Here is a 135544-nt window from a genome sequence, read left to right as displayed (position 1 = left end):
AGTCTCCTCAGCCTTTGCTCTGTGGGAGTAGGTATTAGTCTTAGTCTTCTGTAAATATCTAATCTTAATGACTTCATCTTTTTGGATTACTCTTTAGGGATTGTCAGTTAAGTTTCCAATGATATATTGATCGGGAGAAGGGACTCATGTAGCATAAACATGGACAACGCAGATGAGTTAGAGGGTTTTGGAGAAACTTGGTACTCACTGAGGATGAGAGAGAAGGATCCAGGGCTGATGAGGTAAAAGAAATTGAAGATTCATCTGAAAGTCAGAGCTGGTTAGTGACAAAACTATTAACAAATCGTCCCTTCAACGGAGATGCAATGATCAGCACGTTAAGGGTGGTTTGGAAGCTGTCAAAAGAAGTTGTGACCACGCTATTTGACACCAACCTTCCCTTTTGTATATGATATAAATAAAAATTAAAAAAATGCATATTTATCTCCTTTTGGTTTTTCTCAAATTTTTTTATTTTTTAATTACCTCAAATTAGAAGAAAAGGAAGGGAAAAGAAAATATAAAATTTTTAAAATATAAAATGATTATTATATCTTTATTAATTTTTTTAAATTAAAAATGTATGATTTTAAATTTTAAAATTAGATTGAGAATATAAAACATCATTTATTAATAAATTTATTATTTCTAATCTTTTTCTCTTATTTTTATAAATTTCATCGATGATTATTTTTATAAAAAAATAAAAATATAAAAATATTAAATGCGTTAACATATACTTGTAAATATCATAGTAAAAGCAACAATTATAAAAAGTTATAATAAAAAATAATATAATAAATCATTTCTTTCTCTTTTCACATTTTTTTAATTTTTTTATTAATTTTAACTATCAAAATAAAGATATATATATATATATATATATCTATATCTTTTTTTTTCCTTTAAAAAACTTTTCCTTCTTTCACTTTACTTTGCTTTCCTTTCTTTTGCTGATTATCCAAACGTAGCGTAAGGGACAAACAAAGGTTGATGGAGGGTTCACCGTGGTCTTTTAATAAGAACATTGTGTTGTTTCAGAACTACGATGGGAGTTTGAGGTTAACCGATTACGTTTTCAACAGAGCTAGCTTCTGGGTAAGAGTATACGGGCTGCCGTTGAACACGATGAATATTGAAATGGCAGAACAAATAGGCTCGAAGATAGGATGTTTTCTGGGGGCAGATAAAACACTTCAACTCAGGGAAGTTGAAGTTTTCTTCGTTTAAGGGTTGATATTGACATATCGAAACCTTTAAGAAGGTTTGTGACATTGACTAGCATTGCCAAAGGAAGAAATGTGATACGGGGAATATTGAGGTATGAAAGGTTAACCATTTTTTATTATAAATGCGGGTTGCTAGGACACAGAGAGGTAGAATGCAAATTAGATACTGGAAGAGAAGGCAAAGATGATACTGAATGACAATATGGGGACTGGTTACAGGTCTCCCCATCGAAGAGAGTATACACGGCCTTCACAGTCCCATACAATAGATACAACTACCACCCAAGCTATGGCCAGGAGGCGGAGAAAGGTGTGAATAGCGACGGAGGACGGGGCAGCTCAGAGGCAGGCGGCAGAAAACTGAATAGTAAGTTACAAATGGAAGATCCTATAATTTCGGCGGAACCACGTGATAACAAGGATGTGTTTTTTAATAACGGCAGATCACAAGAGATCATACACAATAAACAGATCGCTAGAATTTCGAGGTCAACCATGGTCCGTAGTGAAGATGGCATGGAAAGGAAAGAAATCAGTAATGGAGGAAAATCGTAAGGAAACATGCATACAAGGATGCAAGGACGTGGAGAATGACGGGGAAGAGAATGAAGCCAACATGGAAAAATTCTTCAAGGCACATTTGAAGGAGGAAGATATCACGAATAACGGTACGCAGGGAACCAGGGATGGAGAAAATAACGTAAAGTCCAACATGCAAAAGGTGACAGCATTAAATATGGAAAAATCAACTGCATGCAAAAGGTGGAAAAAGCTGGCAAAGGAAGTATCAACTGAAAATGAAAGGGGTCTTGTAGAAATGGGAAAGCGCAAATTTTGTGACATGCAGGAAGAGCACAACAGGGAAACAGAGGAAGTGGCCATAAAAATCAATAAAGGCAGGGATGGGAAGAACGTAGAATAAGAAGCGGCGTTGACTGATCATCAGTACGGCCGATGGCCATGAATTGCTTAGCATGGAATTGCCGTGGGCTTGGGAACCCACAGGTAATTCGAGCTCTAACGGTGCTGATCAATAAAGAAGATCCTTATGTAGTTTTTCTCAGTAAAACAAAGCTATATGCAACGAAACTCGATAGGATTAGAAGAAAATGCAGAATGACAGCTTGTATAGGTGTTTCATCAGAGGGCAGAAGTGGTGGTGTTACTATGTTTTGGAGAAGTAAGGGGGACCTTAAGCTCTTGAGTTTATCTAAAAAACACATTGACATGGAAGTTGCAGTGAATTCAAACCCAGATCATTGGCGAATCATGGGATTTTAGGGAAAGCTAGAATCTAGCAAAAGAAGTGAATCGTGGGCACTTTTATGTCAGCTTGCAGAACAAAACAATAAGTTTTGGCTTGTTTTCGGGGACTTTAATGAAATGTGGAATAACAAGAAAACGGGTACCTGTTTAAGGAGAGATGCAAATGATGGATTTTCGGACAACACTAAAAGATTGTGAGTTGGAAGACTTGGGATTCCATGGACTTTTTTTCACATGAGCGAGGGGTCGAAAAGTTGAAAATACCGTACGGGAAAGATTGGATAGAGCTGTTGCCAATAGAGCTTGGTGTGAGATGTTCCCAAACCATGGTGTTACACATTTAACGTCTTCGGTTTCAGACCATACACCCATTTTGCTGTGAATGGTGGTGAGAAAATGAAAATGGGCAAGACAAAGGACAAAGAGATTTTGGATTGAATCAATGTGGGCCAAGCAGGATGAATGTGCAAAGATTGTTCATGATTCGTGGTTTGAAGAAACACAAGGTACATTGCAACAAAAAATGATGACAGGAAGCCATAATTTGATAAGCTGGCATAAGGAAAAGTTCATGGGAATAAGGAACAAAATTGAAGTTGTAAAAAGGGAAATCCAAAACATTCAACAAAGTCCTTTATCTTAAGACATGTTAAGGAAGGACGAAATGAACCTGTTACTAAAAAATGAGGAGTCGTTTTGGATGCAAAGATCAAGAATTAGTTGGCTGAAGGAAGGGGATCGAAACACTGCCTTTTGCCATACGCAAGCTTCTCAAAGAAGGAAGAAGAATCAGATTCGGGGTTTCATGTCAGAAGTTGGGGATTGGTGTGAAAAGAAGGATGATATTCAAACAATTATCACTGGATACTTTAAAAACCTTTTTCAATCCCAAAAAACCAGTCTTAGCTAGAATTATTGTCAATAGATTAAAAAGTTTCCTTCCCACTTGCATTAATGAATCACAAAGCGCTTCTTTCCTGAGAGGTTAATTTCGGACAACATTTTGGTAGCTTGTGAAATGATCCATGCTTGGAAAAGGAAAAAACTAAAAGGGACAAGAGGGTGTGTTTGCACTGAAACTTGACATGAGCAAAGCCTATGATAGGGTAGAATGGAATTTTTTAAAAGGGATGATGGGTAAGATGGGCTTCCATTCACGGTGGGTGGATATTATTATGAACTGTGTTACTACTATTTCTTATTCTATTGTGGTTAATGGATGCATAACTGATTCTTTTCAACCTGAAAGGGGCCTTCGTCAGGTGACCCATTATCTCCTTACTTTTTCCTGATTTGTACTGAAGGTCTCTCAGCACTTTTAGCAAAAAATCAACGCGAAGGTTTCTTGGGGGGAATACAGGCAAGCCGATCTGGACCCAAAGTTATTCACCTATTTTTTGCTGATAACAGCTTCCTTTTTGGCCGTGCAAATAGGAGCGAAAGCGAAAAGGTGAGGTACGTGCTACAGTTATACGAAGATAGCTCTGGCCAAAGAGTCAATTTCGACAAGTCCACACTGTATTTCAGTAGTAACACAACAGAGACTCAACAAAAAGAGATTAAAGAAGTCTGGAATTCAAATCACTTCCAACCTAGAGAAATATTTGGGACTGCCTTTCATGGTGCAGAGAGACAGGAAACGTGCATTCAGAGGGTTGAAAGACAGGATAAGCTCAAGATTAGCAAGCTGGTCAAACAAAGCTCTCTCAATGGGCGGGAAAGAGGTTTTTATGAAAGCAATAATACAAGCCATCCCATCCTACACAATGAGCTGCTTTAGGCTGCCAATAACTATGTGCAATGAAATAAATTGTGCAATCAGCAACTATTGGTGGAGGCATGGAAATGAGAGGACAGGTATCAACTGGATGAGCTGGAAACAGATGTGCAAGCCTAAAACAGAAGGAGGAATGGGATTCAGGGATATGGTTAAGTTCAATCAAGCAATGTTAGCAAAACAAGGTTGGAGATTGTTGACAAACACAAACACGTTGGCCTGTGGAGTATTGAAAGCAAAGTACTTCCCAAGTACATCCTTGTTAGAATCTAAACTAGGTGACAATCCCTCGCTAATATGGAGGAGCATTTGGGAAACAAAAAGAGTTTTAGAACAAGGAGTTCGATGGAGGGTGGGAAACGGCAAAACCATTCGAACCTGGAGATAAATGGCTGCCATCTAGTCACAGTTGCCTACCCGATGCCACAAGGGACGAGTGGGACGAGAATTGCCTTGTAAGTGATTACATAAATGAAATTACCATGCAGTGGGAAATGCAGCTGGTCCAAAGCACTTTCTCTGCTGATGTGGCAGAGATAATAATCACAATAGTAGTGAGTATAATTGGCTCTCCAGACGTGATGGTATGGCATTTCAATAATAGCAGGATGTACACTGTTAAAAGCGGATATTGGTTGCTCTGCAATGATGGGGATATGACGTCAGGAAATAAGGGCCATGACATACAAGTACAGTGAAAGAAAATATGGGAAGCAGAAGTGGCGAGCAAGTTCAGAGTACTTCCATGGAAAGCTTGTCATGGGTACTTGCCCGTAATACACACCTTGGCGAGGAGGAAAATGCAAGTTGACAGTGTGTGTTCCAGATGCAACCAAACAGAAGAAACTATCCAACATGCTTTGATAACGTGTCCGAAAGTGCGTGAAGTCTGGCAACTGGTCCATTTTAACTGGGACATGTTCACAGCCGAGGAAGAAGACGATGAATGGATATTGAAGGCCATAAACACGTTGAATCATAAGCAACTCCAGCAGTTACCAGTCATGGTTGGGCAATCTGGAACGAGAGGAACAAAGAACTGCATGGGGAAGGAAGAAAAGAAGCATTAGTGGTGGCAACCTTCATTACGCAGTATATAGATGATTATAACAAAGCACATGTAGCTGAAAGCAATGCACCAAAACTGGTTACGGTGACCTGGAAAGTTCCTTTAAGGGTTATTTACAAGCTAAACTTCGATGGGGCCTTTGATAAGGAAAGGAAGAAGGGCGGGATAGGTATCATTGCACGAAACTCAGAGGGCGAGGTTATAGGAGCAATATCTGCTGTAGTAAACAGGGTTGTGGATCCATTTATGGTATAAACTATAGCAGTAATGAAGACGATCGAGTTTGCAGTGAATTTGGGTCTTCAATGTGTAGAGATTGAGGGGATGCTTTGGGAGTAATTAAAAGACTGAAGTCAACTGAATCAGATCTATCCATTGTGGGAGTCATAATTGATGAAGCCAGGAGCTGTGCTAGACTTTTAGCAAGATGCTGTTTCATGCACACCAGCAGAAATGGAAACACTGAAGCACATATGTTAGCTAAACATGGGCTTACTGTTACTGAGGACATGTATTGAATTGATGGAGGCCCTGAAATCCTCGATAACAATTCCATTGCTATTGATATTTTTCATAAATGAAAAGAAGAAATTTGACTAAAAAAAGCAAAAGATAAAAAAAAAAAAAGAAGTATTAATAAGGCTATGGACCCAAAATGCATTAAAACTTTGTTTGGTAGAAAAAATAAAGATAAAAATCTGTTAATCAAATGATTAAATTATAAAACAAATAATAATTATAAATTTTAATTTTTAAATTAAATTATTTTTTATTATTTTCTTACGGAATAAAGTCAGTTACTCAATAAAAAGATGAAAATGAATAGTGATGAAAAATATTTAATTTAATGGTAAACTTAAAAAAGTAAAGAATTGGTTGTCAAAACTTAATTATTGGATTAAAAAAATTCGTTATATATATCCATGTCACTCTTCAATCAAACAAAGCCTAAAAGCAACAAATTTAATATATTTTATTTAAAAATAAGAGATTCGATTTGATATGGGTAATTTGTCGGTTTACTAATACCGAGAGAGGCGCTAATTCTAAGCAAATCACGTTGCAAAGTTGATGGGGGAGATTAATAAGCAAAGAATATATCCTTTTTTATTCTTTATTTGTACGTCACTTTCTTTTTTTTCTCTCTTTTAACCAATTTTTACTTTTCTTTTTTTTTTCTTTATTAATCTTTCATTTTCTCTCTTTAACTTATCTTTTTTAAAATTTTGCATTTTTTCAAAAGAAAATCAAAAGCAAGCTCCGCTTTTTAGAATTCATGACCAACTAACGTGTTTTTTAGTCCAAATTTCATCACTAACTCCTCTCAACATCTTCTTTCATTCCGTCAATTTGGGTTTTCCTAAAACCTTCTCGATTCTCTTAGATTTACAAAAAATAATCTTAATTATTGCTTCAAAAGCTTCCATCTTTCAGCATACTGTTCTTCTCCCTCTTACCTTCTCCCTTACCAAATTTGAAAATCTAAAACTCCCTACAACAACTTAAACTGAATCTTCCCTTCACTTTTTTTTTTTTTGTTGTTTTATTGCTTGCTTTTGTGTAGCTACTCTTGGTTCTTCTTATTGTTACCGGCTTTTTTTTTTTTTGCTTCCAAGTGATGTTTGCTTGCTTTTCTTTACTGGTGCTTGATTCTTGTTGTTGGCCGATTTTTTTTGCTGCCAATTTTTATAATTATAATATTTAGATTATTTTAGGGTAAAATAGTAATTTTGAAAATTTAAAATTTTGGACTGATATCAAGCAACTATTCTCTCAGATCGCTTTAATATATAAATATAGATTCTTTGAATGTGTCAGAGAGACTTTTTTGGGCTGAGCTTATGTTTAGTTCAAATTTCAAATGATTGGCCTGATTATATAAAATAACTATTTACTGGTGGGGCAATGGCCGAATAAAAATAAAGTTAAGAGTCATTTTTAGGTGATTACAAAAAGTGTCCAAAAGTTTCAAAACTTGAAATGCCAAATTTGAAAGACACGAAGGAACTTCTCTCAAGATGTAGGTTTTTACAAATCCAAGATCAACGGTACATAAAAGGGCAAACCAAACCATATAACATACCACAAAGTGAAGAAGAGATGCACTAATAAGGTATTACGAAAACCATCAAAAGAAAAATGATAAGTTTCAAATGTTTCTCTTTCTCTTTGAGAGAAAAGTTTTGACAAAAATTGACTAAACCTATACTTTAGGGAGACAAGACAAGGTTTATCTATTAAGCTGAGTTGTTGGTGGAGCTAATATGACAAAAGAAGAAGGTATATTGTTGAAACAAGATCACATGTCATTGATAGAATAGACATGAAAGGTAATCGCAATAATCTTCCATGATAAATAAATTAATAAAATAAAATAAAATTATTAATTGAATAAATTGAATAACCTCATACAATAATAATAAAAATAAAATATACTTGTTTTCAAATAATTAAAAATATAATAAAATTTTTATTAAATAAATACAACTTTGAATAATTAATAAAAATAAAAATTTATCAATTATTTATTATATTTTTATTGACAAATTTCAAATTCAATTCATCAAATCAACTAACTATATATACTTTCTATTAAAAAACTTAAGGGGACATTTGGTTTGGACCACTTTTCTACTAAATTATTTTATTAGGTAATTTTATATTTTTTTTAATCAAACAAAAAATGTTACAATATCTTAAATCAACAAAATTCACAAATCAATATTTTTTTCAATATTATTTTTCTCAAAAATAACTTTTTTTTAATTTAAAAAATCGCAAGTTTTTTTTATTAATTTCTATTTTAAAAATAAAAAATTTTAACCTGGGCGTCGCCGAACCCTTTTACTAATTTAATACATTGTTAACTCCTTTAGTGGATAATATGGCTTACACAATGACACATATTTTCTTAGAATATATTAAAATATTAATAAATAAATATTATAAAAATTACATGATATTAATATTTTAATTTTATTTATAAAATTTAAAAATTACACCATTTTTATATGATATTAACCATATTCATGCCCTTAACGTGCGTGAAATGAAATACATAAAAAAAATTTTATAATTTAAATAAACAATAAATAATAAAAATTAATCTACTTATAATTTAATAATTCGTGTTATCGTATTGTGTAAATATTATACTTGTGTCATATTTTATACAAAATCACCTATTATAATTTATGTTGATATAAAATATAAAATAAAATAATTTAATTTTATTAAACTTATTTATAATTTTTTAAAAAATTTTAAGTTTATCTTTATTACTTTTATTCATATAACTTTTGTATTGTCTCACCGTGTTACCGTGTCACCGTGTCACCGGATCATGTTTTGTATTACCGGTGCCTATACATGTACCTTCCTTAAAAACTCTTTAAAAATATTTCATCTAAATCTTACCTTGCGATGCACGGTCGTTGGTTCTTATCTTTTAGCCATTCAATCCAAGTTCAATGCACATGGCTGGCTTAGTCGCTATAAATTTCTTATCATAAGTGAGGGCGTTAAAGAGTAGTGGTGAACGCCTCAGCAAGCAAACTGATTAAATGGGGGAGGAAAACAAAGACAAAAAACCTCATGTTCTAATCTTTCCTTACCCTTCTCAAGGTCACATTAACCCCATACTCCAATTCGCTAAACGCTTGAGCTCCAAAGGCGTCAAAGCCACTCTGGTAACCACTGTCTTCCTCTCAAAATCCTGGTTTTCCGGCCCATCTGCCTCTATTGATCTCCAGACTATATCCGATGGCTTCGATGAAGGCGGCTCTAGTCAGGCTGGCAGCTCTGCAGCTTACCTGCCTACTTTCTGGTCCGTAGGCCCCAAGAGTTTGGCAAGTTTAATCAAGAAACTTTTTGATAATGGTCATCCTGTTCATGCCCTTGTCTATGATGGGTTTTTGAATTGGGCACTTGATGTTGCAAAGCAGTTTGGGATACCTTCGGCTGTGTTTTTTACTCAATCTTGTGCTGTCAACAGCGTGTATTACCATGTTAGTAGGGGACTTCTTCAGCTGCCACTCCCTGGGCCCAAGGTTTCCCTTCCTGGATTGCCTCCCCTTGAAGTTTCAGAGTTGCCATCTTTTGTTGCTCTTTATGGATCGTATCCGGCTTGGTATGATGTGGTTGTGAATCAGTTTTCCAACGTTGATGGAGCTGATTGGGTGTTCTTTAACATTTTTTACGAATTAGAGAAAGAGGTACAGTCAATAGTACTGCGTATATATTTTTTTAACACTGATTTATAGATTATTAACTAGATCCTAAAAGCTGGTTTTTGCCTTGTGGATTTTTATCAGGTGGTGGATTGGATGTCAAAATTCTGGAAGGTGATGACAGTAGGACCAACTATTCCATCTACGTACTTGGACAAAAGACTCGAAAATGACAAAGACTACGGTATGCATCTCTTCAAGCCAAATACTAGTGCTTGCCTAAGTTGGCTAAGTGGCAAGCCAAAGGGTTCAGTGGTCTACGTGTCATTTGGAAGCTTTGCATCGCTAGGAGTTGAGCAGATGGCAGAGCTAGCTTGGGCCTTGAAAGGGAGCAACTGCTATTTCTTGTGGGTTGTGAGGGCAACAGAAGAGGCCAAGGTTCCAAGCAATTTCATAGAGGAAACCTCAGAAAAGGGTTTGATGGTGAGTTGGTGCCCTCAATTGGAGGTGCTGTCTCATGAGTCAACGGGTTGCTTTCTCACACATTGCGGCTTTAATTCCGTTCTTGAAGCACTGAGTCTAGGAGTTCCGATGCTGGCGATGCCGCAATGGACCGACCAAGGCACTAACGCAAAGCATGTGGAGGATGTATGGGGAATTGGAATTAGAGCTAGCCCTGATGAGACAGGTTTTGTGAGAAAAGAGACAATAGAGCAGTGCATAACGGAATTACTGAATGGGGAAAAGGGCAAAGAGATTAAGAAGAATGCAATCAAGTGGAAGAATTTGGCCAAAAAGGCGGTTGACGAAGGTGGAAGTTCTGATAAAAGCATGGATGAATTTATAGCTAAACTAGTCTGCGACTCGTAGTTTTTTTTTTTTTTTTTAATTTTTATTTAAGCTTGAACCCTACTTTCATATTTATCTCTCGTCTAGTCGAAGAAAATATGACGGATATTTATATCTGTAATTTTCAATTATCTACTTTAATATCATATCAGTGGTGGAAACTATTAAGTTTTATCTTTGATGTAAGTTTGGATTTAAGAGCACTTCCTGCATAATGTGATAACGATCCTGTATTCGCCAAACATCCGTATGCATTGAATAATCGCACGGGATGTCGTATGGTATTGATGAGCTGTTTTTTTGTCTGCTTTAATTTTCACGTTTATGGAGGATTGTTGGAGTGGCCCCCGTCTCAATGATATTTATAATTGAACTTTATTTTATTTTATTTTTATGGAAATTATTATTAATATATAGCTTCATACATCTATGAATATACCATTTACAAGAATATTATCTTGTGTATATTTATGTATCTTTTTATTCTTTATTTTTTTTCCTTTTTGGTCAAATAAGTTTTAATTTTTCATTGAAATTTTTCATTAAAAATGTTAATGAATAAGGTATGAAATGAATAGAGTATTTTTTATTTTTTTTTTATATTATATTTATTTTTGTATTCATATTTAATAGATATTTTAAATTTATTTCATCTTTATGAATATTTAACGGGTTACACTTGAATTTAAAAAAAAAAAGCTTTTTTTTGTTATTTTTATATAAAACACTTATGTAATTTTTTTTACTATATTAATATATATTTTTAAATAAAAATATAATTTTAATTAATTTAAAATAAAATTTTAAATTATTAAATAATTTTTTTTTGCTAAATATATAAGATATGAATAAGAGTACATAACAGATATTATTGTATTCGTCATCATTCCTTTATTGTAAAAATTCAAAATTATACCATTTTTGTTTCAAAATTTAATATATATCTTTATTTTCATTCAAATAAAAAATTAAATTTTTTAATCAAATTTGAATAAAATTAATTTAAAAAAGTAACCTTTTTGGGCCTATACCAAGTGGTTTAGTTGATACAGTCGACCGCCTTGACAATAAAATATTTATGTTCAAACATCAATACTTTTCTTTTAATGTTATCTAAAATAACAGAACGTAAGCCTTTCATAAAATAATAATAATAAAAAAGCTGGTATTAAAAGTTAACTCATATTTGCATATGGACAGGAGAAAGAATTTGCATAAAAGTTATCTAAAATTTTGTGAAAATTTCCTATACAAGTGTTTAAATAAAAATTAATTTCAAAATCAATAGAATAATAAATTTTTGAGAAAATTAATAATATAAACAATATGTTGATTAAGGAAATAATAAAAAAAAAAGTGCTAACTATCTTAAATAAAGATTTAAAACAACCCTAGTTTGGTAAAAGACAAAAAAAAAAAAGAAAACGTGATGCGAGTGTGACAGCCGCCAACCGGCAATTTGGTGCAAAAAAACAGGAAGAAAGAAACGTTTACGTATTCTGAAAAACAACAATATAAAATCATTTATTTTTATGGTTCCTTCGTCGGAATCGAGTGTCTGTTGACTCTTGCACTCTCTATTTGTCCCCTCAACGATATTTGAAGCTTATTCTTTTTTTGGGGGTACTGGAATGGTAAATGCTTATAGATATCATTAAAGATAGTTAATATATTAGTATTTAAAAAAATTTTAATTTGATGTATTATTTTTTTATAAATTTAATATTATTAGATTATACAATAAAAAATAATATTTTTTCATCCCATAAATCTCATTTATTCTATTTCAAATTTTGAACTGTGGATTCTTATTGGAGTATTGTTCCTTTGAAAACATGAATAGTTATCAATATTAAAATTGCGTTTGGTATGGGTAGGTCTCTTTACAATCAAACGTGATTTAATTACTATGATTAAATTATTTTGTTTGTTAATAACTTGGTATTTTACATAATAATAATCTTAAAATACTAAAAATGACTAAATCACTATCATGTATGATGATTTAATTTCATTGAAAATGATAAAAAAATTTATGATCTACTAAGAGTAATCTTCAAAATAAATTTAAAACAAATTTACCTTGAAATGGTGCCACCAAAATATGTTTTAGTCTAGAATTTTAAATTTTTGACTTAAGGGTTCAAAAAACCCCTAAATAAAAATTGAATAATTAATTAAACATTTATTTTTTTATTGTAATCAATAACGTCTTTATACTTTTATTTTTGATCAAATAAGCCATAAATTTAATGGAAACTACTTAAATTGTTAAGTTGAATTACATGTGGCATTTAATAAACATATGGCACATGATGTGGCCAATTTTATTTTGAATTACATGTGGCATTTAATAAACATATGGCACATAATATGGCCAATTTTATTTCAATGTGGCACATGTCGTAGAAACCATGGCTCTTGGCTAGATTTTCCTACCATTTTTAGACACTTGTCATTTTATGATTGATGGTAAGATAAAATTTAAAAAAAAAAAAAAAGAAAACCAAAATCCCTAAACCCAAAATGATAATCCATTCTTCCTCCCTTTGCATCTTCATCATTCATCTTTAATTGCATCATCTTTATCCTTTGATATTTCATCTTTATCCTTATATCTTCCTGCTCTATCTTCATTTTAATCTTTTTACAGTTTTATTGTTATATCTTTATCTTCATCATGTTGCATTTTCATCTTTCTATAGTTTAAAATTTGCAGCTGATGTCTTTGTCATCCTTGTCATATGTAATTAGTCAGAGTATTGTGCATAAATGTGTAGAGTGGAAGTATGAGGGAGAAGTAGTCTTCCGTCATTACAAACTGAAATGCCAAAGGTGGACAACATGGAAAAGGTTGAACATTGGTAAAAGGTTCCACAATTATCCTAATTACAAGGTTGGTGATTGAAGGTTTTTTAGTTGGCATGATGACCAATTCAGTGAAAGGGCCAAATCTCTAATATATGAGTTGGAAAAGGAAAATGATGAGTCAAAAAGATGAAAAAGGTTTATGGTTGAAAAGTGAAATTGATGAACGAAGCTTGATGGAAGAGTTGAAGTCAGAAACCAAACTAATGGCAAAGAAGATGAATTTGGCAATGGAAAAGGCAAATAAATTGAGAAGGAAAAAATATGTTTTTTGTTGGGATGTTAATTTCTTGGGTATTTTTTTCTTAGATTTTGCTAGTTATGTTAAGATGTAAGCTATGCTATGAACTTTTGTTAAAAACAAAAATTGTAAGACCATATTTGAATATGATGTCTTTTTATGAGTGTAGTTATGTTTATGAAATTCCTAGTTTGAAATGAATTATCTAGATTTAGTATATGAATTTGCCTATGTTAGTAAAAAAAAAAAAATCCATTTAACTAAACAACCAATTCCAAATGGTCCATTACTGGGAATAAAATGTTCACATTACAGAACTATCCAAATGGTTTTTCAATCATGAAGCAACTATAAAAAAGAATCTTAAAACTATCAAAAGCTATATTTTAAAAAGAACAAACTATCAAAAACAACCAATTATCAAAAACTATATTTAAAAAAGAACCAACTGTCAATAGCCTTTAGTAGGAAACTTTGTCATATATAGCTAACACAAAAAAAAAACTATTAAGAGCCTTTAGTTGACTTACTTGTCATGTATAGTTAAAATAAAAAGAACTATCAAAATTTTAAACTTTTCAAATTAGTTTAGCTTTTGAACAAGTTTAAGATGACTATGTCCCAATTGGATTCTTTGGTGGTCTTCTCTTATTTTTCTTTAGTTCAACATCCTTTTTGTTGTTGTAGTTGCTTTATGGTCATAGCTTTATTTTCTTTCCATTTCAAGCCTTCTCTTTTTTAAATATGATTGCATGCAACATGATCTTAAGCTCCAATTTGCTTTTTTTGTGTTGTAGTCTTCTCATTTTCTTTACCAAGCTACCCATAAAAGAATTAGTTTAATTAAAAGGCATGAAATTTAATTATAGGGATTATGGTCAATAAAACGTGTTTATTTACATTTCAAACTTGTTCACCAGTTTCTAGATTGGTATATAACCCAATCCCTTCCATCTGCTTTATTTTTTTGTCTAATTTGTTGATTTTTGGAACCAATTTGAAGACCATCAGAAATAATCTTTTCATTTCCTTTACTGATTGAAACTATTTGAGCAATACATTGTTGTAAGTTTTCCTTTTCGTTTTCCTTGGTCTTGGTTATTGTGCTTGATTGACTATGATCCTAAAGTAGACTATAATTTGTAAGTAACATGAAATTTTTTAAACCTAAACAAAATGAACTAAAACACATTCAAAGTTAAGGGATGATTATGTATAACTACATATTTTCTTGTCTTGAATGTGTTTGTGATAATTGTGCATTACTACTTTATGGTTTGGTGATATTTGCTTAAAATTATCAAGAAATAAACTTTTTTTAAATTAAACCTAAAATACTCATTATTAGACATTCTTGTAAAAGAATGAAGTAACTTTACCTGTTGTAAGGAGTTGCCTATTCTTCTTTTTGGACAACTTTGCTTGCTGTGTCCGATTTGAGCACATAAAGTACATTTTATAATCATGCTTTTTTTTGGTATATTTATCACTTTTTAATTTTTTTAGCTTATTCTTATATTTGGCTTTTTTATTTTAGGTTTACCCAGTATGACTCTAAAATATGGAAGATATAATGGCCCCCTCACTAGCTACAATACATGGCTGTAACAAGCAAGATACTTGTCTTTACCTTACCAATTAGAAACATAATGATCTAGCTTCTTCTTGTCATGATACATAGTACAAATAGCATGAAGGCAAGAAATTCCACTAAGATCTCATATTTTATATATGTATTTTAACTCTTTTAAACTCACTATATCCCGATCAGCACTTTAAAGTACCTCAAATTTACCATCACCATTTTATTTTAGTCTGTAATGAGTTGACAGATTCATATTTTTCTCTAACTTCACCAATACATTTGGTGATATGTTAGTTGGCCAATTTTATGCCTAAGTCCTTTTCGTATGCATCTTTTTCATCAACATGACTCTAATTTCATCTAACTTACTAATAATATACTTGCATCTTGCATCAATTATCCAATTATTGAAAGCCTCAGCAAGATTGTTGTCTACTGCATCACACTTAAAAAAAGTTTTAAAATATACTTTAAACCAATGTTGCATAAGAACTTCTAAATCATCATTAACATATCTTGATCCCATAGCTTTTAATTTTTTTAGCTAATCATCAAAGTCTTCAACATATGTAACCCTGTTAGTATTCTAAAACTAGATCTTTTTATTCTCACCCTTCTATTTTTTTTGTCACTTGACATAAATGTATCAAGCACACATTTTATACTCTGCCGATGGAGTGACTTCACTAACTTTTGGTATTAGTCCCCAGCAATAAATATGATTTATCAGATCTTAAATCATACAGTTTACACATAACAAATCCAAAAACAAATATAATAACATATTTTTTACATATATAAAATTAGTGTTAAGCTTTCATCATCCACATAGTCTAGATTAACTATTAATTTGGTTAGAAACCATCTCCAGGATGTTTTGTTTTCTACTTTAACTACTGCCTAAGCAATTAGGAACATATGATTATTTACATATCTGTCTACAGTCACTAATAGCTCTCCCTTACATATGATTTTTAAAAAGCATCCATCAACACCTATTATTGGTCTACATCTATTTTTCCATCTTTCTTTAATAGCTCTTAAACATTCATACATTCTAAAAAACATAACCCTCTTTACATCTTCTTTATGGACTTATATTGAAATTGTACTACCAAGACTACTATCCATCAACTCTTTAGCATATCCCTATAGATTGGCATGCTCATTCACATAAACCTTATTTTTCTCCTTCAACACTGCTCTTTTTACTCTTTGACACATATTATAATTTGCATAAACACCTAACTCCTTTTTACACAATTTCATCAAATCTACAACCTTTATAGTAGGTTGTTATATAATTCTATCCTTAAACCTCTTCTATATGTCCTTGGTAGATAATAAACAATTGATATTGCTTTTAAAACATCTATACTCTGGGTGGTAAGTCTTTACCATATAACAGTTATTTTTAGAATCAAAATTAGTAAAAAGCCTTAATAGACAACCATCCGTACAACCTAACCTAGTTCTTTTTAGTTTATTTTTTAAAATTTTCAATTATACTTCCTTTGTAAAAGTATATTTCTTGACAGCATCTTTGAACTATTTATTATTCATAAATTTCATTCTTGATTCCTATAATGGAATTACACAATTAGGATCATATCTAGATCCACTTGATATCTTTCTCATAGATGGGTTAGACTCACCATCGGATTGCTCACTGTCTGGGCATTTTTTAGGATTTAAAGAATTTATATAATTAATGTCATGCTCTTGCACCTTTCCTTCCATCTTACCTTTTATGTCTTCATCTATAACCTCACATTCATCAACCTTTTTAGCATAAACCTCACTATTTTTTTTAGTCTTAATCTCGTTTCCTCCTTCACCTAATATATCTGTTACATTAGTTACCTCAATTAAAATTTTTAAACTACCCATATGTCTTACTTTACCTTTGTCTTTTTTGAGATCTCTTAATTTTTGCCTAATGGCATGGATTTCTTTATCATCATCAGTAATGCAGCTAATATCATATAAGAAAACATCTCTATCTTTATCTCCACATTCCTTATTTAATGATTAACTACCAACCTCATCTTTATTAAATGTTGTATCCTAGACTACAAACTCAATTCCTTCATTAATATGTTCTTCACCAACCATAGTTTGACTACTCAAGTTTGTAATACCCTTTTCGTTACCCTTACCACCTAAACTGCCATCACCCCTTATATTCTCTTCACCTTCTATAGTATTCTTAAATTCTACACTACCATCCAAACCTCGTATATTACTACCCTTACCCCTTTTAGTCTCTTTATTCTTTACATTAACCTTTTCTAGTAAAAAAGGTTTAGAATAAGGCTCACAACACTATGCTTAACATATATGCCATAATGCTCTTATATAATAAATGATCCATCAACTACATAACAATCCTATCATCATGTATCAATACTAACCCATCGACATTAAACTTAGTATTAGGGACCCTATAGTAAACATAAGTTAAGTACACATAGCCTAATTATTTCCTAATAGGATATTCTATCAGAATCAAAATCAGGTTCAGTAACAAATTGATCACCATGGAAATATCTTAACACATAAATAACTCCAGATTCGTCATCCATTCTACATTTTATAATAAAATAATACATAAACAGACACATAATGACTATATTAATACAAAAACCATGTAAAGCAGAAAACTTTATCACACATAAATAGAAAACACTGAATAATGCATAAACAAACAAACCCTGAATATATTAAGCAGACACAATAACATTTTATCATGCTTTGGGACCCATTTCGAAAAAGTATACCCCAAACCCCTATACGACATACAAATAGACAAGCACAAATAGGACCATTATACTATCGTTTTTAACTTTTATAAAATAACTTTAACCATATTAAGTCTTTTCTATTTAAAGGAATCTCAAATCAAAGATGAGTTAGAGAAGAACTTACCTCATAACCTATTGAGATTTAATTTTATTAACTTATCACTTAAGATAAGATAGAAAATCATATTCTTCGAAGATGGATAGCTTTCTAGATTTGGCTTTAGGGTTTCAACAATTGCACTTTCAACTTTCGAGATTTGGCAACAAAGGATTTAAAGTTTAAATTTTGTTTAGGGTTCAAATGTTTAAGGTCAAATGTTCAAATATTTGAGAAAGGATTAGAGATTTTAAAGGGTAACATATTAGAGATTTTTTTTTGTCGAAATATTAGAGATTTTAAAAAGGGTTTCTTCAATTTTTATAATTTTTTTTCATTTTCAAATATTACGAATAAATCTTTAAAACAAATCATTAAAAGTCACATGTGTAAAAATAGTGAGAAAATCCAACCAAGAGTCACGTTTTCACGTCATATGTCACATTGGAATAAAATTAGTCACATCATGTGACATGTATTTATTAAATGTCACAAGTAATTTAATTTAACAGCTTAAATAGTTTTTATCTAATTTAAAATTTATTTAATCGAAAATAAAAGTATAAGGGTTCATTGATTACAATAAAATATTAGAGATTTAATTAATTATTTAATTTTTATTTAAACGCTTTTTAAACCCTTAAACCTAAATTTTATAAGTAAATTTCTATTTTTTAATATTTTATACAATTATAATCATGAAAAGAATTTTCCGATTACTTTAATTTAGCTGGGATTGACTTCCAATTTAGAGGTTCTCACCAATTCATAAAAGGGAAAATAAAAAGTTGCAAAATAATGGAAGAAATTTAAGAACGGCTTCGTCTTGTCTGATAGCTGCTGATCTTTTTGTCAAATATCTGAAACACAAGGTCGAGTTACAGTAGGGGAGGATTTTTATTTGTTATAACGAGTCTTCTTGTAATCAATTACCAGCAGGCATTATCGTCATGTTGGTTTTTTTTGTCAATTGATAACAAGCAAAGTATTATCCATTTGTTGTGATTTTAATAAATCTGGTTTTGCGGTGGAGAACTTTTGTTAAGAACACTTTCTTTTTTTTATAACAATTCGGTGCATATTGATTGTTAAGCAGGCCCTCTTCGGCCTACTGTGATGTAATTGACAAACCAAATCAAATTCATAACAAAATAAAGAGCAGCACAGACTTGGGATTTCTAAAATTAGCAAAAGAAGGAAAAAGAGGTTGGTGGTTCATGGGAAGCAAAGAACAACTCTTGGGAGAAGCAGCAGAAATCTACTTTCATGATTGAAGAACCAAACCCTTTTCTCTATCTATTTAATAATAGTATTAATCCAGAAGAATATATTCATGAAACCTAACCTGTCCATGTCCAATTGAATTTGCCATCACCTTTTTATCAGCAGAGTAAAAGATTATGTTTACAGACAAGAGGGCAATAAAAACAATGTAGTATGGTATTGCTCAATAAGGTTTCCAGTTCAAACCATCAGCAATCAATATTATTTTGTCTATCTGCATCTTCCACCAAGGAGTTCACACAACCAATTAATGGAACATGAAAGAATGACAAGTAGTGTATAACGTATTAGCGTCTTCTTTTGTGCTTTTGAGCTATGTATGCACTCAGACGGCAGCAAAGCATGCAGAGGGTGAGTGATAACTACAGCTATGTTTAGAAGAGAAAATCAAAATACAAAGTGTGACACTTTAAGGGGTATCAAGCATCAATATGAGAAAACTAGAAGATGACAGCCACGCAGCATCTACACATACTTTATAGCTCTCCGCAAAATGAAGGAAAAATAATTAAAATAGTGAAAGTTACTAAAATCCCAAATAAAGATGCTGATTTCAACAAGTACTACCAAGTAAAATGCACAAATCATTCATGATCTTTGTGCCATATTTCATTTTCATCTGTGAACTTTAAAACTGAATTTTGGATTGCGACCCTTTAAAATTGTTCCAAATCAAGTGAATATGCCACCTCAGAGTAATGTGGAAGTCCACTTGGCATAAATCCTACTCCAAAAATTCAAATAGGTCACTTTTTTTTGCCACAAGAACATCCACATGGACATCCATGTGGCATTGAGGTGGTAGATTCCGATGAATTTTAATGGTGGTTGACGAAGTGAACAAACTTGGAACATTTTAAAAATGTCATACATCCAAATTTGAGTTTTAAAGCGTAATGATGAAAACGAAATATTGAACAAAGGTCAAGGAAAATGGAAAAGCAGAAGTTATGCTGTAAATACAGTAGTATCAGCAAGAAAACATGCATTCAATTTTAACTCTTAACTATAGCCTGAACATGTGACTTGCATGGTGGCATTCATGCCAGTGCACAGCGATACTCAACGGTGCATGCGAGAAATCTGTTATTAGTGTTGTATGTCAAATTTAAGATTCATAATCCAGAAAGTGCAATAGGAACAGCAGTGACTCATAATTCATCAATTAAAATCAAGACAGGGAAAAGACATAGAGTCCCACAATTGTAAGTTGTCTAGCTTATGTTATGTACAGCAGTCACTCGATGTGAATCTTATCATTCTGCATACAGAAATAAAAGGAGAAAGCCCCTAGCAAGATATAATATCACATTAATGAATAAGGAAAACAGAAATCACACAATTATAAACTGATCTTACTTACATTACATCTAGCATTCGCTTGGTGTGAATCTAATCATTCTACATAGACAATAATTCAGGGAGAAAGCCTCAGGAGATAAAAGTATCACACTAATAAATCTAAAGTTTTGCCTCCAGGACACTAATCAAGGATTATACTATGAAATAAAAGACACAACCTAACATAGATACTTAAAAACTATATCTAATGCCATTACAATGAGTAATAAATGTAGAAAGTTGAAATAGTAAGCAAAGCATTAGAAGTACATGTAATCTCAACCTTTATTTAAACAAGCACAAGAACAAATACCTACACATGCACTATGCAAAGATGTAATACCCAGCATATCCCATATCTCTTCACTTATTCTCGTCGACTTCTCGAGCAACAATAAGTTCCTCCATACAACCAACATCACCAGTATCTGAAGGCATGAAAATTTCATCCTCAATGGTAAAATTGTATCGCTCCCCAATAGCTCTTAAAAGCTGGTATATTTCAAACATGGTAGGCCTCTCCTTGGCAGGTGGCAATACACAATTGCATGCTACTTTAAGAAATTGGAAAAGTTCATTATCAACACCCTTCCCTACCAAGGACGTGTCAATAGCATCTTGAAGCTTTCCATCATTTGATAACAGCGAAATCCATTCTACCAGATTTCCCTTGAAGCTTTCAGGAGCTTTAGCTACATGGGTAGGTCTCTCACCGGTCACCAACTCAAGAAGGACAATTCCAAAGCTGTAGACATCTCCTTTTGGAGTGGCCACCAGAGTTCTTGTATATTCAGGGGCAACATAACCTAAATCCCCAAACTCACCATTCACAAAGGTGCTCAGATGCGTGTCAATCGGGTTCATGAGCCTAGCAAGACCAAAATCGGATATTTTGGGTTCAAAATCTGCATCTAGTAAGATGCACTTTGAGCTTATATTTCGATGAAGTATACGAGGATTGCAGTTGTGGTGGAGCCATGCAAATCCTCTGGCAGCCCCTATACCGATTTTAAGCCTTAAGGACCAATCCATAGCCTTTTTAGTATCTTCTACAAAATGCAAATTATCATTGAGAGTCCCATTTGCCATGTATCTGTAGACTAAAAGCCTCTCCTTCTTCGCCACACAGAAACCTAGAAGGGGAACTAAGTTACGGTGTTTCACATTTCCGAGAGTAGCCATCTCAGATGCAAATTCTTTGTCAGAGTGTTTAGAATCCAGTAACCTCTTAATCATTAGTGAGGTGCCATCTTCAAGGACTCCTTTGTACATAGTCCCTGTTCTTCCTGCTCCGATGATATTATTTTTGTTGAAATTGTTAGTGGCCTTCAGAAGATCACTTAATCTCATCTTGGAAACTGCCTTTTCAAACATGGAAACCTGAAATAACATTACCTTATGAGTACATCAGAGATCAAACCATAAGAAAAGAAAAAATAACAAATTGCAGTTTCTAAAAAGAATGAAGAGTATTAGCTCCAATTTCATATGGATATTAAATTAGCTTACCTTAGTGCCTTTAGCTCCCTTTAAGCTCTTTGTCCATTTGTTTCCATCCGGATCATCATCCTTCTTCCTCATGATAGATACTTTGCGGAAATAGAAGATCAGAAAAATACCCACACATATTGCAGCAACTGTCACCCCAGCAATAGCAGCCCCAGCAATAACTCCAGTTTTAGGGCCCTTTGAAGTCGACTGACACGGATCCAAAGGCTTCCCACACAGTCCTAGATTATTTGCATAACTGTCTGGTGATAAAACCGGTAAAGTTGGAATTGGGCCTGTCAAGAGATTATTTGCTACGCTAAATGTTTTCATCCGACTGAGCAAATTGAGCTCTGGAGGAATCTCACCCGTCAATTTGTTATTTTCAAGTTTCAAAATGTTTATGAAGCTACAATTTGCGAGGCTTTTTGGGATATTTCCAGAGAAATTATTAGATGAGAGATCAAGGGAAGTGACATACGGGAGAATTACAGAGATATTAGATGGAATACTTCCATAGAGATTGTTGCTTGAAAGATCTAAGCCTGTCATACTTGCACATTTTACGATTCCTTGAGGAAACTCACCCTTGAGTTCCATATCTGAAAGCCTGATATTCAGAACCCTATTCTCATCCGGGTGCCAACATTCAACCCCTGTAAATCTACAAATAAATCCTTCAGTATTGTTGTTGAAATTCCATGAAGAATTTAAGTAACCTAAGGGGTCCTCAAGCGAATTTTGGATGCTCTTCAAACAATCGATATCCTCCGGAGTAGCATAGCTCAAACTACAGCCAAGCAGTAACCATATGAAAGCACTGACAAGAACAGCACCAACTCGGCTATGCAACACCATGATCATTAAGAAACCCCTCAAATCGAAACTGAAATGGTGGATTGCAGAAACCCACTTGTATAGATAATAACAGCTTAACAGAGATTAAATGCCAAATCCATAAACCATAGTTCTCCTAACATTTAAACCTGAACAAGTTTAAAAAAGAAACAAAATAAAAGGAAATAAAATCAAATTCACCTTTCATAAATATCCAAAAACACCAAGAATCAAAAATAAAAACAAAAAGAGCATATAGATCAATAATTGAGCTGATAAACCACCAAATTCACAAAGACTAACACAAAAGATAGAAACCTTACACAGTGAAACTTAAGCAAACGGTTGAAGTTGACTAATTGACTTAGGTTCTGATCAATATAAGAGAATATCAACAAAGCCCAGAAGAGGAAATTAAAAAAAAATAATGAAACTTTGGAACAAAAATTCAAAGACCCACCTTAGATTTCTCAGTTTTAACTGAAGAAGATCAAACGGGCAAAAGGGTGTTGGAAACTACAAGGAAGCATCCTTCTTTTCCACAGATAAACTAAGAGAGACGACTCACAATAGTTCATAAAGGAAAAGGAGAACAGAAGCCAAAGTCTACATCATGGTTTGAATATTCAAAAGCATAATTGAAAACACAAAATTAAAATCATTAAAGAATTAAAAAAAAAAGAAAAAAGAAGTGAGATATGGGTTAACGAGTGTGAACTAAAGATTTAATTTTTTTTGGGGAGGTTCGGATCAAACAAGGGATGGCCAGTTTAATTGCTTTGGTAGTTTCTTTTTCCAAGCCACGAAGGAGACGACTGGACTCAGAGAGGAGACAAAGACCTTTTGGTGGCTTTTCGCTTGACTCGCTTTCCATTGAAAAATTTCCGCTTAAAGATTATTAAACAAAAAAAAATGTTAATTCTGAGGGCGAGTGAAAACCATAGCCATACAGTGAGTTCAAGATATATTTGTTAAAAGACCTTAAAAAAATTCTTCAATCTTCTTCCTTTATTTTTCATTGCCGTCCATTATGGTTAGAGTTTGTGGTTAAAATGAACCGCCAATTCCATTAGGACGCCTCTAAATGGAATAGCAATAGAAATTTAAGAAATTTACAAGTGAAAGAGTGCGATTTCTGAAGTGCGTTTCACACGTATATCAAATGCCAAAGTAAAAGGGGCAGCGTTGGAAAATGATTTCCACGAAGAAGAAGTCTTGGTCTTTGACATGGTTTTCCTAATCCTTCCAGGAAAAAACAGGAATGATATTTAAAAGAAATGTAAACTTCGAATAGTTGAATAAGAGGTAGTGGAGTATTATTGTTTTTTTAATTAATGGATTAATTTAGATATATATATATATATATATATCAGGATCATTGCACAACAATCTTCTAAGACTAATAGGTAGATGAGAGAACATATAAAAATCAAGAAAAATTATTCCACACTAGAATTAAGCACACCCACTACGTGGGTGAAAAAAAAATTTAGAAAAAGAAAAAAAATTATATTTTGAAGAGATTAATATGTTAAAAGAAGAGAAAATTTTTTGCTTTATTTTTTATTTTTTGTTTTCTAAAAAATATATTTGATAACTAAAAATAAAATTATTTTTGAAAAATGTAAAAATAAAAATAAATAAAATATTTAATAATATTACAATTAATGATATCTAATTATAAATATAATATGTATTTATTGATTAATACAATAAAAAATGTTTAAATATGATAATTTGTAAAACAAAATAAAAAAAGTAATATATATCAATTATTTTTTTAATTAAAAATATTTTTTATGTTTATATTTTAGTCTATTTTTATTTTTATATTTTAGTCTATTTTTATTTTTATTTTTAATTATAAATATGTTTTCACTTATATTTTATATTTTTAAAAAAACAAAAAATAACTTTATTTTTAAAATCAAACTCTATGATTGATTTTTTAAGTGTATAACTTTTTTCTTAAAGTAAGTGGTTGGCCTTTTTTTTTTTTTTTTTTTAAGAAAGTGGAGGACCATTTCTAAACGCGTGAGACAAAATAAGAGAAAGAACTATTTGCATCTTTTTTTTTTTCTTTTCAAACTTTAATTATTTTTAAAAATTTTTTAAACAAGTTTTGAAAATAAAATTTTGACAAATCTTAAAAGTTTTTGAAAATTCATCTTCAAAATTTTTTAAAGGTTTTAAAAAATTAATTTCCGCAAATTTATGAAAACTTTTAAAATTTTTAAAAAATCTATTTTTAAAAATTTTGAATCGCATCGAAATATTTCAATATAAAATCTTACAAAATTAAATACGAAATCAAATGAAAAAATAAAAAAAAATTGATTTACCTTTTATTTTATGTTTTTTTTACTTCAAATGGGTAAGATTTTTAAAGATTTTTTTACTTAAAAATTTTAAATCATTTATTTTTTCTATTTTTTTATTTAATTTTGTATTTAATTTCATAAAATTTTGTGTTAAGATATTTTGATACATTTCAAAACTTTCAAAAATAGATTTTCAAAAACCTTAAAGATTCTTCAAAAATTCATTTGTGAAAACTTGTTCGAAAGAGAAAGAATAATTAAATAATTTTACTTAAAAATTTTTTTTAAAAAAAAAATACTAAGGTGCATTAAGAAAAATGTAGGATGCAAATAATCTCTCAGTAAAATAATTTTATCTTATAAATAAAATGACATAAATATCTTATTTTATATTTATTATTATTATTATTATCATTTTTATTAAATTGATATCATTTGACTGCGATATCAAATTCAATTAAACACTTTAATAATAACATAGATAATTAACTACAAAATCTACACAAAAAATATTAACTTCTTTATGAATTTTGCGAACGTCACACTTCCAATATTTATTGATGGTTTTAAAAAGTGAGGAACAAGCATACATACAACATTAAAAATGCCATTATTTGTTCTCTAAATTCTTTTATTTATAATTTATTCATTTATTGGGGGGGTTTTTTGCTATATTGGGAGCTGAAAAAAAAATCTGAAAAGACAAAATAAATAAAGAGGGGAGAAGGATCCACAACAGGACAAACATGAGAAAAGGGGGATTGCCAATGCTCTATTGGCCTTTGCCTGAATAATTAGATGCTTCATTAGCAACTTTTTGACTTAAAACCTTTCAATTATTCACAAAATCCAGCCATTAGAGTTAACTCTTTGGCCTTTTCTATTTGAGTCCATAAAAAACCCACTATCATTGAGCTAATATACCTTACTGCTTATGAACTCAAATTATGATACAATGTGTTGTTATCAGGCTTTTCACAAAGCAATTTGATTGAGCAAAGTAGAATCCATGGCTTAGGCTTGACTTGTTCTCCTATGAGATCAGCTTCATTCAACACAATCAAATAGTAAAAATGAAAGTCGGCAATGAAACAATGCCCAAGATTCTGTTATTATTCTTCAGATCAAACTCTCAAAATCCTTTCACTTGCCATGAGAGAAAAAAAAAAAAAAAAAGCTTGGAAACTGTTATTATTTGTCACTTTCTTTTATTCCTTTCCTTTTCCTCTTACCAAACAAAGTGCTGGAAACTGATATCCACCAGTTATCCATTTGTACTAAGTTGAACAAGACCAGTAAAGTAACCCATATCAGTAGCACAAAGCATGTTGCTTTAGCCTGACTGCAGACAAAGGAGAAAAAGGGTGCACCATGCTCCGTCGCTTCTCCTTCGTGAAAGTAGTAAGGTACCTTCTCATAAGCAGCAGCATTAGCCTCCCTTTTCCTTTTTATTAAACACCAGTTGTTCGCTTTACATTACACAAACTCATCTGAAAGAAAATAAAGAAGCCGAGCTCCAAAATCACATTTTCAAATCATGTTAGTTAAAAAATTTGCCCACAAATTAATTTTTTTATACACGTACTTCAGAAAACAAGCTAAATCCATCTTCATTAAATATTGACACTCATTAATCGTTGAAAAGAGGGTCTCTACAGCACCTTGCTTTGCTTTCATTGGCTCAAACTAAGATACGACTCCTCTAATTAATATTCAACTATCATTGGACACAATGAAAATGGATCATAATTAATCAAAGGAAAAACATAAATCAAATTTACCTTATAATTTCTAACGTTGAAATATTTGAATTTGACTTCGACCACTCCAGTTTTGAGTTATATCTTGAACTAAAATTATTCTTATTATTTTGGTAAACATCCATAGACTTGCATTTAATTTACATAATATTACTTCTGAATTAAGTAAAGATTAGAGTTCAAATCTCTCTCAAATTAAAAAAAAATCTTATTTATTATTTTATATTTTTGGTTTTCTTTTAAGGCTGCATGAATGGAGGAAGAGTAAAAAAAAATGTCGCAAAGGGAAAATAATAAAAATCTTCAAACCAGCATGAAAAATTTCTTTAACGATTTTCTTATTGGGCCAAGCCCAGTCCGCTCAATTTTTTCAGATAAGGTCCGTTATCTTGGGTGCAAGAATCTGGACATCCAAACATGCCTCAAATCTTCTTTGTCTGAATCAAACGTGGCACAACTTTAAGAGCACTGCTGAAGGTCACTAACACCCCACCCCTTGGACATAACTTTACAACGAAGCGCGGACACATATCTTTTCTTTAATGTCCAATAGCTAAAACGAAAGTGCTCAGGAAAAAGCCAAAAAGAGTGAGAGCAAGAGAAATGGCTGTGCAAAGCCTAATAAAAACACTAGCTTTTAGCTCTCAACAAAGACTTTCTCTCTCTTGCTCTTCCTTTCTCTCTCTAGGGATTGAAGAGCAGTAGCAGCCACAAATATCCACTCTCCCAAACACCAACCAACCCCTCTTTGAAAAAAAAAAAATGAAAATGAAAAAAATGGGTTGATAATTCGAATCTCCATCGGATTAGGTAAATTTGTCACTCCATTTCCCTTGGAATCAATCAGGTAATTTTCTCTCTCCGTCGCTATTTCTTTCGTTTCACGCCTCTCTCTGGATCGGCACTTTCTTTCTTTCTTTCTTTCTTTTTTCGCAACCTGAAAAAATTAAAAAAAAACCCCTCCTCTTTTCTTCAAATTTGTTTAATCTTTCTTTTTAAGCTTGAAGGAACCTACGTTTTGAGCATCAAAAAAATTTTTTTAGGCATGAAGTGGAAATTGAAACTTTCACTGTTCTTTCGTGTTCTTTATTTTTAGGGTTTGGTGATTTTGATTGGTTTAGTGTTTATGATCTCTGAGTCGTCGTTATGTTTCTGTGAATTTGAAGCTTGTAAAATCACTGGTGAGAACAGCTACTTCTTTACTGTAAATTTGTACATTTCTGATTTCCTTTTTGTTGTTTTTCAGTGATTAGTTCTTTTCAGGGTTTCTAGGGTTAAGCTGGAGCTCTAATTTTTTTGGTCTTGATTACTTATTTATAGAATTTGATCCAGGGTTTAACTTGTGCTTTGTTTCTATTTGAGGAATAAAGGAATGTTTACTTTGAACTTAATAATGGTGAAATTATGAGTGATAATGATGGTATTAAATTTTGAAAGATGTTAATCTTTTTTATTATTATTAATCTTTTTCTTCAGTTTATATTGCTGTATTAGGTTATTAACTTATTATTGCTGTTCGCAGACAATGTTCAATTCTTTGAATAGAAAAATGTGTTTATTTATGTTGAGCTTTATCTTCCATGATATTTAGTTTCTTATTTTTATGTTTTGTGTTCATTTTTTCCTTTTGGTTCAAAGAGAAGAATTTTGTACTCTAGAAATTTTGTTTGGTTGTACATTCTTTCTCTCTACAGTGGGGAATCTGATCCCTGGTGATGTCTCTCTTTCAGGTTTTATGCCATGGAAGATACGCAGTCAGTTGCAACACTCATAGGCTCAACAACCTCTAAGATACAGCAGCTTCAGAAAGCATTTACTGAACTTGAAAGTCATCGTGCTATAACACTTAATCTAAAATGGAAAGAACTTGAGGAACATTTCCATGGGCTTGAGAAGTCCTTGAAGAGACGCTTCCATGAGTTGGAAGACCAAGAAAAGGAGTTTGAGACAAAAACACAGAAAGCTCGAGAAATGTTGCAGAAGCGTGAAGCAGCTGTTGTAGCTAAAGAACAAGCTTCACTGGTGAGGTTACAAGAAAAGAGAGATGCTGCTGTTTTTGCCATTACTAATGCTCTAGAGAAGCATAGGAAAGTATCATCTGAGGAGTCTGCTGATGTCAGCTGTGATGGAGACGGCAGTGAACTATGTTTTGAGGAGAAACCACCTGATTCTGTAGCTTCTGAAAGTAACTCAGAGGACTTCAAGAGTTCTTTTGAGAATGGAAATTTCGAGGTGAAATCTTATCCCCAGTTGGTAATACTATGTGAAGGGATGGACTCAGAAGGACTGCACAAGTTTATATCAGATAATCGTAAGAACCTTGCTGCCCTAAAGGAGGAAATTCCTTGGGCATTGAAAGCTGCAGCAAGCCCAGCCTGCTTGGTCCTGGAATCGTTGGAAGGATTTTACCTTTCAGACGTGCCAAATGTGGATGGAAAGAAAGATTCAAATCTACTGGGTCTTAGGCGAACCTGTATTATGTTGATGGAATGTCTTAGCTTTTTGCTAAGTAGTCTGGATATGGTTTCTGTTTCTGCTCTAATCTCTGAAGATATTAAGGAGCAAGCAAAGTTAATTGCTAAGGAATGGAAACCAAAATTGGATGCCCTTGACATGGATGCTAGTAATGGTAACTCATTGGAAGCTCATGCTTTCTTGCAACTTCTCGCCACTTTTGGTATTGCTTCTGACTTCAATGAGGAAGAACTTTTAAGGCTGATACCAATGGTCTCTCGTCGTCGCCAAACAGCTGATCTCTGCCGTTCCCTTGGTTTGTCTGAAAAAATGCCAGGTTTGTGTGGTATCAACTTATATAGTAACATTTTACAAGTCACTTACATAGACTACTTGTTTGTTCAAAAAACTAAAATGATTCTGTATATTTCTGTATTTACCATTGGTTTACGTTTTAATTCATCCTTTATGTTTCTTCCCTTCCATTTTAATAAAACTGATATGAGTAACCATGTCAAGTAGCCTTTCCAAAAAACAAAAACATGTCAAATGAGACCTAGTAAATTAACTGACTTTTCCTATTCCCATTAACCTAGGTGACTTCAAGTCATTGGCAGCAGCAAAACTAATCTTTGCTATTAAACTGATAGGCGTCTTCCTAAAGTTCTTAAATGCCTTTAGGTGTAGATATTTTTGAACCAATATCATTGTTGAAATGCTATTTTGGAGTCGATTGGACCATCCTGCGTTTTGGATGACCTTTGAATGGCACTTTTGGATTTGTGTCCTTTGGTATCAATTGTTTGGGATGAAGAAGAGCAATGCTAAACTATATTGTTTTTCTTCCCTTGAATGGTACTACTAATACGTCCCTTTCTTTTCTTTTTCTATTATTTATATTTCAGGTGTAATTGAAGTTCTGGTGAATAATGGAAGGCAGATTGATGCAGTTAACATGGCTTTTGCATTTGATCTTACAGAGCAGTTCTCACCTGTACCTTTACTGAAATCCTACTTGAAGGAGGCAAGAAAAGCTTCCTCACCTGTCAAGCATGGAAATGCCTCAACCATTGCTCAGGTGTGTTCTTTACTCCACTACTTCAAGGTGATTGGTTTGCCTAATGATGTCTGAAGATCTTTAGGTTGACCATACCTTAATCGTTTGTTTGAGGGACAAGCACTTATTTTTGGTTTGGCCACAAGGCCTTGTCCGAAGCAGATTGGATTGGCTTTCTGGCTAGTTAGCCATTCTAACGCACTTGGATCTTGTATGATCGCAAAGGATGATTTGGCTAGTTAGTTCCTACTTCAATAGATTTCAGCAACCAGACACTATTTTGGCAGCTAAATTGTTTAACATCTATTTGCATGTGGTCCGTGAAGGCAATTTGCTCTAGCAACTTGAATGCATGAGAATATTTTGCCAAAATTCATGCTTATGAGCCTTTTCTTTTTAATTTTTCTACTGCATTTTGGAAAATGGCTGAAATATTTTCTTCTGTGTTTCAGATTGAGGTTAGCGAGCGAGAGTTGACTGCTCTGAAGGCTGTCATCAAGTGCATTGACGAGCATAATCTTGAGGAGCGATACCCTGTTGATCCACTTCAGAAGCGGCTTCTCCTGTTGGAGAAAGCTAAGGCAGACAAGAAGCGGGCAACTGAAGCTGCAAAGCCTCAACCCAAGAGACCTCGTGCCAGCGGTGCAGGACATGGTCCCCGAATCACTAACGTAGCTGCTGACAAAATGTTCTTTCCTAGAGTCACTGACAATAGGTACCTGCAGTACGTTTATGACAGACCCTATGTTTACCCTGGACCTCCTGACAATCAAGGCCCCTCTCTTCTTGGTTCCGCCACTTACAACTTCTCTCCCAGTCATGGGAACTACTTTGGAAATGGCTACCAGTATCAGGCTCCGTATCTTCACTAATTTCCGAACATGGCAAAAAGGTGACTGATCCGCTCACTTTAGCTGTTAGCCTTAACCTTCCACTTTGCAGTGTATGAACGGATGTAGTACTAAAAACAACAAAAAAATGTCTTGTTAATTTTAATCTTGTGTACACGAAGATATTTTGATCCTCTAATATATGCACTCTGTTTTTGTATGTATATCCTCTGTTTTATTCTTTTGAATTTTGTTTCTCTTTCTGTATGGATTGGTTGTTCTTATCTTATATTTAGTTGTTGGCTACTCTTTTATTGGGAGAAGATTGGGTGGACTCGAAAGAAGATAAGCAATCTCCGTTGAATGCTGTTTGCTGTAGTACTCAATCGGGGAGGAAAGGCTAATTGATCATATATGCTGGAGGCCAGATGGAGTCATAGTTGGCATGGCCAGCTCTGCGAACAACAGATGAAATAGATGAGGGGAGCATTTATAAACAAAATTACGGAGGTTCACTTCTCGATGGTTTCAAAATTTTATTATTGTTTTTATGCTTCACATGAAGGGTCTAAATTTAAGAGAAGTTTGATATCACTTATTCATGTTTGAAAAAAAAAAAAACAATTTAAATTAGAAGAGAGCATTTGATCGGTTTGATCTTAGAAGTTCGAAAATTAAATCAATCAATTTCCCTTGAAATATTCACTTCAAATAATCGATGGAATAGAATTTTAATATCAAATTAAAATGATTACCAGAATAATCAAAATTGATTTTATTTAAGTTGGTCTGTTCAATTAGTTTTAATTATTAAAAAAACAAATTATATATTATTATATGTTTTTATTTTATATTATATAAATGATATATTATATTAATACATATAATTTTAAAATATTATATAACATATGTTATATTTATATTATATAAAAAAATATAATAAATTAATAAAACTCAATAAATCAAATCAAATTAGTACTTTTGATTAATTTTAATATCGATATATTGATACAAAATAATTAGTGCTCGTTCCTAATTCAGATAATCTCGATATATTTAGTGATATATTAAACAACTAATTGAAATATTTTTTATCCTGTAACAATACCTTAATTAAGATACTTATAGCTATAATTATCGATTATACATTAAATCTGTTATAATTTTTATTAGATAAAGGGAATCATAATTTTAAGACGCACGTTGCATGAATGCAACAATTGGCGCACCAAAAAAATTTAGCGTATGAAAATTATCACAACTGATCATTAATAATTAAACTTGAATCAAAATTAACTAATTTTTTCTTTCATTGGATTTGAATGCTATTTTTCCAATTTAAGTCTCTTTTATTATTTTTTTTTTAAACTCCGTCAATAGCACTCTTCCGCATTCAAAAATTCACTTGCATCTCAATTTTTCCCGCCAGAAAAAGAAAAAAAATGAGAATCGCAGAAATATCAACGCCGGAGCTCCGTCAACCCGCACACGACCCGCAATCCCCTTCCCACCACCAACACAATCACCTTCTTTCTCAAATCGAATCTAAAATCAAACAAACCGAGACCATCCACCCTCGAGTCAGCTACCCGATTCGATCCCTTCCGATTTCCGCCAACTCTTAACTCACCTGACTCAACTCGCTCCCTTCCCCGCCAACAACAACTCTCTCAAACTCCACCTCTGGAACGCCTCTGTCGACCTCTCTAACTCCGCAGCCATCTGCTCTCCGTCCTCCAATTGCTCTCCTCAAAATGTCGCTAAGCTTCGCCACGTGGTAGCCGAAATGCTCTCTCTTGAGGCCGACGTCGTTGGTTTCCCTTCTCCGGTGATAAAATCCGCTTCTTTCTATTACAAGACCGGTCTCGTATGGCACGATCTAAAAATCTTGGATCCAGCTTCTACATGCTTCGAGAGAGCCATGGATCTTATCTCGAAGCTCGATATAAGGAAAATATCGGACGCAGGAGACATGAGGCTTCTTTTAGATCTGAATCTAGCGAGATCTTGCACCGCGTGGGAGATTTCCAATAAAAATCTCGCAATAACGCTACTGAACCGGTCGAAAACTGTCCTTTTCAGTTCAGCAGTCCACTTCAAAGCTCTGGCGAATCAGTTCTTAGCTTTCGCTTAAGCTGATTTATCAAAAAACCGGAAACGACGGTAGCTTCAACGAATGGATTTTTTGCTGAAACATTTCAAGAGTGTATGAATCTATAGAGAGAGAAGGAAGGGTAACAAGGATATGTTGTATTTATATATATATATATATATATATAATATTGTAATTCTAAAATAAAAAAAGAGATTATAAATATTGAGTTTGAATTTTTAAATTTATTAAATTTAAATGATTATATGAATTAATTGAATTAAATTTAGATTTTATTTGAATTATTAATTAATCAAAATGTTTAGATGTGATTTTTTTAATTATATATTTGATATAGTATTAATATATGAATTCTATATCATATACTATCACCCGTTAATAAGTAAATTAAAAATTTTTAATGTACTTTAAAAATAAATAATATATAAATTTTAAATACTTAATTTTTTTTATTTAAGCTTTAGGAAAAGTTTTAAATAAAGTTCTTAAAGTAAAGTTCATGCAAATATTTATTAAAAATTATTAAATAAAAATTAAAATTAAAAATTAAAATTCATAAATTGAAAAGTCTTGTTATATAAATTAAGTTTGTAAAGTTTTTAAAAAAATTAAATAAATTTTGATATATTTTTTATAAACATTTCTAATAACAAATTTAATAAAAATTTTATCATAAAAAAATATCGATTAAATTTGATTTATTAATAAAATTTTTAATATTTTTTATATATTAGTAATCTTTATGTTAAATTTTATCAATTTATTAATTTAAATTTTTATTAAATCAATTTTTAAAAAACTTCACAAATTTTCCTTAAAAAGTTTCATCTAAATTTTATCTAAGTTTTGTTCTAAGTTATAATACACTATTCATATTTTAAAAAGTTGAAGTCAATTTTACAAGTCTCTCACGTTTGACGTTCCCCATATGTTACAAGTCAATTGAATAGTATTTATTAATAAGATTGATGAAATAAATTTGACATAAAGCGAAACGAACGCATGGATTGGGCCTATAAATAATAGGGAGAGAGGGATGCCATGTTTAACCAAAATACCCTAAGATGAGGACATCATTTGTTCCATGGATTCTCTTGGCTTCCCTTATCTTCTTTCTTACTTCCATCTTAGCTTGGTACTAATGGATCCGTAAATTTCAATTTAATTTCAATTTTCTAATTTTAAAAATGATCCATAAATCTTAATTGAGACATGGACATTAATAAATTCATATATCTCAATTAATTGATGATTTGTTCTGATTTTAGAAGTGGAATAATTTTTCTCACTCTTAAATTTTTTTTCAATAAAAAAAACACGAGAAATTTAAACTTAACTCTTGTGATAAAGAAATATATTTATTATTGTATCAAAAACTTAAATGTATTATATATATATATTGTGTCTTAAATTAAAAAGGGCAATGATTTAAAATTTAAACAATTTGCTGTTGTTTATTTAACATTGTACTAAATTAATAAAGCCTCTGAACTACTGATAATGAAAACTAAACGCAAATTCTCCCCATCTCAAAGAGAAAAGTATGTACATTGTCCTTTGGTTTTGTGACTTCTATCTCAAACTATGGGGAGGGATATCATTTCGAAGTGAAAAAGAAAAATGTTTTATAAACAGCCACCAGGCTTGGATTATATAACATGTGAGCATATTTGGTACTATGGATAAGGGATAAGATTTCACACATCTTCCATCCAATCAAAACTATGCAAAATTAGCACCTTGCCCTTCGCAGCCACAACTTTCCCACCAATTGATACTCCTTGGCCTATTCATTCGGAAAATCTCTTCGCTCAATCTATCTGGGCTTGTATTAGTACATAATTCTATTTCTAGTTTCTCTTCTGAGTTTTTTTGATTAACAAAATCAATCAATGGCTGCCACTGCTTCTCCAATGGCCAGTCAGCTCAAAAGCAGCTTTACATCATCTGTTACGAGAGGACTGGTAGTCCCCAGGGGCATTTCTGGAGCTCCATTCAGAATGTCAGCCGGCAAGATCGGGACTACTCGCTTCACTGTTAAAGCTATTCAAGCAGACAAGGTAAGCGAGTGCTTGTAAAAACCTTCTTCTCAATGGTGTCTGGTCCCTGATCATGTTAGTGTTAGGCAAGTGAATGAGTTTGATCATTTTCCTTTTTCTATGCAGCCAACATATCAAGTAATTCAACCCATCAATGGTGATCCCTTCATTGGAAGCCTTGAGACTCCAATTACATCAAGCCCCTTGATCGCTTGGTACCTGTCCAACCTCCCAGCCTATAGAACAGCAGTGAACCCACTTCTCAGGGGTATCGAGGTTGGTCTGGCTCACGGCTTCCTCTTGGTGGGTCCATTCGTTAAGACTGGCCCTCTAAGGAACACAGCTGTTGCAGCTCAAGCTGGGTCATTTGCAGCTGCTGGTCTTGTTGTGATCCTCAGCATTTGCGCGACAATGTATGGCGTTGCATCATTCCAGGAAGGAGAGCCCTCAACAGCCCCAAGCCTAACCCTGACCGGTAGGAAGAAGGAGCCTGACCAGTTGCAGACTGCGGACGGATGGGCTAAGTTCTCTGCGGGATTCTTCTTTGGTGGAATCTCTGGTGTCATTTGGGCTTACTTTCTTCTCTATGTCCTTGACCTTCCTTACTTCTTTAAGTAGATGATATCTAGATTTTACTTTGTTCTGTTACTAGTTCTTTGTTACTTAATGTAAATCCATGCATTTTGGCAATCAATATCAACTATCAAGTGATTGTCACTCAATGTTCTTGTTAAGATATGTTATTGCATGAACAAGTTTCTCTTTAACTGCCACAATCAGCTGCCAAGAAGCCATAGAGAAGACGGAGAATTAAAGGTCACTGCCAAATTGTGGCACTAAGAATTTGAATTTGAATTGATTAATTTGAAAGTCAAAGATTTGGTTTGGTTTTGGATGCATAAAATCTGAGGTTTGATGTCAAGTAAATGAAAAAGTTAATTAGAACCCAAGCCACCCTTACAATCATGAGGATTCTCAGAAATTCTTAAGAATTCTATCTTGAACCGCGTTGGTAATCAACATGTCTGACCTCCTGTAATCTTTTTTACTATTTACATATGACGACGAACGTGTTTTGTAAAAACAAATTCCATCTCCATAGGCTGTCAATCAAGCAAAGGAAAAGACACATTTGCATCCCAAAACTTGGTTGAAATATATAATAACTATCTTCTACTATATCAAATTAATTATATATTCAAAAAATTCAGGAGAATTCTTTCTTCCCACATTTAAAGTTCTCAATTGAAGTTAGAATGAGACATTCAAATACCACTAATCATGAAGTCTTTCCAACGCCAAATGAGAAAAAAAAATTAATATAAGACTAGTAATTAAGGAGAAGGGGCTTAAACCATTGGTGATCAGAAAAAGCAGCAGCAGCAGCAGCAGGCCTCGAGGCACATCCAGGTGAACATTACGAAGAAAGCTCATCAACTTCTTGTTTTTGTCAATGTTAACCGAAGGTAAACCATCCTTAAATTGGAAGAGGATGAGAAGCAAAAGCAACGGCAAGACAAAAGTGAGCAGCTGCAGGATGATCATCCATTTCTTCCACTGAGACTTGTAGTCTGAAACATATGGAAGCAATAACAAAAGGAAAACGATGCATGAAATAGTGATCAAAGGCAGAGTAAGTCCCATGAACATTGTGGCTTTTGGCTCTAGCTAGGGCTTTTGACTTTGCTTAATGCTTAGCTTTAACCTAGGGGCTTCCCATTTAATTAATTATATATAGCTTCTATTAACAAAAACCAAGCCAGCTAGCACTTTTATTTATGGAAGTCTAAGATTTAGAGGGATTTGCGTATCTTTATGAAAAGTATATTAGCCAGCGGCGTTTGAATAAATATTTAATGCAGTTAGTTCATAAAATTAATTTGATAATATGCAACGATCTAAGTTTTAAATTTCAATACCTCTCAACCGCCTAAAAAGGCCTAGAAGTTGATGCTGATTCTGCTGAACCAAATCGAATGCTGGTTTTGTAGGGAAAAACTTCTTCAAAACAGAAAATGAAAATTTAAAGTTCTTGTGAGTTAAAATTTACAAATGATATTCATATAATTCAACTAATAAGGTGTTTTCGAAATATATATATATCTATCCATTTGAATATCAATCTTTGACCATTGATGGATCTGCTAATTACTTTTTAAGTTTGGTCATGTAGAGAACATGGTAATATATTTTGTAATAGCAATAAATTAAGAAATTTTTTTTATACACGTTCAGGAACCAATTTCTTCCTGTAATCCTCTTTATATGAGCATCACTGCTGCTTTTTTTTGTCATTGTTGGTATGGATCAAACCAGCAATTATCTTGCTTTACAGCTCTCTTCCATCTGCTTTTGAAGACCTCTAATTCAATGAAGGGTTGCTTTTTAACATGTGGAAGAGAATTTTATAGACAATGAATTGATGAATGCCAAGAGTAGGTCCGGCCATAACTAGCTATAGAGTGAAGTGAGCTTGGACTTTGCATAAAGAGTAAGTTCAAGGCTTACCTCAGATCTTCCATCAGGTTCCCTGGAAGTTGGTAGCACCTGCATGTTTTGACTTGAGAAATAGATCTGATTTGGGTTAGATCAGGCTAGCTGAGAATGGTGTACATTGGACTCGTACAATTATCAACCATAAATGGGGTTTATACAGATTGGAATGCCTCAGGTAAAGAACTACTTGTGCAGTATAGTCAATAATCCACATTCTTGATGAAGAGAGTTTGCTTTTCATTATCGAAGATTTGGTGTGTAATAAATGAGGAAAGCCAGTGACTTGAAAAACTCAAGGCTGACCTAGTGGCTGTCTCTCTAGCCGTCTAATGCACAATCAAGGTCTAAGGTTCAACCCCTCACCCCTTCTCCCCCCTTGGACTTTTCCATATGTACTAAATGAAAAAGCATATATATATATATATGTATGTATGTATGTATGTATGTATGTATGTATGTATGTATGTATGTATGTATCCAAGAGAGCCTTTGGAAAATTGTAGATCCATCTCTGGATTAAGTTGAGGCAGAACCAGACCAAAAATTAAACTTTGGAGCACTTCCAGTTGATTAATCAAATTGAGAAGCCATTTTATAAGTTGGTCTTATTTAACAAAGTTTTGATTAACAAAGTTTCTTACCTTGTTTGCTGCCAAACCTCCAAGTATAGGAAGAGCATTGTGAATTACATACTCAGCATCAACAATTCCAATATTTTGGGTTCGATCACCCCGTCAAATAAAGCTTCATAATAAGAAACATGTTGAAAAGACTGGATAAGAACCTTTTTTCCTTAAAGTTAAAAAAAAATGAGGAGAGACATGATTGAAGGCATAGAGAGAATGCCTGTGCACAGTAACCAAGCTGAAAGTCCAGTCCCCATCCATAAATCAGGTTACTCTAATACAAGGGAAAACCAAGAATGAGAAGAAAGACAAATTTAATGGCTAAGCTTTGTCAAACAATACGGCCACATTAGACGGGCTTTTAAAGAATTCTGAAGTTTATTCATGTTGGACCAGAACCATACCACTGGCTATTAGGACCTAAGCTGCATTGATTCAATCAAACAAGAAATGATACATCTCCAACCTTGCTATTAGAATTTTGAAATATACAAACATCCTGACTATCCCTGTTTTATCTTTTATTTGAGCCATTGAAATTAATAATGTAGCCACTAAGTAATAAAATACTGATGATTGTTTATTGGATTCTTCTCGGCCTCTTAATGTTTTCTATTAGTATTACCCTCAACTTTCTAATTTGGATAACATACCTGAATCATACGCCATGCACAATGCCAAGATGCTCTGGAGAAAAGAGGAACCATCATTTCTACAAACCTGTATTAAGCAATGTTCTCTTTCTTTTCTTCCATGTGAATAGATAATTAAGTTGCATATTGAGAATCAATTCATGGGAACTTTAAACTAAGGAAAGAGTTGTATTGTACTTATTATAGTATTATGAACTATCAACAGAAAAAGACAGACAAATCTATATTACCCTGTGCAAGGAGGACCCATGCTGTTTTCATTACACCTTGTCCTACCAATGACCTTGTATGTCCTGTTAAATCTACACAAGTTACAAATATGCTCAGATAAGTTTAGTTTGAGTAAAATCAAGGGATAAAAGTGATGATGTGCTTCCATAAATTATTGACAACAAAAGATACAAAGTAATTTATTACTAGGATAGGCCACTCAGCTCCATACATTCAATTAACTGATAGTAAAAGCACTCCAATATTATCATGAGACCAAATCTTTCCTCATTCTTGAACATAATTTTCTTAGGAAGATAGAGAACCTGTGTACTGTAGAGTTTTTGTCCCCATCTGTGATCGGATGATGTAGCCCTGACTTCTCACGACCAAGTGCCGGCTGTGATATTTCAAGCCCTTCCTTTTTAATTATTGCAAGATATCTGTATTTAAGTAATTGAAGAGAATCAGTTTTTGAATGGTTATGAAGTAAATCACTAACTTGTCTCCCTTCTTCAAGTTTAAAAGATGATGGGTTTGGGAAAAAGTCCATTTTATTTAGTTGGCATTAATTGTTGAATAGAATTTTCTCATCCCGTAGCTGCAGGGTAAGCCTTGATGAGCCATTCAATCAAACTCCAGTTTCTTACAATTAGATTTGGTTTTTGTGTCGGTGAAGCAGTAAGAATTTGAACAAATGTATATGTTTTTACAAGCATGCAAAAGATTGTATGAAATCACTAGCAAGGAAGTTAAATGTAAAAAAGCAAGACTTGCACAACAAACCTTTTAGCATTAAAGCGGTCAATTTCAAGGTCTTCATCCCACAGGAAGATGTAGGAATACTCTGAAACGATATCTGCATGTATGAGCTGCTTTGCAAACCACGTAATTCGTGAGAGCGCATTAAACAATGCCAAGTTACATGGAACTGAAAAGACATGCATAAAAGATGTTTCAAATCTGGAGCTAATGATCATTTACCACTTGGTTTGATTGACAGCAGACACATGTATAGCACAGTCATTCCACTCTAAGTCCTTCCACTGGTCCACAATGCCATTGTAATGGAAAAGCATCTTGACAAAATCACTATCTGGAAACTGTGACATGGAATAAAAGGAGGGAAAAAGAGATGTACGATACAAATCTAACTCAAATAATGCAACAAAAGAATGATATTTAACATAAATCTCAAATAATAACATAAAACATAAAGTCTGGTCCTTTCACCTTATTGATGATTTTGTTGACACTTTCTTTTTGCTTTATTCCAACTGCAATGGCTAACAAGTTCATTGACAACTTTGGCTTCTAAACAAAAGTAGAAGATAAGAGATTAAAGAAATAGCTATATGCCAAATCTCGATTATCAAATCAACTCAACATGTTGAAGGTAACAAAATACAAATCATACCACTGAACAGCAGTGTTCTGATACAGGATGCAAACTGAGAAAGAAAGGGGAATATGTTTTTCCTCATTACTTTATACTGCCATAGAAACTGCATTTGTGGTCAAATTTAACAACCATAAAGACACATATTTGAAAAAGAAAAAGGTAAATAAAAACACAGGGTTAGCCACAAGTGTGCAAGAATATATATTAGCCAGATAGCACTAAAGAGTCTATGAGCTTATCACAGTTTGACCAGAAAACCAAGTCCAATTAGTATCCTCATCTTTTTTTACCATTGGTAGTGATCTGACAGTTTGCAGCTGTTACCTCTTGTAAAATTAAAATGCATGAGAGATTCCAGATCAAACGAAACAAACAGGGGTGAAGTTGCACAAAGCAGATAATAATGGAGGTCAGAGTTTAGTCAGATAGGGTAGTTTAATTGTGCTAACATGGTGATAAAAACAGAGATGACACTGACACATGCAGATCATCTCAGCTTACAAAATGCTCAACTGAAAGGAACAAATGCAAATCCAAAAGCCACTAATCAGACTAAACTGTAGTTAAACATGAAATAAGAGAAAGAATATGATCATTAGTTAATACCATCTTGCAAAAGGAACAGTACTTGTGCAGCCATAATGATTTAGAAGACAAACTGAACAACTGGAAAAATTTTAATGCACTGTCATTTGGGGAATGCAGAACCAACAAAGGATCAATGATGCCATTGATATTAGCAACAAAGCTGCTTACCTGATTATTCTGTGGGCCCCATAATGGCTGCATTTCCAAGTCAGATGTCTTAGAAATAATTCCTCTAGGTAATGCCTCACTTCCATAAGCCCTGCACTGGGTCTAAGCACAAGTGATAAAGAAAAAAGAAATAGTTAGGAGAATTTTGTGTTTCTAGAAAAGGAGAACATACATAACATATACCAAACAAACCTCACATATCTTAGGTCTTGTAAACTGCAAAACCATAACTGATCCCCATCTTTAAATTCTCTGCACAGAGAAGGCCTCAAATCACACATTATTTACTTCATTATGGGAAACATAATGCAGTTTTATATGCATGAAAGGGTTGGTATGGAGTTTTTGATTCCTTACGTTAATAACTTGGATTAAAAACTTTCTTAGGTGTATTTGGAATGCATGAATTATAAAAAGAAAATAATAAATGCGGATGACTAAAAGGAAAAGAAGTAACTTCTGATGTCAGAGAAGTCAAGAGGAAACCTTCGCTGCTTTTTCAGGTTTGAGTAGTTTTCAACTTTGAGCAAACAGGGCTTAGACATGTACACCTTTTTATAGTCTTTGACCATAAATGCACTTCCTATGAAGAAGGCTACAGACAGTAAAAGAATCATGGGAAGGAATCGATGAATAAATAATCTCTGTCTTTTAGGTTCAGCCTTCGGAAATTTCTGAAAGAAAGAGGAAACAAAGAAGATAAGACATGATAAGGTGCAAAATTATTTTCAATTCTGCAATTATATTTACAGTTGGAATCAGCAATTAAAAATGAGAAACACAGAATTTTGTCTTCCCTGACAGTAATCCAGGCTTCCAAGTACAGGTAAAGACAGCAGCATAGCTTTTGCATGCAACCCTAAACCCTAAGTCCATCTCCTACACCACCTCTAGCAAAACAATTAGTCCCAAGCATAATTTCAGGATACAAAAGGCGTTTGTTAAAGCAGGTACCGGTGTGATAAGTTGTTAAATTCCTCAAGAGGCAAAACTTGCAAAAGAAAAGGACGAGAATGCATCCACTAAGAAAATTTGTAAAACTTCTGTCCACTAAAAAAGTGGTATTGTTGATCATTAAAATCTTCACTAATATTGATAATCCTGTCAAAGCTCGAAGCTATAATTGCTCCTCCCTCCACACCACCAACCAAAAAAAAAAAAGAAAGATAATTAGTATCGATGAATTGATTATAATTGAAGATGCATACAACAGTCCATGAGTGAGAAAATTCTTATACTAAGTCAACCTCTGAAGTCATTCTTATCAAACATGCAAAGTTAATTGAACAACAAGCATTGAACAACTTCCTCGGAGTGACTAATAAAGGTAGATCAGCACTCAAGATATATTTATATTATTGTGGTTGGGTCAGGGGGGAAGGGTCAATAGGGCATCATCAAGAATGCAGTTAAAAACTTTTAATTTTTCATTTTCATGAAATCAAACATCCAAAAATAAGCAAGCCTAAAAAAATGCTATGCATGATAGTCTGGAGCCAAATAACCAATCATCAAAATTGATAGTAGTATAGTCAGATCATGGATTCGTAAACAAGATACAGCAGCGGCATTAGGGTCTGGAAGGCACCGAAGTAAATATCATTGGGAAAGGAAAGTTTTCTTTCATGCAATTGCCCTAAGTTTTTCTTGATTTTGATGAATTCAGACTGTTTGGTGTATCCACTTATCAGATCAAACTTTTAACTGACTGGATCATTCGGTCTCAACTCTAATGCATAGTATAACTCAAAACTCATAAGCCACCATGTTTTCTGTTTGATTTGAAAACTCATTTCTCAAAACACTTCAATGGAATTCTGGAAAGAAAAATCATCTTTCCTCCCTGCATTGCTAAAGTAATTCGTGCTCATGGTATGACTCTTACACTGAGTAATAACATTTTATTGAAAGTGACATGGGATTTTAAATGATATCACTAAACACAAAAATGGGGAAGCCCCTGTGCATCATCTTTAAGAACACAACAATAATAAAATTAATTACTTGGCATTTTCATGCTTCCAAGCAGTGCCACAGTTTAATAAAGATGTTATTTTCATTTTTATTAAAAACAATCCTTATACCCTGATCCAACTCATTAACATGATCCAATCCTTTCCATAAACAAGCAAAGCATGGAATGGTTGGCCTTCATTTCTAAATCGGTAAACTTTTTCTTTCCTTGACTCTTTTTGAGCTCAGGACCATATAAACTGGATCAATCATATGCAACTTGTGAACAATCATAACATAAACAGTTAGCCAACAACTTCTACTCAACACTTCTATTCAAAGTGCAAATGAAACAAAATCAAACCGACAAAAAAATACTCCCAACATCATTTCCAAAGCCAAAGTGCAAAACCCACAAATATTTTTCCATGATTACTTTAGGAAAAAAAAATAGTTTTATCAAAACCAAGAATCCCAGCAAACAGAATAATAACGTGCATTGAACAAACATGGGGCAGAAGAAAAATAAAGAGAGAGAAGCTTACGGAAGTCGACATCCTTTTCTTCATCTTGATCTTCCATTCAATCCTTTTCTAACCAGTCTCTAAAAACGAAGGAAGAAAAATGCGGAATCGTCAAACCATCTTACCACCGTTGAATGGTTAACGGACTTTAGCACGTTAGTCCCCATGCCGGGTAGTAGGAGGCATTTGTTTTGTTGTGAGCTACCAAGTCTGACAATAAGCGTCGACATGCGTCAAGCTTTGCCTTTGAGCAAAGACCAGACGACAAGTTTACTTTTCAAAATTAAGTGGACACTGTGGAAAGTTAACCCTTGGTCGACAACATATATAATTTTTTTTTCAAATAAAACTTATTTGTGATGGACTTTAACATATAATTCATTCCTTTGAAACTCTTTTTAACTTTTGTAATTTATCTTTGGCTGCTTTTACTATTGGTTCCAATTGTTAGAATTTTCACTTTAATACAAGATTTCTTACCACCAAGCCAAGTCAAATTTATTCCACCGACTATTGGTTTCAATTTTCACTTTAATACAAGATTTCTTACCACCAAACCAAGTCAAATTTATTGGCATCGACTATTGGTTCCAATTGTCACTTTAATACAAGATTTTTGTACCACCAAGCCAAGTCAAATTTATTGGCACCGACTATATTGGTTCCAATTGTTAATTTTCAAATCAAGCTACCTGGGTCAGGCTCCATCTTTCTTGCTTCCTGGAAAAATCTCAGTTGGAACTATGACAGTGAAACCATTGCTTCAGGAATTTCTTGTTCTATTTAATCCAGTAATTGTTTAAAGTTTAATCAGCGTGTGTGTTTCACTTTTTGTCTGTTAAACAAAAGAAAACTACGACATCACTGGCCTCAATTCCACCTATTTATTTAGTGTTAACAATGGAGTTCAGAAGAAAGAAATGGACCTTCTTTTTGATTACTGTCTTCTTTAGCCTTCTGCATTCATCTTCATCCAATCTTAACAACATGAATGATGGTAGTATAGAAAGGATTCATGTAGGGATGATTCTTGATATGCAATCCTGGGTTGGGAAAATTGTTGATAGCTGCATTTTCATGGCTATATCTGATTTTTACAGTCTGAATAGTAACTATAAGACAAAATTAGTTCCGCACAGGAAAGATTCTGAGGGTGATCCATTGCTTGCTCTATCCCGAGGTATGGTTGTCTTTCCTGAATGAAAAATTTTCTATTAATGGTTTATTTATTATTCTGTTATGAGTTATGACAGCGACCTCCACTATACTATTTTTTTTCCCTTTCATTGAACTATTTTGTATCCTGAAAATGAAAAAGTGCGTGGACATTGATGACAGGCAGTGATTTTTTTTTGTTTTTTCTCTTTTGGTCTCGGGGACACAAATTCAAGTGCAGCTTTGGTCCTCTTGGAAAGTGTAAAATTGCATGCCATTATTGTTGCAGAAAATTCAGCTGGAGTTAAGATTTTAGCAGAGTTAGGATCCACAGCAAAAGTTCCAATTATTTCTATCTCGGCAGATGGTCCATCCCTGTCCTTTTCTGAGTATCCTTATTTGATTCAAATTGGTCAAGATGAGTCCTCTCAAGCCAAAGGCATTGCTACCATTGTCGAATCATTTAGTTGGAAAAACATTATCCTCATTTATGAAGAAAATGATTCTGCAAGACAAATTCTTCCTAAAGTCCTCACTTCTCTTGAAGGGACTGATGTTCGTCTTGCCCTTCATATTGCCGTTTTAGCATCATCTACTGATGACGAAATCATTGAGTAGCTCGAGAAGCTCATGAGTTTGCAGACTACTGTGTATATGGTGCACATGTCACCCTCTCTTGCATCTCGCTTTTTCTTAAATGCCAAACAACTGGGAATGATAAGTCAAGGGTCTGCTTGGATTGCAACTGATATGATTATGAATTTCTTGCATTCAATGGAACCATCATTCATTGAGTCAATGCAAGGGGTGGTGGGGTTCAAACCTTACATTCCAACATCGAAGGAGCTTCGCAATTTCAATATAAGATGGAGGAGCAAAAATTTTATCAAAACTAAAAATTCACAGGAAATGGAGCTAAATGTCTATGGTATATGGACCTATGACATGGTTTGGGCTCTTGCAACAGCAGCAGAAAAGGTGAAGGCTGGACATCCTGATATCATACACCAAGAAACCGGATTGATTATGAACTTCACGACCATCCTCTCTTCAGAAAGTGGTTTGTTATTTATTGATGAGATATTACAGACTAGATTCAAGGGTATAAGTGGTGGCTTTCAACTTGCTAATGGCAGGCTGATCCCTAAGGAATTTGAAATAGTAAATGTATTCAAGGGAGAAAGAATAGTTGGTTACTGGACTCCAGAAAATGGAATTACCAAAATAACGAAGCAAGACAACCGATATGAGATGAATTCGACGTCATCCAGCAAACTTGAAGCTGTTATTTGGCCAGGAGGAAATATGAACACTCCAAAAGGTTGGCCTCTGTGTGGTAAGAAGTTGAGGATTGCGGTTCCAATGAAAAATGGCCGATTCAGCGAATTAATTAACGTCACTTTTGATCCCCAAACGAATGTAACAACTGTAAGTGGCTTCTGTGTAGATGTGTTTAAGGCAGCCATTGAAACTTTAGATTACGAGGTAAACTATGAGTTTATCCCGTTTGAAAATGCCAGCGGATCAGCGGATAGATACTACAGTGATCTTATCCATCAGGTTTATCTCAAGGTGAGAATGCTTTTCCAGGCAATAGCAGGTTGTAGAGTAGACTTGTAGTTAATGAGATTGCGAAATGTTAATGTTTAGCTTCTCCTTTCAAATTAATTAATATACATTCCCTTTCTTACGACATATTCTTTAATCTGATTATAGTAAATCACTATATAGTAATTGCAATGTGTGATTTACATATTCTTTCTTGTGATCAACGGAGTAGAATTATGATGCTGTTGTGGGAGATACAACAATCACCGCCAGCAGATTTTCAGAGGTTGATTTGACATTGCCATACACTGACTTAGGCGTTGGAATGGTAGTGCGAAAAACCAACAAAAACAATATGTGGATGTTCCTGAAGCCTCTTGCTAGGAATCTGTGGATAACCACTGCTGCTTTCTTTATTTTCACTGGCTTTGTGGTTTGGCTTATTGAACATCCCATCAACGATGAGTTCCAAGGCCAACCAGCTAAGCAAATTGGAACGATCTTTTGGTTCTTCTCAACTCTTGTATTTGCCCATAGAAAGTACTCTAAATATACATGTTGACTTAATGCACGTACGCTTTAATAACAATTAACTCAGAGCTAACTGCATGCAATCTTCTTACTACAATTCGAATCTGCAGGCGAGAAGCTCTTGAGCAACTTGTCAAAGTTTGTTGTCATAATATGGGTGTTCGTTGTGCTTATATTAAGCTCAAGCTATACTGCAACTTTGAGTACCATGTTAACAGTTCAACATATTCAATGGATCTCAATGGATGACTCCATAGGATATCATTCAGCTGTTTCACTCCAAGGAGCTGCTAACAACTTAAATTTTGAAAATCCGGGGGTAAAGATATACCAATCTCCAGAAGAATATGCCAATGGTTTAAAAATGGGAAGTAAGAACGGTGGTGTGTCTGCCATTATTAATGAAATACCATACATTAAAGTATTCCTTGCCAAGTACTCTGCTGATTATACCATGCTTAAATCCAATTCTACATCAGGCGGGTTCGGCTTCGTAAGTATTTTTTCAGAATCAAATCTAATTACTAAATGAAGCAATTAATATTCACCCATGATTTTAATTTGTTGATTGTCTTTGTAGGTTTTCCCTAAAGGTTCACCCCTGGTCCAAGACATTTCAGGTGCAATTTTGAGGCTAGGAGAGGAAGGAAAGCTGCAAATGATAGAAAATGCATGGTTCAACAGTGAATCAAGCTTTTCAAACCAGGACTCTACTACGACCAACCCCAGCAGCCTAAACCTTGATAGCTTTGGGGGTTTGTTTCTTATAACTGGGATCTGTTCAACTTCAGCTCTACTCATATGCATATATCAAAAACGTCGATCCCTGACAATCAGTGACTTCAAATTCTACCTACGCAGTAGCCTAGATACTGTAGATAGGTACTTCAATAAGTCCAAAATAATTGATGACACCTAAACTAAATTTTTGTCTGTTGGCCTAAGTTCACGGGACCTTTTCAAATAAATAAGCAAATAAGTTTCATTTGGGTTTTATGACTTGAATAGTAGTTTCTCTTTGATTTCTACGTCTCAATTATCAAGAGGAAGTCACTCAGTGAATTAAAAAAAAATTTTAAAGTTACATTCTAAATTAAATATTACATTTATATCATTGATTAAATAATTAACAATTACAACATTAATAATCAACTAATAAATTATAATATAACTAAATAATCAAATTCACATACTAAAATCCTAAAATTTTAAAACCTTCTTTTACCACCAAATCAAGATCTCATTAACCTTTTGAAAAAAGTTCATATTTTTAATTTTTTTGTCAGATCATGAAAAAGACTATTATTCTACAATTTTAGACTAATTAATCGGTGACTAGAAATTTGAGACTAATTCAGCAATTAATGTTGGAGATTTTCCTTTTAATTGTAACATCGAATAAGCCAATTGGCATGACCCTTCTTCAAAACGTGAAATATGAAAAACGCGATAAAACTTAACAATGAGTTATTTTCAAGTGAATTTAGAAAAATATCATTTTAAGGCACTTATAAATATGTAAATAAAAAGTGCTTTTAGATATAAAAACAACGTTTTTGAAAAATGAAAACCTTTCATTGATTACATTTTACTTTCCTACTATCATAAAATTCCATAGCTTACAAACTGGCTTAAAGTAGGAAAACTTGCAATTTGTACACAGTATATTTTATTTTAAGTTCAAAACGCATCAATATCTAAAGAAGGTAATGCAATATGTTTAACAAAGAATAAAGAAAAAGATAATTTATTAAAAAAATATAAAGGATAATTTTATCATAATAAAAAGTGTAAAAACACTTCCTCGAGTTTTTCGATTGATTTGAAGTCTATACATGGTTAAAACAATTTTTGGAATCAAACCACACTATCTTTAGAACTAATTTAATATTATTGTTGAAAGTAATTTTTGTATTTAAAAATTGTTTTTTACTTAGCTTTACTACTAAATAACGAAAAAAATGACTTTTCAACTAAATGCTTTATTTTTACTGTAAATGCTTGTCTTTTAAAAATAAACAATTATTTTAATGAAATTATCTAAACCACTATCTTAATACAAAATTAAAATCAATTAAAAGAATAGCCACCCAAATCAAATTTATAGCATCGCTATGGTGCTTAAGATAGCTATTGAATGATAATCTTTTGTCTTGAACCCCAAAGCAAGCAAAGCTTTTTTTTATTTTGGTCTGGAAACAAGGAAAAGCTTTGGTTCTTGCAGCCGTCCGCCAGGACCACAAAGGACAACGTCATAATCTAGCAACTTGGAGCATTTTAGTGATTTTATCCCTACTTTTAAGGAATAAAAGAAAATTTAAACGCTCAAATTGGTATATATAATATTTAGAATGATTTTAATTATTGATCAAACGTTTTATTTTATATAATAAAAAATTAACGTTTTTGAATGTGTCAAATAAGAATTTCCTGTAACAGAAAAGTGAAAGTGAGCAGCACGCTCCGTTAACTAGGGTGAAATCTTAAAATTTAATGCTGACATGTCAATTTTTGCCCATTTGGCATGACATGGGCTCATTTATTAGATTTTGGGCACTTAAAAAAAAGTCTAACATTAAAAATTAAAGAATTAAACCTAAATTTATAACAAAATCATAAATTAAAGCAAATTATTATTGGAAAGAAAATTGTTCTGCATAATTGAATTACAGAAGAAAGCTAAAAACCTAGCTTTTCTTTTAAATAAAAATACAAAAACCTAGATTTTCTCTTCTCGCCTTTCTATTTTTACATGATTTTTTTATCGAATTGAAAAAAAATTAAAATCCCTACGCGAAGATCACCCTTAGTCTGATTGAAAAAAAAAAGATTTTGAATAAAAACTAGTACAATCCTAAAATCCCCAACTTCGTTGCACATAAACCCTAATAAGACCCAAAAAAACACAAACATAAAGATTCAAACAGATTGAATTAAATTCAGTTTAATTTTTTAAATATTATATAATATTATAAATTAAAATTTTTTTAATTTAAATTGATTTTTTATTTAATCCAATTCAAATCAAATTAAATTTTTTAAATTCAATTTAATTTAGTCTATTAACTTTTGAAATTAAATTTTTTATTTTTTTATATATTATTTTTATATAAAAATTTAATTTATTTAAATAAATTTTGATATAAAATTATTATTTTTATTTTATAAAAATTTAAAAAATATATAAAAATATATAATTCAGTTAAATTTATTTTTATATTTTTTATCTTTTAATTCAAAATTCAATTTAAATTTAAAATTTAAATTTAATCTGAATGAAATAAAAATATTCAATCCTAATGGAATCAACGACAATAATTTCAAATGGTTTCGATTTTCTTTATTTTTTTCTCAACCCTTTCCCAGGCGATATTTTTTTTCTCACCCCTTCCCCAGGCAACGAAGACACCGTAGCACTCATCACATCCTTTCGGACTCAATTTGAGACCCGAATCCAAACCACTAAAGAAACTCAGCCATGGAGACCCAGCATCCCTCTCTTCGCATCGTCTCCTCCTTCGACCACCGCTCCATCCCCTCCTCACACCCAAAAAGATCTCCCACCACCCAACATCTACTATCCCATTCTGAAGCAACTCGCCCTTGTTAAACCTGAACAAGTTGATAAAACCGTTGACAAGATTCAAACTTTGTTTATGGAGCTGGCTGCATCCTACGGTTACGGAGAAAGGAAAAAATAAAAAACATATGGGTTGAGATACGTGCATTTAGTAAGACAAAATTGGAAGGGCAGAAGAAGAAAGAGAGAAAAAAACAAAAATAGTTTGATCTTTTTTAAAAATAAATCTTATTTTAATTTTTTCACCTGCACACGTGACTTTTCTTCTTGCCACCTATATTATTAATAGATTTAATGGACGCGTGTATTGCACTTTCGACTTTCCTTTACAAAATTTCCTTATTTAACATATCCAAAAATGTTTGATTTTAATTTAAATTAAATAAAATATTTGATCGTTAATTCAAAATCATCCGAATCTAAAATTAAGCATTTAGTCTTAAAAAAACAAAAGCATTTGACCGTTAAACCCACGCCCACTGCACCTCGCATCCAAATTGACTCCCCACTAACCTTGGAAAATGACCCTTTTAAACATCCCTTCCTTCCTAACTGTACGTTTCCTTCACGCGCTGTAAAGCAGCGGTAACAATCAGGTACAGTTGTGCACAGTGCAAGGATCTAATCTTATTTGGTCTTGTACTTATGTGCTTTTGGTCTTTCAATCTTATAGTGTGCCGTACGATACAACGTCTTAAGATTTGGACCGTTGGATCAATCCCTTTGTATCTTGATCCTTGACAAAGAGGCGGATTTCGAAACGGTACCTTCATATCATCAATTGCAATTATGCAAGAGCTCTTTTCAAACCTTTTAATTATCACTAATTATTAACCTTTTTTCTTAATATAGTATTTTTCTTTTTTTAAAATTTTTTTTCTTTTCCTGGAATTGGATGGAAAACTGTTGGAATTCTCCATTGTTTTCATCTACCATTTTTTAATCATTAATCTTTTGTTTTCTTCTTTTTTTTTTTTTTTTTTTTTTTCTGGAGAAACGCTTCCTTCTTTTCTCCTTTTTCTTTCCACCAAAAGTTTTGTTTTTGACTATGCAGCAGTGCAAATTGCCTAGTGGGTACTTTCTGCTTCATATATGATTTGTAATGTTTTTTCCTGCTTGAAGAATTGGGTTTGGATCTGGGAATTCAGGTTCAAGGTTGTTCTTCATCAAGGTTTTCTGAACTTTGTTTTATGCTCTCTCTTTTTCTGTGAATTTTAAGGTTAGGGTTTTTTATGCTTGTAAAGTTCTAGCATATTTTAAGTCTTTTTGCTTTTAATTGTTTTCCTAAGACCTTTTTTTTTTTTTTTTTAGCTTTGAGTGAGGAAAACTCATCTTTGTTTCTTCTAGAAATCTTAATAATGCCTTAGTTTGGACCTTATTTTTAGGTCTTTTTTTTTAAACGGACTTGGTCTTGGTTGCTGAGAAATATGGAGAAAACAAAGACTAGAAAAATTTTGGTTTATTTGCTCTTTTTTTTTTTTTTTTGATGTGTGTGTGTGTTTTAACAATATTATTGGCTATTTTTTTAGTAAAAAATTTGCAAATCTTAAGATATTTGATCAGTTTTTTAAATTGCTTATCCTTAGTCCTTAGAAATTGTTTATCGCTGAAGCTAGGCCTTTATAATATATGTGCATGATTACATCTAAAAGTTCCCTCTTTTTCCATCGGCTTGTCCAGCTAGGGAGACTCTGGTGGCCTTTTGGTGATAACTAGCTACATCTATAACGAAAACTATAGATAGGATGGGAAAGGTTCCTAGGATATTTCTTTGTAAATTTAGATCAAAGTTGTCATCGGTCACTGCATGTGATATTACTTACTTTCAGAATCAGTGCTTTCAAAATTATGTTTTATGGAACTATCTTGTCTCGAATCCTATGCTGTTACCTGATATTTTGACTTTTTATTCTCCTTATATGTTACTATTATCCAAAGCTCAAATTCCTGTCTGTTAAAAGGAAACCCCATCTCCTTTCATGTTTGAAAAGAATCCATATTTCTGTCAGCACTACTATATGTTTCAGACAGTATTATACCTTTGTGTTTTTGGTACTATTCATGGGAATCTGATGATTTTTTATCTTTGTTTTTCTTCGAGTGTCATAACTGATGATGTTTATGAATATAAGATATTGGTGACTTCAAAGAAATGTTCTTAGATTTCACGTTGTCTATACAGATTTTGCTCATAGTGGATTATGTAATTATAAAAGTTTTCTGCATGTATTTACATGATTTTTTTACATTTATCTCTAATTTTTCAGGATTGCTAGAATCATGAGTTTTGGATGCATTTCTACTGCTTTGGAGTCAATGGAAACTGAATTTATGATGTTCTATGACAGTCATATTACAAAACGGCATGTACTTTCTAAGTCAGTGAGCAAATCATTATGGTTAGAGCATCTTTCCTATTAAGCAATGCTTCTCTGCAACATATTCTTGATATGTCTTTTTATTTTTTTTTTTGCAGATTTTATTTTGAGATTTGACATATTATCAAATGACAATGAGAGAGAGCACGCTTGTTTCCATTTATGTAAGGACATAGATGTGTACAAGCGTGCTCTCTATCGTTGTCATATGATTTGTATAAAATTGTCTTTTCTCAATACCTATCTCTGTTGCCGCAAAACAGGTGACTTTAATTTTCTTATTCAGTTAGAATTTGAATTTTGTGATAATTCTTTTAATGAAACATTAATCATCGGTTTATTGTTATTGTCGTAATTATCCATGTGTGTCTGATCATTTATCTAATGTTTTATCTACATATATGTATTTTTTTGTCTAATCATTCATTAACTCCTGATATACTTTTTAACTTTGATATATATATTTGTAATCCATTCCTCGTTGTTGGTGAGTCTACAACGATCTGCTTCTCAAGATGCAATAATTGCTCTATACAAATGGTTTTTCTGCTTTGCACCTTTAGGGCACAGGTTAAGTTATTTCTTTGAGAAATATTTTTGCTTTCATTGCATTGAAAATTAAATGCAATACAAGCCTTAAAATAGGTACTTTCTGCTTCATATATGATTTGTAATGTTTTTTCCTGGTTGAAGAATTGGGTTTGGATCTGGGAATTCAAGTTCTAGGTTGTTCTTCATCAAGGTTTTCTGAACTTTGTTTTATGCTCTCTTTTTCTGTGAATTTTAAGGTTAGGGTTTTTTATGCTTGTAAAGTTTTAGCATATTTTAAGTCTTTTTGCTTTTAATTGTTTTCCTAAGACCTTTTTTTTTTTTTTTTTTGGCTTTGAGTGAGGAAACCTCATCTTTGTTTCTTCTAGAAATCTTAATAATGCTTTAGTTTGGACTTTATTTTTAGATCTTTTTTTTTAAAACCGACTTGGTCTTGGTTGCTGAGAAATATGGAGAAAACAAAGACTAGAAAAATTTTGGTTTATTTGCTCTTTTTTTTGTTTTTTTTTTGCTGTGTGTGTGTTTTAACAATATTATTCGCTATTTTTTTAATAAAAAATTTGCAAATCCTAAAATGTTTGATCAGTTTTTTAAATTGTTTATCCTTAGTCCTTAGAAATTATTTATGGCTGAAGCTAGGCCTTTATAATATATATGCATGATTACATCTAAAAGTTCCCCCTTTTTCCATCAGCTTGTCCAGCTGGGGAGACTCTGGTGGCTTTTTGGTGATAACTAGCTGCATCTATAACGAAAACTATAGATAGGATAGGAAAGGTTCCCAGGATATTTCTTTGTAAATTTAGATCAAAGTTTTCATCTGTCACTGCATGTGATATTACTTACTTTCAGAATCAGTGCTTTCAAAATTATGTTTTATGGAACTATCTTGTCTCGAATCCTATGCTGTTACCTGATATTTTGACTTTTGATTCTCCTTATATGTTTTTAATTATCCAAAGTTCAAATTCCTGTCTGTTAAAAGGAAACCCCATCTCCTTTCATGTTTGAAAAGAATCCATATTTCTGTAAGCACGACTATATGTTTCAGACAGTATTATACCTTTGTGTTTTTGGTACCATTCATGGGAATCTGATGATTTTTTTTCTTTGTTTTTCTTCGAGTGTCATAGCTGATGATGTTTATGAATATAAGATATTGGTGACTTCAAAGAAATGTTCTTAGATGCCACTTTGTCTATACAGATTTTGCGCATAGAGGATTATGTAATTATAAATGTTTTCTGCATGTATTTACATGATTTTTTTACATTTATCTTTAATTTTTCAGGATTGCTAGAATCATGAGTTTTGGATGCATTTCTACTGCATTGGAGTCAATGGAAACTGAATTTATGACGTTCTATGACAGTCATATTACAAAACGGCTTGTACTTTCTAAGTCAGTGAGCAAATCATTTTTTTAGAGCATCTTTCCTGTGAAGCACTGCTTCTCTGCAACATATTCTTAATGTCTTTTTTTTTTTTTTTTTTTTTGCAGATTTTACTTTGAGATTTGACATATTATCAAGTGACAATGAGAGAGAACACACTTGTTTCCATTCATATAAGGACATGAATGTGTACTGGTGTGCTCTCTATTGTTGTCATATGATCTGTACAAATTATCTTTTTTCAGTATCTATCTCTGTTGTCGCAAAACAGGTGATTCTAACTTTCTTATTCAACTAGAATTTGAATTTTGTGATAATTCTTTTAATTAAACATTAATCATCAGTTTATTGTTATTGTCGTAATTATCCATGTGTGTCTGATCATTTATCTAATATTTTATGTACATATATGTATTTTTTTGTCTAATCATTCATTAACTCCTGATATACTTTTTAACTTTGATATATATATATATATTTGTAATCCCTTCTTTATTGTTGGTGAGTCTGCAATGATTTGCTAAAGATGCAATAGTTGCTCTATACAAATGGTTTTTCTGCTTTGCGCCTTGAGGGCACAGGTTAAGTTATTTCTTTGAGAAATATATTTGCTTTCATTGCATTGAAAATTAAATGCAATACAAACCTTAAAATTCTTGTTTAATAGGTCATTTTAACCTATGCACAGGTAGAAAAAAAAAATTTGCAAGATGTATTGAATTTGTCAAAGAGAGAGATGGATTTTATTTCTTTGATATCATGGCAAGGTCTTTCAACACACACTTCGAATACTGAGGCACAGCTTATGATAAATATATGAAGATAATAAATCTTTAGTAAATGATAACATAATTAAGCACTAAAGATCATTTTTCAAACTTAATCTTGAACTTTAAATAAGTTCTAGAAGGCACCTGCATCATTAGTGTATTAAGTAATGAATTGAAGCTGGTACTTATTCTCCAATATAATATTCTAATGAGCTAATCTTATTTAGTTTTTTTAAAAGCAACTATCATTATAATTGCCACCATTGTTGTACCACCACCGATTCTTGTTTCACTACCATCCTTGCCATGAAAATAAGTGTAGCTACTTTCACTACTATAATTTTTAATGATTCTGCTAGCATTGGGCCTATAATGACAACTACTGTAACCATTAGATGTTCAGTTTAAAATATTAAAGATGGGCTTTGGTAGGTATCTTGTAGATAGGAAGTGTCTGTCTTGGATATCTTACTTGATATCAATATAAAATTACTGGTGATCGAGTGATTTGTTTTTTGTAGTAAGAAATGTGCTTTTGTCCAAAAATTTTCCCTTATCTTTACAAATTGGTTATGAGATATGAATCTTCTTAAGTTTGATTGACTCTTAATTAGTTAAACAAAGCAGTTAAGATTACCAACAAGACATAAAAGTGCTTTTTTCAAGATTTTTACACTATATTTTTCCTTTATTCTTTTCCTTGGACTGGTTAAGTGTTTTTTCTCAACTTCTACTGGAAAAAAAAATTAGAGAAATTTGTTTGGGTTATTCTTTATCTAAAATGGACTATATTGCTCAAATAAAGGTCTTTTGGATTAACAGGTTTATTTGTAATGTAAATTTTATGTTTTCTTTATTGAAATTTATCATATTTGTTTAATTTGACGAAATAATTTTCTAGACGACTGGCTAATTGCAATAAGATTTTGTCTTATAATTCTCATTTATAAGTTTTAGTGTGAATAATTTGTTTTTACTTTACCATTCTCTAGGTGAGATCTAAACTTTAATCACTCAGATGATGTGGATTTAAGGGAATGAAGTTATTTTCCTCACTAGAAAAAAGAAATGGAAAACTTAATGAGATATTAGATCCAAGTAGCTATATGCATTATTTGTTTTGTTCCAAGTATTTAATTAATTAAAGTTATGTTCTTAGGATTGTACTTTGTATCTACTAAAATAGCTAGATTCAGTGGTCCTCTTTTCCTCATTGCACTGATACACACTTATATTAAGAAAGTTGTATCATTGTTAAGATAATATAATGTAATTTTGGTGTGTTGCAGGTTTTTGTTTATAGTTTGTGTTTATTTTCACAGTCATGTTAAGTTGTTATTGTTAGTTTTGATCCATAGTGATTATTTTTGGCATATTTGAATGATTGTATGATGTTCTTTTATATATTGTCAACATTTAAGACAAATTACTCCTTAGATTCCTAATGTAGTAACTATTCATGCTGGTTTTGCAATTTCTTTTTTTGCTTCAAGATTATAAGGTCTATTCTTCTTTTGATTCGATTATTCTTTGTAGGCTGTATACATAATTGGCTTATATGCTGTACGTTGTATAAGAGTTTCCTCATCACCTTGATTTTCACTGATGTGAAAGATAAGTTTGTCTAGGTAACTTTTTTGCCTGTGCTTTTTGGATGTGTATTATATTTTATAATAACTTTTATTGAAATTTCTACTTGAAGAAGTAAAAATTATTATTGAAAAGTGTTTGATGATTCCTAATATAAAATGGAATAGATTGCTTATTTTATTTTTTGAACATGTATAATATGGAAATTCTATGTTTTCTTCAGTGAAACTTATCACAAGATTCATAACATTTAAAATTGACATAAAATCAAAAAAATGCCTGATGAATTCAAAAGGAAAATACTTTGGAGATCTTTTGAAGGTAGGTTTATCCCAAGGCTAATAAAGATATCATTAATATACTAGTTTTATTGGCCATGCAAGCATCGGATGCCATTTTTATCTATTTGGATTTGATAATAAAAATATTTGTATGTCAATAATGTTCTTTAGCATGATAAATAACTAACATGAAGCAAAGCATTAATAGTATTAATTATCCTATCTTAATAGTACAGGTGGCTTAATAGATTGATAGGAAAACTCAATTACATGACTGCTAGCACCATTTGGTTTAAAGAACCAAAATAAGACTCTTGAGTCAATTTTGATAATATAATCTAAATGATATGATTATAATCTTTGTTATAGTCAGTTTTGTAAGATATAGAAGTAATCATAGACAAATTTAAAGTTTGGGTTTTGAACAGTAATAATCTAATATAATCTCCATGATCGATGAATGGGATTTCAGACGCCTAACTGGCTTGCCCCATTATTGTTTGCTGAAGTTTTAGGGCTTTTAGTTTACCTAAGTTAAGGTTCATTTTAAACTCTAATAATGATTTTAGTATGATAGTTTTTGTCAGTTTGATTTTTAAAGTAGTCTAAAAAGTCTTTACAAGTACCTATTTGATCTTCATCTTCCGCTAGGATTTTGTTTAATGAAATTGTAAGTGCTTTGTTTTCATTAGGCATGCATGCTTACTGAAATGTCTTATACTCTTGCTCTCTTCTACATCTTTTTCTCTCTTTTTTGCTATGGCATTCTCAGCATGCCGATCATTGCACAAAATAGCCTTTTAAACTGCTACATTCAAATTCTTTTGTTGCATGAATTTCTTGCACTCTTTTGATTCTCAATTGGTTCAAACTAGAATTGATTACTAAACTTTAAAATTTAGTTCTACCATTGTAAAATCTAAAATCCTTTTCTACCCTTAGGCCACCATCATAAGCCCTATTGTGGTAGGTTTCCCCTAATTTGTTCTACTGAACGCATATTTTGACGTAGAATGTATTAATAACATGTATTAGTGTATGACTATCATGTTGGTTTGAAATGCAAACGCATGTAGAGGAAATGACTTTATTAAAGATATTCATAGATAATACAAACAAATTTTTAATTACTAAAAGAAATTTATAAATTTTGTTTTAGTTTCTTGATATTGTTAAATCTTGTTTGAAAAAACTGATAAATTTATTTAGAAAATTTGTTGGGATATCTACATATATTGAATTTATCTGGTTTAAGATGAAGGTTTGTTAATCTACTATAATTGGTTTTTATATTTGTATAAATTAAAGAATTGGGTTTATTTATTTTCTGTAAGATAGGTGATGTGTAGACACAAAAACTCTAATACTGTGTTTGATAGGAGGGAAAGAGTCTTTCAACCATTTCATTTGTTTAGTAGGAAGGAAATAGAAAGAAGGAAAATGAGTGGATTTATACCTTTCCTTTCTCTCCAAATCCAATCTTTCCAAATGTGGGAAGAAAATACTTATTCAACTTAAATTAACAACTTAAATTAATACTTATACATATAGAACACTTATAAAAATAAATTTACTAATCATCATCTTTTATTCATAAAAATAAATTTACTAATCATCATCTTTCATTCTCTTTCAATTTCAATTTAATTAAAAAATTTCTCAAATTCTTATTTCTCACCAAATTTTTTCTTTTAAATTTTTATCTAAATATCAAATAAAAAAATAATTTTATTATTTTTAAACACCATCACATGACCCAATATTCTCTGTTTCTTCTCTATCTACTTCATTCTTTTTGCCTCTTGTTTCCTTATTTATTTCTTTACATCCCTTTCAATTCCCTCATCTCACGATACACTAATCCACCTTATGTTACACCCATACATTTTGCTTATAGCGACTTTAGCAGTTTGTTTTTGTCGTTATTTTTCATTGTGTCGCTATTTGCTATCACGAAAAATCATTATGTGTGTCAATCGATTCTCATACCTTAGTAACAGTGGATAACAATTTCAGTGGGTGCCACTATCGCAGCATAGCAGTTACTATTTCGTAACCCAACAACTTTTTAATTCCCTGGTCTTGAGTTTAAAATGCTAGGTATTCTAGCAATTTCTAGAGATATAGAAATTGCAAGCTTTTGGAGCAAGAAATTAAAAGGCAATTAGATTACGGAATAACGACTGCTATTTTACGATAATGGCACCCACTGAAACCATTATCCATTTCATTAAGGTGTGAAAACCAATTCACACACATAACGGTCTTTCATGATCGCAAATAGCAGCACAATGAAAAATAGCAGCAAAAACGAACCACTATAGATGCTATCAAGTCTGAAAAGAAAGAAAAAAAACTAACCTCAAATCACAACAATCAATCAACAACTACTTTATGTTTCAATTTACAAATAAAAGAAGGAATTAATCTAAAGGAATAACAAGATATTCACATTTTGTTGCTCTTTTAGAAATTTTGTAATCCTTTTTAATTGTAACAATGGTATAGGTTCTTTCTCTTTTTTAATCTTGATAGAGATGAGAGGAGATTTGAAGGTAGAATTGAAGCAAAAGGTATGGGTTTAACATGAGGTGGTTTGTTATATATTATGAAATGAGAAAATTGAAAGGGATGCAAAGAAAATATATCGGAAAGAAAGAGGCATGGGAAATTAAGTAGGTACAAAAGAAATAGAGGATATTGGTTCACATGATGGTGTTTAAAAATAATAAAATTAATTTTTTTATTTTATTGTTTAGATAAAAATTTGAGAGGAAAATTATTTAAATTGAAATTGAAAGAGAATGAAAGATAATTATTAGTAACTTTATTTTTATAAGTGTTTATATGCATAAGTATTATTTAAAAATAATTAATTTTACATTAAAATTTTGTTATAATTAATTTTATTTTTAATTGCATTTTTTTGTTTAATTAAAGTTAAGTTGCTAACTATTGATTTAATTTGTTAATTGATAAAATAAAATTTTCATTTATTACATATTTTTAATTAATTTCACATATGATACTATTATTTAATTCTATTTAGTTATATTAGTCATGTTTGTAAATTTTGTGTATATCTTATTGAATAACTTTTAAATGAGTATATTCACTATTAAGCTATAATACTAAAAAAATGTTCAATAATTGATTTTATCATATAACAAATGTAATTAAAATGTCTTAAAATTTTTTAAAATGAAATATTTAAATGAAGTTGATACCATTTTAGGAATTAAAGTTAAGAGATATAACTAGGGTTTCATACTTAATCAAAGTCATTATATTAAGAAACTACTTAATAAGTTTAAGTATCTTAATATAAAAGAAGCCAATACTTCATATGATACACGTATAAAATTAACAGAAAATCAAGGTTATATAATTGTACAACTTGAATATGCTAGTGCTATTAAAAGTATTATGTATGTTATGCTTTATACTAGGCCAGATATAGCTTTTGCTATTTGTAAGTTATTAAGATATACAAGTAAGCCTAGTACAAGTCATTAAAAAACCATAGGAAGAGTTCTAGGTTATCTTAAAAAAACTAAAGATTTTGGCTTATTTTATTCTAAAGAGCCAGCTATTTGAAAAATTATTCAGATGCAAGTTGAATCACTAGTATAAGTGATAATAAATTCACTTCAAGATGAATGCTTACCCTTGGAGGTGGTGCAATTAGTTGGGCATCCAAGAAATAAACTTGCTTTTCACATTCAACTATAGAATCTGAATTTATAGCTTTAGTTGCAGTAGGCCAAGAAGCTAAATGGCTAAGAAATTTATTAATGAATATAGAGTTATGGCCACAACCAATGACAACCATTTCCTTATACTATGATAGTGATGCTACTATGTCTAGAGCTTATAGTTAAATTTATAATGAAAAATCTAGACATATTAGTTTAAGACATGATTATATCAGAGAATTGATAAAAAATGAGGTAATTACCATCATATATATTAAATCTACTAACAATTTAGCAGATCTTCTTACTAAGGCGCTATCTAGAAATTTGGTAAGAAGCATCATAAGTGAAATGGGTTTAAAATTTCTTTTAGATACCAATAATGGGAACCTAACTTTGAATTAGTAACCTTTAATTGCAAAGTTTAATAGGTAACAACAAGTTATTGTTATGTGTCTGTAAACACTAGTCAACCCATTCTAAATATTTAGAATACTAGTGTAAGCCATTGCATAAATGGAGGATGAGATTGAACTCTTAATGAAGTTTATAATTAAATGTTTATAGCAATGGAGACATAAACAAAAAACTTCACCTATATAAACATAGAAGTGGTGTCGCTTTAACAAGAAAATTAGAAACTTTCTTTAAATATTTATGAATAAGGATAAGCACATGGCCATAATAGTGCTAAAACGGTTATAAACCTCTGGCAGAATATTAAATAAGTATCATGTGTGTCATATCTTCAAATTTAACACTAGAAGTTGAGGTTTAATCTATGGACACCGTAAACTTTGTTAAAATTCTAAGTTATATACGCTAATTGAAAGTCTAAATCGAAAGATGCATTTTTGTATTCATAATATTTATTTATATGAAAGGTTAAAGTTAAACACTAACATTTCAAACTAGTGAGAGATTGTTGGTAGTTTAAAATGTGGTGTATCTCATACTGAGTAGAAAGATCATTATTTATGTTATTTAAGTAATTGAGCTAAGTAGTGGAGTGAGCCAAATCATTTATGCTTGCTAGAAGTTTTTTTAGTGGGTCAAATAATTTTAAAAGTCAAAAATAGGTACTTGGGCACTTGGAGCACTTAGGCTTGTTTGATAAATAGATTTAATTTTTACAATTTTTTTAATTTATTTCAGAATATTACTAATTCTGAATAAACATATTTAAATAGTGAAAAAAATTATGGTACGAATAAACATATCTAAATAAAAAAATATAATTGTTTAAATAAAATTTATTTAAATAATAAAATATGACTATATAAAAATCATGATTTTTTGAATTGATTTGATTGTTTACTGTTAATTTATTATAAATAAATCTTTTTAATTAGTTCTGCGCAAGAGAGATTCTGAGGGTGATCCATTGCTTGCTCTATCCCGAGGTATGTTTGTCGTTCCTGAATGAAAAATTTTCTATTAATGGTTTATTTATTATTCCATTGTGACTTATGACAGCGACCTCCACTATACTATTTTCTTTCCCTTTCATTGAACTATTTTGTATCCTGAAAATGAAAAAGTGCATGGACATTGATGACAGGCAGTGATTTTTTTTTTCTCTTTTGGTCTCATCGACACATATTCAAGTGCAGCTTGGTCCTCTTGGAGAGTGTAAAATTGCATGCCAATATTGTTGCAGAAAATTCAGCTGGAGTTAAGATTTAAGCAGAGTTAGGATCCAGAGCAAAAGTTCCAATTATTTCTATCTCTGCGGATGGTCCATCCCTGTCCTTTTCTGAGTATCCTTATTTGATTCAAATTGGTCAAGATGAGTCCTCTCAAGCCAAAGGCATTGCCACCATCGTTGAAGCATTTAGTTGTAAAAACATTATCCTCATTTATGAAGATAATGATTCTGCAAGAGAAATTCTCCCTAAAGTCATCACTTCTCTTGAAGGGACTGATGTTCGTCTTGGCCATCATGTTGCCGTTTTAGCATCATCTACCGATGACGAAATCATTGAGCAGCTCCAGAAGCTCATGAGTTTGCAGACTGCTGTGTACATGGTGCACATGTCACCCTCTCTTGCATCTCGCTGTTTCTTAAATGCCAAACAACTGGAAATGATAAGTCTAGGGTCTGCTTGGATTGCAACTGATATGATTATGAATTTCTTGCATTCAATGGAACCATCATTCATTGAGTCAATGCAAGGGGTGGTGGGGTTCAAACCTTACATTCCAACATCGAAGGAGCTTCGCAATTTCACTATAAGATGGAGGAGCAAAAATTTTATCAAAACTAAAAATTCACAGGAAATGGAGCTAAATGTCTATGGTATATGGACATATGACATGGTTTGGGCTCTTGCAACAGCAGCAGAAAAGGTGAAGGCTGGACATCCTGATATCATACACCAAGAAACCAGATTGATTATGAACTTCACGACCATCCTCTCTTCAGAAAGTGGTTTGTTATTTATTGATGAGATATTACAGACTAGATTCAAGGGTATAAGTGGTGGCTTTCAACTTGCTAATGGCAGGCTGATCCCTAAGGAATTTGAAATAGTAAATGTATTCAAGGGAAAAAGAATAGGTTACTGGACTCCAGGAAATGGAATTACCAAAATAACGAAGCAAGATAACCGATATGAGATGAATTCGACATCATCCAGTAAACTTGAAGCTGTTATTTGGCCAGGAGGAAATATGAACATTCCAAAAGGTTGGTCTCTGTGTGGTAAGAAGTTGAGGATTGCGGTTCCAATGAAAAATGGCCGATTCAGCGAATTAATTAACGTCACTTTTGATCCCCAAACGAATGTAACAACTGTAAGTGGCTTCAGTGTAGATGTGTTTAAGACAGCCATTGAAACTTCAGATTACGAGGTAAAGTATGAGTTTATCCCGTTTGAAAATGCCAGCGGATCAGCGGCTAGATACTACAGTGATCTTATCCATCATGTTTATCTCAAGGTGAGAATGCTTTTCCAGGCAATAGCAGGTTGTAGAGTAGACTTGTAGTTAATGAGATTGCGAAATGTTAATGTTTAGCTTTTCCTTTCAAATTAATTAATATACATTCCCTTTCTTTTGACATATTCTTTAATCTGATTATAGTATATCACTATATAGTAATTGCAATGTGTGATTTACATATTCTTTCTTGTGATCGACGGAGTAGAATTATCTTGCTGTTGTGGGAGATACAACAATCACCGCTGGCATATTTTCAGAGGTTGATTTCACATTGCCATACACTGACTTAGGAGTTGGAATGGTAGTGCGAAAAACCAACAAAAACAGTATGTGGATTTTCCTTAAGCCTCTTGCTCGGAATCTGTGGATAACCACTGCTGCTTTCTTTATTTTCACTGGCTTTGTGGTTTGGCTTATTGAACATCCCATCAACGATGAGTTCCGAGGCCCACCAGCTCAGCAAATTGGAACGATTTTTGGTTCTCCTTCTCAACTCTTGTATTTGCCCAAAGTAAGTACTCTAAATATACATGTTGACTTAATGCATGTACGCTTTAATTACAATTAACTCAGAGCTAACTGCATGCAATCTTCTTACTACAATTCGAATCTGCAGGCGAGAAGCTCTTGAGCAACTTGTCAAAGTTTGTTGTTATAATATGGGTGTTCGCTGTGCTTATACTATGCTCAAGCTATACTGCAACTTTGAGTACCATGTTAACAGTTCAACATATTCAATGGATCTCAATGGATGACTCCATAGGATATCATTCAGCTGTTTCACTCCAACGAGCTGCTAGCAACTTAAATTTTGAAAATCCGAGGGTAAAGATATACCAATCTCCAGAAGAATATGCCAATGCTTTACAAATGGGAAGTAAGAACGGTGGTGTGTCTGCCATTATTGATGAAATACCATACATTAAAGTATTCCTTGCCAAGTACTCTGCTGATTATACCATGCTTAAATCCAATTCTACATCAGGCGGGTTCGGCTTCGTAAGGATTTTTTTCAGAATAAAATCTAATTACAAAATGAAACAATTAATATTCACCCATGATTTTAATTTGTTGATTGTCTTTGTAGGTTTTCCCTAAAGGTTCACCCCTGGTCCAAGACATTTCAGGTGCAATTTTGAGGCTAAGAGAGGAAGGAAAGCTGCAAACGATTAAATAATTAACAATTACAACATTAAATAATCAACTAATAAAATTATAATTTAACTAAATAATTAAATTCACATAGTAAAATCTTAAAATTTTAAAACTTTCTTTTACCACCCAATCAAGATCTCATTGACCTTTTGAAAAAAAAATTATATTTATATGTATTTCTTTTGGATCATAAAAAAGATTATTATTCTACAATTTAGACTAATTAATCGGTGACTAGAAATTTGAGACTAATTCAACAATTAATGTTGGAGATTTTCCTTTTAATTGTAACATCGAATAAGCCAATTGGCATGACCCTTCTTCAAAACGTGAAATATGAAAAACGCGATAAAACTTAACAATGAGTTATTTTCAAGTGAATTTAGAAAAATATCATTTTAAGGCACTTATAAATATGTAAATAAAAAGTGCTTTTAGATATAAAAACAACGTTTTTGAAAAATGAAAACCTTTCATTGATTACATTTTACTTTCCTACTATCATAAAATTCCATAGCTTACAAACTGGATTAAAGTAGGAAAACTTGCAATTTGTACAAGGTATATTTTATTTTAAGTTCAAAATGCATCAATATCTAAAGAAAAAGATAATTTTATTAAAAAAATAAAGGATAATTTATCATAATTTCAAAATAATAAAAAATGTCAAAACGCTTCCTCGAATTTTTCGATTGATTTGAAGTCTATACATAGTTGAAACAATTTTGGAATCAAATCACACTATCTTTGGAACTAATTTAATATTATTGTTGAAAGTAATTTTTGTATTTAAAAATTATTTTTTACTTAGCTTTACTACTAAACAACGAAAAAAAAAATGACTCTTCAGTTTAAAAGTCTGACTTTGTAACTAAAATAAAAAGCACCTAAAATGTGCTTTTATAATAAAAAGTATTTTTGGATAAAATTATTAAATTGTCATATATTTTTAATATTTTATTATTTTATGTATATAATTTTAGACATTTTAATTACTCATGACATTTTTTTACAGCAATATTAAATACTTACTCTTTCCGTTTCAAAATATTTGTTATATATTGATTTTCATGAAATTTAAAAAAAAAATTTTGATTTTAATGTATTTAATATTAAATTTTAAATTTTTTTATAAAATTAAAGTTTCATGATTTTTAATATCAAAAAAATAAAAAAATCATAAAAATAATTTTAAAATATAAAAAATTAAAGGTTTTAGATATTAAAAAAAATGATATAATTTTGAGACATCTCAAAATATATATATATATAAATTGGACAAAATAGTAGAATTTTTAATTACATTTTTTAATCATATTTATAAACATATATTTTTCAATCACAACAGAATTGCATTTTGAGCGCCAAAGGCAATGCTAGACCAATCTTAGTTATTTATATCTAAGTTTGATTTGATGAATAAAAAAAACGCTTCGACATACAAAAATTTACTTACCGTTGTATTAACTTCTTTATTTATCTTAAACTAAATGCTTTATTTTTACTGTAAATGCTTGTCTTTTAAAAATAAATAATTATTTTAATAAAAATATTTAAAGAAATTATCTAAACCACTATCTTAATACAAAATTAAAATCAATTAAAAAAATAGCCACCAAATCAAAGTTGTAGCATCGCTATAGCATTAAGATAGCTATTGAATAAAAATCTTTTGTCTTGAACCCCAAAACAAGGAAAGTATTTTTTTTCTGGTCTGGAAACAAGGAAAAGCTTTGGTTCTTGCAGCTATCCGCCAGGACCACAAAGGACAACGTCGTAATCCAAGCAGCTTGGAGCATTTTAGTGATTTTATCCCTACTTTTAAGGAATAAAAAAAAATTAAATGCTCAAATTGGTATATATAATATTTAGAATGGTTTTAATTATTGATCAAACGTTTTATTTTATATAATAAAAATTTAACATTTTTGAATGTACCAAATAAGAATTTCCTTTAATGAAAGTGAGCGGCACGCTCCGTTAACTAGCGTGAAATCTTAAAATTTAATGCTGACATGTCAATTTTTGCCCATTTGGCATGACGTGGGCTCGTTTTTTAGATTTTGGGCATTTAAAAAAAAGTCTAAAATTAAAAATTAAAGAATTAAACCTAAATTTATAACAAAATCATAAATTAAAGCAAATTATTATTGGAAAGAAATCTGCATAATTGAAATAAAGAAGAAAGCTAAAAACCAAGCTCTTCTTGTAATAAAAAAACAAAAACCTAGATTTTCTCTTCTCGCCTTTCTATTTTTTCATGATTTTTTATCAAATTGAAAAAAAAAAAAATCCGTACTCGAAGATCACCCTTAGTCTGATTGAAAAAAATAAGATTTCGAATAAAAAATAATACAATCCTAAAACCCCCAACTTCGTTGCACATAAACCCTAATAAGACCGAAAAAAACACAAACATAAAGATTCAAACAGATTGAATTAAATTTGATTTAATTTTTTAAATATTATATAATATTATAAATTAAAAATTTTTTAATCTAAATCAAGTTTTTATGTGATCCAATTCAAATCAAATTAAATTTTTTTAATTTAATTTGATTTAATTTATTAATTTTTGAAATTAAAATTTTATTTTTTATATATTATTTATATATAAAAATTTAATTTATTTAAATAAATTTTGATATAAAATTATTATTTTTATTTTACAAAAATTTAAAAATATATAAAAATTAATAAAAATATATAATTCAGTTAAATTTATATTTTATATTTTTTAATTTAAAATTCAATTTAAATTTAATCGAAATGAAATAAAAAAATTCAATCCCAATGGAATCAACCACAATAATTTCAAATGGTTTCGATTTTCTTTATTTTTTTCTCAACCCTTTCCCAGGCAATTTTTTTTTCTCACCCCTTCCCCAGGCAACGAAGACACCGTAGCACTCATCACATCCTTTAGGACCCAACTTGAGACCAGAATCCAAACCACCAAAAAAAACTCAGACATGGAGACCCAGCATCCCGCTCTTCGCATCGTCTCCTCCTTCAACCACCACTCCATCCTCTCCTCACACCCAAAAAGATCTCCCATCCACCCCAACATCTACTATCCCATTCTGAAGCAACTCGCCCTTGTTAAACCTGAACAAGGTGATAAAACCGTTGACAAGATTCAAACTTTGTTTATGGAGTTGGCTGCATCCTACGTTTACAAAGAAAGAAGAAAATAAAAAAATTAGGGGTTGAGATGCGTGCTTTTAGTGGGAAAAAAGTGGAGGGGCAGAAGAAGAAAGAGAGAGAAAAAAACAAAAAAAATTTGATCTTTTTTAAAAATAAATCTTATTTTAATTTTTTTACCTCAAATGCACACGTGGCTTTTTTTCTTACCACCTATATTATTAATAGATTTAATGGACGCGTGTATTGCACTTTCGACTATCCTTTACAAAATTTCCTTATTTAACATATCCAAAAATGATTGATTTTAATTTAAATTAAATAAAATATGTGATCGTTAATGCAAAGTCATCCAAATCTATAATTAAGCAGTTAGTCTTAAAAAGACAAAAGCATTTAAACCACCTCACCTCCGAATTGACTCCCCACCAACCTTGCAAAATGACCCTTTTAAACATCCCTTCCATCCTAACTGTACGTTTCCTTCACGTTCTTTAAAGCCACGGTAACAATCAGGTACAGTTGTGCACAGTGCAAGGATCTAATCTTATTCGGTCTTGTACTTATGTGCTTTTGGTCTTTCAATCTTATGTTGTACCGTACGATACAACGTCTTAAGATTTGGACCGTTGGATCAATCCATTTGTATGATCCTTGACAAAGAGGCGGATTTCGAAACGATACCCTCATATCATCAATTGCAATTATGCAAGAACTCTCTTCAAACCTTTTAATTATCACTAATTATTAATCTTTTTTATTAATATAGTATTTTTCTTTTCCTGGAATTGGATGGAAAACTGTTGGAATTCTCCATTGTTTTCATCTACCATTTATTAATCATTAATCTTTTGTTTTCTTCTCTCTTTTTTTTTTAATTTATTTTTCTGGAGAAACGCTTCCTTCTTTTCACCTTTTTCTTTCCACCAAATGTTTTGTTTTTGACTATGCAGCAGGGCAAATGGCCTAGTGGGTACTTTCTGCTTCATATATGATTTTTAATGCTTTTTCCTGGTTGAAGAATTGGGTTTGGATCTGGGAATTCAGGTTCAAGGTTGTTCATCATCAAGGTTTTCTGAACTTTGTTTTAGGCTCTCTCTTTTTCTGTGAATTTTAAGGTTAGGGTTGTTTATGCTTGTAAAGTTTTAGCATATTTTAAGTCCTTTTGCTTTTAATTGTTTTCCTAAGACTTTTTTTTTTTTGGCTTTGAGTGAGGAAAACTCATCTTTGTTTCTTCTAGAAATCTTAATAATGCTTTAGTTTGGACTTTATTTTTAGGTCTTTTTTTTAAAACCGACTTGGTCGTGGTAGCTGAGAAATATGGAGAAAACAAAGACTAGAAAAATTTTGGTTTATTTGCTCTTTGTGTGTGTGTGTGTGTTTTAACAATATTATTGGCTATTTTTTCAATAAAAAATTTGCAAATCTTAAGATGTTTGATCGGTTTTTAAATTGTTTATCCTTAGTCCTTAGAAATTGTTTATGGCTGAAGCTAGGCCTTTATAATATATATGCATGATTACATCTAAAAGTTCCCTCTTTTTCCATCAGCCTGTCCAGCTAGGGAGACTCTGGTGGGTTTTTGGTGATAACTAGCTGCATCTATAACGAAAACTATAGATAGGATAGGAAAGGTTCCCAGGATATTTCTTTGTAAATTTAGATCAAAGTTATCATCTGTCATTGCATGTGATATTGCTTATTTTCAGAATCAATGCTTTCAAAATTATGTTTTATGGAACTATCTTGTCTTGAATCCTATGCTGTTACCTGATATTTTGACTTTTGATTCTCGTTGTATGTTTTTAATTATCCAAAGTTCAAATTCCTGTCTGTTAAAAGGAAACCCCATCTCCTTTCATGTTTGAAAAGAATCCATATTTCTGTCAGCACTACTATATGTATCAGACAGTATTATACCTTTGTGTTTTCGGCACCATTCATGGGAATCTGATGATTGTTTTTCTTTGTTTTTCTTAGAGTGTCATAGCTGATGATGTTTATGAATATAAGATATTGGTGACTTCAAAGAAATGTTCTTAGATGCCACTTTGTCTATACAGATTTTGCGCATAGAGGAGTATGTAATTATAAATGTTTTCTGCAAGTGCTTACATGATTTTTTTACATTTATCTTTAATTTTTCAGGATTGCTAGAATCATGAGTTTTGGATGCATTTCTACTGCTTTGGAGTCAATGGAAACTGAATTTATGATGTTCTATGACAGTCATATAACAAAACTGCTTGTACTTTCTAAGTCAGTGAGCAAATCATTATGTTTAGAGCATCTTTCCTGTTAAGCAATGCTTCTTTGCAACATATTCTTAATATGTTCTTTTTTTTTTTTTTTTTTGCAGATTTTACTTTGAGATTTGACATATTATCAAGTGACAATGAGAGAGAGCACGCTTGTTTCCATTTATGTAATGACATGAATGTGTACAAGCGTGCTCTCTATCGTTGTCATATGATCTGTACAAAGTTGTCTTTTCTCAGTATCTATCTCTGTTGTCGTAAAACAGGTGACTCAACCTTTTTATTCAACTAGAATTTGAATTTTGTGATAATTGTTTTAATGGAACATTAATCATCAGTTTATTGTTATTGTTGTAATTATCCATGTGTGTCTGATCATTTATCTAATCTTTTATGCACATATATGTATTTTTTGTCTAATCATTCATTAATTCTTGATATACTTTTTAACTTTAATATATATCTGTAATCCCTTTTTCGTTGTTGGTGAGTTTGCAATGATTTGCTTCTCAATATGTAATAGTTGCTCTATACAAATGGTTTTTCTGCTTTGCGCCTTTAAGGCACAGGTTAAGTTATTTTTTTTCGAAATATTTTTGCTTTCATTGCATTGAAAATTAAATGTAATACAAGCCTTAAAATTCTTGTTTGATAGGTTATCTTAACCTATGCACAGGTAGAAAAAAAAAAAAAAAACTATTTGCAAGATGTATTGAATTTGTCAAAAAGAAATGGATTCTATTTCTTTGATATCATGGCAAGGTTCTTCAATACACTCTTCGAAGGCTGAGGCACAGCTTATGATAAATATATTAAGATAATAAATCTTTAGTATATGATGACATAATTAAGCACTAAAAATCATTTTCAAACATAATCTTGAACTTTAAATAAGTTTTAGAATGCACCTACATCATTAGTGCATTAAGTAATGAATTGAAGATGTTTCTTATTCTCCAATATAATATTCTAATGAGCTAATCTTATTTTGTTATTTTTATTTATATATGCTGTGCAATTTGTGGTGCAATCAAAGCAACTGTCATTATAATTGTCACCATTGCTGTACCACCACCAATTCTTGCTTCACTACCTTCCTTGCCATGAAAATAAGTGTAGCTACTTTCACTACTACAATTTTTAATGATTCTGCTAGCATTGGGTCTATAATGACAACTACTATAACCATTAGGTGTTCAGTTTAAAATATTGAAGATGGGCTTTTACAGGTGTCTTGTAGATAGAAAGTGCCTCTCTTGGATATCTTGCTTGATATCAACATAAAATTACTGATGATCGAGTGATTTGTATTTTGTAGTAAGAAGGGTACTTTTGTACAAAAAATTTTCCTCATTTTTACAAATTGGTTATGAGATATGAATCTTCTTAAGTTTGATTGACTTTTAACTAGTTAAACAAAGTAATTAAGATTACCAACAAGACATAAAATGTGCTTTCTTCAAGATTTTTACACTGTGTTTTTCCTTTCTTCTTTTCCTTAGATTGGTTCAGTGTTTTTTCTTAACTTCTACTGGAAAAAAAATTAAAGAAAATTGTTTGGGTCATTCCTTATCTAAAATGGACTATATTGCTCAAGTGAAGGTCTTTTATATTGATAGGTTTATCTGTAATGTTAATATTATGTTTTCTTTATTGAAATTTATCATATTTGTTTAATTTGACAAAATGATTTTCTAGACGACTGACCAACGACAATAAGATTTTATCTCATAATTCTCACTTATAAGTTTTAGTGTGAATAATTTTATTTTTAGTTTGCCATTCTCTAGTTGAGATCTAAACTTTAATCACTCAGATGATATGGATTTGAGGGAATGAAGTTATTTCCATCACTAGAAAGAAGAAATAGAAAACTTAATGAGATTTTAGATCCATGTAGCTACGTGTATTATTTGTTTTGTTCCAAGTTTTCAATTAATTAAAGTTATGTTCTTAGGATTGTACTTTGTATCCACTAAAATAGCTAGATTCAGTGGTCCTCTTTTCCTCATTGCACTGATACACACTTATATTAAGAAAGTTGTATCATTGTTAAGATAATAGAATGTGATTTTGGTGTGTTGCAGGTTTTTGTTTGTAGTTTGTGTTTATTTTCACAATCATGTTAAGTTGTTATTATTAGTTTTGATCCATAGTGCTTATTTTTGGCATATTTGAATGATTGTAGGATGTTCTTTTATATGTTGTCAACATTTAAGACAAATTACTCCTTAGATTCCTAATGTAGTAACTATTCATGCTGGTTTTGCAATTTCTTTTTTTGCTTCAAGATTATAAGGTCTATTCTTCTTTTGATTCCATTATTCTTTGTAGGCTGTATACATATTTGGCTTATATGCTGTACGTTGTATAAGAGTTTCCTCATCACCTTGATTTTCACTGATGTGAAAGATAAGTTTGCCTAGGTAACCTCTTTGCTTGTGCTTTTTGGATGTGTCTTATATTTTATAATAACTTTTACTGAAATTTCTACTTGAAGAAGAAAAAATTATTGTTGAAAAGTGTTTGATGATTCCTAATCTAAAATGGAGTAGATTGCTTATTTTATTTTTTGAAGATGTATAATATGGAAATTCTATGTTTTCTTTAGTGAAATTTATCATAAGATTCATAACATTTAAGATTGACATAAAATCGAAGGGATGCCTGATGAATTCAAAAGGAAAATACTTTGGAGATCTTTTAAAGGTAGGTTTATCCTAGGGCTAATAAAGATATCATTGATATGTTGGTTTTATTGGCCCTAAAAGCATCATATGCCATTTTTATCTATTTGGATTTGATAATAAAAATATTTGTATGTCAATAATGTTCTTTACCATGATAAATAACTAACACAAAACAAAGCATTAATAGTATTAATTATCCTATCTTAATAGTACAGGCACTTAGTAGATTGATTAGGAAAACTCAATTACATGACTACTAGCACCATTTGGTTTAAAGAACCAAAATAAGACTCCTGAGTCAATTCTGATAATATAATCTCAATGGTATGATTGTAATCTTTATGATAGTCAGTTTTGTAAGATACAACGACAATTTTAGACAAACTTAAAGTTTGGGCTTTGAACAGTAATAATCCAATATAATCTCCATGATCGATGAATGGGAGTTCGGACGCCTAACTGGCCTGCCCCATTATTGTTTGCTGAAGTTTTAGGACTTTTAATTTACCTAAGTTGAGGCTATTTTTAAACTTTAATAATGATTTTAGTATGATAGTTTTTGTCAGTTTTGATTTCTGAAGTAGTCTAAAAAGTCTTTATAGATACTTATGTGATCTTCATCTTTCTCTAGGATTTTGTCTAATGAAATTGTAAGTGCTTTGTTTTCATTAGGCATGCATGCTTACTGAAATGTCTTCTACTCTTGCTCTTTTTTACATCTTCTTCTCTCTTTATTGCTATGGCATTCTCAGCATGCCGATCATTGCACAAAATAGCCCTTTAAACTGTTACATTTAAATTCTTTTGTTGCATGAATTTCCTGCACTCTTTTGATTCCCAATTGGTTCAAACTAGAATTGATTACTAAACCTTAAGATTTAGTTCTACCATTGCAAAAACTAAAATCCTTTTCTACCTTTAGGCCACCATCATAAGCCCTAATGTTGTAGGTTTCCCCTAATTTGTTCTACTTAACGCATACTTTGGCGTAAAATGTATTAATAGCATGTATTAGTGAATGACTCTCATGTTGGTTTGAAATACAAACGTTTGTAGTTTGTGTTTATTTTAGCAGAGTTAGGATCCAGAGCAAAAGTTCCAATTATTTCTATCTCTGCGGATGGTCCATCCCTGTCCTTTTCTGAGTATCCTTAATTGATTCAAATTGGTCAAGATGAGTCCTCTCAAGCCAAAGGCATTGCTACCTTCGTTGAAGCATTTAGTTGGAAAAACATTATCCTCATTTATGAAGATAATGATTCTGCAAGAGAACTTCTCCCTAAAGTCATCACTTCTCTTGAAGGGACAGATGTTCGTCTTGCCCATCATATTGCCGTTTTAGCATCATCTGCAGATGACGAAATCATTGAGCAGCTCCAGAAGCTCATGAGTTTGCAGACTACTGTGTATGTGGTGCAGACGTCAACCTCTCTTGCATCTCGCTTTTTCTTAAATGCCAAACAACTGGGAATGATAAGTCTAGGGTCTGCTTGGATTGCAACTGATATGATTATGAATTTCTTGCATTCAATGGAACCATCATTCATTGAGTCAATGCAAGGGGTGGTGGGGTTCAAACCTTACATTCCAACATCGAAGGAGCTTCGCAATTTCACTATAAGATGGACGAGCAAAAGTTTATCAAAACTAAAAATTCACAGGAAATGGAGCAAAATGTCTATGGTAATGGACATATGACATGGTTTGGGCTCTTGCAACAGCAGCAGAAAAGGTGAAGGCTGGACATCCTGATATCATACACCAAGAAACCAGATTGATTATGAACTTCACGACCATCCTCTCTTCAGAAAGTGGTTTGTTATTTATTGATGAGATATTGCAGACTAGATTCAAGGGTATAAGTGGTGGCTTTCAACTTGCTAATGCCAGGCTGATCCCTAAGGAATTTGAAATAGTAAATGTATTCAAGGGAGAAAGAATAGTTGGTTACTGGACTCCAGAAAATGGAATTACCAAAATAACGAAGCAAGACAACCGATATGAGATGAATTCGACATCATCCAGTAAACTTGAAGCTGTTATTTAGCCAGGAGGAAATATGAACATTCCAAAAGGTTGGTCTCTGTGTGGTAAGAAGTTGAGGATTGCGGTTCCAATGAAAAATGGCCGATTCAGCGAATTAATTAACCTTCAGTGTAGATGTGTTTAAGGCAGCCATTGAAACTTCAGATTACGAGGTAAAGTATGAGTTTATCCCGTTTGAAAATGCCAGCGGATCAGCGGCTAGATACTACAGTGATCTTATCCATCATGTTTATCTCAAGGTGAGAATGCTTTTCCAGGCAATAGCAGGTTGTAGAGTAGACTTGTAGTTAATGAGATTGCGAAATGTTAATGTTTAGCTTTTCCTTTCAACTTAATTAATATACATTCCCTTTCTTATGACATATTTCTTTAATGTGAGTATAGTATATCACTATATAGTAATTGCAATGTGTGATTTACATATTCTTTCTTATGATCAACGGAGTAGAATTATGATGCTGTTGTGGGAGATACAACTATCACCGCCTTCAGATTTTCAGAGGTTGATTTCACATTGCCATACACTGACTTAGGCGTTGGAATGGTATTGCGAAAAACCAACAAAAACAATATGTGGATTTTCCTGAAGCCTCTTGCTGGGAATCTGTGGATAACCACTGCTGCTTTCTTTATTTTCACTGGCTTTGTGGTTTGGCTTATTGAACATCCCATCAACGATGAGTTCCAAGGCCCACCAGCTAAGCAAATTGGAACGATCTTTTGGTTCTCCTTCTCAACTCTTGTATTTGCCCAAAGTAAGTACTCTAAATATACATGTTGACTTAATGCATGTACGCTTTAATCACAATTAACTCAGAGCTAACTGCATGCAATCTTCTTACTACAATTCAAATCTGCCGGCGAGAAGCTCTTGAGCAACTTGTCAAAGTTTGTTGTTATAATATGGGTGTTCGCTGTGCTTATATTATGCTTAAGCTATACTGCAACTTTGAGTACCATGTTAGCAGTTCAACATATTCAATGGATCTCAATGGATGACTCCATAGGATATCATTCAGCTGTTTCACTCCAAGGAGCTGGTAGCAACTTAAATTTTGTAAATCCGGGGGTAAAGATATACCAATCTCCACTTGAATATGCCAATGCTTTACAATTGGGAAGTAAGAACGGTGGTGTGTCTGCCATTATGATGAAATACCATACATTAAAGTATTCCTTGCCAGTACTCTGCTGATTATATCATGCTAAAATCCAATTCTACATCAGGTGGGTTCGGCTTCGTAAGTATTTTTTTCAGAATAAAATCTAATTACTAAATGAAACAATTAATATTCACCCATGATTTTAATTTGTTGATTGTCTTTGTTGATTTAATCCCTGGTCCAAGACATTTCAGGTGCAATTTTGAGGCTAAGAGAGGGAGGAAAGCTGCAAATGATAGAAAATGCATGGTTCAACAGTGAGTCAAGCTTTTCAAACCAGGACTCTACTACGACTAACCCCAGCAGCCTAAACCTTGATAGCTTTGGGGGTTTGTTTCTTATTACTGGGATCTGTTCAACTTCAGCTCTACTCATATGCATATATCAAAAACGTCAATGCCTGACAATCAGAGACTTCAAATTCTACCTACGCAGTAGCCTAGATTCTGTGGAAAGGTACTTCTATAAGTCCAAAATAAAATTCCATAGCTTACAAACTGGATTAAAGTAGGAAAACTTGCAATTTGTACACAGTATCTGTTTATTTTAAGTTCAAAATGCATCAGTATCTAAAGAAGGTAATGCAATATGTTTAACAAAGAATAAAGAAAAAGATAATTTATTAAAAAAATGTAAAGGATAATTTTATTATAATTTCAAAATAATAAAAAGTGTAAAAACACTTCCTCGAGTTTTTCGATTGATTTGAAGTCTATACATAGTTAAAACAATTTTGGAATCAAACCACACTATCTTTAGAACTAATTTAATATTATTGTTGAAAGTAATTTTTGTATTTAAAAATTGTTTTTTTACTTAACTTTATTACTAAACAACGAAAAAAAATGGCTTTTCAGTTTAAAAGTCTGACTTTGTAACTAAAATAAAAAACACCTAAAATGTGCTTTTATAATAAAAAGTATTTTTGGATAAAATTATTAAATTATCATATATTTTTAATATTTTATTATTTTATGTGTATAATTTTAGACATTTTAATTACTCATGACATTTTTGTACAGCAATATTAAATACTTACTCCCTCCGTTCAAAATATTTGTTATGTAATGATATTCATGGAATTTAAATTTTTTTCTATTTTAATGCATTTATTATTAAATTTTAAATTTTTTATAAAATTAAAATTTCATGATTTTTAATGTCAAAAAATTAAAAATCATAAAAAATAATTTTAAAATATAAAAAATTAAAAATTTTAGATATTCAAAAAAAATATGATATAATTTTGAGACATCTCAATAAAAAAAGATTAAAAAAAAAGACAAAATAGTAGAATTTTTAATTACATTTTTTGTCATATTTTTTAAATATATATTTTTCAATCACAACTGAAATACTAAATTAGCCCTAAATTACATTTTGAGTGCCAAAGGAAATGCTAAACCAATCTTAGTTATTTATATCTAAGTTTGATTTGATGAATAAAAAAAACACTTTCGACATACAAAAATTTGCTTACCGTCGTATTAACTTCTTTATTTATCTTAAACAACTAAATGCTTTATTTTTACTGTAAATGCTTGTCTTTTAAAAACAAACAATTATTTTAATAAAAATATTTAAAGAAATTATCTTAATACAAAATTAAAATCAATTAAAAAAATAGCCACCCAAATCAAATTTATAGCATCGCTATACTGCTAAGATAGCTATTGAATAATAATCTTCTGTCTTGAACCCCTGTTTTTTTTTTGTCTGGAAACGAGGAAAAGCTTTGGTTCTTGTAGCCATCCGCCAGGACCACAAAGGACAACGTCGTAATCCAAGCAACATGGAGCATCTTAGTGATTTTATCCCTACTTCTAAGGAATAAAAAAAAATTTAAATGCTCAAATTGGTACATATAATATTTAGAATGATTTTAATTATTGATCAAACGTTTTATTTTATATAATAAAATTTTAACGTTTTTGAATGTACCAAATAAGGATTTCCCGTAACAGAAAAATGAAAGTGAGCGGCACGCTCCGTTAACTAGCGTGAAATCTTAAAATTTAATGCTGTCATGTCAATTTTTGCCCATTTGGCATGACATGGGCTCATTTATTAGATTTTGGGCACGAAAGAAAAAGTCTAACATTAAAAATTAAAGAATTAAACCTAACTTTATAACAAAATCATAAATTAAAGCAAATTATTATTGGAAAGAAAACTGTTCTGCATAATTGAAGTAAAGAAGAAAGCTCAAAACCAAGCTTTTCTTTTAATAAAAAAACAAAAAACCTAGATTTTCTCTTCTCGCCTTTCTATTTTTTCATGATTTTTAATCGAATTGAAAAAAAAAAATTTAAATCCCTACCCTTTGTCTGATTGAAAAAAATAAGATTTTGAATAAAAAATACTACAATCCTAAAATCCCCAACTTCGTTGCACATAAACAGTAATAAAAGTGAAAAAAACACAAACATAGATATTCAAACCGATTGAAATGATATGATTAAAGTTGAATCAAATTCGGTTTAATTTTTTAAATATTATATAATATTATAAATTTTAAAATTTTAAATTAATTTTTATATAATTTTATTTAAATTAAATTAAATTTTATTGATTTGATTTAATTTAGTTTAGTTTATTAATTTTTAAAATTTAATTTTTAATTTAGATATTATTTTTATATAAAAATTTAATTTATTTAAATAAATTTAATATAAAATTATTTTTTTAATAAAATTTTATACAATATATAAATCAATTGAATTTATTTTTTTAATTTTTATCTTTTAGTTCAAAATTCGATTTAAATTTAATCTGAATGAAGTAAAAAATTCAATCCTAATGGAATCAACCACAATAATTTCATATCGTTTCGATTTTCTTTATTTTCTTCTCGACCCTTTTCCCAGGCGATATTTTTTATCTCACCCCTACCCCAGGCAACGAAGACACCGTAGCACTCATCACATCCTTTCGCACCCAACTTGAGACCCGACTCCAAACCACTAAAAAAACTCAGCCATGGAGACCCAGCATCCCTCTCTTCGCATCGTCTCCTCCTTCAACCACCGCTCCTTCCCTTCCTCACATCCAAAAAGATCTCCCATCCAGCCAACATCTACTATCCCATTCTAAAGCAACTCGCCCTTGTTAAACCTGAACAAGGTAATAAAACCGTTGACAAGATTCAAACTTTGTTTATGGAGCTGGCTGCATCCTACGGTTACGGAGAAAGAAGAAAATAACAAAAAAAAAAAGGGTTGAGATGCGTGCTTTTAGTGGGAAAAAAGGGGAAGGGCAGAAGAAAAAAGAGAGAAAAAAACAAAAATAGTTTGATCTTTTTTAAAAATAAATCTTATTTTAATTTTTTTACCTCAAATGCACACGTGGCTTTTCTCTTACCACCTATGTTATTAATAGATTTAATGGACGCGTGTATTGCACTTTCGACTTTCCTTTACAAAATTTCCTTATTTAACATATCTAAAAATGATTGATTTTAATTTAAATTAAATAAAATATTTGATCTGTAATTCAAAATCATCCAAATCTATAATTAAGCATTTAGTCTTAAAAAAACTAAAACATTTGACCGTTAAACCCACGCCCCACTGCACCTCACATCCAAATTGACTCCCCACCAACCTTGGAAAATGACCCTTTTAAACATCCCTTCCATCCTAACTGTACGTTTCCTTCACGAGCTGTAAAGCCACGGTAACAATCAGGTACAGTTGTGCACAGGGCAAGGATCTAATCCTATTTGGTCTTGTACTTATGTGCTTTTGGTTTTTCAATCTTATATTGTACCGTACGATACAACGTCTTAAGATTTGGACCGTTGGATCAATCCATTTGTATGATCCTTGACAAAGAGGCGGATTTCGAAACGATACCCTCGTATCATCAATTGCAATTATGCAAGAGCTCTCTTCAAACCTTTTAATTATCACTAATTATTAATCTTTTTTATTAATATAGTATTTTTCTTTTTTTTTTAATTTTTTTCTTTTCCTGGAATTGGATGGAAAACTGTTGGAATTCTCCATTGTTTTCATCTACCATTTATTAATCATTAATCTTTTGTTTTCTTCTCTCTTTTTTTTTTTATTTATTTTTCTGGAGAAACGCTTCCTTCTTTTCACCTTTTTCTTTCCACCAAATGTTTTGTTTTTGACTATGCAGCAGTGCAAATGGCCTAGTGGGTACTTTCTGCTTCATATATAATTTTTAATGTTTTTCCTGGTTGAAGAATTGGGTTTGGATCTGGGAATTCAGGTTCAAGGTTGTTCATCATCAAGGTTTTCTGAACTTTGTTTTAGGCTCTCTCTTTTTCTGTGAATTTTAAGGTTAGGGTTGTTTATGCTTGTAAAATTTTAGCATATTTTAAGTCTTTTTGCTTTTAATTGTTTTCCTAAGACTTTTTTTTTTTTGGCTTTGAGTGAGAAAAACTCATCTTTGTTTCTTCTAGAAATCTTAATAATGCTTTAGTTTGGACTTTATTTTTAGGTCTTTTTTTTTTTAAACCGACTTGGTCTTGGTTGCTGAGAAATATGGAGAAAACAAAGACTAGAAAAATTTTGGTTTATTTGCTCTTTTTGTGTGTTTGTGTGCGTGTGTTTAAACAATATTATTGGCTATTTTTTTAATAAAAAATTTGCAAATCTTAAGTTGTTTGATCAGTTTTTTAAATTGTTTATCCTTAGTCCTTAGAAATTGTTTATGGCTGAAGCTAGGCCTTTATAATATATATGCATGATTACATCTAAAAGTTCCCCCTTTTTCCATCAGCTTGTCCTGTTAGGGAGACTCTGGTGGGTTTTTGGTGATAACTAGCTGCATCTATAACGAAAACTATAGATAGGATAGGAAAGGTTCCCAGGATATTTCTTTGTAAATTTAGATCAAAGTTGTCATTTGTCACTGTATGTGATATTACTTATTTTCAGAATCAATGCTTTCAAAATTATGTTTTATGGAACTATCTTGTCTTGAATCCTATGCTGTTACCTGATATTTTGACTTTTGATTCTCGTTATATGTTTTTAATTATCCAAAGTTCAAATTCCTGTCTGTTAAAAGGAAACCCCATCTACTTTCATGTTTGAAAAGAACCCATATTTCTGTCAGCACTACTATATGTATCAGACAGTATTATACCTTTGTGTTTTCGGTCCTATTCATGGGAATCTTATGATTGTTTTTCTTTGTGTTTCTTCGAGTGTCATAGCTGATGATGTTTATGAATATAAGATATTGGTGACTTCAAAGAAATGTTCTTAGATGCCACTTTGTCTATACAGATTTTGCGCATAGAGGATTATGTAATTATAAGTGTTTTCTGCATGTACTTACATGATATTTTTACATTTATCTTTAATTTTTCGGGATTGCTAGAATCATGAGTTTTGGATGCATTTCTACTACTTTGGAGTCAATGGAAACTGAATTTATGATGTTCTATGACAGTCAATATAACAAAACCGCTTGTACTTTCTAAGTCAGTGAGCAAATCATTATGTTTAGAGCATCTTTTCTGTTAAGCAATGCTTCTCTGCAACATATTCTTAATATGTCCTTTTTTTTTTTTTTTGCAGATTTTACTTTGAGATTTGATATATTATCAAATGATAATGAAAGAGAGCACGCTAATTTTTATTTATGTAAGGACATAGTTGTGTACAAGCGTGCTCTTTATCGTTGTCATATGATCTGTACAAAATTATCTTTTCTCAGTATCTATCTTTGTTGCCGCAATACAGGTAACTCAACTTTCTCATACAGCTAAAATTTGAATTTTGCGTTAATTCTTTTAATGAAACATTAATCATCAATTTATTGTTTGATCATTTATCTATTGTTTTATGTACATATGTGTATTTTTTGTCTAATCATTCATTAGTTCCTGATATACTTTTTAACTTTAATATATATTTGTAATCCCTTCTTCGTTGTTGGTGAGTCTACAATGATTTGCTTCTCAAGATGCAATAGTTGCTCTATACAAATGGTTTTTTTGCTTTGCGCCTTTAGGGCACAGGTTAAGTTATTTCTTTCAGAAATATTTTTGCTTTCATTGCATTGAAAATTAAATGCAATACAAGCCTTAAAATTCTTGTTTGATATGTTATCTTAACCTATGCACAGGTAAAAAAAAAAAAACCATTTGCAAGATGTATTGAATTTGTCAAAGAGAGAGATGGATTATATTTCTTTGATATTATGGGAAGGTCTTTCAACACACTCTTCGAACATTAAGGCACAGCTTATGATAAATATATGAAAATAATAAATATTTAGTATATGATAACATAATTAAGCACTAAAGATCATTTTCAAACTTAATCTTGAACTTTAAATAAGTTTTGGAATACACCTACATCATTAATGCATTAAGTAATGAATTGAAGATGTTTCTTATTCTCTAATATAATATTCTAATGAGCTAATCTTGTTTAGGTATTTTTATTTATATCTGCTGTGTAATTTGTGGTGCAATCAAAGTAACTGTCATTATAATTGTCACCATTGTTGTACCACCACCAATTCTTGCTTCACTACCTTCCTTGCCATGAAAATAAGTGTAGCTATTTTCACTACTACAATTTTTAATGATTCTACTAGTATTGGGTCTATAATGACAACTACTATAACCATTAGGTGTTCAGTTTAAATTATTGAAGATGGGCTTTGGTAGGTGTCTTATAGATAGGAAGTGCCTGTTTTGGATATCTTGCTTGATATCAACATAAAATTACTGATGATAGAGTGATTTGTATTTTATAGTAAGAAGGGTACTTTTGTCCAAAAATTTTCCCTCATCTTTACAAATTGGTTATGAAATATGAATCTTCTTAAGTTTGATTGACTCTTAATTACTTAAACAAAGCAATTAAGATTACCAACAAGACATAAAAGCTGCCTTCTTTAAGACTTTTACACTGTGTTTTTTCTTTCTTCTTTTCCTTGGATTGGTTAAGTGTTTTTTCTCAACTTCTATTGAAAAAAAAATTGGAAAAAATTGTTTAGGTTATTCCTTATCTAAAATGGACTATATTGCTCAGATGAAGGTCCTTTGGATTAGTAGTTTATCTGTAATGTTAATATTATGTTTTCTTTATTGAAATTTATCATATTTGTTTAATTTGACAAAATGATTTTCTAGATGACTGGCCAATGGCAATAAGATTTTGTCTCATAATTCTCACTTATAAGTTTTATTGTGAATAATTTGATTTTTAGTTTGCCATTCTCTAGTTGAGATCTAAACTTTAATCACTCAGATGATATGGATTTGAGGGAATGAAGTTATTTTCATCATTAGAAAGAAGAAATGGAAAACTCATTGAGATGTTAGATCCATATAGCTACATGTATTATCTATTTTGTTTCAAGTATTCAATTAATTAAAGTTATGTTCTTAGGATTGTACTTTGTATCTACTTAAATAGCTAGATTCAGTGGTCCTTTTTTCCTCATTGCACTAATACACACTTATATTAAGAAAGTTGTATCATTGTTACGGTAACAGAATGTGATTTTGGTGTGTTGCAGGTTTTTGTTTGTAGTTTGTGTTTGTTTTCACAATCATGTTAAGTTTTTATTGTTAGTTTTGATCCACAGTGCTTATCTTTGGCATATTTGAATGATTGTAGGATGTTCTTTTATATATTGTCAACATTTAAAACAAATTATTTGTTAGATTCCTAATGTAGTACTTATTCATGCTGGCTTTGCAATTTCTTTTCTTAATTCAAGATTATAGGGTCTATTCTTCTTTTGATTATATTGTTCTTTGTAGGCTGTATACATATCTTGCTTATATGCTGTGTGTTGTATAAGAGTTTCCTTGTCACCTTGATTTTCGCTAATGTGAAAGATAAGTTTGTCTAGGTAACTTATTTGCCACTGCTTTTTGGATGTGTCTTATATTTTATAATAACTTTTACTGAAATTTTTACTTGACAAAGAAAAAATTAATGTTGAAAAGTGTTTGATGATTCCTAATCTAAAATGGAGTGGATTGTTTATTTTATTTTTTGAAGATGTATAATATGGAAATTCTATGTTTTCTTTAGTGAAGTTTATCATAAGGTTCATAACATTTAAGATTGACATAAAATCGAAAGGATGCCTGATGAATTCAAAAAGAAAATACTTCGGAGATCTTTTGAAGGTAGTTTTATCCAATGGCTAATAAAGATATCATTGGTATACTGGTTTTATTGGCCATGCATGCATCAAATGCCATTTTCATCTATTTGGATTTGATAATAAAAATATTTGTATGTATGTCAATAATGTTCTTTACCATGATAAAAAAACTAATACGAAGCAAAGCATTAATAGTATTAATTATCTTATCTTAATAGTACAGGCAACTTAGTAGATTGATCGGGAAAACTCAATTACATTACTGCTAGCACTATTTTGTTTTAAAGAACCAAAATAAGACTCCTGAGTTGATTTTGATAATATAATCTCAATGATATGATTGTAATCTTTGTTATATTCAATTTTGTAAGATGTAGCGGTAGTCTCAGACGAACTTAAAGTTTGGGTTTTGAATAGTAATAATCCAATGTAATCTTCATGATCTATCGATGAGAGTTCAGACGCCTAATTGGCCTGCCCCATTATTGTTTGCCGAAGTTTTAGGGCTTTTAGTTTACCTAAGTTAAGGCTCATTTTAAACTCTAATAATGATTTCAGCAGGATAGTTTTAGTCAGTTTTGATTTTTGAAGTAGTCTAAAAAGTCTTTATAAGTACCTATATGATCTTCATCTTTCTCTAGGATTTTGTTTAATGAAATTGTGAGTACTTTGTTTTCATTAGGCATGTATGCTTAGTGAAATGTCTTATACTCTTGCTCTCTTCGTCATCTTCTTCTCTTTTTATTGCTATGGCATTTTCAACATGCTGATCATTGCACAAAATAACCCTTTAAACTTCTACATTCAAACTTTTTTGTTACATTAATTTCTTGCACTCTTTTGATTCTTAATTGGTTCAAACCAGAATTGATTCCTAAACCTTAAGATTTAGTTCTACCAATGCAAAAACTAAAATCATTTTCTACCTTTAGGCCACCATTATAAGCCCTAATGTGGTAGGTTTCCCCTAATTTGTTCTACTTAACGCATACTTTGGCGTAGAATGTATTAATAGCATGTATTAGTGAATGACTCTTATGTTGGTTTGAAATGCAAACGCATGTGGAGGAATTGACTTTATTAAAGATATTAATAGATAATGTAAACAGATTTTTAATTGCTAAAAAAAATTTATACATTTTATTGTAGTTTCTTGATATTGTTAAATCTTGTTTGGAAAAATTGATAAATTTATTTAGAAAATTTGTTGGGATATCTATATATATTGAATTTATCTGGTTTGAGATGAAGGTTTGTTGATCTACTATAATTGGTTTTTATATTTGTATAAATTAAGGAATTGGGTTTATTTATTTTCTGTAGGATAAGTGATGTATAGACATAAAACATTGTGTTTGATAGGAGAGAGAGAGTCTTTCAATCATCTCATTTGTTTGGTAGGAAGGAAATAGGAAGAAGAAAAATGAGTGGATTTATACCTTTTCCTTCTCTCCAAATCCAATCCTTCCAAATATGAGAAGAAAATACTTATTCAACTTAAATTAACAATTTTATCTCTAACATCTTTCTTTCCCTTTATTTTCCATCCTCCAAACAAACACATTGAAGGAAAAATAACTTTCCTTTTATGTTTGCTCACCTTTTTCCCTTCTTTCCATTTTCTTTCCTTCCTACCAAATATAGTGTAAGAGATATAAAATATAAATACTAAGAATATTTGAGATCGTGGCCTTCATTAGTTGTATGATTGATTTAAGTTAGAATGATATCTTTAACTTGAAATCTTATGCTTCTTTCAAGTTATTGAATATACAGTCAAGGGTTTTATTTTACTATTTTTTTTTGTGTTATTAGCATTTTCTAAATGTTTAGCAATTATTTTGTCAAAATTCTATGTTTTTTTCTTTTCCTTGCAATATAGAACAAGTTTATGAGATTTGAGCAGCGTTATATGTTAGGTTTTATGAGATATCTTCAGCTGTTATGTTTCTTTGGATTTTTCATCTGCCAAAATGTAACCAATCCTACTTCAAAGAAACCATTGGATTTCAACCCTAATTTATTGTTTAAAGTCATAGCATAGTTCAAAAATAGCTTTCTAAACCTTGATTTTTTTCGTAAAGTATCCATACTTTTAAATTTTGACCTCAGGTAACTCTAAAACCTAAAAGTTACTGCATAAAACCCATATTTTCATTACTGAAAATTTTCATTCATCCAAAGAAAGCAGGAATGCTGGATAACTTACTATAAATAGTACAAAGCTACAGAATAGCGCTGAAACAACCGCAACCACCAGATAAAAAATAAGACAAAGGGACCCTCATGAAATAGCAAATCAAAACATCTAATCCCTAACTTTGACAAAAAGCTTTGGTTAAGGCTTGTTCGTTGTAACAGAGGAGTCTGTATACTCTTTTTTCCTACTTTCCAACAAGGCATCATGATCAAGAAACCTCTCATCCTCCTCTTAGCTAGCATCTCATTGTCATATTGAGAAAAATTTTGGAGGTAAGTGCCCTCACTTCCTCTTTTCCTTTAACCTCATTGTTCTCCTAAAAAAATTGAATTTCATTCAAAGATAAAGGTGTTCAAGGTTTCAAATCCTTCTTTTTTCTTCTTTAATTTCGTCATTTTGTTATGTTCTTTTTAATTTGCCATTTCAATTTTCTTCAACAAAATAAAAAAGAGGAAAACATATATATGATCTTGAGTTTGCCCTCTTGTGCTTGTTATCTTAATTTTTCATGGTGTATTTTGAAGTGTAAAAATTTGTGACAAATATAATTAGACCTGCGATTTATGTATTTGTGTCATATAAAATATTGAAAGCTGTGTATTCTCGTTGTGTTTTATACAAAAATTACTTGTCACAATTCATGTCAACATAAAAACATGAAACATATATTTTTTTATTTGTTAAACTCATATATAATTATTGTTAAAATTTTAGATAACGTCACATTTATCCTTTTTTTGTGTCGTATTCATATCACGTCATTATATTATATTTTAGATTGTTAGGCCTAATGGGTCTACCTATGGTAATATTTTGTTGTCCAAATGATAGGTGATGTAGAGACAAAAAAAACTCTAATAGTGTGTTCGGTAAAAGGGAAGAGAAAGGAAAGATGGTGAAAAAAAAAGATTACCTTGTTTACACCTTTTTCTTTCATTTGGTAGGAAGAAAATAGGAAGCAAGATGGAAAATGATTGGATTTATGCCTTTTCTTTCTCTCTAAATCCAATCCTTCCAAATGTAAGAGGAAAATACCCATTCAACTTAAATTAACAATTTTATTTATAATATTACCCCTAACATCTTTTTTGCCCTCTATCTTTCATTCCAATACCAAACTGCAAACACAATGAAGGAAAAATAACTTTCCTTCCTCCCATTCCTTTTTATTCCTCACATTTTCCCCTTCCCACCACTTTCTTTCCTACCAAACATAGTGTGAGAAAAATAAAAAAATAAATACTAAGAATATTTGAGATTGTAGCCTTCATTAGTTGAGTGATTTAAGTTAGAATGGATACTATTAAGTTGAAATATTATGCTTCTTTCAAGTTAATGTACATACTGTTGTCTTGAGCAGAGATTTAAATTGTAGTTGTGATCGTATTTTCGGTTTGTCATGTTTATTATAGTTACAAACATAACAGATAAGATAACAGTAATCACGCTTATCGCGATCGTGAAATTTTTTTATTTTTGAACAACTCATCACAAATGAAGTAAATATTATGGATACTCATTAACACTCATATTTTATATTATTTAAAAAATTTTAAAACATTTTAATTACATTTTTTACATGATAAAATTAATTATTTAACATTTTTTTAGTATTATAGCTTAATAGTCAATATAATCATTTAAAAGGTATTCAATAAGATATTCATAAATTTTACAAACATAACTAATATAACAAAATATAATTAAAAAATAGTATCATATGTGAAATTAATTGAAAAAAATATAATAGATGAAATTTTATTTTATCAATTAACAAATTAAATCAATAGTTAGCAACTTAATTTTAATTAAATAAAAAAATAACTAAAAATAAAATTGATTACAACAAAATTTTAATGTAAAATTAATTATTTTTAAATAATACTTATACATATAGAACACTTATAAAAATAAATTTACTAATCATCATCTTTTATTCTCTTTCAATATCAATTTAAATAAAAAATTTCACAAGTTCTTATTTCTCACCAAACTTTCCCTCTTAAATTTTTATCTAAACAATAAAATAAAAAAATAATAAATTTTTTATTTTTAAACGCCATCATGTGATTGAATATCCTCTATTTATTCTCTACCTACTTCATTCTCCATGCCTCTTTCTTTCCTACCATTTTCTTTACATTTTTTTCAATTCCTTCATCTCATGATACACGGTAAACCGTCACCAATGTTACACCCATACCTTTTGCTTCAATTCTATCTTCAAATCTCATCTTATTTCTATCAAGATTGAAAAAAAAGAAAAACCCATACCACTGTTACAGTTGGAAGGGGTTGCAAAATTTTTAAAAAGCAATAAAATATGAAAAAAAAGATACATTTAAGTGAATATCTTGTTATTTTCTTAGATTAATTCTTTCTTTTATTTGTAAATTGAAATGTAAAGTTGTTGTTGATTGATTGTTATGATTTGTGATTGGTTTTTTTCCTTTTTTTTTTTTTTTGGACTTGATAGTAGCTATAGTGATATGTTTTTGTCATTATTTTTCATTGTGCCGTTATTTGTGGCCGTGAAAGACTATTATATATGTGAATCGATTCTTACATCTTAATAACGATAGATAACGATTTTAGTAGGTGCCGCCATCGTAAAATAGCAGTCGCTATTTCGCAACCCAACCACTTTTTAATTCATTGGTCTTAAGTTTAAAATGCCAAGTATTCTAGTAATTTCTAGAGATCTAGAAATTGTAGGTTTTGAGAACAGGGAATTAAAAAGTGATTTTGTAGTAGAGGTACCACCAAAATCGTTATCCACCACTATTATAGTGTAAGAACCGATTCACATATATAATGGTCTTTTGCAACTGCAAATAGCGACATAACGAAAAATAGTAGCAACAACGGATCGCTATAACACAAGTCCGAAAAGAAGAAAAAAAATCAATCGCAAATCACAACAATCAATCAATAACAACTTTATGTTTCAATTTACAAACAAAAAAAGAAATTAATCTAAGAAAATAACAAGATATTCACTTAAAAGTACCTTTTTTTTCACATTTTGTTGCTTTTTTAGAAATTTCGTAACCCTTTCCAATTGTAATGATTGTATGGGTTCTTTCTTTTTTTTCAATCTTGATAGAGATGAAATGAGATTTGAAGATAGAATTGAAGCAAAAAGTATGGGTGTAATATAAGGTGGTTTGCTATGTATTGTGAGATAAGGGAATTGAAAAAGATGCAAAGAAAATGAATGGGGAAGATAGAGACACGGGGAATAAAGTAGGTAGAGAAGAAATAGAGGATATTGGGTCACGTGATGGTGTTTAAAAATAATAATTTTTTTTTATTTTATTGTTTAAATAAAAATTTAAGAGAGAAAGTTTGGTGAGAAATAAGAATTTGAGAAATTTTTTATTTAAATTGAAAGAGAATGAAGGATGATGATTAGTAAATTTATTTTTATAAGTGTTTTATATGTGTAAGTATTATTTAATAATCATTAATTTTACATTAAAATTTTGTTATAATTAATTTTATTTTTAATTGCATTTTTTTGTTTAATTAAAGTTAAGTTGCTAACAATTGATTTAATTTGTTAATTGATAAAATAAAATTTTCATCTATTATATTTTTTCAATTAATTTTACATATGGTACTATTTTTTAATTCTATTTAATTATATTAATCATGTTTGTAAAATTTATGAATATCTTATTAAATAACTATTAAATGAGTATATTGACTGTTAAGCTATAATACTAAAAAAATATTAAATAATTGGTTTTATCATATAACAAATGTAATTAAAATGTCTTAAAAATTTTTAAATAATATAAAATACGAGTGTTTATGATTATCCATAATATTTACTTCATTTGTGATGAATTGTGTAAAAAAAAAAAAAAAATTTATGATCGTGATAACGTAATTATCGTTATCTTATTTATTCTATCTGTAATCGTAATAAATATAATGCGATCGCAATCACAATTTAAATCTTTGTTTGAGAGTTTAAGGGTTTTATTTTACTGTTTTTCTTGTGTTATTAGCATTTTCTAAATGTTTAGGATTTATTTTTCTTCGAATTCAATAATTCCCTATGGCCTGCATCTTTATTAAAGTCCTTATTGGACTAGGAATGATATCAGTCTACGTATATACCTATGTTTTTTTCTTTTCCTTGCAATAGAGAACAAGTTTATGAGATTTGAGCAGCTGTTACGTTTTCTTTGGATTTTTCATCTACCAAATTCTAACAAATCCTACTTCAAAATAACCATCAGATTTCAACCCTAACCCTAATTTATCGTTTAAAGTCATAGCATAGTTCCAAAAATAGCTTTCTAAACCTTGATTTTTTTTTTCATTGATTGTTAAACTCGTATGAAAATGCCGTTGTAGGCCCTAATTCTTTTCATAAGTATCCATGCTTTTAAATTTTGACCTCAATTAACTCTAGAACCTAGAAGTTACCATATAAAACCCATATTTTCATAAATTCCTGCGACTATTTTCTGGGATACCTGAAAATTTTCTTTCACCCAAAGGAAGCAGGAATGCTGGATTAACCTACAACAAAGAGTACAAAAGCTGTAGAATAGCACTGAAGCAACAGTAACGAGCAGATAAAAAGTAAGATAAAGATACCCTCATGAAACAAATCAAAACATCTAATCCCCAACTTTTACAGAGAGCTTTGGTTAAGGCTTCTTGGTTATGTCAAAATAGTCTGCATACTCTTTTTTCCTGCTTTCAACAAGGCAACATGATCAAGAAACCTCTGATCCTCCTCCTAGCTAGCATCTCATTGTCATATTGAGGAATATGGAGGTAAGTGCCATCATTTCCTTTATTCCTTTAACCTTATTGTTCTCTTAGAAAAATTTAATTTCATCCAAAGATAAAGGTGTTCAAAGTTTCAAATCCTAGATTTTTCTTCTTTAATTTCATCATTTTGCTATGTACTTTTAATTTTCCACTTTGATTTTCTCCAACAAAATAAAAAAGAGGAAAGCACACATATGATCTTGAATTGGCCCTCTTGTACTTGTATCTGGGTGGAGCAATTTTGTGCCTATAACAACATCACAGTGCTCGTTATCTTAAATTTTCATGATCTTTTCTGAAGTGTAAAAATTTGTGACAAATATAATGGGTGTATCTATGGTAATTCTTGGAGACATAATTTGCCTATTGCATTCATCTCAATATTTATAGGTAAGAAAAAGAAATGTTCTTTTAAATCTGTGTTATTGTTTAATTGCACGTCAAGATGAGAATACTTCAACAAAGTCTTGCATCCAATAAACTAATTGTGTTTTGATACTTTTGCAAGGCATTATGGAGAATGAACTAAAAGAAATCATCTTGAGTTGGTTTGTGACTGAATTAAGTGGGTAATTAATTAATAGTAGCGGCACATCTTGTTTTATGGTGTGTATTGTTGCAATTGAAAGTTGGTCTATTAATTTTAAACTTTTTTAGGGTTTACCAGGCAAAAATGGGGCGAGTATTGTTCAGTGAGGCATTCTGGTGAAATTAGACCTAATCAAAATATTTAAATTGTTAAGTGAGGGTTGAAGAATAGTTTATATATTCACTAACATGATCCCTATTGTGTAAATCACTTGGTTGAAAGCCAATCAAAGTTTTGGTTGATCGTATATACGTATAGATTAGCCCTTTTGAGCTTTAGATCTTCTATGTGCCATATATATATATACATATATATATATATATATATGTGTGTGTGTATGCGCTCATTTTAATTTAGGCTGCCTTTGACTATGTTTTGTGGTTATTGGTAACCAGTTTATCTACATAAATGCGGTTGGAGGTCATTAATTAGCAGTTTCTTCTATATTTATGCTAACATTAGAATTTTATTCAATATTTGAAAACTGATTTACATTCTTATTAGCTTTGGATTGATATTTTCTTCTGTAAGTATTCTCTGCATCTTTCATTCTATCCTTCAATTTGTCAGTATTTCGTCTCAAATATACAAAAATATTGAGTTGCTGCAAAGAGGACTGGCGTAATTCAAGATGCATACCCCTCTCTAGTATACTTGCAGATAATTAACATGCTGCCTTTTTTCCCTTAATTATCATGTATACATATTAAATTGCAATTGAGTTTGTTTTGTTTTAATTAAACGTTCGATTTCCACATTTTGGCATGCTATTGAAGTCTGATGCTAGGACTGTTAGTGTCCTTTTACCATCTTTTAGTTGGTGAAGCAATAGCTTACCAATGCGAGGATCAGTAAGTGGCCGCCAAGAGGAAGATAAACCACACTGAGACTGAGACACGATACAGATTCTTGCAGGAGGCAGCAGTGGGAAATTTTTTGCGATGGGCGAAAGCTTGACGAAGCAGTGCCACATAGAGGTAGAAGGCCCACCGGTGGTGAACTTCTTTTCTCATAGAAGAAGCAATGATTCTTTTAATCCTCTTTTTGGGTCATAATTCATGTTTTCTTTTTTTTTTTAGGATTCTGTATATTGCCCCTTCAATAAAAAAAGTAATGTTGCTTTTTTAGTATGATTGATCTTGCCTGCATGAAAGAAGCTCTGTGCCTGGATGCTTAGGTTGAGTTGTGAACTGCCTAATCTTGTCATAACGTCTTGGATCCAAGGATCCTCCAAGTGGGAAAAGAGCCATGACCATGTAATGCGATGTGGTAACCAAGCTCAATGGCTGACTGTAAAACCTTAAACTGTTTGACTTTTTTCATTGTTTCAAGTCTTATGGGATCATCAACAGGATTGCGAGTGCATTTTACTGATGACGAAGACAAAAAAAGAAGTTACTTGATGAAAAGAATAAAAAAGAAAATTACATTCGGAGTGGTAGTTTTATTTTAAATGCATAATCGTTTTTTTTAAAATATTCAATTTTATTTTATTATTATAATTTTAATTAAATTTTAAATAATTATTTTTAATTGAATTGACGTTCATGAATATCTAAAATATTAATTCTCAAGTATTTATTAGCACCGTGATAAACGACGACGTCTTAGTTTTCAACGCGGGCTTGGCTATCAACACGGTGACTTGGGGGCAAAAGTCAAAATCTTTTTGCAACAAACAGAACAAGAACAACCGACAAAGAGCCGTTCCAAGGTATTTTCTACCTTTTTCTTTCTATTGAAACTTTTTTTTTTATTCCTTCAAAAAAATTATTTGTTTATTCTTGTATGTAATGTAAGTGGAAATATATTATCATTGAAAACCAAGGATCTTATCTGGGAATCACTTACAATCTGCTATTCATGTCCGACCTTGAACTTCTCAATTGTAATGTTGCTGGCAAAACAGAGTTTGCTTAACAGAAAAATGTTATGTTTCTTGGAACTTGGGGGTTGATTTGGTGGCAAAATATGGGCTTTACTCTAAAAGTCTAAATTTTAAACCTTTTGAGGTTTTCTCTTTCATAAATTGGGAATATGGATTAAAACAAGAGGAACCTTAATTTTGCACTGAAAAATGTCTTCTTTTTGTGATATATTGCTTTTATTTCGGATTGAATTCGCATTTTTATTGTGGGATTTCTTTTATTTTTCTTTAATTGTAGGATTATTTGTCAATTAGTTGAGCTAGAGAATGAGTGGTGATTATGAGCTTGGCTATTGTCTTGTGCTGAACCAAACCTGATAGGATTGTTTAGCATAAAACTTAAATGTATGCTGCTGTGTTATTCTAATTAGATCTTGATTATTGTCTGAGCTATATACCTTGTTGACACATCTACCTTTGATTTCTGAGTGTTTGTAGACTGTGGTTGATGTGGATGAAGAGTAGTGTAGGTTGCTTGGAAATAAAACCCAATGATTCAAAGAAGAGAGTCATAAATGGATTTAAATAAAAAGGCTGTCTAGTCTTTAATGTGGTTAGGTGTGAACTTAGTAATCAAATGTTTATTTCTCTATATTACTCTGTGTGTGTGTGTGTGTGTATATATATATATATATATATATATATTTGCAAATGAAGGATATTTGTGGCGATAAAATTCTGGTATGCAAGTGAGATGATTCCCCATTTTTTAATCCTACCCTGTGATTGTCATTGCTGGAGGAGCTCTTAAGTTCTTCGTTTCTGTTTGCATTACAGCATTTGGTTGCAACCTCTTCTTAATATGCATATTATTGACTTATAACAGAGATGCGCAATAATAATCTAGGACCTCTTCCTGGAGTGTCAGGGCCACCACAAAATCCCCCATCCAATCCTTTTGGAAATGCATTTGTTGGAGCTGGTTCTGGACTAATTTGAGAAGGATCAGGGGCATATGGAGGAAAACTTTTTGGGTCAGGCTCTAATTATGTACAAAGCAATATAAGCTGTAAGTTATTGCAATAAACATGATGCAAAAGTAAACTCCTGATATTGTGCACGCTATTTAACCATTCTTTCAAATATCTTTCTTTTGCCTCATTTTAGTAAAAGACATTACAAGGCCATGATTTTTCATTTTTCTCTTTAAGTGGAACAAAACTGCACTGATTTACAATTTCTTTTTAAAGCTTAATGGTATCATTTTAGCCATTATGATAGCTCAATAATTCAATGAGGTAAAAATAGCCTCCTGAGCAGTGGGTCTACTCCCTTTTAACCATTTTGGTGGATAAGCTTTTACATGAAAATTATGTATTCTCTGTCATTAAGAATTCAACAGGTTTCTTTGCAATCTGTTTTCAATTGACAGATAAGCAAGTACTTCTCTGATCCTCAATATTACTTCAAGGTGAATGGTCATTATGTCAGAAATAAACTGAAGATTATTCTGCTTCCTTTTCTACACATTAAGCACAGAATTCTATAGTTGGCTTAACTGCCTCAACTCTTTCTTCCATTGACAAGAAAACATATATATATATATATATATATAAATGTTTAATATGACGAAGATTTCTTTATTCTTTATTATTTCTTTGCGTGTTTAGGGTCACTGGATTAGAATTACAGAGCCAATTGGAGGCAAACTCTCCTATAAACCTCCGGTTAATGACATAAATGCCCCTGATTTGTACATTCCATTTATGGCATTTGCTACCTACTTAGTTCTTGCCGGCATCTCATTAGGTCTTTCACGAAAGTAGGTTTGGATATTTGGAATGCTTTTAGAGCTTCGAATTTTATCTTTATATGACATCCTCAATTCTCTAATTCAAGCCAGGTTTAGTCCGGAGGCCTTGAATTGGGAATTTGTTAAAGGAATGGTGCGCTGGTTTCTCCAAGTGATGCTGCTCAAGATATCATTGCTTTCACTAGGGGGAGGAGAGGCCCCATTGCTTGACATGATTGCATATGCTGGATATTCTTTCACTGGGATATGCGTGGCCATGGTGGCGCGGTCACTTTAAACTATCGATATTACTTTATGGTTTTGTGGATATGTTTGTGCATGGGCACCTTCTTGTTGAAGACAATGAATAGAACTCTGTTTGCAGAGATAAGAAGTTATGATTCAAGCAAGCACCACTATCTCTTGCTCTCCATTGCTGTAGCCCAGTTTCCTTTTATCTTCTGGCTCAGCAACCCTACTAGAAATAGGTTTTTCTGAAGCAACTCATCAAGGTTGTTCACCTTTGCCTTGATGGTTTCCCTTGCTGATAGCATGTCATTCTGTCAACAACATACCTTTTGCTCGACTTTACAATTTAATTCTTTTATATCAAACAGCAGAACAGTTATTTGTAACCCAAAATTAGTGTTTCCTTGTTCAAACCAATCTGCTGTACTTGTAAATTAGATTAATCATCGCGTAATTGTTTCTTACACTAGATTCTGTATACACTTTGTTTTCTTTTTCATATTTTCCTCCAATTATCCATAAAAAAGAAAAGTCAGATCTTAAGCGTAAAGGTTCAAATTCTTTTTCTCAAATTTAAAATTTTTTTTATTTTAGTGGTTTCAAGTCTAAATTTTTAATATCAGTTATCAGGATTCAGGTTCAATTTCAAATTCTGATGCTTTTAAAATAAATTTTAAAATTTGACAATATCAAATGAAAAAAGGAGTTTGAATCTGAGGTGGGAAAGGAGAGCGCATGTAAAAGAAAAAGAAAACACAAGCACACGCGAAAGTAAGAGTTAGAACATCAGCAAATGAGTTACTCGACGCTAGCCGTTGTGGGAAACTTCACTTATCCGCCAATTTCTAATCGAAAACCCTCCAACTCCACTCTAAAAAGAAAAGAATTCATTTCTCTCTTAAAAAATTGCAAACACATCAACCAAATCCTACCAATACATGCCAAAATCATTAGAACTCTCCATGACCAAGACCCTTTCATCCTCTTCGAACTTGTTCGTCTTAGCTCTTCTTTCCCCTCCATTAGCTATGCCTCCAAGATTTTTCAACAAACCCTTAACCCAAATGTGTTCCTCTACACTGCTATCATTGATGGGTTTGTTTTGGCTGGTTCTTACTCTGAAGGGATTAGCCTTTATTTTCAAATGATCAATCGATTTATTGTGCCGGATAAGTATGTGATAACCTCTGTTTTGAAAGCTTGTGGGTCTCATTTTTCTTTGAGAGAAGGAAAACAGGTTCATTGCCAAGCTTTGAAACTTGGGTTAAGCTCGAATAGATTGATAACCATGAAGCTGATCGAATTCTATGGGAAATGCGGGGAATTTGATGATGCAAGGAAGATGTTTGATGAAATGACGAAAAGAGACGTTGTTGCCTCAACGATCATGATAAATTGTTTTCTTGATCATGGATTGGTTGAGCAGGCGATTGAGATTTTTTATCGGGTAAGGATTAAGGATACCGTTTGCTGGACCGCAATGATTGATGGGTTGGTCAGGAATGGGGAGATGAACTGGGCTTTGGAGATGTTTAGGGAAATGCAAAAAGAGAATGTGATGCCTAACGAAGTTACTATTGTTTGTGTTTTGTCTGCGTGTTCACAATTGGGAGCGTTAGAGCTTGGAAGATGGGTTCATTCTTACCTGCGGAAACAGCATGTGATAAAGCTTAATCATTTTGTGGGGGGTGCATTAATCAATATGTATTCAAGGTGTGGTGATATTAATGAGGCTGAACGAGTTTTTGCAATGATGAAAGAGAGAAATGTGATTACATACAATTTAATGATTTCAGGGCTTGCTATGCATGGGAAGAGTATTGAAGCTATTGAGATTTTTCGAGCAATGACTAAGCAAGGGCTTTTGCCAACTAGTGTTACCTTTGTTGCTGTTTTAAATGCTTGTAGTCATGGAGGTTTGGTTGATTTGGGTTTTGAGATATTCCTTTCTATGAGTAGGGATTATGGGATTCAGCCGCAGATTGAGCACTATGGATGCATTGTTGATCTTCTTGGACGTGTAGGTCATCTTAAAGAGGCTTATAATTTTATGGAAAATATGAAAATAGCACCTGATCATGTCATGTTCGGGGCTTTGCTGAGTGCTTGTAAAATCCATGGAAACCTTGAATTAGGAGAACAAGTTGCGAGAATTTTAATGAACCATGAAGTTGTAGATTCTGCTACTTACTTCTGCTATCAAATATCTACGCTTCATCACGGAAATGGAAAGAAGCAGCTCAAATCAGGGCAATGATGAAGGATGGTGGAATCCAAAAAGAACCAGGTTGTAGTTCCATTGAAGCGAATAACGAGATCCATGAATTTCTTTTGGGAGACCTACGGCACCCTCAAAAGGAAAAAATATATAAGAAGTTAGAGGAATTGAACCAAATATTACAAGAAGCAGGACATACTCCAGCAACAGGCGTTGTCTTGCATGATATTGAAGACTGGGAGAAAGAGCAGGCTTTAGCAATACACAGCGAGAGGCTTGCAATATGCTATGGTCTAATCTCTACTAAACCATGTACCACCATAAGGGTTGTGAAGAACTTGAGGGTTTGTGATGATTGCCACTCAATGATCAAGCTCATTGCTAAGATTACTAGAAGGAAAATTGTGGTGAGAGATCGCAAAAGATTCCACCATTTTGAGAATGGGAATTGCTCTTGTGGAGATTACTGGTGAATAAAAATGAAAAAAAAAAGGAGATTCTTAAGCATTATAGATATCTCTAAGCAAGGCTATCAGTCAAAAAGAAGATACCAGCTAGGGGTTGAGTAAAGCTTCAATTGGTCACCATTTCTTGTAACATTTGTATCTTGACTAATTGGGAAATTTTCATTTTCATTCTTCTATAGGAACTCTTTTGAAAAGAGGAAGCCTATTGCATGTACAAATAATCTATCAATAACATATCTGATGTGGTTTACGTTGGCAAAGGTGGAGAAATGCTTAACTTCTAACATGGAGAAAAGCTGATAAAACATCAAGTAGATGGAAATGTGGAACCTGTTATGGAATGAATCTGAGGAGGCTTCCATGATAACTACAATGCAAATGCCAATCATATGGGATTTATTATCCGAGTTGGTAATTGTCATCATTCAGATCTTGATGGCTCAGTAATCAGTCGTAGATTGCTTTATAACAAGGAAAAGGAAACCGAAAGGCTTGAAGTGAGGAAGCCAAGGTAGGGTTGTAAGGCAATGATTATGGTGAGGAAGGATAACTCTGGGAAATGGATTGTTACAGAACTTGAAGCAAAGTTCAGTCATCCTTTTCAGGAATACCCTCTGGGAAGGGTTGTCAGGGTACAATTCAGGCCACAACACAGGTTACTCCATAATATCATGTTAAGCTCCTAAATATTTATTTTGTTAATAATTATTTTACAGTTATATTTAATAATCAATCTCTTTTATTGCTGTTTGCATCCCACTGTTAGTTTGCATTCGCTTTAGTACAGGATATGTGGTTATGACACTAATAAAGATGCAGTGATAAAACCCTTTGATTCATGCTAGACAATACTAAACAAAGCTCTATCACAGTTGGACTGCGTTGATCAATGCTAGACTTTGTTTTTTTTCCTCCTCCAATTCAGAAGAAAATCAAAATCGGAAAATAAAAATTTTTTGCTTTTGACTTGTTTAATTCTGTTCTATTAACAAATTCCTCCTTTGGCAAAATTGCCTTCAATTTCTCCCTCTATTCATCATTTAAACCGGAGTCAAACCAGTAATTATATGTCTGCTAATTTATTTTTCTGCTCTAGTGGCAAACCATCAATTGATGTTGAAGATTTAAGGGTGGGAAGTTGATGCTATCTTATGCTTGATATATCCACATTATTATCTTCATGGTTTTGCAGAGTATTTGCAGATGCCAGGTGATTATTATACTTGTATTTATACCTGGCTATTAGTGGTTCTGGTATTCCAGTGCTTTAGATAGTAATTTGCCTTGTACGAAACAAGGAGCTGCCGGATATATTCTTGCTAAGGTTTCCATCCTTTGGATGAACACCCTAATCAATTATTGAGATGAAGTCTTAAAGTTGAGGTCCTGATTTGAATGTTATAATTGTACAAAAGGTCCTGATTTTAATGTTGTAGTTTTACAAATGGTCCTGATTCAAATAAGAGGATTATATTTTTTAGTTCAATCAACTCAATATGAAATGTATATTCTGTTAAGGTAATTGGCACCTAGCGTGTGCTCTTATATCATGGATCTCCACATGGTAAATTCTTTGCTTATTTTTGGTTGGCCAACTGTTTTTGATAAGTGGGATTACTGACCACTACATTCCCATAAGTCTATGCCATCGTTGGTTTGAATGAGATAATGAACCTTTGTAGACAATTCGTTTCAGCTTTTCTGAATAACAAATAACTGAAGTAGAACTTCTAGATAAGTGACTGTTTAGTAGTAGTTGATTTCAAAAGTATCTCTTAGAAGGTTAGGGACAGTCCATTTTACTATTTAATATTCATCATGAAAAGAAGTATGCTTCTGTTAATGATAAGCTATTCTATGGAGTTGAATCTTAGAAGCTGTAGGAGTTTTTTAGTGTTATTCATTACCTAAGTGGTGAATCAAAGCAAGCTAGGATTCTAAAAACTGCTGAGCTCCATCGAACAATTCAACATTACCAACGCAGCTGGAATTGGTTTGGGTAGATATATAAAAGCATACAGATCACATTACCAGAGGCCTTTCAATACAGAATCAAGAATGTGAAACTAAAAGAAGTTGAAGCTGAAGATTGAAAGCAAATACAATGTGTAAGTCTTAGGCTTATTACCATGTAAAACTCACCTTACAATTTGCTGCTACCATTCTTTCATATGTACAAGTCTCCACTCTCCAAGACTTTACACTTTTACAGTGCTAATTTTATGTGAGTTCTGATATTTTATTTGCCGAATTTGTGCGATCAATTGGCTGATCAATGGCTTGTAAAATGTCAACATAGCATAGCAGCTGTGGCACCCAGCATTTCGAAATGGGGACAACATCATGAGGTGGTTGATAAACCGAATGTCCTTGTTGAGAATGGCTGATATCTGTTACCCATATTTATATTATATATACTTAATTACTTATGTTGACACTTCCTAGATGTTGATTATAGAAGAAAATAAATATATTAAAATAGCAATGTTTGATTGAATACTCCTTTTGAATCGTTCGGAAAAGATATTACATCGAAACAAAATTATAAAAATAGTAATGTTTATTTCATATACAAACTTCCAGTTTGATTGGTGAGTGTCAAGTTTTGGATATCAAAAACTTGATCTAATCAAAACCTTGCTCTTGATTAAGCTTTTCTTTAGTCTCGGACTTTTTTTCCAATCAAAGAAAGATAAAGGTGACTAGGAACTCATTTAGGCTGCTAACTAACTGATCGATTTACTGAAAATCATCACCACATTATTAAGGAAAAAAAAAAAAGCAGAGATGCTGTGCAGGCACAGCACAAAAAACTGTCAAATTCCAGGAGAAAAAGTTGCTAATAATTTTATCTTTTTTCTGGATATTGGAAATGATCTGCATGACTCAACAACCATCATGCCAGCTCTGCTTTTCAGTTGGAATCTGACTTCATGCTGCATATTTTTGCAATCTGCTTAAAGCATGAATGTAAGTAACTTCTTCTATGATAAAATTTTTTAATACCCAAAATTGGGATTCAACGAACATCGACTGGACCACAAATCCTTAATTGCAGGGGCATTACTGTCATTCCACTTTATCTACAAAGACATTGATTTGATGCTTTCTCGAAGTTGAAACAAACTCCCAGCTGTTTCCCGTGTCAAAGTTTCGGACTTTTCTTTCACTAATTCCCATACCCACTCCGAAAAAGACCAAAAGCAACGTAAAAGCAAAGCATCAAGCAATATATAATAATAATAATCTATAAAAGAAATATATAAGCAAAGCATATTTCAATTCCCTCTCTATTTCTTCCATAAGGAATAAAAAAAGTGGGAAGCTGGGCTACCTTTCCTCTTCTGTTCCAGGAAGCATAAACCCTTCAAGCAACACTATCTAATTTTCCAAGATTCAATAATGGATGAGTAAAGTTTTCTCTTTTTTTTTTCCTTTCTTTTTCATTGAAAAACTTTCCGTTTTCTTTTAAGATCTGTCACATTGTAAATTCGTCTGTTTCTCAGATCTGAGCAGTACCCAAAGGACTATTACACCGACAACGGCAATCCCAGAAGACTGACTTCCACATCCTCTTCTTCTTCATCAACAACAAGCGTTCACGTTACAGCCTTGGATGGCCTTGTTAACGTTAACTCCCTCTTCACCATCGCTGTCTTCGTGGGTCTCTCTCTAACCACCGCAGGCCAACATAGCCTCGAGAATCGAGCCCCCTGCGACGCCGGCATCGACGTAGTTAAAAAGCTCTTAGTCTTCGAGGTCGTCTCCTTCAGTTTCTTCCTTTTCTCGTCACTGGTAGCTCAGGGTTTAAAGCTTGCCATCAATCTGTTGAATAGTAAAGATGTCGATGAAGCTTTCAGGGCCCACATTAACCTTAAAGTTTTGAGATTTGGGATGATGGGTTCGGCTGTGGGGTCCGTTGTGGGGTGCTTGTTTTTGATGCTTTCGATGGTGAATGTGATCGAGATCCGGTTAGGGTTGTTGTCTTGTGGGAGTAAGTATGCGGTTCATGCGGTGGCGGCTTTAGTTATTCTGGTTTCTTCTGCCCTCTTGTTTTATATTTCAACTGTTGTTTATGCTTTCTTGCATTGAATAATGAAAAAATGGTGGCTATGAACTTTCCTATTAGTTTTAGTAACAATATTGTAAATTAAATCATGGGTTGCTTTTGTGTTCTTATTTTTGGTTGAGTTGAGGGAATATGTTGGCCTAAACTTCAGAATTCAAGTATGCAATACGTTTAATTTGAATTTGAATAATGATTAGTCTGTTATGTTTTCTGATTTGGCTAAGTTTATTTCAGTAGTGTTCTTACATTAGATTTGGATGATTAGCTATAGCAGTTTAGTCGTTATTTTCACCCTTAACGGACAAATTTTGTTCATTGGTATGAAATTCTTGGTGTCCTGCTCGTGGGAGACTTGATAACAGGCTTTTTTTTTTTTTTCAGGCAAAAGTATTTGATAAGAATTCTAACATACAAACTAGTTAAAATTACGAAGCTTTGAACTTGATTATTTGACGAGCTCTTCAACTTTGCTGCACAATTACTTGTAAACTGGGGCTGTAGTAGTACTTGGGGAATGATATTGTAGCTATTTCTGGTTTACCTATTACTTTTCAAGAATTGCATTTACATATGAATATGAAATCTTTTTCTTTTTTTAGGTTTTATGGGTGTGTGTGTGTGTGTGTTCAGTTCAGAATTAATCAAACACCTTTACAAAAAAGAGAAATTAATACCAACTGCATGTCTCTTTTTGGGGGTCCAAATTCCAGAGATAGTTCTTTCAAGGTGGTTAGCTAACAGATGGCTACCATCATTCATTGTTTTTGTAGCCCCCCAAACCACAAACAACGAAATATCTGAATGATGAAGCTCTTGCTGAGTAAAATGATCCCGTCTAAGGAATGATTTTCTTGCCTTATCAACTAGACTAGCTGCAAATTGCAATATACACGGCTTTCTTATGATTTAGTCCTTATCCACCATGACTGATTAGATTGACTTAGGGATGGACATGTTAATCCATTTTCCTTGACTTGAAGACTTGAGGATGCTCTTGTTGACAAAAATTTTGGTTCCTGGATTTGCTGGATCTAGCATGGCAACTTGTATATAGATATCCAAGTGACCGAAAATTTAGATAGATGTGTATGTGGAATGGTAATTGTGGTGATTAGGCAAGGTAATTGGAGCTTGTTAAAGCTGTTTCATGGCTTCACCGCTTTTGCAGTGGATCAAGTGTCACTTTATTTTCTCATGTTGTTGTGATGTTAACCTTTCTATTTGTGGGATGGGAAGACAAGAAATTAGGCAGTTGGGAGCAGCTGGAAACGTTTTATTTGGGACGAATGCAAATCACCTTATCGGAAGTCGAAACTTGAGACTGGAGCAATTATAAGCCATGATGTAGGATTTAGGCTTAGCGTACGAACTCATCTTTCCACTCTTCTTTGTGCATCCTTTGTCCAAGAGAATACCATGTTTGCACCTCAAATTAGGATTTCAGACGGTAAGCTATTTTAAATTTATTTTTATTTTCATTTTCACAGATATTTAATAGAGATGAATAATCCATTTATAATTAAAAAAACTAAAATATATTTTTATAAAAAAAATTTTCTTACATATTTATGTATTTTTTCAAAATATATTAATATATATTTTAAGTAACAATATTAATTTTAATTAATTTAAAATAATAATCCATATTATTTAATAAAAAATTTATTTACTATATATATATATATAAAGTATGATTATAAAACAAGTGTTATATTATCTTTTTTTATTTTTATATTTAATAAAAAATTTAAAATCATTCACGTTTTCACCCTAATTCTCACGCTATAATAACTGTTCCTATTAGAATAAAAAGTGAGTTTCTCGTGATAAAATACGTTCCTAACTCAAATTCTATGCGAGGTTCGATCTTAACCAACACAAATGCCCATGCTGTCACAATCGTTTACTCATCATATCGTAGAAGCATTCGCAAATTCATGACCACATCATATAAAATAAAATAAAATAATAATTCGAGTTTTTGTTCAAATATAATACTAATAGTTATTATATCATTAATATAATCTTTAATGGTAACCTTCTAAAGTAGGGCTTGAAATATGGTGTATATATACAGTTAACTTTTCCTGAAGTATAGAAGCTGCGGCAGCGAGTGAAATTCCTTTCGAACATTTCCCTTTAATATGTCTTTAACTTCTAGGGCTTATCAAAGAATAAAAAACAGCTATCAAACTCACCCCCCCCCCCCCCCCCCCCCAAACCCTTTTGCACTTTTTTTATTTTATGCACGGTAACTTCACCATTTTATTGCTTAAAATTCAAGGCAAGAACGAAATCAATCTATAAGACCCGTTGAGCGAGAACCACCAAATTACACAAAAGGAATATTGTAAGTCCAAAGAAGAACGAGTTCAACAATGCAGAGGTTGGCTTCTCTTCTCTCTCATGTCTGATCGATTTATTTATTACCTTAATTATTTACTTGTTGGTGATTATAATTTTTGTTAATTTTCACTTTGACAGGGGAGGTGGCGATCCAGAAACAGGCGATGCCAGAGGCCAAGGAGCAGCTAAAAAGTCTAAAGAACCGATAGAAAATGTGCGAGAAATTCACCAGAAAGCGCTAGACGACCTTGTGAACGTGAATTCGCTCTTCACCCTAGCCGTCTTCGTGGGTTTATCCCTGGCACGTCAAGGCGAGCGTAGCCTTGAGAATCGCACTGAATGCGACGCTGGTGCCAACAACGCGAAGCGGCTTGTCGTAAACGAAGTGGCGTCGTTTGCTTGCTTCCTCTTATCAAGCCTGGTAGCCAAGGCACTTAAAATCCATGTCACCATCTGCCAAGAAGAAGACTTCAAGCATACCCGTAACCAGGTTGTCAGGGGATGCATGCTGTTGTTATCGGTGTGGGCTTCGGTTTTCGGATGCATATTCCTAACCATTTCGATGGTCGATGTGATCCAAATCAAGGTCGGGAAGCTTTCTTGTGGGAGTGTTTATGCATGGAGGGCTACGGGAGCTCTGATTGCCATTGTGCTTCTTGCTCTATCTATTTATGTCCCCTTCATGATGAATGCAATATTTACTTCCGTCAAGAATGTTGAACGAAAGGTATGCACCAATAAACAATGATGATGATCATGTTGAAGATGTAGTACTACATTTACGGATATTATTTCCAGTTTCTTGAATAAGGGTCAATTATTGTTATTATGTCATTGAAGTACTGCAGTGATGTTAATTGTTTTCAGCTTGAGAAATTTTCTTGTGTTTAATTTGTATGGATAATTTCATTACTCAAATGTTGATAACGAATTATTGGTGTTGAATTATTAGTTTCAATGATCAAGATTCAATTCATGACAAACTCAAATATAAAAAAAAAAAATATATATATATATATATATAAATAGCCATTGAAAATGGCTTGATTATACTATGCTTTATGCTCCTTTTAGTATTAGACATTATTTAATATTCTAAAAAATGATAGAAAATTCAAGGGAAAAACATTGCTACAAATAAGTGTGACGTCACTAAAACATTTAGGCCCAAAAAGAAGTAGTAAGAAAAAGGAGTCCAGATTGACTTTTGAGACTTTGACACGGCGCCCAAACGGCTAGGAAAAAGAAATATAAAAAGATTTTAGAAAATAGAAAATTTGGCAGTGAAATAAGGAATAGGGTTTAGGGTTTCAAAATTATTAGTCATTCTCTTTTATGGGAAATAGGCTATGCCCATTCTGGGGCCACTCCCTTCATTGATAGTACATATGCTTTTCACAATTTGAATTTTGAGAATGATTTGAACAATTAGTGAAGGTACATGAACCAAACTCACTTTAATTGTACCTAGTTAAACAGAAGAAGATAAAGAGTTTGTACACTAAACATAGCACTAACTTTAATTGCTCATTTTCTTAGAAATACATGGTGATTCACCTCAACATACATGCTGAATATCCTTCATCTCACCCTTGGAAAAAAAGGAAAAAGAATAAAAAGAACCTAGATTACAAGCAACTCTTTGGAGAGTTGCTAGCATGTCAAAGAAATTGTACAGTTTATTAGTAATATTACCTCCGTGAAAGTATCACTCGCTTTGACTCAATTTCCCTTAAACTTTGAACGATATCATCAATGTTCCTTGATAGGTGATTGGAATGCTCCTCCATTTCTTTTAATACCATATCAAGCTGCTCTTGAAATGCTGCAGAGCGCTTTCTCTCCCGTTGTAACTCAGCTGTCAATTCTCGAATCTTTATGTCTTTCTCATCCTAGAATGTGCATATGTTTGTGAGTGAGAGATAGAGAGATGAGAAAAAAAGTGGCATGCTTAATCTTTTCAATAGATTACAAATATTTAAGAATATCAAAGGCCAACAGAATTCTAACATGGAAACAACTAAAACAAACAAAGAGATTGGTGTACAAATTTTCAGGTCTTAGGTCCAAGCAGGTGTAGATACAGGCACACAGATATCTGAAATGAATCCATAATTGCTCAATCAGCAAGAAAATTAGCATATCACTCAAGCAATTCAAGTTAATCACTTTGCAAGTTAAGACTGAGAAGCTGTGGAAGCTGATTTCCAGCTCTTCTGTTTGTATTAAGAAAGCAACTATGAAAGATACAAATATATGAACATAACAAGTGGTCTCAAGTTATAAGGAACAGCTCAAGGTAAAGTTCAGGTAAATGAATATGGTGCACAACTCCTATTTTGCCTATAATAACAAATGAACAGGATCCAGTCTTAAGCAATTTGTTCAACAGTAAAATCTTCCCCAATGAGCCCATTTGATCAAATGTAGCATATAGACGGCATGGAGTTGCAGAACATAAGCTCAAATTTTAACCATAAGTCTCATTCCTAACCAACCATATATTAATTAATACTAATATAATTTTTCAGAAACACAATAGAACTCATAATCAGTGCTCACTGATACTTTCCAGCCAAATAGCTACCATTTTAAGGAATATCTAGCTCTAGACATCTACCTCCATCTTCTAGTGTTTAAAAAAAGTCTTTCTAGTTCCGGAAATTAGAACAATATCTTTAGGTCAGTCCTCAAAAGCTAGTTCAGCTAGTTCTAATGTTGAAATCTTAATGATCTCACTCTGAACTACAGCTAATTTCTGAAAGTTTCACTTAAGTGAGCTTTGAACTATTCCCTGATCAACCTACACATTCGCCTCAATGAGCCTAAACCTGGAAGAGTTTTTCCGTATGCCAACCTCACTCCTAAAAATACCAATTGACCCAATTTTGAACAGTCAGATTCATACTTCTGCAAAGTTTTACACAGATGCGGAAAGACCATAGTAATGCTCCAAGGCTATGATTTGGAGTGTGATTGACATAGAGCTCACTCTTAGGATAATGCATACTTTCTCCTGATTGATACTTAGTTCTATTTGTAAGAATTAGTAGTTTTGCTTCGTTGCCCTTCTGAAATCTTTGTAACTAGCTTATCAAAAATGATTTGACATAAGTTCCTAGATTTTAAGGCATGGAATCCCATTTCAATGATCCTATTTCTCAGTTATGTGCCCTCGTTGTGTAATTAATCTTTATTTACTCTTTGCTGATTCCGGAATTGAGACGTAAACCCCACTTAAGGTTAAGGCATTGCAAACCTTAGACACCACAAAAACTTCTTCCTACACTTTATAAGGTAATTTTCAATTCTATTGAGTTTACCCCTCAAAAAGACAACAATACATTTGCATTCACCAATACTGGTTCAATTTTACACTGCTATGAAAACCGACCCATTCTTAACTCAGTTAATTCCTTACAGAATCCATTTCTTATCAAGGCAAAGCAAATACTTAAAGAAAAAAAACATACCGGCGTTTGCGACAAAAGCATGCTTCTCCGGCCATTGGTGGGAATAGGAACAAGCTGATGATTATGTTCCTTGACAAACCTCGTAACCACCCATTTCCCAGTTTTCTCTTTCTTTACCACAATCATTGCTTTACACCCTTCTCTCGTGATCGCTCTAGGTTTTCTGTTTTCACTTCTACGAGGCCTTAGCTTTCGAAACCCTTCTTTATTACAGACCAGTCGACGCCAAACGACTTTGCCGTCACGCATTGAGCGGCGAAACGCATCCACACGCATGATGAATCCCACACGTGTGGCGTACGAATCGTAAAACACTTTGGCTGCTTCTTCGGATTCGAATTCCATCCCGACATACGGTTCCTCATCAGAAGCTCCGTCCGTTGCAACTAACTCTTTTCCGTTCGAATTTTCTATTGTTTCAGTTTCGGCTTCTTCCATGGAAGGATTTTCATCCACTGATAAAAGGAAAAAAACAAAAAAAAGGAAATTATCAATGCTTAATCAAACTGCTTCATTTCAGATTTTTAATTAAATTTGACTTACTGGATTGAAGATCCAAGTTGGAATCCAGTGCAGGGTAGGGCAGGGCACGGCGTAGTACGAAGACAAGAATTTTGGGTTTAAACTTTAAAAAAGCAGAGGTTTTGATTTTGAAGTGAGAGTTCAGAAAGCAAGAATCGAGTTGACCAAACGATCGGCTTCGCCGCTTCGCTGTAGAGAGCGAGCCAGCGAGGGAATCGGGGACTCGGGACCTATCCGAACAGATTTTACTCTCTGCGGTAAAATTGTGCGAACTTCCTTACACTTTATTTTTACAGTAAAAAATTACATTTACAAATTAAAATTTTATCATTCTAAAATTTTAATATAATATATTGTAAATATAGTAAAAATTAACAAGTCAGTATCAAAGTTTGGCCAAAAAAAAAAAAGTGTCAAAGAATATTTGGTAATATATAAATATTAGGTCGAAATTTAAATTTGATGTTTTTTACGGTAAGAAAATTTCGGATCGGTAGTGTTATTTGGGTTGCCCTCGTAAAGAAACCCGATCCGAATTTATTAACCCGTCAAAGAAAGTAAGGATGAAGTGCGAGCATTTACATTTTACACGGCGGACAAGCCAAGAAACTCAAATGTTTGGGCAATCTAAGTTTCGATCCAACGGTGTAATACATCATTCCATATCCAGACTGTATTTCTTTCTGCATCGGATCAGAGAATCCGTTGCCTCTCTAATTGTCTTTGGATGTCTTCTCAAAAGCTCTTCATTCAGTGAGTTTTTCCCTCTCAAAATTTTAACGCTTCGATAATCTTTGTTACTAATTATTTTTATTAGTTACTCTATAATTCGATCTAAATTACCCTAACACACCCTTCTCTTCCGCGTTCTTGTTCGAGACGGACGAACTACGTGTATATATAGGTAAAATTTATGAGTGATATTTCTTTGGCTTAGGAATTTTAGGGTTTTGTTGACAGAAACTATTGGGAAAAAATTTTGTAATTTTGAGTATTTAAGCTATGCAAAATTTGGTGACTGGCTTTTTAAGGGAAAAAAATTGTAATTATTGGTGTGGATTAGGATGATCTGTCCAATGAATATAGTTCGACTATTCTGCCTAAATACCCAATCTGTTATGTTGCTGTAGCTGGATGGCCATGGAAGGAAGAAGGTCCTGTAGAAAAGGAAAGAATTTTGTATAAGATTCTGGAGATATTAATTTTGGAATGAAGATTGACTAATTAATTTTATGGAATTTATTTACCGATTGCTGCTGCATTTGTTGTCTTCGGGTCTGGTTTTTATGAATATATCATTTTGATTAACGACCTAAGGTATCGTATCAATTCTGTTCTTCAAGTCCGCATTCATGCTGCATCTTCTATTCTGTCATTCAGGTCCTCTAGAAAAGGAAAAGATTAAATTCAACAGTTCCTCAGTCAATCACGATGTCCCTTTACAATTCGTGTTGCCAACTCTTGGTTGAACAACTGTCTAAATAACGGCATTCCAAATAATGGTATTGTTGTTGTCAAGCTTACATAGGTCTGTATGTTTTTCTTTTTGAAGGCACCCCATGGTGCTTTCATCTAAGGAATTGGATTTCAAGCTTCCACTTTGGATTCATTAGTTTATTTCCTTTCTTTAGTCATAGCGCTATTGAAAATAGTAGGATCTTGTGCATTTCCTTTTCTTCTATCATATAGTTGTAGTAAGTTTTATCTTTTGTATATGTTTGTGTAATTTTGTACCTCATCATTTTTACTTGATTTTAAAGCTTTCTTTTTAAGAATCCTTTTCATCTTTGGATTTGAATCCATTCCTACTGCTTGTCACTTGAATTTAATGTGCTTATCTTGCAGTTTGTATGACTCTATTTGAGAACTTAGAAAACTATTTTTGACATGAACCATATATAGCAAGCAAAGCATTATAAATTTTATGATTTGCATAGCATGAAAAGCATGTTACTTTTTTTATTTTTAACTAGAAGAACTTGTCATTTTGGTTGAATTAAAAATAGAAAACAAAAATGACTTTAAAAGTCTGATTCAATTGTTTTTGGTAACAGTGGATTTGGTCAAGGAAGTTGAGACATTAGATAGCTTGGTTGAAGAAAAAACAGCTGAACCAGAAGGAAGCGAAATCTTAGAACCGTATGTGGGTATGGAATTTGAATCTGAAGATGATGCTAGGAAATTCTACATAGAGTATGCCAGAAGGGTAGGATTTGTGGTGCGAATTATGCAGCGTCGTCGTTCAGGGATTGATGGAAGAACTCTTGCTCGTCGTCTGGGATGTAACAAGCAGGGTTTCTCTCCTAATCATAAGGGCACATTGGGACCAGAGAAAAAGCCACGTCCTAGTGCACGAGAAGGTTGCAAAGCTACTATCTTGGTTAAGATGGAAAAGACTGGAAAATGGGTTGTTACAAGATTTGAAAAGGAGCATAATCATCCGCTTATTATGACAGCCAATGGATTCAGTATCATGGTGAGTTTCTATCAAGTTGTATATAATAAAAGTAGTATCAATTGTTATATATATATATATATATATATATAAAATAGTGTTTAAATGCTTTGAACTCTGTTGATTGACTCTTTGACAACAGACCTTGAGATCATTGAGTCTTACTTTTTTTTGTTGGTTTTACTTTCTTTACATAATTAGTAGAATGTTTCTATCACTAGATTTCATGTTTTTGGCTAAATGCCTAATTGTCTGACACGGCCAATTTCAGCTTCTATATAGAGGGAAGGTTTTCTAGATAATTTAAAATTATAGAATATGCTGTGGGGTGGGTGAAATTTTCTTTCACTGAGATTTATGACCATGATTGAAATTTTGGTCACCACTTTCCTTGAAGAATTGAACTTAATTACTGCTTAAAATTTGTTTTCTAAGATATGAAGTATTTGTCTTGTGAACCGATAGATGATGTTTTTGGTGTTATAACTTTTGCGTTTGTTACTTTGAATTGTACATCATTGAAAATGTCCCTGGAAGCTCTAATTAGAAAAACGTGTATAAAATGAAAATAAATTCTACTTTGTGTTGGACTAGGATAGTTGATGTCATGCAATACCCTGTTTTATGTTGACCTAGCTTCAGGAAGAGTATGTTAATGCTGAGTGTATTACTACTACTCATGCACTCTGCGTTGTCATAAATATTAGCTTCCTTTGGGAACTTGTTGAGGTGCTCTTCTGATATGATGAAGGATGATTGTTTGATGGTAAAAGTTCTAAGGACCTTTTCTTTGCTTCTTTTGTAAGCCAATACTAATTATTTGCATAGTGATTGTTAAATGTCTTTATTCTTGCATAATGGCCATTCAATGCTGCCATTTCCATTATCACTCACTGTTGCTGCAGCAAATGAGTGGTTTGTTCGTGTTTTTAGGGTGACAAGGACAAGAAAATTGAAGAACTCACAATGGAGTTAGCACATCAAGAGCAATTATGTTCAGCTTATCGAGAACATTTGTTTACTTTTATGAATAATGTTGAGGAGCAAACAGAAGAACTATCTTCAAAAATTCAAGTTATCGTTGACAATGTTAGGAAGCATGAAGCTGAAAGGCAGAGATTTACACACCGTAGATAGCCTTGGTATTTAACTTGACCACTTTGTCTATGGTCAGATTTGTATATTTGTTTTCTTGGAAGCTTTTAATCATGTACAGAATTCTTTAGGATCATTTTGTTATAGTCAAGATGCTTAACATATAACATTGTGCAATGAACCTTGAAGCATCTTGTTAGATGAAATGGAAGCTTCATGATTCTCTTGTGGATTGCTTTTGCAATAAAGAGTGGAAAAAGGTTTTAGGCCTAGAACAAGAAAACCCATTTTTTGCCCGTATTAGTAGCATCCTCTTAGAAGATGCAGCTAGGAACCAGAGAGACGGGGTCAAACCACTATAATGGTCATCCTTGGCTGACAGGACTATGATCACTGCAAAATGGTCAGACAATGGAGTCGAAGGTCTTAGTAAAATTGTTTTCATTGACAGTCAAATATCACATTTTTTTTGTCAAAAAAAATTTAAGAACAGAGGAAATTACTTCATTTTTAAGATTAGAATAATCCGACAATTCAATTGAAATTTATGAATTTACTAAATTTTTATTTGTAAATTTTTCAAATTTATAAGTCACTTATCAACAAAAAATCATGAAAAAATTTAAAATATGAATGCTAATGCATCTAATATTTGATCTTTACTGCTTTTGACAACTCTCATCAGCCAAATTTCACATGCCATATCTTACTTTGGGAGATTTTGTTGCCTGTTTTGCTCTCTTTGGAGTACGCCAACCATGGTGAACATCACCTTCCTATTTACATTTGAGTAATGCCCTTTTATGTTCGATTAATTTTATTTCAAATATATGTACTTTGTGATATGGCATATAATTATTATAATTAAATTAATAAATTATTATTACAACCTAAGAGAAAATTGTTGGGAAAAAAATAATAGAATGAATAATATTTTTCTTTTCAGTATCTTAAAACATGTAGGCAATGTTCGTTTTCCCAAATTTAAAAAAAATCTGCAAAATATCTTTTTTGTTTCTTGAGAAGTACAAAATATCATCCTAATTGCTATATAGATTAGACGACATCCAAATCTTTATGTCTTTGTACCCTGTAAAATTATTGTCCACACGTAGACTACGTGTCCTGTAATTAAGAGAAAAACCGGTGTCGTTTAAATGTTTACTAGTTCAATCTGAATGTGGGGCCCGGGGGGACAGAAGGAATAAAAAGATATGATAAGATACGGCTCCCCTCCACCAGTTCCACCTACGCCTCACCTGAACCGTAGCAAACTAGCGATCTTTTCAATCGTAGGTTTTCGATTTTTTTTTTCTTCCCAGTAAGTGGCTAATCAGAAATCATCTTAAACCCTTTTATTTTTTCATTTTTTCGATATCTTGAAAATTTTTAATTATTATTTTCTGTTTTCCGTTTGGTTGGAAACTCAATGGAAAAAAGAAAAAGTTAGCAGCGCCACATTGATTTGGTTTATACACGGTGTCACTCCAATCACTTCATGTAAGACACTAATTCTTTGCTTGATCCTTCACTTTTCTTTATCGTTAAATTTATATTTAATTGTTTTTATTTTATCCTCTTTTACTGTGTCTTTGTACTGAAGATGGTGACCTTATCGATTAACAAATTATTTGTTTATAAAATTTCGTTTCTGCGTGTCTTATTTTAGTAAATTCATTCTGATGATTTATTTGCTGGTAGTTCCTGTAATTTTTGTTTCTCGCTTGCTCCGTGTTGAACTTAGTTCCCCAAAAAAAAGTGCAGAATAGAGTTTTTTTTTTTTTTTAATTTTTGGTTGGCCAATGCGAAAAAGGAAGTTAGTTTTGTAATATTGATACCGAAAGGATTAAAGAATGTGAAATTTTTTTTCTGCCCACCATGTTTGGGGAGGTGGAATTTTAATGTAGAGATCATTTGTGGCTTGCTTATGCTCCAATTACGACTAACCCTTCGCTTTTGGATAGTAGGTTTGTGCTTAAGAAATGTTTTACATATTTCTGTTTTAAAAAGATCTTTTGCCTTTTATCCAAAGCTCTTTATGGTGAGTGTCAAGACTTGAGAAAACTCCTATTGGTTATTTTGTTTCATTTTGGTAAAAAGATTGATAGAGTTTTCTCTGTAGTATGGAATAAGAATTAGAACCTGATGTTGAGTTTGGCTTGTGAATTTATCGAAACATTGGTTATTGGGATATTTAAAAAAAGGAGCTAAATTTGATCTTTCAGAGGGCATTATATGGCATTTGTCAAGTTGGTATAGCACTTATGTTACTAAGAGTGAATGAAGTTAAATTTCTTGATGACCTTTTAGCATAGTTCTTAAGAGGATTAAAGACACTTGATAGTCCATAATACTATTTTATCTCTTCAGTCATCATCCGGTAAGAGTTTGAATTAAGGGTTCATGATTCCGCTTATGTTGTTGCTTATTTGAGTTTAGATGTATTCACTCAAATTTTCATAAATCTTGTTCCTTTGCTTCATATTTCTCATTTCTCTTTACTGCTTGTCTTTTCAATTTCAGTTAGATGAAACTTTTCGGTGAAAGAAGTTGGAAAATGAAGTTATTTGATTTTGCTTGCCTCCTGCCTTCTCATAAATGAACTATTTGGTCAAGAAAGAGCATAATGGAGAGCACATCTAGTCAAGGGTTAGATTCAGATGAAAGTGTAAGGTGTTTGCAAGTTGAAAGCTTTGATGAGCAGGAATTTGTTGATCATGAGCTTTCAGACAACATTGATTTATGCTTGGGAGAAGTCGACAAGATTATAGAAGAGTCTACTGACAGTTTATCTTTATTAGGCAATGCTGTGGAACCATATATTGGCATGGAGTTCAAGTCAAGAGATGCTGCAAGGGAATTTTATGTTGTTTATGGCAGACACACTGGTTTTACAGTGCGAATCCATCATAATCGACGTTCACGAATAAACAATATGGTAATTGGTCAAGATTTTGTTTGTTCAAAAGAAGGTTTCCGTGAAAAGAAATATATGTACAGGAAGGACAGGGTTCTTCCTCCCCCAACCATCACTCGAGAAGGCTGCCCTGCAATGCTGAGGCTGGCTTTGAGGGATGGGGTAAAGTGGGTTGTTACCAAATTTGTAAAGGAGCATAATCACTCATTAATGTCACCTGGAAAGGTACCATGGCGAGGATCCGCAAAAAATTCGATCAGTGAGGTACATTACCGTTCTCTTTTAATTGTAAATATAAAGGTGCATATGAGATTGGCTTACTAGTTCATGCTATCACATTCTAGATACTAAACCAAAGATGAGATGACGAAAATTATGGATCAGCGTTGGTGAGACATCACTCTTTTAGCTTTTGTTCTTACCACATAGGAATAGAGATGTATGAATGCTCAAGTATAGAGACAAATAAATGCTCCCTTGGCTCAACTACCTTTTTTTTTTTTTTTTCTTTTTCGTAATCTTTCCTTATACAATGATTTTGTTTTGTATAGGATGAGAAGGATCAGAGAATACGAGAACTAACTGAAGCGCTGAACAATGAGAAACAAAAATGTAAAAGGCTGTGTGCTGCGTACCAGGAACAATTACGCACCATATTGAAGTTTGTTGAGGAACATACTGATCAAATATCTAAAAGGGTTCAAGATATAATCAAGAACATAAGAGAGCTTGAAGACGCACAGCTGGAAGAATCAGATTTCAGATTTGTTTAGTCTATCTTCTCACTAGGCATAAACATCTCCGATACATTGTACGATTCCTTTTTCCACCTTTCTTTGGCTTTATCCAATGGTGATTTTACTAGTGCAAGCAGAAGTTAATTTGGATCGTTCCCTGTATATATATATATGATGTTAGATTACAACGCCTGTGGGAATTGAAAGCGCTAAATGTGCGAAAGAGAGAACATTGACGCTATCAGAGTCTGATTAACCGATAATCCATGTAGTTAATCATCTGTCGTCACAACCGCAATCTATTATCCACAACAAATATTGGAGACTGGAAATATGTAATTGTTGGCAAGAGTTATAAAAGGCAGGCTGAAATGCCTATAAAAGCTTGCTTACGATTGCAGTCGTGCAAGAAAAACACAATTTTGCAAGCGTATGTCTGTTAGCCTTAAGCTCATAAAAATGCAGATTGAAATTATCAGGCCTCTCTGAAATGGATGAGGATTTGGGTTCTTGGAAGTTCTGGCTCTCGTGTTGCATACATTATATTGCTGCATTCCTATACCAGATGTTAAGCTTTGTACACTAATGGTGGAAAATGTCCAGGAGCTTTCGCTGAATAATGGATAATATAGATGGAAATTTGGAAACAAGGGTAGACACTAGCAAGTAGCAACTAGAAGTTGAGCATGTCAATACACTTTCTGCCTACTAGAAAATTTTCTGCAGATACACGTTTTCTTTGGATTCTCGGCAGCCAAGTGACCAAAAACACAAGCGTCTCTATGATTATTCCCACCAAGTACTGCACCTTCACCATGCATTAAGGGCTCTATGCAACCAAGCCTCAACAGAGGAAATAGTGTAAATAAACATCTACAACAGATATTTTAAAGATTACATTAATTATGAAACCTCCTATCTCCTCTTTTTCTTCAAGAGTGAAGCAGCACGTAAAAATATATGATCTACCTCATCAAAGTTAGGTGAGTTAACATTACTGTCCAATGCTTTAGGAACTTTTGAGCCCATGGATATTTGACACAGGTGCTCCTTAAAATCTTCAGGTTCCCCATCACTTTCTACTGGAAATTTGTCAAATTCATCCAAATAAAGTGGTCGATCTTTCTTCTCCTCTGTCTCAGTGTCTGACTCGGTCTCAAAAATATCTGACAAGTCTTCAGAATCAGAAGCCATAAGCGAATCCGTAGTAGATTCATTGTCAGAAAGTTCCTTGCTCACATCCAAAATTTCTTTCAATTTATTTGAACCCTCAAACTGCATGCTTGAAATCTTCCTAGATTCCTCATTGTAATTATCAATGTTTTGCACATGTTGCATAGGATCAGGTCTATTTTCAGCTTGAGCACGTAGCAACTCAAGGTCCTGTTCAAGCTTTGGGATATACTTCCTAACAGCTCGAAGGCCATCCCTATATTTGGATTTATCAAGAGCCTGAACAAAAGGAATGAAAAGAAAATGAAACTGAAGGCTCATTTAGATAATTAAGTATGAATATGAAAGACAGTGCAAGCTCTCTGTCTGTCAATCTACCAAATGGGAGCTTAAATAGTAACATGTTTAACCTCTATAAAGAGAACATTCTAAAAGCTTGGATGAGAGTTGTATAGTGAAGATAAAAAAATAATCTTAAACAAGAAACAACTTAAAACTTTTCTGAGAACTGGAAATCAGTTTAAAGTTGACCTGGGGTGCTCAACCATGAGTCAATAACAATATATGCTAATGGAAGATACTGGTAAATATACTAGACAATAAAAAATAATAAAATTATGTTGTAGATAATTTTCCTAGCATTTTTTACCTGTCACATTTTACCCTCAGCATAAAGTTAATGCAATTCCTAAGAAGTTCCCTTGTTTGAGAAATTTAAATGCAACTGTTTCATTTTCATTTAATGCTTCTAATGCAGAAAAAAATAAGCTAATTTTTTAATTAGCTTACTTAAGATTTTATTTTGTTAATCTTGTTGTATTTATGGAGCAAAGTGTAATATCTTATAGATCTAGAGTTATATTTGATATTTTACATTTATATTAGGGTTTAGTATCTTAGTGTAGTTTTCTTTATCCTATTAGGTTTTTAGAATCAAGTTTATTAGTCTTCTATTAAGAGTCTAGAGTATTTTCTTTGAAGTCCTACCTAGAATAGGAGTTCTAGTTCTTTTAGGATTAGAGTTGGTCGTAGCTGGTAGCCCATATAAATAACAACATACTCTTTCTTTTGAAAGACAGATTATGAGAATTTTAGCTTTATTGCTATTCAGATTGTGTGATGCAATCAACCCTAGGTGTGATGCCTAGGTTTTCTTTCTTCATGCAATCAACCCTACGTCTGAAGCTTAGGTTATCTTTTCTTTCATGTTTTTCTTTTTTTATTCATCTTTCCCTATTTTCTTAAGAATTTCAAATTATCGCTATCATAAACCCTAACCCCTAAGCTGTCAGCTTCTGTACCTAATTGACTTCAATGTCTGATTCTGTGAACCAACCAAGAACCTTGGCCAAAAAGAAAAAAATGAAAACAAATGACTAAGAACCGTTCCTAATATGTTTTCTCTATGGAAGAAATTAAAAGAGTTTGTCATATTAAGGAAATGTTTGTATGCCACATGGTCAGGGCTCATTAAACTGAAACTCAATTCAATTCTTTAGTTTTCAATATTAGGGTGAAAAACAAAACCAATAAAAGATAAGGGAGAAGAAAGACCTTCTTTCTAGAAAGAGTGACCCTGGGTGACATGATCTCTGTAGGTGGTTGAGAATAATTCTTCCCTCTGTACATAATTATTGTATTATCTTCATGAATGTCAAGCACAATCCCACCTGTCAATCTTGCAAGCTCAGCAGCGATCTCCTTGACTTCCTCTGGTGAGAATGTCTTAACCACTACCTTCAAAGTCTGATGTTTCTTCCAGTGAAGGTGCATGTTCAAAATTACACCTTGATAAATTCCTCGTCTTCCAACTGGCACATAATTTTTGCACTTGAGGCCCATCTTCAAAAAGAAAAAGTGCTCTTCCGGAGTCAATATTTCTGGATCATGGGTTGTTTCAGATGATTCTGCAGGCTCAATCTTATTTAAAGCTGTAACAAGTCTTTCTTCTTTCTTTTGAGCCTGAAGAACAAATGGAGGAAATGCACATGAAAAAAGAGTTAGACACAGAAGAATATATAGCTACGAGCTTATATATGACTATCTAGAAAAACATCCCAACTTCAAAATCATTCACTCACTCACTCACTCACTCACCAGAGAGAGAGAGCAATGGTTTGAATTCCCCTTATCAATATGTAAGCATTTTGTAGAAAAGCTGGGAATACCTTTCTAAGTTTGTAAAGAATCTTTTCTTCAGCTGTCATTCTTTCATACTCTTTCTTCTTCTTCCACCTAAAGAATTTTAACCACCTTACAACAGCTCTTTTACCCTTCAATTTCTTCCTCTTCACCTTACCATTATCAGTACAAGCATCCTCAAAACTAGCATCTTTATCAGAATGGTTGACTGTCCCAACAACTTTTTCAGAAGCATTCAGAAATGGAGCTGAATGAATCCATACATGCCCCTGGAGCAGAAACCTCTTTATGTCATAGATTGGGGCAAAAGCCTGCTGCCGACCAGAAGCCTTGCATATATCATCACCCAAACTACTGCGTCATGAGTAAATCCTCATGCAAATTCTTTTAGGATTGTTGTTTTTTTCTAGTGAAAATTTCAGCTTTTAAAATATATATAATATATTAACCACAGTCTACAATTGCACGAAAGCTTAAAAGGTTTCAAATCGACTCAGTCATTTAAAAAGTTTTATCAGTTTGTTCTTCCCAAGTAAAAACACATTGGACTTGAAAACTAGGGGAAAAAAATGAAAGCATATAACGCAGATGCAACACGATTCATACATTAATGTCAAAAAGATCATTGGGAAAATGGAGATGCATGAAAATAGTTGCTAATCAGGAACCTTTTCTCGATTCCGTGAAAACAGAGGAGCAAAAGTTAATAAAGTTTTACTATTAAACCAAAGTCAAAGGGTTCTTAGTTGGATAAAAAAACAAACAGTAAGCCCCCAATTAAATTCGTCAAAGTTTTACAAGAAAATAAGAGGGACCTCAAATTCCTAATACAGCTAAAAGAAGTTATTTCAAAAGCAAGTAGAAGATTTAGGGATCATCCAATACTGCATTGAGTTTTATGAACTCCAATCAAGATGAAAGCAACCCATTTAATATCAGTCCAAAAGATTATTTATTGTCAGTTCAAAGCAGCCCAGATTGGCAAAAGCCAAGCTTTTTTATATGATAAAACAAGAGGATTTTCGTTAATGAATTAACGCATTTGTATTAAAATCGGCTGCAATTGCACAAAGAAAAGCAACCCATTTGCTGAATAGGAACATGGTACAAATAGCCGAGAAATTCTAAAAAGTCATAGCCAAAGAAAAGAAAAACAAACTAATTCAATCCCATTCCAAGACTTAAACTTTATAAAAGAACAAATAAAGAGAGATACCTGGGTATGTGAAGGGGCTTATTGGGAACGGAAATGAATGAATTAGAACAAAGAATCTTGACACTTGGAATAATACGCAGACCAACTGAAGCTGAAGCTAAAACCCTCCCCGCCATTTCTAAATTTTTTTCTCTTCCCACTCTCTCGGCCTCTGCTCAGACTCTGGGTTAGACTTTATAAACCGGTTTTAATGCGGTCCTGCACGCACGGTTCGGCCCACTTGTAATAACTCGTTTTTTAAGTGCTCTTTTTTGGGCTTGAGATACTGAATATCACTTATTAGGATTTTTTACGGTACATACATACATACACATATATATATATTTTTTTTATATTATCTTTTGCCATTTGTAAATTAGTTTTAGGCGAGTGTGACGTACGTATAATTTTTTTTATTCTATTTTAATAAATAATTTTTTAATATTATGATAATAATAGTTATAAATATTAATAATTTAATTTTGGTATAACATAGGTAAAATTTGATAACTTTCTATATACATTTGAAAATAATGATAAATATTAACAATTTAATTTGTATTTTTATACTATAATAAAATTTTATAACTTTTGATATAATTTTGATTTCAATAATTTTTTATAAAATTTTAGTAACATTTCATGTAACTTTTATAACATTCGATATTAGTTTGGTAATTTATGATATAATTTTCGTAATTATTGATATAATTTTTATAATTTTTATAAAAAAATTTTAATAAATCTTTAAATTATTTAAAATTTATTTAAAAAATAATCCTTAGTCTACAAAAAAATAAAATTGGGTTTGAAAATATAATTATACGTGAAAAAATATTAACATCTCATAACATATATTTTAACAATAATACTAATTAATCACATATTTTCATTTAGTATTGAATTTTTGCCACCTGTTTTAGAATTACTTTATTTAAGAATAAAATGAACTTTTTTTTTAACCAACTTTTAAATTTTGTCTAGATATTTTCTAAATTTTCAATATCTAAGCAAAATTTAGAAAATATTTCTCTATTTAAGTATTTTCATAATAATCCTAAAAATCAAAGATAATATTTTTCATAAAAAATAGTTATTGGAAATCCTTTCAATATCTAAATAGGATCTTAATAATTATTTTACTTAAAACATTTTTTATTTTATTTTTATAAAAAATAACAAATTTTCAAAATCATCATTTAGTACTTTTTTTTTTACAATAAGAAGGTATATGTGATGCAACTAATTTAGATACATGTGTGGCACATGTATAATTTTTATCTCTAAAAATTCATCTCCACAAATAATTTTTTTGAAGCTATGATAATAATAGTTATAAATACTAACAATTTAATTTTAGTTTTGGTATAATATAGGTAAAATTTGATAATTTTTTATATACTTTTGAAAATAACGATAAATACTAATAATTTAATTTATATTTTTATACTATAAGTAAATTTTGATAACTTTTGATATAATTTTAATTTCAATAACTTTTGATAAAATTTTAGTAATTTTCAATATAATTTTGGTAACATTTGATATTAGTTTGGTAACCTATAATATAATTTTGGTAACCATTGATACAATTTTAATAATTTTTATAATTTTTTTCAATAAAATCTTAAAGTTTATTAAAAATAGTTTTTATTTTGTGAAAAAAAATAGGTTCAAAAGTACGATTATACATGATGAATGATTATCATCTCATAATGCTTATTTTAATAATAGTATCAATTAATCATATATTATCTTTTAATATTGATTTTTTGCCATCTCTTTTAGAATTACTTTGTTTTGAAATAAAATGAAAAATTTTTATTAAGAACCATTTTTTAAAATTTACCTAGATATTTTTTAAATATTTTAATATCTAAGGCAAAAATTAAAAATTATTTCTCTCCTTAGATATTTTCATAATAATTCTTAAAATCAAAGATAATATTCTTCATAAAAAATAATTGTTGAAAATCCCTTCAATATTTAAGTAGGTTCTCAATAATTAATTTACTTAAAATATTATTTTATTTTATTTCTAAAAGAAATAACAAATTTTCAAAATCATCATTTAAGTACTTTTTTTTTTACAATAAAAAGGTTCACGTGATGTAACTAGTTTTAAGCACGTGTGATGCACTTACAAGTTTTATCTCTAAAAATTCATCTCAATTTTAGTACTAACAATTTTTTGATACTATGATAATAATAGTTATAAAGACTAACAATTTAATTTTAATTTTGGTATAATATAGGTAAATTTTAATAACTTTTTATATACTTTTGAAAATAATGATAAATACTAACAATTTAACTTTTTTTTTAAACTCTAAGTAAAATTTGATAACTTTTGATATAATTTTGATTTTGATATCATTTGATAAAATTTTAGTAACTTTCGATTCAATTTTGGTAACATTTGATATTAGTTTGATAACTTATGATATAATTTTGATAAATTTTTATAAATTTTTTAATAAAATCTTAAAATTCATTAAAATTTATTAAAAATAAATTTTGATTTACCAAAAAAAAATATAGGTTTAAGAATACAATTACACATGAGAAAGAATTACTATCTCACAATACTTGTTTTAACAATAATACTAATTAATTGCATGTTATTTTATAGTATTGATTTTTTACCTTTTTTATATAATTACTTTATTTAGGAATAAAATAAAATTTTTTTATTTCAAATCATTTTCTAAATTTTGCCTAGATATTTTTTAAAATTTTCAATATTTAGGTGAAATTTAGAAAATAGTTCTATGCTTAGGTATTTTCATAATAATCTTTAAAATAAAAAATAATATTCTTCATAAAAAATAATTGTTCAATATCTAAATAGAGTCTCAAGAATTATTTTACTTAAGATATTATTTTTTTTATTCCTAAACAAAACAAATTTTCAAAATCATCATCTAGTACTTTATATATTTTTTATAATTAAAAGGTGCATGTGATGCAAATAGTTTTAAGCATTTGTGTGATGCACATATAATTTTTATCTCTAAAAATTAATGTCAATAAATAATTTTTTTAATGCTATGACAATAATAATTATAAATGCTAATAATTTATTTTTAATTTTGGTATAATACAAGTAAATTTTGATAACTTTTTATATATATTTTTAAAATAATTATAAAAACTAACAATTTAATTTGTATTTTTTTTGCTATAAGTAAACTTTGATAATTTTTTATATAATTTTAATTTCGATAGATTTCTATACAATTTTGGTAACACTCGATATTAGTTTGGTAATTTATTATACAATTTTGATAATCATGTACACAATTTTAATAATTTTTTATAAAATTTTTTTAATAAAATCTTCAAATTTATTAAAAAATAATTTTTAGTCTACAAAAAATAAAATTAGATTCAAAAGTATAATTATGTGTGAAGAAGAATTAACATCTCACAACGCTTGTTTTAACAACATCACTAATTAATCACATGTTTTCTTTTAGTATTAATTTTTTGCCATCATTTTTAGAATTATTTTATTTAAAATAAAATGAAAATATTTTATTTCGAATCATTTTTTAAATTTTTTAATATCTAGGCAAAATTTAAAAAATATTTCTCTACATAGGTATTTTCATAATAATTCTTAAAATGAAAGATAATATTTTTCATAAAAAATAATGGTTGAAGATCCCTCCAATATTTAAGTAGGATCTTAATAATTATTTTACTTATTCTAAAAGAACAAATTTTCAAAATCATCATTTATTACTTTATATTTTTTTGACAATAAAAAATACATATGATGTAACATGAAACAAATAAAATGATACAAATACAAATCAAAATATACAAATGACCAATTTAATTCATCTTATAACATTTTAATTTTATCTCTTTTTGTTTTTTATCATTATTTTTTATTAAAAAACCATTAGTGATAAAATGAAAATTTGTTGTGTTAATTTTTTTAATTCTCTAATATATTGACAAAATTTAAGAAAATCAATCATTTATTTAAAAATTATCATAATTAAGTTTTAAGAAAATAACATTTCTTGATAAATTAAATATTTAAAATTTTTTCTATATCTGAACAGAATTTTCAAAAATTACTTTTATTTAGGATATTATCTTTAAAATCCTTAATTATTTTAAAATTATGAATTTTTATATAAATAAATTATGCAACGAGTAAACAATTAATAAATAACATGCGAAATAAATATCTAAACAAAGTAACATAAGACACGTGACAATCGTAATAATAATCCAAAACTATTATTGAATGAAAAGTCAAAGAGGCGGATTTCATTTGTTTCAATACAGTCCCTCCAAATCTAAACCGAAAATCTCTTTCTTAACTAGCTTTTGCTTGGACATTGGAATCTCCATAACTACCCCTCCATTCCTATGTTTAAAAAGCTTTATATTTAAAAAGAAAAAACCTTTATTTTTTCAAATTCAAGACCAGCATCTTCAGATAAAAAATAGCAAGATTTTAAAACATACGGACAACAAATAAGGGGAAAAATTAAGATAAAATTTTTAAAGTGAAGTTGATGGAATTATTTATTAAAAATGATTAAATGAAAATTAAAATTGATAAATTAAAAAAATTTTATTACATAGATTAAGTATGTAAAATTAAAAAAAAAATACTAAATTTTGATATAAATTTTTAAATAAATAATTTTTATAAAAATATTGATAAAATTGTTATTATTAAATAAGTATATATCAAATTTGAATTATAAATAATATTTTTAATAATTTTTTTATATATTATTAATTTTCATATTAATCTTTATTAATCTATCGGTTTAAAATTTTTATTAAATCATTTAAAAAAAATTTCACATACTTAATAAAATCTTTTTTATTAAGATTTGTCCACAAATAATATGAACCGAAAAATTATTCCAAACCGGTTTTAGCGTTGGCCTCTTTTCAGCCTCTTTAAAACACATTCTTTTCACCGTATTTTAAAGGCTTTTAGGTTTGATAATAAAAGTTAACAGTTTTTACGTTAAAACCTGAACTTGAAAACTCTTAAATACAAACTTTAACGTTCCAAAAACAGGGAGTCAGGGGATAGAATAGAATCGAAACTCTCTTTGAAAGGATTTTTTTTTTTTTTTGACAACTTGAACTCCTTTGAAACCCTTCCCCTTCTTCATGTTTTTGAAAAAGCTCTACTTTCCTAGACAAAAAGGCCTCCTTTTTATCATTAAACCAGCAAACGCACATCAAGGATGGAGCTTTAAGGTCCCATGGACAGCAACAAGCACTAGAAAACCACATTTGATAGCTTCAAAAAAAACTTTTAACAACTCTACTACATATTTTGAAAAGCTTCCACGTTCTTAATTTACTAAAAAAAACTTCCTTTTCATCATTCAAACTCAGAAACTACGTATCAAGTACGGAGCTTTAAGCTCCCATGAACAGCTAAAAGGAAAGCAAAACCGAAACAGGCTCGTGGACTCCAAAACCCTTCTCTTTCCTTTCATTCATTGGTAACTCTTAGATATTTGAAGCAAAGCTTCCATCTTTTACATGAAACAGTATGAGCAAAGAGGGAAACAAGGTTTTATGGAGTTGTATGTATAAAAAAAAAAAAATCAAAAGAAACAAGGACCGAAACTACCTCTTCTCCAAGCTTTTTTGTTTTTTAAACGTGCTTCTAAAAGACCGAGGCTTCTTTCAAGTAAAAAATCCTCATTTTTTTAGTGTGCCGACCAGCCTTTTTTGTGTGTTTTTTGTTGTGATTTTTTTTTTGGCTCTGCCGCCAACCTCCTCCTTCCCCCCGGTTTGTAAAATTTTTGGATCCTTTATAGAGCACCCGTTCTGGTAGATTAGAGCTTAGGAAATTGTATTTTTGGAACCTTGTTGCAGCAATGGTGCTGCGTTATTGGGCTGTGCAATGCTGCATTTGAGGAGAAGATAAAGTGATGATTTTGAGAGAGCATGCTAACTTTTGGGATGGTGCAACGCTAAGTTTTGGGGTGTAGAGTCTTTCACAGATTCACGTAGAAAGACAAACAGGAGGGAAAACAGAAAAGCTGAAAATGGTGGTATCAAATGGGGAAGAAAAAGTGAGAGAGGCTGCTTCATGGTAGACCTCCCGGCCTCTGTTTTTTACTTTTGTTGTTGTTGTTGTTGTTGTTTTATTTTATTTTTATCTTAATTAACTTTAAAATTAAAAAAAGGAATTGGAGTGAGCTACATGCAATTCTTCAGGAAATATGGTTTAAGCTCGGCACACTTCCCGTTAGATACCTCAGTGTTAACACATAAGAATTGCACTTCGCTAGTAGAAAGGATTACAGATAGAATCAATAGCTGGATAGCTAAGCACCTATCTTATGCTAGTAGACTGCGATTGATACAATTTGTCCTACAGCATTCATAACTAGTGGTGTAGGCATTTTATCCTACCTCAGAAGGTCATAAAGAAAATTATTTAGCTCTACAAGCTACTTCTGAAAAGAACAACCAGGCACAGTACAAAGGGCTAAAATCAAATTGCAAACCATTTGTAGTACCAAGTCAAAATGAGGGTTGGGGTTGAAGGATTTCTCAACATGGAACCAAGTTTGTATAATCAAGCATTTATGGTCTCTACTTGCACAAGCAGGATCAATTTGGATAGCATGGACACAGAACTATGTGTTAAAAGGGAGAAGCATAAGGGATGTGCCAATCCCTCAAAGCAATAGTTGGAGTACGAGGAAAGTGCTACAAATGAAGAACATTGCTTCCAAGATTTTAATGTCAGCAAAAGGTTGCTCAAGCTATCCTGGTGGAGCTGTATGGGAGGAATTAAGATCCATACAGGAGAAAGTAGTTTGAGATAGGCCTGTTTGCTGTAAGCCACATATACCTAAGCATGCAGTTATCGCATGAATGGCCATTCTGAATAGGCTCCCTACTCAAGACAAGTTGAATGCATGGAGGATTACAACGGATAGGTGCGGTGTATTATGTAAACAGGATGATGAGTGAGGAATCACATTTTCCTTACATGTAGCTATTCTAAGGCAGTGTGGAGGCAGATCTTGTAGCAATGTCAGTTGCGAAAGGAAGTTGAGGATTGGGAGAATGAATTTCAGTGGGAATTGCCAAACTCCGAGGGAGGCTCTACTCTGTTATATTGAGACTGGCTTGGGGAGCTTATATCTATTTGATTTTAAATGAACAGAACAAAAGGCAATTCGAGTCGGAGGAAAGCAATAGTGAGCAAATCTGGATACAAATTAAGGAGGAAGTCAGACTAAGAGTAGCAGAATTAAAGCATGTTGATTTGGATCATATAAATAAAGAACTGTGTGAGAGATGGGACATATGCAGAGAGATGTTTATAATGTAAATAAGTGAAGCGATACCAAACTATACAAACTATTTTACGGTAGTAGTAATTTGTTGCTTCTTGACTAATAAAATTACAATTTATCCAAAAAAAAAAAATCGAAAATGACTTTAGGCCTAAGTCCAAATGACTGAATTTTGAATTAATCCAAATTGAATATGGTTAGATCTTAATCCATGCAAAACGATTAAAGATCGATTAATTTAAAACAAAACTCAAACAAGTCTAATTACATAAATCCAATTAAAATACTTAAGTTTACCTAAATCAAAATGTTAAAATCAAATATATAAATTGATCAAAATTGAATTATTTTGGATAAAATTAGGTGTCTACAATATTAGATGAATATGTTATGTTTTTTGTCATTTAATTTGTCATGTCATATTATTTCTATTCAATTTAGTTCCCATTGTTTTATATAATATAAATTGTGTTAATATTCAGTTTTGAATATGATTAAAAAGTTTAAACATAGTGAAAGCACTAGTGAGGTTAAGAAAGTTAATCTCAAATGGACAGAAGAGATAGATGATGTATATATTGATATAATGTTGGGGCAGCAAGTGAACTGAAACAAAGTTGATGGCACATTCACCCTTCGCTCTAATGACAACATGGTGAAAATACGCAGAGTCTGTTCTGTATTGTTGCCTTTGGTTTCTTAACCTATAAGCTGGAAAATGTAGGTGCTATATTGACAACAAAACAGTAACCTAGGAGATAACTCCTCAGCTCTTCTCTAATTCTATATGATCCTACCTCTATATCACTTAATAGTAATCTGTTATTTTGCTCTTGATTGAGTGGGCAAATTTACATGAATTGTGCTCACGTGACATTAATTTCAGTTGGCAAGCTCAATAGATCTTTCCGGAGATGGGAATATCTCTGGAGTTGCTGAACCACTTGGAGTCAGATCAACATTTACAGGAGGACTTTCTTGCTGTACGAGGAAAACAAATTCTAAGGAATTTGTCTGGTTTGAGCAGCTTGATGGACTTGGTGGGCAGTTAGTGTTTGGTGAGCCTCCAAGAAAACCTGTACTTTGAACACTGGGAGCGTAACTTCCTTCCCCGTTTTGATCGTTTGTAGAAGTACGAGAGCTTAGATCTTTCTGGTCGAAGAATCTTGACATGGTATGGATTCTTCTCCATATTGGAGTTTCGGGATCGAACTGCAAGAATACATGCCTTTGCTCATACAAGAACATTGCCACAAATATGACGAGAGCCAATAGGGAGGCGGTTCCAGCAATGAGGAACAGTCCACTAAAGCTCTCAAGACCAAGACTATTTGAAGATATTGAGACGTTGCGATCAAGACAAACAGTTTCCTTCTTGAACCACTTGTCTTCAATTTGATTTATTTCGTCACTCTGAGTAACATTTAAAATTCCCCTTGAAACATCTACTACAAGAGGGGAACCTTTAGGGAAGACCTGCAAAATCAAATTAGAAATCAGCACGAACGCTAAACCATATAGAGGGAGGAAGCCAATGCAAGAGAGAAAATGAGAAATTGAGTAAGGACTCACAAAACCAAAGCCAGCAGTCTTAAATGTCGGTTCCACCATTGTATATTTACCACAATATTTTGCAAGAAACAGCTCGATAAGAGGAACTTCATCCAAAGCAGCAGAAATACCTCCATTGGCACTTCCCTTGGTAAAAAGTTCATCAAGTTCATCTGGAGATTTATATTTCTTAAGCTGAAATTTATGGAACTTCAAATCCATCAAAATTCCCTCAACGAAAGAGCCATCACGATAACCAACACTTTCCCTTCTCTTAAGGAGCTCGTTTATATCAGTTACAGTAGGCTGGAGTTGTTTAATAGTTAAAAGTGATGTCAAACTGGCCGTGTAACTTTGGATGAGAATGAGAACCACGAAACACCATATAATTATCACAAATCTAGCCAAATTGCTCACCACTCTCTCCCCTGTAAAATAATTCAATTCAAAGAACCAAAAACATGATTAGAAAAAATCTCTTAAGCACGGCCGCCATATGTAAATTGAAAAGGTGAAAAGGGTTGATTATTACGATGTGAAAACACAATGGTTGACAAGGAGAACCAGATCATTGTGCCAACTTGATGTGCAGGGGATCCACGGAAATCTTGATTTATTCTATGCTCAAGAACCCAGACAACAAATCCTATGAATAAAAAGAAGCAACCGCTCGCTACCCAGAGGTCCCATGTCAAGGGCTTCAAGAAAACCCATGGATTCTTCTCCCTGTTATCTCTGATTGGCACGATCATTGACACACCAGATTCTGTGTATGGCATTGTGAAGTCAACATACAATGATCTATTTGCTACAATAGTCGTATCTCCTACCACCGCATCATAATTCTGTTATTTGCCAAAGGGAGAAATCAGATCAAAATCTATACATTTAAATCGTATACGTCTGTGAAACAAATCAACAGAAAAGATAAAAGGATCAGTATAAAGGAGAAGTAGAAGAGTTTTACCCCGTAGTGTACTTGATCAATCAAGTCATTGTAAGAACCAGCACTCTTGCCCTCTGGCGTTGCAAATGGAATGAACTCGTACGGAACAGCATAAGGCATTTTAGCCATTACAGCAGCGAAAACGTCTATGCAGTACCCTTCGATTAATGTTGCTTTCTGAGAAATAGGGTCCCATGTTACCTTTACAAATTCACTAAATCCATTATTTACTGGAACCCCGATTCTCAATTTACTCCCATTTCTTGGATTATCCCAACCTCGGGGAACGATGGTTGTATCCCCTGGCCATATAATGGGGCCAAGATTCGGTTTAGAAGAGGAATTTATGCTTGTCTTTCTGTTTACCGGTTTTAATCTTCTAACAAGCCCATTTTCTGGTGTCCAAAACCCTATCCTTCTTTCACCATTTCCATTTACGTTAACTATCTGAAATACTGAAGAATGTAGCTGCCTATTTACAAAATGATAGTAACCCGTAAGACCGCTGAATTTGATGCTTGATAATGCTTGGATGAGTTGTGGGCCGTTTTGTGAGACCCCAACATTTTCAAGGTCTACTGCACTGCTGGAAACATTTGTTTTGTTGAAGTGGAAATCCGAAAAGCCAGCTTTCTCAATTGCCATGGCTAATGCAAATGTTGCATCATAAGCCCAGAGTCCCAAAATGCTCAGTTCAGCATTAAGAACGTCTGGATTGTCTTGTTGGAATTTCCTTTGCCAGCGGACTTTGAAAGCTTCAAGCTTTTTTAATTTGGGAACATAAGTCCTCACACCTAGAACACCATGCATGGAATCTATGGTTGAGGAATCCGATGATCTCCAAAGATTAGTCATCCCATCAGTCACGATCCAAGCATACCCTTCATTCATCATTCCAATCTCTTTTGCTTTGGCTAAAAGCCGAGAACCAAGAGACATTCTCATGTGCACGATGAACACTCTTGTTTGCATTGCCATCAACTTGTAAAGCTCCCGATCAATTTGGTCATCAGTAGCTGATGGGGAAATGACGCTCAGATATGGGACCCTAACGTTGATCGCCTGCAAGGACTCCGTTAAGCAAGGTATAATGCTTTCTCCAAACTGATTGTCTTCATATATGGCCACAGTTTCTCTCCATCCGAAAGCCTTAACAATGGCACTTATGGCTTTCACTTGAGATGAGCTACTTTGTGCGGATCGGAAAAAGTATGAACTCCCAAGGGAAGTAAGAGACGGACTTCTTGCAGAAAATGTTATTATGGGCACTCGAGATTTGTTTCCAAGCTTAATAACGAAGTTGGCCTGCATTGAAGTTGTTGGCCCTATGATTGCTTGCACTTCTACATTTTTTATCAAGTCCAGAGCTGTTCATCAAGCAAGTGGAATTCTCTCTTAAATTTTCAACATTTTTTAATCCAGTCTATACGTAATATATTCTTGACTACTAATGTGCTACACGGTGAACAAATTAACATGGAAATATAGAGGTCTGCTGACTTGGTCTTGCGATATACATATATATACTAGAACAAGTTTTTTTAATAGCTTTCAAGTCAAATATTGTTTCCCAATATAGTTGTAGCTGAGCATGGGACAGGTATTTTCAATCTTATGACGGTATCAAAGTAGCATAGATTTTCTAATCTTTGGGGTACTTTGCAATTCACCCCTCCTTCTATATGACCAAAAGCCTAAAACTGAAATAAAAGTGCTATAGAAACGAACATAACTTCATGTTGTAAACGATATGGGCATTTAAAGCTAGCAGCCTATAGCAATGATGCAAAGTTCAATTAGGAAAGTGAGTGGATAACTTGCAAATGCATGGAGTGAAGATCAGCAGAAGAAGAATAAGAAGAAGAGAGAACGGACCGGCAGCTGCGGCGCCAACAACGTCTTCGTTGGAGTCCCTGGCGTTCAAGACTAGCCTGGTTTTATAGCCACCATGAGTGGCATAAAAGTCTGAGACCGCCATGTTGATGCAACTCCACCCAATTTTCCCAACCAACGAGTCAAAGTCAAGTACCACACCCACATTAACTGGGACGGTTGTGTTTTGCGTCACCACCAACTTGTCTAGCAACAAAATGAAGAGACAGAACAAGCAATGGAAATGGGGTTTGATTGTGTTATTCATTTTTTAGGCTACTCTGCTCTCCTACACGGTTTTGGAAAGAAATCAAATATCACTATTATATATAGGATTACAAATTAGAAAAGTATACTGCATATATGGAAAAAAAAAGTTTAGAAGAAAAGTAAATCAATAAAAGGAAGATTCCAAACTTAGTGAAATGACCTTGACTTTCCTTGCATATAATGTTTCAATTTTACCTAGTCATATGACCAATTGAAATATTGTCTAGAGGAATATTACTGCCTTTTTCTTATAAAGTATAGGCTTATTTTTCGTTTTAGCAATAAAAAAATTAATACTAACAAAATAATTTCACATTTAACCTTTTTTATTTTAAATTCTCAATATTATTTTTTTAAAATTAAATTCTTGATTTTTTATTCTTTTGAAAAAAGTTAAAACTTTTAATGCTAATGAAATCTTTGCTTAGTTGCAAAAAAAAGTTTTAAAATCATGAGATCATAAGTTCAAGTTTCATTATGTATTAGTATGACTTAATTGTTTATTGAATTTGTCTAATTTTATTTTAATTTATTAATTGATTATTTAGTTATATTTTATATATAATACTTAATTATAATTATTTTATTTGTAATTTCAAAAAAAAAATTAAAACTTCAAATATCAAAAGGTTTTAATTTCTTTTAAAAAAAAAGTAAGGATATAACTTATGAAATAATTAAAAGACATGGTCAAAAAGAGAAATGTTGTCAAAAAAGTCAAAATAAGAATATACTTTTGAAAGAAATAAAAGTATAATAAAATTTATTTACGAATCAAAAGCGAAACTGCATGCTACTATAAATATATACATTTTTAATTAGTTGATGAAATACGAGTAAAATCTTTTAAGTATTATTATGTTAGTTTTCTCTCTTATATTCTTTGGTAGGTGCATTAAAGTGGTACAGTACATCAAGTTGTAGGTATCTTTTGTTTTTTTTAAAGTTATATTCTTAGTCAATATCACATTCAATTAAATAATGAATTATTATATTATAATTAAATTAAAATAATTAAATAATTAATTATAACGTAACTAAATAATCAAATTTACATATAATAAAACTACTTAAACGTAAGATCTCAAAATTTAAAATTTTTTTTTTTTACCGTTAAACCAAAACTTTATTAACAAATTTTAGGTATCTTGTTGTCAGAATATTATTAGTACAATTTGTTAAAATTAATTAGATTATTTTTATATAATAATTGAATTTTATTCTTTAGTAAACTATTAACAGAGCTATCAACATCGTTTATTAAAAGAGACTATCTTAATTATACATTAGCAAAATAGCTTGTAGCTAGGATTCTATCAGCTGTAATTAAATCATTAATCCTTGTAAGTTATAAATATTATCAATAGTGAAACTTATGAAACTTAATTAAGAATATTTTAAAAAGAAAATTAAATTAACAAACATGTAATAACCTTATTAATCTTTTCTTGGATTTCCCTAATTATTATAATACTGAATAATAATTCCGCATTATTAGGAATCGAGACTTGTCAAGGGATTGGGAATTACAAGCGTGGAACAAGAACGGTGCTTTCCAAAGATTCTGTCCTTTTTTTTTTTTTTTTTATGTGGTCTGAAGATTTTGACTTGTCTCAATAAACGTTTTGACCCAATCAAAGTAGATGATAACATATTTAATTCTATTTGATCTAACTTCTGTCCCATGTGACAGAATTTGAATTTCATCAAGTAATTCAGAGTTGAGAGATTTATCAATTTATGTTAAATTAATTTATTTATATTATAGAATATTTGATTAAAACTAATAAATTAAAAAAGACAACTAGATAATATTTAATGCTTTTTAAATAATATTAAAACTTATTTTATCTTAATCGAATCAAACCTAATTTGAAATTTATTTTGGAAAGGTATAAACCTTTGGGCACCTATAACTGAGAGCCATAATAGTTTATTATTATTATTATTATTATTAAATGGATTAGGTTTTTTGCACGTTAGCTAATCAATTTCTTTGTGGCTGATATGCACTTGGAACATAATTTTATGAAATTATATGTATTAATAAAAATTATACTTATAATAAATAATTTTTAATATATGTCAAATAAAAAATAACCAATAATTCAGACATAACTTGAAACTTTGATTTAATCCAATGCTATAGAAGGCAAGTTGTCTAGAAGTAAAGCTAGAAATTTTGGTTGCTTGTAATAAAACAAAACGAAGT

General features: G+C 31.8%; 15 protein-coding genes, 1 long non-coding RNA gene and 3 pseudogenes across 48 annotated transcripts; 13 read left to right on the top strand and 6 right to left on the bottom strand.

Annotated features, from left to right (window-relative positions):
• Positions 1 to 8828: 8828 nt before the first annotated feature.
• On the top strand, positions 8829 to 10533 carry LOC111306178 (UDP-glycosyltransferase 74G1-like). The gene is made up of 2 exons (XM_022904087.2): positions 8829 to 9555; positions 9655 to 10533. The coding sequence occupies exons 1-2, from the start codon at positions 8905 to 8907 to the stop codon at positions 10378 to 10380; spliced, it is 1377 nt and encodes a 458-aa protein (XP_022759822.2). The 5' UTR covers positions 8829 to 8904; the 3' UTR covers positions 10381 to 10533.
• Positions 10534 to 20553: 10020 nt separating this feature from the next.
• On the bottom strand, positions 20554 to 23776 carry LOC111305495 (probably inactive leucine-rich repeat receptor-like protein kinase At5g48380). Of its 3 annotated transcripts, XM_022903093.2 has the most exons (4): positions 23365 to 23776; positions 23228 to 23275; positions 22089 to 23053; positions 20554 to 21959 (listed from the first exon to the last, which is right to left on the bottom strand). In XM_022903093.2, the coding sequence occupies exons 3-4, from the start codon at positions 22929 to 22931 to the stop codon at positions 20943 to 20945; spliced, it is 1860 nt and encodes a 619-aa protein (XP_022758828.2). In that variant the 5' UTR covers positions 22932 to 23053; positions 23228 to 23275; positions 23365 to 23776; the 3' UTR covers positions 20554 to 20942. The 3 variants fall into 3 exon arrangements, with proteins under 3 accessions (XP_022758828.2, XP_022758827.2, XP_022758829.2); XM_022903092.2 differs by having other exon boundaries at positions 23228 to 23776; XM_022903094.2 differs by lacking the exon at positions 23228 to 23275.
• Positions 23777 to 27634: 3858 nt separating this feature from the next.
• On the top strand, positions 27635 to 31550 carry LOC111305494 (FRIGIDA-like protein 3). 2 transcript variants are annotated; one of them, XM_022903091.2, is made up of 4 exons: positions 27635 to 27832; positions 28716 to 29776; positions 30345 to 30517; positions 30949 to 31550. In XM_022903091.2, the coding sequence occupies exons 2-4, from the start codon at positions 28726 to 28728 to the stop codon at positions 31366 to 31368; spliced, it is 1644 nt and encodes a 547-aa protein (XP_022758826.2). In that variant the 5' UTR covers positions 27635 to 27832; positions 28716 to 28725; the 3' UTR covers positions 31369 to 31550. The 2 variants fall into 2 exon arrangements, with proteins under 2 accessions (XP_022758826.2, XP_089606423.1); XM_089750297.1 differs by having other exon boundaries at positions 27827 to 28166.
• A 3578-nt stretch (positions 31551 to 35128) lies between these two features.
• On the top strand, positions 35129 to 36200 carry LOC111305491 (photosystem I reaction center subunit XI, chloroplastic-like). Its single transcript, XM_022903088.2, has 2 exons — positions 35129 to 35499; positions 35605 to 36200. The coding sequence occupies exons 1-2, from the start codon at positions 35332 to 35334 to the stop codon at positions 36094 to 36096; spliced, it is 660 nt and encodes a 219-aa protein (XP_022758823.2). The 5' UTR covers positions 35129 to 35331; the 3' UTR covers positions 36097 to 36200.
• Positions 36201 to 36624: 424 nt separating this feature from the next.
• On the bottom strand, positions 36625 to 39866 carry LOC111305492 (uncharacterized). 16 transcript variants are annotated; one of them, XM_089750253.1, is made up of 8 exons: positions 39790 to 39857; positions 39484 to 39555; positions 39254 to 39343; positions 38821 to 38874; positions 38616 to 38718; positions 37987 to 38038; positions 37398 to 37479; positions 36625 to 37049 (listed from the first exon to the last, which is right to left on the bottom strand). In XM_089750253.1, the coding sequence occupies exons 5-8, from the start codon at positions 38651 to 38653 to the stop codon at positions 36754 to 36756; spliced, it is 468 nt and encodes a 155-aa protein (XP_089606379.1). In that variant the 5' UTR covers positions 38654 to 38718; positions 38821 to 38874; positions 39254 to 39343; positions 39484 to 39555; positions 39790 to 39857; the 3' UTR covers positions 36625 to 36753. The 16 variants fall into 16 exon arrangements, 9 of the variants coding, with proteins under 9 accessions (XP_089606379.1, XP_089606380.1, XP_089606381.1 ...); XM_089750254.1 differs by having other exon boundaries at positions 39254 to 39287; positions 39790 to 39843; XM_089750255.1 differs by having other exon boundaries at positions 39254 to 39348; positions 39790 to 39819.
• Positions 39608 to 44369, bottom strand: LOC111305493 (uncharacterized). 5 transcript variants are annotated; one of them, XM_089750248.1, is made up of 9 exons: positions 44120 to 44369; positions 42108 to 42295; positions 41819 to 41873; positions 41622 to 41723; positions 40881 to 40968; positions 40697 to 40777; positions 40448 to 40566; positions 40250 to 40335; positions 39608 to 39906 (listed from the first exon to the last, which is right to left on the bottom strand). In XM_089750248.1, exons 1-6 carry the CDS (start codon positions 44141 to 44143, stop codon positions 40698 to 40700), a joined length of 537 nt encoding a protein of 178 aa, XP_089606374.1. In that variant the 5' UTR covers positions 44144 to 44369; the 3' UTR covers positions 39608 to 39906; positions 40250 to 40335; positions 40448 to 40566; position 40697. The 5 variants fall into 5 exon arrangements, with proteins under 5 accessions (XP_089606374.1, XP_089606375.1, XP_089606378.1 ...); XM_089750249.1 differs by having other exon boundaries at positions 42108 to 42754; positions 44120 to 44367; XM_089750252.1 differs by lacking the exon at positions 44120 to 44369 and adding an exon at positions 42576 to 44097.
• Positions 44370 to 45505: 1136 nt separating this feature from the next.
• Positions 45506 to 48251, top strand: LOC111306177 (glutamate receptor 2.7-like). The gene is made up of 4 exons (XM_089751097.1): positions 45506 to 46825; positions 47034 to 47358; positions 47443 to 47825; positions 47913 to 48251. The coding sequence occupies exons 1-4, from the start codon at positions 45884 to 45886 to the stop codon at positions 48249 to 48251; spliced, it is 1989 nt and encodes a 662-aa protein (XP_089607223.1). The 5' UTR covers positions 45506 to 45883.
• A 3364-nt stretch (positions 48252 to 51615) lies between these two features.
• LOC111305490 (glutamate receptor 2.2-like) lies at positions 51616 to 66546 on the top strand (annotated as a pseudogene). The gene is made up of 9 exons (XR_016331111.1): positions 51616 to 53290; positions 53389 to 53553; positions 55131 to 55241; positions 55341 to 55504; positions 57540 to 57631; positions 62922 to 64509; positions 64718 to 65023; positions 65129 to 65511; positions 65600 to 66546. The product of XR_016331111.1 is annotated as a glutamate receptor 2.2-like (transcript).
• A 2093-nt stretch (positions 66547 to 68639) lies between these two features.
• On the top strand, positions 68640 to 77599 carry LOC149512859 (glutamate receptor 2.7-like; annotated as a pseudogene). The gene is made up of 7 exons (XR_016331738.1): positions 68640 to 68784; positions 69833 to 69881; positions 70960 to 71059; positions 74816 to 76044; positions 76254 to 76558; positions 76664 to 77072; positions 77140 to 77599. The product of XR_016331738.1 is annotated as a glutamate receptor 2.7-like (transcript).
• Positions 77600 to 80493: 2894 nt separating this feature from the next.
• Positions 80494 to 95725, top strand: LOC111305489 (uncharacterized). 3 transcript variants are annotated; one of them, XR_016331359.1, is made up of 4 exons: positions 80494 to 81211; positions 82524 to 82688; positions 93460 to 93640; positions 93743 to 93793. It is a non-coding gene; the product is annotated as an uncharacterized LOC111305489 (long non-coding RNA). The 3 variants fall into 3 exon arrangements; XR_016331360.1 differs by adding an exon at positions 95417 to 95725 and having other exon boundaries at positions 80497 to 81211; positions 93460 to 94377; XR_016331361.1 differs by having other exon boundaries at positions 80502 to 81211; positions 93481 to 93793.
• On the top strand, positions 95419 to 97037 carry LOC111305488 (uncharacterized; annotated as a pseudogene). Its single transcript, XR_016331737.1, has 4 exons — positions 95419 to 95512; positions 95963 to 95970; positions 96201 to 96352; positions 96434 to 97037. The product of XR_016331737.1 is annotated as an uncharacterized LOC111305488 (transcript).
• Positions 97038 to 97196: 159 nt separating this feature from the next.
• Positions 97197 to 101693, top strand: LOC111305487 (putative pentatricopeptide repeat-containing protein At5g59200, chloroplastic). The gene is given in 2 exon segments (XM_022903070.2): positions 97197 to 98760; positions 98763 to 101693. Coding segments are annotated over 2 exon segments (1896 nt in total). The 5' UTR covers positions 97197 to 97364; the 3' UTR covers positions 99263 to 101693.
• A 746-nt stretch (positions 101694 to 102439) lies between these two features.
• LOC111305485 (uncharacterized) lies at positions 102440 to 103539 on the top strand. Its single transcript, XM_022903069.2, has 2 exons — positions 102440 to 102666; positions 102763 to 103539. The coding sequence occupies exons 1-2, from the start codon at positions 102659 to 102661 to the stop codon at positions 103346 to 103348; spliced, it is 594 nt and encodes a 197-aa protein (XP_022758804.1). The 5' UTR covers positions 102440 to 102658; the 3' UTR covers positions 103349 to 103539.
• Positions 103540 to 103682: 143 nt separating this feature from the next.
• LOC111305484 (uncharacterized) lies at positions 103683 to 106547 on the top strand. Of its 2 annotated transcripts, XM_022903068.2 has the most exons (3): positions 103683 to 104772; positions 105610 to 105711; positions 105810 to 106547. In XM_022903068.2, exons 2-3 carry the CDS (start codon positions 105704 to 105706, stop codon positions 106417 to 106419), a joined length of 618 nt encoding a protein of 205 aa, XP_022758803.1. In that variant the 5' UTR covers positions 103683 to 104772; positions 105610 to 105703; the 3' UTR covers positions 106420 to 106547. The 2 variants fall into 2 exon arrangements, with proteins under 2 accessions (XP_022758803.1, XP_089606610.1); XM_089750484.1 differs by lacking the exon at positions 103683 to 104772 and having other exon boundaries at positions 105555 to 105711.
• Positions 106548 to 107111: 564 nt separating this feature from the next.
• Positions 107112 to 109912, bottom strand: LOC111305483 (protein FAR-RED IMPAIRED RESPONSE 1). The gene is made up of 3 exons (XM_022903067.2): positions 109688 to 109912; positions 109145 to 109599; positions 107112 to 107563 (listed from the first exon to the last, which is right to left on the bottom strand). Coding segments are annotated over exons 1-3 (657 nt in total). The 5' UTR covers positions 109689 to 109912; the 3' UTR covers positions 107112 to 107362.
• A 302-nt stretch (positions 109913 to 110214) lies between these two features.
• LOC111305481 (protein FAR1-RELATED SEQUENCE 2-like) lies at positions 110215 to 113446 on the top strand. Its single transcript, XM_022903061.2, has 3 exons — positions 110215 to 110419; positions 111721 to 112142; positions 113055 to 113446. Exons 1-3 carry the CDS (start codon positions 110230 to 110232, stop codon positions 113256 to 113258), a joined length of 816 nt encoding a protein of 271 aa, XP_022758796.1. The 5' UTR covers positions 110215 to 110229; the 3' UTR covers positions 113259 to 113446.
• A 1003-nt stretch (positions 113447 to 114449) lies between these two features.
• On the top strand, positions 114450 to 117003 carry LOC111305482 (protein FAR-RED ELONGATED HYPOCOTYL 3-like). Its single transcript, XM_022903063.2, has 3 exons — positions 114450 to 114716; positions 115740 to 116397; positions 116685 to 117003. The coding sequence occupies exons 2-3, from the start codon at positions 115843 to 115845 to the stop codon at positions 116904 to 116906; spliced, it is 777 nt and encodes a 258-aa protein (XP_022758798.1). The 5' UTR covers positions 114450 to 114716; positions 115740 to 115842; the 3' UTR covers positions 116907 to 117003.
• A 474-nt stretch (positions 117004 to 117477) lies between these two features.
• LOH1 (RNA-binding CRS1 / YhbY (CRM) domain protein) lies at positions 117478 to 121556 on the bottom strand. Of its 5 annotated transcripts, none has more exons than XM_022903059.2 (4): positions 121402 to 121556; positions 120212 to 120539; positions 119598 to 120005; positions 117478 to 118322 (listed from the first exon to the last, which is right to left on the bottom strand). In XM_022903059.2, exons 1-4 carry the CDS (start codon positions 121515 to 121517, stop codon positions 117786 to 117788), a joined length of 1389 nt encoding a protein of 462 aa, XP_022758794.2. In that variant the 5' UTR covers positions 121518 to 121556; the 3' UTR covers positions 117478 to 117785. The 5 variants fall into 5 exon arrangements, with proteins under 5 accessions (XP_022758794.2, XP_089606608.1, XP_022758795.2 ...); XM_089750482.1 differs by having other exon boundaries at positions 120212 to 120514; positions 121402 to 121555; XM_022903060.2 differs by having other exon boundaries at positions 120212 to 120536; positions 121402 to 121553.
• Positions 121557 to 129244: 7688 nt separating this feature from the next.
• Positions 129245 to 133366, bottom strand: LOC111306176 (glutamate receptor 2.9-like). The gene is made up of 5 exons (XM_089750494.1): positions 133066 to 133366; positions 131212 to 132557; positions 130777 to 131089; positions 130266 to 130672; positions 129245 to 130169 (listed from the first exon to the last, which is right to left on the bottom strand). The coding sequence occupies exons 1-5, from the start codon at positions 133328 to 133330 to the stop codon at positions 129576 to 129578; spliced, it is 2925 nt and encodes a 974-aa protein (XP_089606620.1). The 5' UTR covers positions 133331 to 133366; the 3' UTR covers positions 129245 to 129575.
• Positions 133367 to 135544: the final 2178 nt, after the last annotated feature.

This window comes from Durio zibethinus, chromosome 21 (assembly GCF_047325235.1).
Source record: "Durio zibethinus cultivar Kanyao isolate XHJ-2024 chromosome 21, ASM4732523v1, whole genome shotgun sequence".
In the NCBI taxonomy this organism is placed as follows: domain Eukaryota; kingdom Viridiplantae; phylum Streptophyta; class Magnoliopsida; order Malvales; family Malvaceae; genus Durio; species Durio zibethinus.
The sequence above is the reverse complement of the archived record's forward strand: the minus strand, read 5'-3'. Positions and strand labels throughout refer to the sequence as shown.

What these genes read in the sequence shown, in the direction of transcription:
- LOC111306178 (XM_022904087.2), top strand. Translation starts at nt 8,905, where the DNA reads ATGGGGGAGGAAAACAAAGACAAAAAACCTCATGTTCTAATCTTTCCT. An exon ending in TTTACGAATTAGAGAAAGAG is followed by an intron (nt 9,556 to 9,654) that starts GTACAGTCAATA and finishes GATTTTTATCAG; the next exon opens with GTGGTGGATTGGATGTCAAA.
- LOC111305481 (XM_022903061.2), top strand. Translation starts at nt 110,230, where the DNA reads ATGAAGTGCGAGCATTTACATTTTACACGGCGGACAAGCCAAGAAACT. An exon ending in TCTCAAAAGCTCTTCATTCA is followed by an intron (nt 110,420 to 111,720) that starts GTGAGTTTTTCC and finishes TTTTGGTAACAG; the next exon opens with TGGATTTGGTCAAGGAAGTT. An exon ending in CCAATGGATTCAGTATCATG is followed by an intron (nt 112,143 to 113,054) that starts GTGAGTTTCTAT and finishes TCGTGTTTTTAG; the next exon opens with GGTGACAAGGACAAGAAAAT.
- LOC111305494 (XM_022903091.2), top strand. Translation starts at nt 28,726, where the DNA reads ATGGAAGATACGCAGTCAGTTGCAACACTCATAGGCTCAACAACCTCT. An exon ending in TTTGTCTGAAAAAATGCCAG is followed by an intron (nt 29,777 to 30,344) that starts GTTTGTGTGGTA and finishes TTTATATTTCAG; the next exon opens with GTGTAATTGAAGTTCTGGTG. An exon ending in ATGCCTCAACCATTGCTCAG is followed by an intron (nt 30,518 to 30,948) that starts GTGTGTTCTTTA and finishes TCTGTGTTTCAG; the next exon opens with ATTGAGGTTAGCGAGCGAGA.
- LOH1 (XM_022903059.2), bottom strand. Translation starts at nt 121,517, where the DNA reads ATGGCGGGGAGGGTTTTAGCTTCAGCTTCAGTTGGTCTGCGTATTATT. An exon ending in AAGCCCCTTCACATACCCAG is followed by an intron (nt 120,540 to 121,401) that starts GTATCTCTCTTT and finishes CTCATGACGCAG; the next exon opens with TAGTTTGGGTGATGATATAT. An exon ending in TCACTCTTTCTAGAAAGAAG is followed by an intron (nt 118,323 to 119,597) that starts GTCTTTCTTCTC and finishes CCTTTTGTTCAG; the next exon opens with GCTCTTGATAAATCCAAATA.
- LOC111305495 (XM_022903092.2), bottom strand. Translation starts at nt 22,931, where the DNA reads ATGATCATGGTGTTGCATAGCCGAGTTGGTGCTGTTCTTGTCAGTGCT. An exon ending in AGGGAGCTAAAGGCACTAAG is followed by an intron (nt 21,960 to 22,088) that starts GTAAGCTAATTT and finishes ATGTTATTTCAG; the next exon opens with GTTTCCATGTTTGAAAAGGC.
- LOC111305492 (XM_089750253.1), bottom strand. Translation starts at nt 38,653, where the DNA reads ATGCTCTTCCTATACTTGGAGGTTTGGCAGCAAACAAG. An exon ending in AACCTGATGGAAGATCTGAG is followed by an intron (nt 37,480 to 37,986) that starts GTAAGCCTTGAA and finishes TCTGTTTTGAAG; the next exon opens with AAGTTTTTCCCTACAAAACC. An exon ending in CCTTTTTAGGCGGTTGAGAG is followed by an intron (nt 37,050 to 37,397) that starts GTATTGAAATTT and finishes CATATGTTTCAG; the next exon opens with ACTACAAGTCTCAGTGGAAG.
- LOC111306177 (XM_089751097.1), top strand. Translation starts at nt 45,884, where the DNA reads ATGAGTTTGCAGACTACTGTGTATATGGTGCACATGTCACCCTCTCTT. An exon ending in TCCATCAGGTTTATCTCAAG is followed by an intron (nt 46,826 to 47,033) that starts GTGAGAATGCTT and finishes TCAACGGAGTAG; the next exon opens with AATTATGATGCTGTTGTGGG. An exon ending in CATCAGGCGGGTTCGGCTTC is followed by an intron (nt 47,826 to 47,912) that starts GTAAGTATTTTT and finishes TTGTCTTTGTAG; the next exon opens with GTTTTCCCTAAAGGTTCACC.
- LOC111305491 (XM_022903088.2), top strand. Translation starts at nt 35,332, where the DNA reads ATGGCTGCCACTGCTTCTCCAATGGCCAGTCAGCTCAAAAGCAGCTTT. An exon ending in AAGCTATTCAAGCAGACAAG is followed by an intron (nt 35,500 to 35,604) that starts GTAAGCGAGTGC and finishes TTTTCTATGCAG; the next exon opens with CCAACATATCAAGTAATTCA.
- LOC111305482 (XM_022903063.2), top strand. Translation starts at nt 115,843, where the DNA reads ATGGAGAGCACATCTAGTCAAGGGTTAGATTCAGATGAAAGTGTAAGG. An exon ending in CAAAAAATTCGATCAGTGAG is followed by an intron (nt 116,398 to 116,684) that starts GTACATTACCGT and finishes TGTTTTGTATAG; the next exon opens with GATGAGAAGGATCAGAGAAT.
- LOC111305493 (XM_089750248.1), bottom strand. Translation starts at nt 44,143, where the DNA reads ATGAAGAAAAGGATGTCGACTTCC. An exon ending in AGAAAAGGATGTCGACTTCC is followed by an intron (nt 42,296 to 44,119) that starts GTAAGCTTCTCT and finishes TCTTTCTTTCAG; the next exon opens with AAATTTCCGAAGGCTGAACC. An exon ending in AACCTGAAAAAGCAGCGAAG is followed by an intron (nt 41,874 to 42,107) that starts GTTTCCTCTTGA and finishes TTCTCTGTGCAG; the next exon opens with AGAATTTAAAGATGGGGATC.
- LOC111305483 (XM_022903067.2), bottom strand. An exon ending in TGCTTTTGTCGCAAACGCCG is followed by an intron (nt 107,564 to 109,144) that starts GTATGTTTTTTT and finishes TGCACATTCTAG; the next exon opens with GATGAGAAAGACATAAAGAT.
- LOC111306176 (XM_089750494.1), bottom strand. Translation starts at nt 133,330, where the DNA reads ATGAATAACACAATCAAACCCCATTTCCATTGCTTGTTCTGTCTCTTC. An exon ending in TGTTGGCGCCGCAGCTGCCG is followed by an intron (nt 132,558 to 133,065) that starts GTCCGTTCTCTC and finishes CTTGATGAACAG; the next exon opens with CTCTGGACTTGATAAAAAAT. An exon ending in TTGATCAAGTACACTACGGG is followed by an intron (nt 131,090 to 131,211) that starts GTAAAACTCTTC and finishes GGCAAATAACAG; the next exon opens with AATTATGATGCGGTGGTAGG.